At 39.9% G+C, this 144,179-nt stretch overlaps 1 protein-coding gene and 1 pseudogene across 1 annotated transcript; both read right to left on the bottom strand.

The window, feature by feature from the left end:
- Positions 1–3,169: 3,169 nt before the first annotated feature.
- On the bottom strand, positions 3,170–4,072 carry LOC101539923 (mediator of RNA polymerase II transcription subunit 29-like; annotated as a pseudogene).
- Positions 4,073–7,397: 3,325 nt separating this feature from the next.
- Positions 7,398–101,530, bottom strand: RTP4 (receptor transporter protein 4). Its single transcript, XM_055124792.1, has 3 exons — positions 101,376–101,530; positions 96,869–97,269; positions 7,398–7,486 (listed from the first exon to the last, which is right to left on the bottom strand). Exons 1-3 carry the CDS (start codon positions 101,528–101,530, stop codon positions 7,398–7,400), a joined length of 645 nt encoding a protein of 214 aa, XP_054980767.1.
- Positions 101,531–144,179: the final 42,649 nt, after the last annotated feature.

A 144,179-nucleotide genomic window follows, 5' to 3' on the forward strand; every position in this document is an offset into this window, starting at 1 on the left:
GAGCTGAACAAACACTAGCTGACTCTGGGCCTCGCTGAGTAAAAATAATTGAAGACACAAAAAGATTTTAAGAAGCTCAGAAGCAACGTGTCTTCCTATATGCATTGTTTGTGTATACTTATACAAGGAGCACAAGAAGCAATGCCCAGATGCTTGCATCAACTTCTCAGAGTTTTCTAAGAAGCACTCAAAGAAGTAGTAGAAGGAAGCAAAATATGAAAAATAAGATTGGCAAGGACAATTATAAAAGAAAAATGAAAACCCATATCCCTTCTAGTGCGGGAAATAAAGGAAAGAACTTCAGTGATCCCAATGTACCCAAGAGCCCCCTTCAGAATTCTTTTCTTTTTGTTCTGAGTGTCACCTGACAGATGAACTGATAAGGATGTCCAACAACATATGAGTGGGTAAAGACCTGTGGTATGTGTGCAGAAAAAAATATTACTCGACTGGTCTTCAAGAAAAGTTGTAATCTTGCAGTTCTCTTCTATGTGAATGGAACTGAAAGGGAGCAAGCTGGGTTTGGGGGCTGGAGCACAGAGGTAGGGCGTTTGCCTTGCAGGGAGTGACCTGGGTTTGATTCCTCTGCCCCTCTCAGAGAGCCCAGCAAGCTACGGAGAGTATCTCGCCCGCACGGCAGAGCCTGGCAAGCCATTTGTGGCGTATTCAACATGCCCAAAACAGTAACAAACAAGTCTCACAATGGAGACATTACTGGTGCCCACTTGAGCAAATTGACGAGCAACGGGATGACAGTGACATGTGTTTGGACTTGGTGGTTTTCCTCAAAAAAAATTCAGCATCCTGGTACAATCCTCCTCAGCAATGCAATGTGTTCATTTATTCCTCTAGATAAACACATCCCTCCTGAGAGCCATTCACAAGGAGGGAGTTTGAACTGATACTGGGTTTCATTCTTTACTCATAAACACAGGTTTTCACCTGACAAAAAAAAATATTTTCTGTGTACCTGAAAGTGGACTGGAGTGATAGCACAGTGGGTAGGGCGTTTGTCTTGCATGTGGCCAACTCAGGTTCGGTTCCTCTGTCCCTTTTGGAGAGCCCAGCAAGCTACCGAGAGTATCCTGCCCGCACGGCAGAGCCTGGCAAGCTACCCGTGGCATATTTGATATGCCAAAAACAGCAACAACAAGTCGCACAATGGATACGTTACTGGTGCCCACTCAAGCAAGTTGATGAACAATGAGACAACAGTGCAGTGCAGTACCTGAAAGTGTGCTAAAGCTTACATAGATACTGGTCATCTGGTTTGCTTGTTCTTTTTAGATCCTCAAATTGTACCTTTCCCTCTAACCTTATTGAGAAATGAGTGATATACATCTGTCATAAGTTTAAGACATAAAATTAATGATGGTTTGATTTACTTATATTGTGACTTGATAACTATAATAGATTTAGCTTCCATTCATTTTCTCACATAGATACAATTAAAAAAAGAAGTAAAGAAAACAAAGGGAAATTGTTTTGTGGCAAGAAGATTTTGTATTTATTCTTATAACTATGTTGCTATCTAACAGATAGTAATGTAAACTATAGTAATCATTTACACTTCACATACCCAGTAAACCAGTATAGTTGTTTTAAAACTTTTAGTTTGCACTGATCCTCTTCATTCTGTTCTTCCCTTTCTTTCTGTTTCTCTACCTCACTCAGCCTAATGCCTCCAAATTTCTAAGCACTGTCGTCCTATTGTTCATCAACTTGCTCCAGCGGGCACCAGTAACATCTCCATTGTGAGACTTGTTACTGTTTTAGGCATATCGAATACGCCACGGGTAGCTTGCCAGGCTCTGCCGTGCGGGCGGGATATTCTTTGTGGCTTGCCGGGCTCTCCGAGAGGGATGGAGGAATCGAACCCGTGTCAGCCACGTGCAAAGCAAATGCCCTACCTGCTGTGCTATTGCTCCGGTCCAGTCCAAATTTCTAAGATGAAGTTTAAAGATGTCCTGTAGAGGAGGCTGGAGTGATAGCATAGCGGGTAGGGCGTTTGCCTTGCACGCGGCCGACCCGGGTTCAAATCCCAGCATCCCATATGGTCCCCCGAGCACCTCCAGGAGTAATTCCTGAGTGCAGAGCCAGGAGTAACCCCTGTGCATCGCCAGGTGTGAACCAAAAACAAAAAACAAACAAACAAAAAAATGTCCTGTAGAAAGTGGGTGCTATTATACTTTTTCTTAAGGTAAATAAAAACTTTCACAAAGCACAGTTTTTTTCAGGTCTCCTGATTGGTTCCATACAGCCAACCCAAATACTTTTAACTATTCAAGTGTGGTTTAGGAGCAATTCTTTGAAAGTTAACTTTCTACAAAAAATGTATGAATATCTTGATAATGACAGATCAGACTAATGGAAAATGCCAAAGCATTTTTTTTGTTGACAAGAAAGAACTGTTGACAAGATGAGGTTTTGACTCTACAGGCAAACAGCAAATGGGTTTCTCAAGATTTCCAAGTGTTGAGATAGGATCCAAAGTGACACTTTTATTTTGACTGAATCTCTGAGAAGATGTTGAAAAGATGATCGAAGATTTATTATCCTTTATTATCCAAAGACAAGACTTTTTTAAAAAATCTCTCATACAACCTTGTCTTGCTAGAATTTTAGGAAATTAATAGTCTGCTTGTGTTCCAGCTTTAAGCCTTGGCTGGGAGCATCTGTGGGATATTTGGTCTGTCTTTTCAAACGGCTACTGTTTGAAACCTTTTGCAAATGAAGAGAAACATGAAGTTTGTTCCTGTTTTGTTGGGGTGCGGTGAGGGTGTTGCCTTTTCAGCTAGAGTTAATTACCCAGAGCTGAGAAAATTAATATCTGACATCATGCTCTGCCTGAGACTCTGAACGGCCTTTTAGAGCTTTTTTTTCACTTGGTTGTCTAATACCTCGGGAAACTATATGCCTGAATACATAAGACATACGAGAACAACTTTTCTACTTCACTTGTGTCTTAACTCACAAGTAGTAAGTGTGTTATGCTGGTGATCTACCCTGAACTTTCTTTCTCATTTTAAAAATTTATTAATGTAGGCAAAAGACACAACCATTACTACAGTTCTAGAGTTTAAATGGATTAGAGAACAAAGATCCAATGTTAAAATCAATCAATCAATCAACATATATATATATATATATATTGAAGTTTTAAGGTCCTTTATTCCCCTCTCCTCACCAGCTCACACCCCACCCCGTCCCTCACAGGGTGCCTGCCGCCAGGGCCGCTAGGTGGCACAGGAGTCTTGCCCATGACCTCGTTGGCACACTCCAGCAGGGCCGTGTGAATGTCCTTGGCGCAGGCGATCTGGGTTTTGGTGACCGCCAGGTAGTGTGGGTAGGGCAGGCTGTCCGGTTGTACTGCCTTGGGCTTGGTGGCAGTGGGCACCAGCGTTGGGGAGTGCTTGGCACTGTCGCAACTCTGTGACAGGCACTCACTAGTGTGCCAGGCGCAGGCAGAATTCCAGCTGGTCACAGAGTGCGTAAAACTCCTCCAGACACTTGTCAAAGCGCTGGATGTGTCCATCACTGCTCTTTTGTCCATTGTCAATGCTAGTGTTCTGAATCTGGAGCGATAGCACAGAGGTTGGGCGTTCACCTTTCACACGGCCAACCCCTGTTCGATTCCTCTGCCCCTCTCGGAGAGCCCGGCAAGCTACCGAGAGTATGGAGCCCGCTCGGCAGAGCCTGGCAAGCTACTCGTGCGTATTGAATATGCCAAAAACAGTAACAATAAGTCTCTCAATGAGAGACGTTACTATTGCCCGCTTGAACAAATCGATGAGCAACGGTATGACAGTGACAGTGTTCTGAATCAAGTTCTGCGCAGCAACCTTCATAAGGTCTGTAGGCTCTCCTTCAGCTGCCGGAGGAGGAGCATCTTATAGCACTGCACAGGGTCGAGGTCCTGTTGCTGTTGTTGTAAGAGTCCACTCTGGGCAGGCCTTACCAGTTGTGCCAGCAGTTGCGGTTGCTGCTGGGTACTCGGACCCCCAGCCGAACCGGGACCCGACATGCCAGCAGCGGCGGCACTGGTTGAAGGCTGTGGCTGGGATGCAGCCATCTTCTCCACCAATAAATATTTTTTAAAAAAGCAAGTTTTTATGTGAAAACTGTTATATCTCATCACAGGGTCCTTAAGGCTTTGTCTAAAAAGTTACTAAACTGTTGCTAGTTGAAACCTCTATAATTGTTTAAGTTTAGTTGGCTTCCATGTTGTTTTCCCATCTAATTTGTTTTGCTCCTACTGGAATTTCAGTATTGAGGATTTAGGTGTCACATTGGGAGTTCAGAGACTTCAGGATCAACTCCACTGGGCCATTAATGGAGTTGAGCCCTTGACATGGCTGCATTAGTGGGATGTGCTTGTGGCTACGGGGGCGGCTTTGGCAGGATTGGGTGCTCAGCCCATCTGCCTCCCCATGGGGCCCAGAGTGTTCAGCCTCGGGGACCTGTGTATCCATGAATTTTAACTGCTCAGCTTGCGTCTCTTTAGAGATTTAATCTTGAATCAGGCACCTCTGAGATTTAGTCTTGACTTAGTCTTGATCAGGGCCAGTGGGTGACTCGACATAGTGACTGCGGCTACCAGGAACTTTTGCGACACTGCTCAAGGTGAGGAACTCTCGGAATGTCACTGAACTGACACAGCGGGTAGATGTTAGTTTACTCAAAACTTGCAATAACTGGATCTTGAAATAAGAATGGCAAAGTTCGAGGATTCAAGGAAGTGAGAGAAGTTTGAACCAGAAAAAAAAAAATCAAACCCTATATCCTAAAAATAATAATCTCATGGCTCAAAACGTGTTTTCTGAGTGCAAATTTGTGAATCTATTTGTCTGTCTCACTCAGCTCTGTTCCTGGTCTCATAGAATGTTCACTGACTTGGAATATTTATTGATCCTAGTTTTGGATGGAGAAAGAAAGAAAGAAAAAAACAGGGATAGAGAGATGGAGAGACCCTAATAGACTAGTCACTGTACATTGAAAAAATCCAACAGAAGCACACTGACACTCCATACATTTTTTACTGTTATTTTAGATAGTATCACTGTCATCCCATTGCTCATTGACTTGTTCGAGCGGGCACTAGTAACATCTCCATTGTGAGACTTGTTACTATTTTTGGCATATCAAATACACCTCGGGCAGCTTGCCATGCTCTGCCTTGCCATACTCTTGGTAGCTTGCCAGGCTCTCTGAGAGGGGTGGAGGAATCAAACCCGGGTCAGCCGTGGGTAAGGCAAATGCCCTACCCACTGTGCTGTTGCTCCAGCCCATTTTATAAGTGGTAATTTCCCAGGGGTTAGGGTAATAGTGGTAAAGAATCAGAACAATTGAACATAAAATAAATTGATCTTAGCGATAGGATGAGAATTACGTATATCAATGCCTTTTTTGTGCATCACTGCAACTCCTAAAGTTCTGCACAGACTCTGAGTGAAAGCAGTCTATTTTATATTGATGTTCATGTACACTCTCAGGTGAAGTCTTGAGTCCTGTTTATTTATTCTTTTAACCAGTTTAACCAGAGTACTCTGTTAACACTACATCCCACACAGACTTTTATAACACACTTTGATTAGGAAAATACTTGGTATCCTGGAAAAACTATGTAGAATAGAATTTTCAAGCTGTTTTTACACCTAAAGTCTGGCACCTGTCACACATTCTGGTCCACAGACCAGAGTTATAGCCAAGGTAATAGATCAGTGGTTTTCAATCTTTTTATACATGCAGAGCAGCCCTGGTCCATGGATCTGTTGTTGAAGACCACTGGTATAAAATTCTCTCCAGCAGCCCAAGGAGGCTTGGGTCACACAGAGGCACTCTGTGAAGATGCAAAGACAATAAAGAAGTCATTAACACCTAGAAATGAACACAGCTATTGAGAATCAGGGCTTGAGAAGTTTTTGAGAGAGGTTTAGAGGTGAGTGGAAATCAGACCGATGGACAAAGAGCATATAGCCTTGTAGAGAATATGAGATATTTGCATAATAAAATAAGACAGACTGGAATGGTAGCACAGCAGGTAGGGAGGGCGTTTGCCTTGCATGTAGCTGACCCAGGTTCGATTCCGAGCATACCATATGGTCCCTTGAGTACCACAAGGAGTAATTCCTGGGTGCAGAGCCAGGAGTAATCCCCATGCATCGCTGGGTGTGACCCAAAAAAAGCAAAAAAGAAAAAAAAAGAAAAGAAAGAAAGAAATACAAGACAGTGGACAACTATAGTTCATGAAAAGTATACCAAAGAGATTACTGTGAAATGGTAGCTAAAGAAGAAAATACTTCTGAGGATTCTTAGGGCCTATCATATTTCAGATAGGCTTTATATGGTGGCTAGAATTTGGACAAGATATTTTAGGAGAGACAAAGGAAAAGAGATTGAGTGGAATTATTGAAGTGAGAAAGCACAGACTGTGCTTTGGGATAAGCTAGTGGTTCCATTTGGCTGGAACATATGTAGGATGAGAGGGAGTGTTGAGAAACAAGATTAGAGAGCATTAAACACCAGATGATGCCAGTCAGCCTTATTTGGAGTAAAAATGAAAGGCACATATGGGAATAGTGGCAGGTCAGCGTTTTCATCTATAGATAGATTTTTAGAGCTTCTCAGGAGCCTCAAGCGCTTTACCAATGATGGTTTTTTACTGCCTGTCTGATTCTCTGCAGAGAAAAACAGAGGCTTTAAGAAAACTTGTTTCAGATGGAAAAAGATAACATTTGAGCAAGGAACATTAGATACCAGTTAATTATCAGAGTACGCCTAGTAGTCAGATTTCACCACCCATTCCAAATAGCATTCTGTTCTTCATGGAAGTGTAGCGCTCTCTCTTGCAGATATTCAGGGCCCACATAAACAATCACTCTGCTCCTAGAGTTGCACTGGCATGACAGCTTCATTTTGATATTTGACAATATCTTAGGGAAAGTTTTTGGGAAATTGGCTGAAGATAGCCTGGCTTATGGCAATTATGGTGAATGTGAAGAACATATTTGATGGGAAACAGTAACAGGATGAATGTCAGTGCAAGATTGCTAGAAACTGGATGTCAGTTCTGAGAAGTACAACAGATATATTGAAGACAATGCCTAAAAGTAAAGATTGAGAAGGATCAGAAGTGAGAGGAAAGAGAGAGGAGGGAGTACGTAAGATTATGATAACTGTGAAATGAGAGGAGATAGAATGACTGGACAGGAATTGCATCAGATTTTGGTAAAGCTCTGGGTGGGTAATGGATAATATTTTTTAATCCATCACAGGACTTCTATTCCATGATTGCCTGACAGGGAATATCATACCAGGCAGAAATTGTTATCCTTATAATTTATTTGGAGTTACAAAAGAATGACCTCTGATCAGGTATTGTGATGAATCTGAAGATGCTACAGGTTGAAGTTGTCAGTTAACTGTATACCTTGTAGCAGGTTGTCTCTTAAGGAGAAATTTGGAAAGACATCTTCCACGTATGTAACTAGGGTATGGAAAGAAAGTAGTCAGTGATAAACTCAATACTCTTGGATGGGAGGTAAAATATATATTATGAACACAGTTTCTGTATCACTGTCATCCCGTTGCTCATCAATTTTCTTGAGCAGGCACCAGTAACGTCTTCATTGTGAGATGTTACTGTGATGAACACAGTTTAGAGAATTAAAATACATTCTCCAAATGTCTTGAATATCAACTCCACTTGAAAGCCAGTTAAATGACAAGGTGATATTTTTAAGCCTTTGATTTAATTGCTTTATTTTTGTATCTGGCTTTTAACTATAATTATAGTATTAGAGGGCTGGAGCAATAACGCAGTGGGTAGGGTGTTTGCCTTGCACATGGCCAACCCAGGTTTGATTCCTCCACCCCTCTCAGAGAGCCTGGCAAGCTACTGAGAGAATCTTGCCCGCATGGCAGAGCCTGGCAAGCTACCCGTGGCGTATTCAATATGCCAAAAACAGTAACAACAAGTATCACAATGGAGGTGTTACTGGTGCGCACTCAAGTAAATCGATGAGCAACGAGATGACAGTGATACAGTGATACAGTGATAGTATTACAGTCTGTACTCTAAAACCACTATTTGAGTCTCTTCTCAAGTTATCTCTTTCATAAAACTAGTCTGGATCAACATGGGCTTGAAGGATGGTTGGCTGAATGCTGTGGAGTCAAAGCTTTCTGACAAAATAGAACAGCTTTTTAAAAAAAATTCAAACCACCAATTCCTCAATGTCTTTACCTTCGAAAACATTTTTTCACTGAGAATTCTGCTGAAGTCATTGTTATAAAATTTATATCTTTATTCCTTTCATCTTTCATTATTATTATGACTTTATTGAGTTTTAGAAGTTGCATAATAAATAGCACACAATAAATGTGGTAGGTGAACATATTCAGCATGGATGTACCCCATATAACCACACCACGATTAAGATTGCAGAAATAAACATCAACCCCAAAACTTTCCACATGAAATTTTGCACTGTATTCTTTTTTAAAATCTTATTTTAAGGAAACCGATGGTGGTTTGCTTTGTTGATTAGTTAATACTTTATAGAATTTTACAAGAATATGTGCTCTTCCTTATCTGGTGTCTCTTACTCACCATAATTATTTAAAAGTTTATTCATTTTGTGGCACGATTAGTATTTTGATATCCCTTCATTTTTACTGCTAAATATTGTTTTTTCATATGGATTTGCCACAATTTACTTATCTTATTCTAATTATATATTAACATTGAGGTGGACTCCAATTTTTGGCTAATACAAGTAATAGTTTTACAAATGGGACCAGAGTTGGGGGGTGGGGAGAAAAAAAAACAATTGGGACCAGAGAAAGTGAGCAGGGTCTTGCTCTACATGTCGCCAACCTGAGTTCAATCCCCAGCACTGCATATGGTCCCCTGAAACCACTCTGCACACAGAGACAGGAGTAAGCCCTGAGCATTGCCTGGTGTGGTCCTAAACAAACACAACTCTTACAAATATTTACATACAACTCTTCTTGTGGATGAAATAATTTTCATTTCTCTTGAATAATTAGAAATAGAATTGATGTCAGTGCATTCCCTGGGTGGCTTATGTGAGGCAGGGAGGAAAGAGACTGTCATTTTCCCCTATTCCACCTATGCCATCCAAGACCCAGAGTTTCAGGTTCTTGGCTTGCCTCACAGAAAAGAATTTCAGGAGTAGAAGAGCAGTGAAGTAGAACATTTTATTGGGACATTTTTGAAGGTGTGGAGAGAAGAGAAAGAGAAAGAGAGAGAGAGAGAAAGAGGGACCGAGACAGAGACAGAGACAGAGACAGAGAGAGAGAGAGGAACCAAGACAGAGACAGAGAGACAGATATAGAGAGACAGAGAGAAACAGAGAGAGACAGAGAGAGAGAGTAACATGTAGCATGCTCAAAGGAGAACGAGGGCTTTTCCAGGGGTGGAGAGAGCCCCAACACACGTCCCAGTAGATAGGAAAAGTACACATCTTAAGAGGGGAGATGAGGGCACCACATGTGCTTGGCCACATGGGTGCAAGGAGCACATGGGCAGGCAACATATGCACACCCTCCCGTTGTTCAGGTGGCTTTTAAAGAACTTTTCCAAGCCACCCCCATGTGGGGCTTTCTAGCTAGATAAGAGTCCGTTGCTAAGGTTGTTGTTAAGTGGGTAGAATTGGCAGAGGTCATCTTTGAAACTCTTTTTCTTGACCTTTATTCCTACTGGATCTTCTCTTGAAGGGTGGGCTGGGCTAGCTGAGGGTTAATCAGATTCTGTAGCACTGTAGCACAAACGTCTTGTTGTTCATCAATTTACTCAAGCGGGCACTAGTAATGTCTCCATTGTGAGACTTGTTGTTACTGTTTTTGGCATATCGAATATGCCACAGGTAGCTTGCCAGGTGGGCAGGATACTCTTGGTAGCTTGCCGGGCTCTCCGAGAGGGATGGAGGAATAGAACCTGGGTTGGCCGCATGCAAGGCAAACACTCTACCCGCTGTGCTATCCATCCAGTGGTTCTCCAGTAATTTCCTTTAGGCCCTTTCTGTAGGGAGAGGTGCAGTCTCCTCAGGGTCAGTCAGCTGCTGGAGAAGATCTTACCAGGTCTGTATCCACAAGGTGGGTCAGACTTAGGACTGGTGGCTTTACTTCCCAGAACTTTCATTGCCATGATGTGGGGGAGCCCTTCCCTAACCTACCTGCCTGCATCAGAATGACTGGGTACATGGTAGGTATATGTTTACCATTTTAAAAATGCTATTTGTTTCCTCACCCCATAGAATGGAATACATAATTTCTAGGTTCTGTCTTTTGTGTTTTAAATAGGCGATCTTTGTTTTAAATAGGGAAATCTGGACTAAGGTGGGAGAAATTAGTGTGTAAAATTGTTTTTCTCCAGCAGTTCTATTGATTTGCAGGCAGTGACCAAATAAATAAATAAGTAAATAAATAAATATAAAGCTGTCTTTCAAGTTCTAATTTAAAAGTAACTCTGTCATTCATTTCTAATCTTGTTTGTTTGCAGCTGTGTTGAGTTAAATAGCAGCACACTGGGCTTTAAGACAAAGCTTGCTGCTTCCTGGGAAAACAGCTTGAAGTTGGCTACTTTGTTCTCCTTATCTCCCTTGGGGTGCTGATAACACAAACTACTGCCTGTTCTGTCCCTGTCACAGGCTTAGGGATTTGCCGAGACCTCAGTGTTCTTCTTGCTCTTGGTACTCTGGCGACTAACTCAGTGATTAATTACACATTCTGGCAGTTTCAAGGTGGAGGGCTGGGTTAGCTTGCCGGTCTTCATCCACAGAAGAGAGGAAATATTCTGCAGAGATATGCCAATTACCACACCTATCTCCCAACTACTTTTGGCTCTAGTGAAAGGAGGGAGGAATTTTCTTCCTTCCTTTTGCCATGCTTATTTCACAAGGTTTCCTTTGTTGTCACTCTGATTTTACATGCAGCCTGGCAGAGAAATATCCTTTTTTCTAGAATGGCCAAGTATCATTGAGAGTAGCCATAAGGCCCCCCCGCAAATGTTGGGGTGATGCTGACAGTATTCAATTCCATTGATAAAGGAAGGAAGAGAGAGTCTTCAGGGCCCATGAGAACCGGTAGTTATGCTATGTCTGGACTTGAACTCAGGGCCTTGTTCACTCAAGATTTGTGTACCATTACTTGAAATCTTGGACCTTAAATCAAATTTACTAATGTCAGTTGGATGCTATGTAATATGGCAAGAAAGATAGGAACTCAACCTGTGACTGGAAATGGAAACATGTTAAAACTTTGCGAAATAGAATGTGAATGAGCAGTAAGGCAACCTGGGCAACCAATAATTTAACAAGCTTCACTTTTAATATTAATTGAACATAACTCTGGAATTTTCTGCTCTAATTAAGGATTGAGGGATTTACTTGAGAGAGGAAAGGATAAATCTGGGGGGATAAATCTTTCCTAGAAAGAGAATTATTATTCATTGCAAGCAGAGATGTTGAGGGCATCTAAAATGACTGATTTTTCATGCTTCAGAGGAAAAATATAGGGAAAGTGTCTTTTTGTTTGCAAGTGCTACTTGGGGTAGTAGGGCTGGATCAATAGCACAGCAGGTAGGGTGTTTGCCTTGCATGTGGCCAACCCGGGTTTGATTCCTCCACTTCTCTCAGAGAGCCCGGCAAGCTATTGAGAGTATCTCACCTGCACGGCAGAGTCTGGCAAGCTCCCCGTGGTGTATTTGATATGCCAAAAACAGTAACAAGTCTCACAATGAAGACGGTACTGGTGCCCGCTCGAGCAAATCGATGAGCAATGGGATGACAGTGACAGTGACTTGGGGTAGTACTCAGAACTATTGGAGTTTTGAGGTAGATAATTCTTTGTTGTGGGATGCTGATTTATCATAGTATGGTAGCACCACCCCTAAATTCTACTAAAGATACCACTAGAAATATTTCTGAAGTTGAGACAACTAAAAATCTCCCCATACAATGTTAGACAAAATTATGTTTGTCCCCATGGTAGACAAAGTTACACTAGTTACTTTTATTTTTTTTTAATTTTTTAAATTTTATTGAATTACTGTGAGATAGTTACAAGCTTTCATGTGTGGGTTACAATCGCACGATGATTGAACACCTATCCCTCCACCAGTGCACACTCCCCACCACCAATATCCCGGTATACCCCCACTTTCCCATCCACTCCCATACTTTCTCTCTACTTTTGGGCATTATAGCTTGCAACACAGACCCTGAGAGGTCATCATGTTTGGTCCATTACCTACTTGCAGCATGTATCTCCCAACCCAACTGGTTCCTCCAGTCATCATTTTCTTAGTGATCCTTTCTCTATTCCATCTGCCTTCTCCCCTCCATTCATGAAGCAGTCTTCTAGTTATTAACCACTTTGAGATGCAGTTTGCTGTGTTGGAAAGATCCTAACTGTAGGAATCAGGAAAATAATTTTCTCTATGTATGATTGGACAAGTTACTCTCAATTTGAGAATTTTTTCATTTAAAAAAGATTGACAGGGCTGGAGAGATAGAAAAGGAGGTAAGGCACTTGCCTTGCATGTGGCTACTTCATTAATTATTCTGGCTCAAAATGCCAAGGGCACAGCATTTTGGTCCCCTGAGCAATGCCACGGCTCACTCCTGAGCACAGTGCCAGAAACAGTCCATGAGCAATATGAGAGGAAATATGAGGGAAATCCTAAGGCTTTGGGCTCAGTGGTAGAGAATATGTTCTACACACTATGAAGTCCTGGCATCAATCTCTGCCAAAAACATAATAATAATATTAACTGTATCACTGTATTGCTGTCAGCCCATTGTTTATCGATTTGCTTGAGCGGGCACCAGTAACGTCTCCATTCATCCCAGCCCTGAAATGTTGGCAGCCTCTACTTACTTGTCTTTCCCAATGATTGGAGGCTCTTTCAGGCTCAGGGGAATGAGACCTGTTATTGTTGCTGTATTTGGCATATTGAATACACCACGGGGAGTTTGCCAGGCTCTTCCAAATAATATTAATAAATGGGGAAAAAAAGAATTTGTACTAGATTTATTCATCTGCTCACTCATTTATTCTTTTATTCTTTTATCCACTCAACATAGTTTTGTAGTTTCCAGGTAAGTACCTGTCACTCTTCAAGGTGCTAGGGATATAGCAGTGACCCAGAAAGAAGATCCCTGCCCTCACGTTTATATTCAAGTCATGGAAAGCAGGTTATAAACAATAGGTATTAAAATGTAATGTAATCCCAAGCAATGACAAATTCTCTACAGAAAATAATGCAGAGCTATCAAACAAAAATTTTCCAAAGGTAGAAGACTATTCTCAGAGTAATTGCTCTGAAAAGCTGAAATCTAAGTCCCAAAGGGACAATCTAGCTCAGAGGAAAGAGTGATCTAGGCAGAAAGAACTGAAAGAAGTAGCTGCTCTGAGGTAGAAATGAGTTAGACTAGCCTAAAATATAGGGAATAAGAGTAGATGCTAGGACAGGTCTAGCGGTGGGCCTGACTAGTTCCCATAGCTCTGTAAAGACCATGTAAAAACATTTGAATTATATTGTATTTGCAGCAAGATATTGCCAAGGGATTTAGAGTAGAAGTGTAATACAATAAGATTTTTATCTTCATGAAAATTGTGCTAGCAACTTTGAGAACAGTTTACTATATGAGGAAGCTGGAAACCAAGAGGCACAATGATTTCAATCAACCAGGAGGGAGGTGGCAATGGCTTAGCTCACAGATAGATGGAGAAAGAGAGAGAGAAGCAGATTGAATCAGAGTATATTTTGGAGGTGGGTGTGATAATGAATTGGATATAAGCACTGAGGGAGAAGAATAATGAAGGATCATACCTAACCTTTTGACTGGTAAAACTGGATGGGCCTGTTTGGCATTTACTGTGTGAAGAGAGAGATCTAAAAATGAAAGGGAATAGCTCAAGATTAAGTCTTAAATAAGTCTGTAATAGAATTGTTATAATATATTATTGCCTCTCTCACTTCCTCCAGAGACTTCAGTCTACTCTGCTCTGTCTCCACAATAAACACACGACAGATACATGTAAAGTTCTAACGAAAACAAAAGTATGAGACAATGGCACAGCAAGAAATCAGCATGGTTTCCAAACTACCTCATGCATGCAGAGTTCTGTGCCTAACAAGCAACCAGGGACTTTGGAAAATCATATTGGATGAGATCTTGTCAATGGGAGGTTTTCCTATCAAGAAGTCTAATGAGGCTTAAAGAAAACTGATAATTCATTAGCATTCTTGAACATGCCCCTACTTTGCTGCATGGTAATTACTGAGTAGCTACAGAACAGCTCACAAATATAGTGACAAGACAGACTGCTCCATCCATCAAATCCCAACAGCTATAATCATCTAATGAATGCTATATGAATCAAACAGTGGAAAATAATAATAATATCTTTGCTCCCTCCTGAGTCTTTCACCAAGCTTTCCAGAGCCTATTGTGAATAGATTTACTGGAAAGTTTGAGTCTGTCTAAGGTGCAAGGTCACAGTTGTCTAACAGTTACACACAATGGTACTTCTTAGATACAGGGCAGGAAGTGAGGAGATAGTCTTTCAGCCTAAGATTAAAAAAAAAAATTGAGAGTAGGTTTAGTTACTACTTAAGACATGGGGTTTTTAAGATGCTAAAACAAAACTTGGCATCTCTTGAGAGTTAGTAAGTGGAAAACACCCCCTAGATGTCTTACACATATTCCATTCAACACTGAAATTGAGTGAGCCCATGAAAAGGGGATAGGTAGAAACTGCAAAACTCTTAGCATGAGGGAGTTATCTGCCTCCTACAATCAGAGACTTGGACAAATTCTAACATGGCTCTATGTGGAGCATGGCAACAGGCGCTGGAGCAGATAAGATCTGTCCCTGCATAGGGACCCAGTAGGGAGTGTCTGGGCACATTTTACAAGCACAGGTATCTGGTATTGGGTCTCATTCCCAAGAATTGTCACCTACCTGCATCCCCATCTAGCCCTAATTGGGATGGACTGGGGCAAAGCAGACTTGGAAATGTGATATAGGTCAGTAACGCTAAATGTTATGTCATTGGACCATCATCTTAACCCAGACCCTCTATAAAATATGCGTGTATTTGGCAGTAGAGTGAGCAGCCATCAGCTGTCTCCCTGAGTGGTTTCTCCGTGCACCCATCATCCTTCACCCCATGTCTGCCCGGACCTGGTGCGCAATGTGTCTGGGCACGTTGGGGAATAACTGTTCCCCAACAGTTCCACCATCTCAAGACTGAAGGATAACAACTCTAGCTCCCTACTCAGCTATAAGAAAAGATAAAATCTTGCTTTTTGCTACAACTTGAACAGAACTAGAAGACATCATGTTAAGCGAAATAAGAAGGAAAAGAATAAATGTCAGATAATCTCACTCTTATTGGCATATAATGAAACAAAGAAAGGAAACAAACAATAGTTAATCAAAACAAACTCTTGGAGTCTGACAACAAAACTAAAGGTATCAAGGATACCTAGCTAAGGATGAAGAGCAGAAAGAAGAGGTTAGAGAGTGTTGAGGGCTGTGGCCAACTAGAAATGTCATAAGGACAGGCCTAGATTTTTGGCACTTTCATGGTGGGGGGGATGCACTAACTTTATGCACTAAAATAATAAACATTAGCATTGTTGCAAACCATGTTACCTCAATAAAAATACTTTAAAATATCATGAATCACGAATCACAAAATCCTGTTGATCATTGAATTTCTCAAGCAGTCTCAGTAACATCTACATTAGTCCTATCCCTGAGATTTTTAGAAGCCTCTCTCTACTCGGTCTTCCCAGTGATGCCGCATTGGAGGTTCTTTCAGGGTCAGGGGAATGAGAGCCAGCTTGTTACTGGCTTTGGCATATGAATACATCATGGGAAACTTGCGAGGCTCTTCCATGTGGGCAGGAAACTCTCAGTAGCTTGCTAGTTTCTCCCAGAGAGAGAAGTAGGTTATAAGATATTGCGCGGCCGCAAAGTGGCCACACACTTCTGGCAGCTTGCTTTTAAGTCTCTGGATGTAGGCCGTTGATGGGATTACACACACCTGGGTTCCTCTGCCGGTGCCTTCATGTGTGAGGCTTGTCGAAATGTGTGGAGAGGGTCCTTGAGCATGGCTGTAGCTAGGTTTTGGAGGTCTTCGGCCACCAGGAGCTCTAATCGGGGCGGGGAGGGAAGCTGGAGCCCATCCCCTCTGAGGGGCCCCAGGGAAAACAGCCAGGCATACAGGCAAGAGACTCTTAAAATATATATATACAATTTAAAAAATAAATAAATGTCTGCCTGAGAAAGCTCAGGACTGCTGGAAGAATTTACCCAGTGTTTGTTCCAGCCAAAACCTCATGATAAGCCCTGACCTCCTTTTATTTAGTTAACTTATTTTAGAAGACCTGCGATTGTAAATCATTTCTCTGTCCCCTTGAGATGTGTCTTCTAAAACTCAAACTTCCTTAGAGACATGAGAGTCATCATTTTGAAATGTAATTATCAAGAAATACAGAGCAGAGGTGTCCGTCTCTGTGGAGGGTGGGAGCCTAACTTTGATAAACAGCAGTCAGCAGACAGACAGCCTAATCACATTGACCGCCCACCCCTAATAGCCCTCGGTACTTTTCCTTCAGCATCTCCTGCATTTAAAAAGGCTTCTGTTTTTTGTTCAGTGGAGCTAAGCGCCATTTATACACTGAAGTGTCTCCCCTACTGCAGTTAACTCAAATGACTTCCATCGTGCAGATTTTTCAGCAAGTGTCTATTGCTGTTTACTTTCATACAAGCCCTAAGTCTGGGATTCCCAAAACTTAGGAATCAGTCTGGTATCACAATCTTCCACTGATTAACACAGGGCATGTAACTCCATTTTCTGAAGTGTGATTTCTATAATTATAAAATGGGGATTCTAAAATATACTCTGTGTTTGCATGTTCCTAATGCTTCTAAGTTGCTGTGATCAGAAAATTCCATAATGCTTTTGAAATATTCAATTGTTAGAAAATATGTAAGATTTCTGAATTGGAGTGATAGCACAGAGGTTAAGGTACTTACCTTGCATGTGAACAACCTGGTTTCATCCACTGAACACTGACAGCATAACCCCTGAGCACAGAGCTAAAAGTAGCTCTTGAGCACCTCTGTGGGTGGCCCCATTCTGTCAAATAGAAAGACTTTCATAGTGTTTGAAATGGATGTTCCACTGGCCCAATACAAAAGTTTTCATTCCCACCCTCCTAATTGTCTTTCTTCTTCTACCTTAGAAGCCAAGCATCAATGGTCAAAATTTATAATGTCATGGAGCTGGAGTGATAGCATAGTGGGGGCTGGAGTGATAGCACAGTGGGTAGGTCATTTGCCTTGCACACGGCCAACCCGGGTTTGATTCCCAACATCCCATATGGTCCCCCAAGCACTGCCAGGAATAATTCCTGAGTGCGTTAGCCAGGAGTAGGCCCTGTGCATTGCCGGATGTGACCCAAAAAGCAAAAGAAAAAAAATTACAATGTCATGATACATCAACTGACTTTGTGTTCAGAAGCAAAATTTTCATCATAATTGGTATTAAATATAAATTCTGATTTGATTAGGATGACATCTTCACTGGTCTGTAGTCATCTCTGCACAGGTAGTTTTAAGTTCCAGTCAGGAAACCCAATAGAAAATCAGGGGAAGATGCCCAGATAGGTATCCTGCATTCTCTCTCTGCCAAACATTAACTTTGTAAGATCCTACAGAAGGTGTCGTGACTTTCCACGTATGAGCTCCAGCCCTTTCCTCACCTGCACTTTGGTGGGAAGTTCTACCTCAAATTCTCTCCTCTGGGTCAAACCAAGAGATTTGGAAGACACTGAGCATCCACGAGAAGCCTGGTTATGATTTTGTGCCTTGGGCTTGGAACTCACTATACCAACATGGGCTCTGGCCCAGAAATCCCCCTCACTTAAGCGCTAATCGTCACCTGCTTCCTGCTACACTTGCTCAGTCAATATAAATAGACTTTTCTTCCCCAGGCTTCTGCTGAGGCTGGAGTAGTTATAAATAACTAACCATTGAAATGAGGCTGAGACATTCTGCAGGAGTCTGTATAATTCCCTCATCTTTGGGGGTGAAATGCTGTTTCTCCTCCCCACCCGTAGTCCTGGAGTCGAGCTTAAACAAGAAATCCATCTGGATCACGACCCTTTGTAGCTGCACTCAACTGAGTCCACCAGAATGATCAGATCCTGCCTGTCCAAGTTCTTGCTCTCTTCTGAGTAATCCAGTTCACATAAGCTGAGTTCTAGTATTTCTTTGACAAGTAGTTTGAGTTGGAAACTACTATACTCAGAGTCAACTTTCAAATGTGAGTGGTTCATTCATCCTGGGTTTGACTGTCCTCTTCAATACCAGTTCCCCCAGGAGCCTTCACACTGACTTTCTCAAAAGTCCTAATCATCTGGCTTTGAATCATTATGACTCTTTGTCATCTTTTCCTGGGACTCGACCTGCTGAGAATTATCATGCAAATAAATCATACTCCCTTCCTGAAAGAGTTTTCTCTCCTATGAGGAAGATGAAGTGTCTAGATTTTGTCAGTCCACATCTCCTTTCACACCATTCTCCTATGCTTAAGATCTGAGTTTGAAGGAATATTCAATATATTAGCACTTCTGAAGCTGGTCAACAAAACAGTATTGTGTTTAAACTACTTAATGAATTGTTGATTGACCTTGATAAATATCTTGAATGGATAGAGCTGAGCAACTTCTGGGAGTTGGAGAGTACTAAAAGTAATTCTTCTAAAGTGCTGATAAAAACAGAGGCACAGAAGAGGAACTATAATGTCATCTGAATTAATGCCATTGAGATGGACTGTCCAGTAGAGTTCAACTAGAGAGTGTCGCCAGTGAGTGTATGAACAGAGACTGCTCACTTAAATCGTCTTCCTTTTCCAAACTTAGTGGCATAGCATTTTTCTAACTATAATACAAGATGACAATAACAGTTCAAAGTAAGCTCCACAATTGAGCCCCTATGGAATGCTACACTTTCCATCTCCGTTTCCTGATATGAAAAGTGAGGGTACTGGTTAACATGTTCTCTCAAGTGAATTTCCTCTATTATTCTTGCTGGGGAGTGAGGGAGTCCAATAACCTAGACACTGAATAGTCTTAAAACTTCAGTATAAATTCTTTTTTTTTTTTGGATTTTTTTGGGGGTCACACCCAACGATGCTCTGGGGTTACTCCTGGCTTTGCACTCAGGAATTACTCCTGGCGGTACTCGGGGGACCATATGGGATGCTGGGAATTGAACATGCTTTGCATGTTGGCCATGTGCAAAGCAAATGCCCCACACTTTCTGCTATTGCTTCAGCCCCCTGCTTATTTTTTACATGATGATACTTATATGTATCTCAGATGTGGGATAGTATTGGGAGTCTAAATGTAATGGATAAAAATACTTTATGCTATTGCACCCATTATATGTCTTAAGAGATTATAATGTGGTGGATATGACAATGCTGATATATGACTTTCTGCATTCATTTTCTTTATATTTCTCCTTCTCTAGTTTTTGGTGGTTTTTTGCTTGTTTTGTTTTACTTCTTGGGTCACACCCAGCAATGCTCTGGGGTTACTCCTGGCTCTGCACTCAGGAATTACTCCTGGTGGTGCTCAGGGGATCATATGGGATGCTGGGAATCTAACCCAGGTCAGTCGCGTGCAAGGCAAATGTCCTACCCACTGTACTATTGCTCCAGCCCCTGGTTTTTATTTTTGAGGTTGTTTTGTACATTGTTGGTTTTCAAATGTTGATTGCTTTGTTTTTAATTGGAATATAAAGTATCACCAGGATGACTAATAAGTTTCTAGAAAAACTATTATATTTGTTTTTAAATATGTCTTCTATTTATCAGGGTTTGAAGCATTACATATGTGGAAGTGTGCACATGCACACACATATTTTAAAGTTCTGGTATTTGCCCAGAAGGAATCAGATGTTTGGCTTGGGTGGCAGAAAAATAACATACGATTTGACATAGAATGTTTATTCTGACCTGCAGTGTTATTGGACTTGATCTCCTGAATTGAGAATAGAGTTAGCCCTTAATAGGATTAAAGATTATCTAAATCTCTTTACTTTCCAAACTGAATGTTGAAATCTATATTGGTTTTTTAGAAACTGAAACAACTTTGACCTTTGGCTGTCTTCTAGAATGTCTTCCTGAAGTTTCTTTATTGAGAGTTCAGTTGGATTGTATTTAACGCAACATTTTGTACCTATCTTGGTCTCTTCTTCTAGAAGAGTTGAATATTATTAAAGATTAAGTGGTTAAAGATGTGGTTGCAATGAGAGGATGTTCACATCTATCAAGCCTTAATAGAAACCATGATATTGATCTGCTCTACATAGTGTCCAGGTTCTATCCCATCGACACCAATATTTAACTGAGTGAATGTAGATTAGTTATGTGGACTCTCTGAGCCTCAATTTATTTATCTGTGAACTGGAAATCACAGTGTCTGTCCCATTTATTGCACCTTCACAATGGGTCTAATATGTGAACTTGTCCTTTCATAAGGCTATGAAAACACACAGCTTTTCCCACCTTTGAAGTTACACCTTTGAAAGATTACTCAACCTGGGAAGGAATTATTTGTGACACATTATTCCATTTGAATTGGGTGCAACATTTGATCCATTTTGCCTTGTTAACTCTTAGACTTTTTGCTTTAAACAAAAAAAAGAAGCACACTTTCAACTTTTCTCAAACTTTACATAGAGATTTTTTAGAAGCATTATTTCTTTGAGATTTTCTATGCATTGCCTTCAGTGAAGGTAGTGATAGAGCAATGAATGCCTACTGACACAATTCTGAACAACCTGGACAGTTTCTGAAAGATGCAGTAGTTTTGTCCACAGATTTTGATAGAACTGTTATAGGTTCTAAAAAGTTTTTTCCTAACTCGGACAAGATTCAAAGTAAAGGGCATGTCTTTCAGATTTAATTCCCAGGAGAATTTGGATTTCCATCAATATAACTGCATTTGTAGTTCTATTTGTTACTATCCCTGTGATGACATACAATTCCCCAAAAAGCTCTAAGTTCCAGGTTCCTCACCCATAAAATTTTAATTGTAAAGATTAAATAGAAATACATAATAAAAACTCCTGATCCATGATAGGAGCTCAATAAATATTAAAACAACAAAAACTTCTCCTCCAGAATTCTATCTTTGGAACCTAACAACCTTCTCTACATGCAGAAATAATAGGGGTGGTTCATGGCCTTTTATAAGAGGTAGATTGATCTTGAGTCAGCCCTTTGCAAACAGACTGATCGATGGAACCACTGACCAGGAAAATTGAATTCTACTGAATACACATCGCTGTCTGACTGGTATCATCATATTTCAACAAAGCAAAACAGTAAGTAGTGGGAGGTGTTTTTGATGATGTATGTGTTTGGGAATAAGGGATTTTGAAATGTCATTTTGAACTTACATTGATCAAATTTGGGGAAATAGAGTTCAGATATAGAAGTTCAATTATCAAATAAGAGGTAAAGGAATGAGAATTTAGTTCATCCTATAAAACAGTGTTACAGATTCCCTAGTGCTCCTTTTAAACAGAAGAAAACCTATGTAATAAACTTCCAGTTTTGTCTGTCCTTCAAGCACTTGCTGAGAGCATACTATGTGCCAAGAACTGTGCCAAGCATAAGGAAAACTCAGAGGCATTGGAGACAGATCCTGGCAACAGGAAATTCATTTCAACAGACATAGCAGATAGACTCCAATAGCAGATGGAGCAACTGGGTCCTGGGGAGTTCTGGGTATACCTGGCCCTAGCCCACATACCACAATCTGTGATATTCCAATGTCTTTCCTAAAAAATTTCTGCTAGAACTCTACTTACTTCTGGTACTATATGAATGGATACGTGTCTTTCCCTACAATACCCTCAACCCAAACCCTTCAGAGATGACTCAAGAGATCTACTATTTGCTGTGTGTACTGGGGGGGAGTATTGGAACTCACATGAAAGAAATCTACTCTTATCAAATATTTTGTCATGATATTAATATTTTATTCAGTCACTGTCACTGTCATCCCGTTGCTCATCGATTTGTTCGAGCGGGCACCAGTAACAGCTCTCATTGTGAGACTTATTGTTACTGTTTTTGGCATATCCAATACGCCACGGGTAGCTTGCCAGGCTCTTCCGTGTGGGTGAGATACTCTCTGTAGCTTGACTGGCTCTCCGAGAGGGGCAGAGGAATCGAACACTGGTTGGCCGAGTGAAAGGCGAATACCCTACCACTGTGCTGTCGCTCCAGCCCCTTTTATTCAGTATTTTAAGGAAATGTATGTGAGTCACACCACATAGAATGTATGTCTCTTTAATCCCTCTTTAGCAATAAACAAATCTCTCTCTGATTTCGAGCAAAATGTATTCTGTTCTATATTCCCCTAGGTATGAAGCTCTATCCTCGCCACTCACAAATTTTCCAAGTAATCACAGCTTTCATCCCAGAAGGAGTTCTGGTGTTTGCTCTGACCGTAACATCTCATTGTATAGATAAAGTGTTTTAATGCAAGATGGTCATTATTTTAGAGAAATAAAAACTGGGGGATCTTTCTGTCTTGGCAAGAATTATCAGAGGTGAGTTTATAGAGGAAACTTCTGCATGAGTTCTGGTAAATAAATATATATAAGAACAGGAAAAAGACCGGAGTTGTTGAGAATGAAACCTTTGAAAGACAGGCACGTGAGGGAGAAACTGATGCCACGACAAGCTGCAGCTAACATTGAGTCTCAACTAGGCCTCAGTTTCTGTTTCCTCAAAGCAGGACTTGCAGTTTCTGGCAAACTCTCAGTTGAGTAAAATGCCTAGATAAGGAATTGGGCAGTTGGGTCTGGCCAGTCATGAAGGGTCACTGTACCCTCCTTAGAAACTGTTACTAACCATTGTCTAATTGCTGACCACTGTTGTAATAGGGCCAATGCTAAAAATAGACCAGTATATTAACTGCTTCTTAGCATTGAACCCTATATAAACTACTTGTGATTTGGAGTCGGTGTCCTTGTGTTGGATAAGGACCAAAACTCCACTGTGTTGGAAAAGACTTAGATCCTAGCTCAAGTTAGCAATGGCTCAAGCTAGTAATAAAGTTCCTTTGCTTCTGCACTCTCTGTGGACTTGGTCTCTCTGAAAATTGGGAATCTGAAACTCGGACTCAATAGTTGACAAAATTATGATAAGATAATGATAATGATAATAATAATTATAATTATAAGATACTTATGATCATTATTTTATTGTTTTTCTGATCCTCACCCTTTCACATTCCCCAAAGACAAAGTTTAGTTGTCCTGGAGCAATAGTCTAGTATCCTACAAATGTAACAAAACTAGACAGAGTTGGGGTAGGCAGCAATGCCTAGTGTACCCAGATAAGAGGAATTTGTATGTAGCACTGTAGCCATTGTTCAACGATTTGCTTGAGTGGGCACCAGTAATGTCTCCATTGTGAGACTTGTTGTTACTGTTTTTGGCATATCGAATACGCCACAGGGAGCTTGCCAGGCTCTGCAGTGTGGGCAGGATACTCTCAGTAGCTTGCCAGGCTCTCCAAGAGGGATGGAGGAATTGAACCTGCGTTGGCTGCATGCAAGACAAACACCCTACCCACTGTGCTATCGCTCCAGTCCAATAAAAGGAATTTGTATACCAAAAGAAATTTAATAAAAAATAAACACTTGAGTGAACCCAGAATTTTTGTAAGAGAGGTAATATCTATATATAAAGCAGAGGATGGAGATTAGGTTAGGAAGATTTGAAGAGAAGCTGGGAAAGTGGATATAGCATACATTGAAGTCGATCAGTAAGCTTCCTCAAATTCTGTTGTCTAACTCTATTCAGAATCTGACTTAATTGAAATGAGATGTAGTGTATGTACACTAAAATCATTAAACATTTTCCAAGAGATTTAAATATCCTGCCAAAGCTGAGAGTCACTCTCCTATGAAATACCCAAACATGAGGCTAATAATGTTTTAAATACCTGCTAACTAGTATTTGAGGTTAGTAGAGGAAATAAGGAAGACTTGGAATTATTTAGAAACAAGCCTAACCTTTTGTTTTGAAAGATGTGAACAAAAAAAAATCTACGCTTTAAACTTTAAATGTGTCAATATCTTCCAAAATATGATTAGTGAGTCATTTTATCAGAATCATCGTAAGTGTTTGCTAGCTAAGATACATGTTTCAGATCTGCACCTCAGAATATCTTAAAGTGGGATAGGACTGAGAATCTACATTTTTATGACATTTGAGTTTATGAATTGAATCACTCATCTATCATAGGTAATTACTACATTTTACAATACCACTGATAACAGATAACACAGTGAGTTAGAGTATTTTTCACTGAGTGCCAAAATACTGGTATGGATATTAGTTCAATCTTCGAATGAGTATTTAGAAATAGGTGTTGAGGGGTGTGTGTGTGTGTGTGTGTGTGTGTGTGTGTGTGTGTGCGCACGTAGTGGGTGGTGTGAAGGGGACGTTGTTGTTGTATCCAGCAGTTCTAAGGAATTACTCCTGACTCCATGCTCAGCGGTCACCCCTGACAAAGCAAAGAGACCCTGTAGGGTGCAAGGGATGAGACCAGGACAGTGTGTGCCAGGCAAGTGTGTGCTAGAGATCTAGAGATCTGGCCCAGTGTTTTTGTTTTACAGATGAGAATTTTTTGAAAGCCAGAGAAGTCAATTATCTTGTCCAAAACCATAGATCTAGTGAAGGAAAACCCAGCCTTCACAGAGAAATCTCCCTCAAAAACCACAAGGTTTGGTGCATGGGCATATTCTAATTTCTGTCAATATGAGCCCAACAAAAACTCTAGACTCTGGTTCAGGCAAATTTCTCAATCGATGATGATGTTGATGAGCCAATGTTTGTTCAACTTCAATAGGCACTTTGTCAGAGTCCTCTATTTTCATATCAGCATGTAAAATATATAGGAGAATCAAATTTTGGGGTGAAGATGAATATAACACACATTTATAAAGTGCCCTATATAGGTGTAGAGGCACCCTCCTCATTTGGATTTTCAGGAAAGGCCCATTTCTCTTCTTCCAGGTAAAGAAAGTTAAAGGCCTATCTTGAATTGAGAAAAAATGCTTCCTTTTTAATTTGGGTCCACACCCAACTGTGCTCGGGGCTTACTCCTTGTTCTCTGCTAGAGAACACTCTTGAAGGGTTTATCAGACCATATTGGATGCCTAGCATAGAACCCAGGTCAGCTGTGTGCAAGACAAACTCACTACCCACTGTAATATTGCTCAAGGGCCAAGGAAAAATATTTTCCTAAATGTATGCAACAAGCCAGAGTACTCCATCAGTGTCTCTAATGTCTTGGTGGGTTAACTGGATACCGCAGCTCCCAGAGGACAGGCTGTAGGAGCTCTTTGACGTGGTCACTCCAACCCAGTGACTACGTATCTCCCATGGTTTGCAGTCAAAGCCCACCTTGGGGCCAACGGCACAATAGCTCAATGCTCTGCATGTAGCAGATTCAGGCTCAATTCTAGCACCACATGTCCCCCAACTCACAGGGTAACATTGAGAGGGAACCTTAAACACAGAACAATTGGGTATGCGATCCCCAGAAAAATTCTAATTAAAACAACTAAGATCTTTTTTTTTAAAGTCTTCCTTGGTCTTACCTTCTGATTTCTATCTCTGGACCCTCTAGAAAACCAACCTGGTTCTTTTCTCTTCTCTGTGTAAACAACGCCTATGTTGTTTCTCTTAATATTTGTCTTGCCTTTTCCAAAAGGACAGGGATCCCATTTTCCATATTGGAACTTTCCCAGGTGCTCTGCCCACATGCTGAAAACCTTGCCACATCCCTGCTACTATTGATTGCCAAGAAAAGTCTATTACCCTGTGGTTGCATAATCGAAAGATCCCTGGACCTGGAGTCAGAGATATCTCTGTGTACCTTGGCTTATTAGCATGACCTTGAGAAAACCCTTTTATTCATCTGAACTTTTGCTTGGAACTCGGGATATAATCCATCACTTTTTTTTCTGGATACAATTCTTGTGACTGAACTGGAGTGATAGCACAGTGGGCAGTTTGCCCTGCACACGGCTAACCCGAGTTCGATTCCTCCATCCCTCTTAGAGAGCCCGGCAAGCTACTGAGAGTATCCTGCCCACACAGCAGAGCCTGGCAAGCTACCCGTGGCATATTTGATATGCCAAAAACAGTAACAACAAGTCTCACAATGGAGATGTTACTGGTGCCTGTTCGAGCAAATTGATGAGCAACAGGATGACAGTGACAGTGGCAGACTATTCTAGAGAAACAAAGATTCTTGTTCCTCTTATCAAATCATTCAAACTATATCAGATCAGTAACCCCTGTGCCAAGAAGAAGGCTATATGCTGTTGGCTGTTAGGAACATCCCCTCTCTAATTACTCCCTCTTCCAGGAAAGATCATCTAAGTGTCCAGAGCGATGACATTCAATGATCTCCATTTGCTTGGAACCTGTTTTATTTTACCTTAAAAACAAGTAGCACCCTGAACTTGCTGCCTTGCTGTCATCTCTCTCCCTCCTCTCTTAAAAACAAGTAAAGCTTGGCTCCAGGCCAAACTGACTGGCTTTGTTAGTCTTTGGCATTTACTACTGCCTAATTGAGTAAGCTAATTCAAAATCCCTCTGGGAACTAATTCTCTTTATTTCTCATCACTCAGAATTCCTGAATATATGAATCCCAAGGTAGAGATTAGTGGCTTACCTAGTCAGTTAATAGGCCAACTCATGTCCTCCAAATCATATTCTAGCAGACACCCTTCCAGTTATATTGCAGGGATTATCAGACCTGAGTCTCCATAGCACTTTTTTTTTCCATGATGATGGGGATCTAACACAGATCTCCTGCATTCCTGAGTCTTAGACCAAAACAGTTATCACTGTGCAGTTGAGGTGGGTGGCCGGTGATGTGACAAAACTGACAATGAGTTCTCGGAAAGTCGTGAAATCACCGGGTGATTAAAAACATTATTCTATTACTGTCCCTATGGTAGAAAAAGAGTCATGAAGGATGAATCCATTTTGTGAATGCAGGAACATAAGAAGATAAAACTCTAATTGTCAGCACTATCCTGGAGAAAGCTAGATCTCCTCTGGAGAGGAGAAACTCCAAAGAAGCAAAAGGCTGAGATAACATGAAAACAGTCCGCCAAATATTCAAATTCTTCCTCTTGATAACACCTTAGCAACAGACTGTTTTCCACATAGAAAGCTCCATATGAGGGCAGTTTGGGAGAAAACCCATAAAATTAACCTTGTGAAAACAAGTGGAGCAGTTCTCAATGTGATATGAATATTCTTGGCTTTCTCCATTCTATAGAAGCTTCTTAGCACTCTGAAATGTCTTACTCCCTGCCTTTCCTTCTTCCTAATCGCCAAATAAAAAATATTTTACTCCACTGTTCTTCTCCTCCTGAAGATCGTTTTAGCATGGAAAGGTGACAGATTTGTAAGGAACTTGGGTAGAAGTTAGGAATGATTTTCTATTTTCTCCAATGAGCTACTTCTCACTCACCGAATCCTAAGTTTCATGACACCTCATGAAGTCAGGTGGCAGGGATCAATTCCCATACCCTGTAAATGAAGTGGAACTCAGGTTCACTTTTATAACTGCTGTGAGAGGTAAGGTTTGTCTACACAGATGCTCAGTCCTAAACCTCCCAGTCCTTTCCCCAGGTATTGGAGATGAGTTGAGAGGAAAACTACATACTCTTCTCTGAAGACTATGACCTCTCTTCTCACCACATCACATAAATTACATGCACACCATGGAAACCTCCTTTTTCACTTATAGCCATCATGTATGCTCGCTTGCTATGAGTCCCCAAGTCCCATTCTGATTGTAGACACAAGATGTGGGTCTATCTAATTCCCCCATCTCCAATATTCAGCCTGTGTTGAAACAAAAAATCATTTTTGGTACTATTTGATAAGCCAGTGTCCAAACTCATAAATAACTTTGATGAACACATCACACACACACACACACACACAAACACACACACCATCAGAGGTCCAGAAAAAATAATTGTTGCTAGGGGAAGAAGGGAATTTGGGCCTCATGCTGTCATTTCTTAGATCACTGATTTTGGATGATTAAAATCATGAGGAATCCAAAAGTGGAAAAATTCGTCATATTTGACGTTGGCACATTTTAACCAATTTAAAAAATTGCTTCCGCATCAGCAACATGCCCAATTTACATGTGCTTAGGTAATGAGGGAGAAAATATGCAGACGGAGAACGTGAGAGGGAGACTAACCATGAAAAGAGGGGAGAGAAGGAAACAACTCAAAAGAAGGAGAAAGAAGAGGGAAGGAGAGGAGGCAAACAAGTCAAGTCAATAAAAAGGGATATGACTAATGGAAAGGAAGAAATTAAAACAGATAAACATCTTCCTTGCTCAGGTTTAGAATGTTAGAGAGCAAGACTATTTAATATTCCCGATTTGCACAAGAAACTAAGGCTGAAGGACAAGCAGATAAGTCATGGCCACCTCAGAATTCAGTTAGACCATGGCACTACTGGCTACACAGAGTACTGCTGTCTTTAAATCAGGTTGCTTATTGGCAGTCCCATCAATTCTCCACACCGAATGGGGTGCATGATTATTTGTTTAAAAAAATTCAATCCCGTATCTTCACCACTTGCATTGCTGTCCTTTGCTATTTCAAGCTCAAGAATTTTTCAAATGGGTATGTTTTAATATCTGTCCACCAAGATCCCCTGGGATTAGTCTTTTTATAAGACATTCCTTTCCTCCAGTCATATCATAATCTTTTTACCTCCCAATGCTCTTGTTTTCTTTTATATTCTGTGTGGCTTTATTTATCTTGTGTTACCCCTCTCTCCTCTAGTCTAAGATAGGGATGGGGGACAATTACACTGAGTAAACAAACTGTGTGATTGTCAGCCTTATCTCTGTTAAAGTGATACTCAGCCTTCTCTTTGTTAAAACAAAGGGCCCGTTACCTTATTTGTAAGTTGTTATAAGTAGTTATAATTCCCCACCTCAGAGGATGACTGTAAGATTCACTTTTTTTTTAATTTATTTATTTTTAATTAGAGAATCACCGTGAGGGTACAGTTACAGATTTATACACTTTTGTGCTTATACTTCCCTCATACAAAGTTTGGGAACCCATCCCTTCACCAGTGCCCATTCTCCACCACCCGTAAACCCAGTGTCCCTCCCACCCTCCCCAATCCCATCTCCCCCCCACCCCACCCTGCCACTGTGGCAAGGCATTCCCAGATTCACTTTTTATGTTGTAAATTACTACAACAGTTGGCATAGGTGTTAAACAAATGGGAATTTGTATGCTATTGCTGTCTGTGTCGTTTGCAGCATTGGAAACCAGAATTGTATAGGAACTACCTTACTAATGCGTGCTTACTAAGTGAGCAACATAGCAATAATATAGCATCTTCTATTTTAAACTAACACCGTCTTTGTCCAAAAATAGAGTTTCTAGGACCAGAATTATAGCACAGTGGGGAGGGCATTTGCTTTACATGCGGCCGATCTGAGTTCGATCCCTAGCATCCCATATGGTCCACCAAACTCTTCAGGAGTGATTCCTTAGTGCAGAGCCAGGAGTAAACTCTGAGCATTGCTGTGTGTGACCCAAAAACAAAAGGAAAAACAAAAACATATTAAAAGTAAAATAAATTAATAAATAAACAAACAAAACTAGAGTTTTCTGTTTTCTAGACCTTTGGTGATGGTGATGACAAAATCTCATTTTATGTTTCCTTTAACATCCTCAAAAATTGCTATGAATCTTCTTCAATCATTCAGTTATCATTTTGTAATTTGTGGACGAGTCATGGGGTCAAACCATTACATAGATTATGAGCCCATTTGCAAGAATAATGTATCTGTACCTCACTGTATCACTGTCATCCCATTGCTCATCAATTTGCTAGAGCAGGCACCAATAACATCTCCTTTGTGAGACTTGTTACTGTTTTTGGCATATCGAATACACCACGGGTAGCATGCCAGGCTTTGCGGTGCAGGTGAGATACTCTCGGTAGCTTGCTGGGCTCTCCATGAGGGGCGGAGGAATCGAACCCAGGTTGAATGTGTGCAAGGCAAATGCCCTACCCTCTGTGCTATTGCTCCGACCCATATCTGTACATACATACTCATATACATACATACTTACACACATTCCAAGCACTTGGTATGTTATGTAATTGCTATGATTCTGTGATAAAAAATACTATTAGTAAAATTTGTTGATGTGAAAATTGAAGTGTAGAACTTGAATAATTTTCCCAATTGCTTCTATAAAACACCTGTAATATAGATAACACCTTTAATTTCACTGTCCCTGACAACTATCATATAGCATTTGGAATAATTGAATTGATTAGCGAAAAAGGAGGCTTAGAATCATGGAATCATGTTGTTTACTCCCACTATCAAAGCTGATTTGCAATCAGAGTGTTTGTAGAATCTTATCATTTTCTCTTCCCAGCCTGACTTGATGGAATTAACATCCTCACTGCCAGCCTTCTGGAAAACCCAGTACAATCCTGTGTAGACTGCTAAAATACTACGTCTTCAAGGAGTTCTAGAAAAACTGTCAGTTATGTTCATTTCCTTTCACTACTATAACAAACACAGCAAGTTTGGTAGATTGGAAATCATAAGCATTTATTTTTTTCTTGTATTTGAAGCATGGCAATCAAGATCACAGTGCCAGCAAGACCACATTTCCAGAGGAGGCTATGTAAAACCAGATAAATTCTTTTCCAGTTTCTTTATAGTATACATTGTGTTTCTTGGTTTATGATCCAAGAAATCTGGATTTACCAAATTTCTTAAATTTACCAAATTGCATCACTCCAGTATGTTTCCATTATCACTTAGGCTTCTCCTCTCTGCAGTCAAATTTTCCTCTGTCTCCCTCTTATAAGACTACTTATGATCCTTAAATCTGAAAATTCTTTTTTGCTATATTTGGTAACATTAACATATTTTAAGGGTACCTGGATATTCAGCCTAATGTATCAATTCAGAGATATTATCATAAAAGGGCTGTTTTTTCTGTTGGAATTCTGTGTTGGAGGTGTAGAAACCTCCATATGTCTACATTATGTTGGGGTTTAGAGTAGTACGTAAATGCATCATCTGAGTGTTGTAGAAAACATTAAGCCTCAAAACCTTAATGAAAATGTTTCTGGGGGTCTGTCTGACGTTTTGGGGGTCACTAGTAAAAACAAATGCCAAAATATGAGGGATCATGACCTTAGTATATCTCATACTGAATTCCTGCTTACTTCTCCATCATCACTGAAAACAGAGTCATATTCAAAACCTGCAGAACACACAAAGAAGAAAATGAGGATAAATGCATAGAACAGGAAAATATGCATATTAGAAACAGGATGAAGTTATTCATATAGTTAATGTAAAATTAACTATTAAATTATAAGAAAAATGTCATGTAAAGAGAGAACAGGAAGGTTTGGGAAGGAAGCAAATAGTACTTCTAAAACAAAACAAATTAAACAACCAAAATCCTTGAAACTGAAAACTTGGAACAATTTAGAGAGAAGATTAGATACAGTCACAGACAGAAAACATAGAAAATAATATTTTAATAAGTATTTTAACTGAAAGAAAAGAGAACTGGGAAAAAGTATTTGAGGCAGTAAAGGATAAGAGTTTCCCAATATTGAAGACATAAAATCTCAGATTGAAAGTTTATAATGCATACAAAACAGCAAAATGAATAAATAATTGTATGTTTCTATACTTTAAAGTAAAATTCAGGACAAGAAAATGAGAATATTTTTAAGTTACTGAAGAAAGATTAGAAATTACGGACAAAAAACATATATTGGACTAAAATCTTTTTTTTCCATCAAACCTAGAAATTGGAAGGGAATGAAGCATTGATTTCCATATGTTGAGACAGTGATCTATAACCCCCCCCAAAATCTAAATATATGTATATAGTATATATAAAATGTGCCTAAATCTAAGTGATCAAAAACTATTAAAACATTCATGAGAATGTTTAAAATGTTGACAACCAATTTTGTGAAGATTTTGTGAGATTGAGGGTATTATTGATGATTTTGCTAGGAAGGGGCATAGAGATTCTGATAAAAAGCAAATAGTTTAAAATATCAAATTGGCATGTTAAAATTTAAATGGTAATAAATCAATAGAGGGAAAATTAAAGTTCAAAGATCCAAAAGATAATCAATACTATGTATATGTATATATATATATATATATACTGAAAATATTATCAACAACATAGGAGCAATATACAGGACTTCAAAATGGTGTTTAGTTTTAAGTAAGACTCTAGGTTACGAAAGGAAGGAAGGAAGGAAGGAAGGAAGGAAGGAAGGAAGGAAGGAAGGAAGGAAGGAAGAGGGAAGGAAGAGGGAAGGAAGGAAGGAAAAAAGGAAGGAAGGAAGGAAGGAAGGAAAGAAGGAAGGAAGGAAGGAAGGAAGGAAGGAAGGAAGGAAGGAAGGAAGGAAGGAAGGAAGGAAGGAAGGAAGGGGGAAGGAAGGAAGGAAGGAAAAAAGGAAGGAAGGAAGGAAGGAAGGAAGGAAGGAAGGAAGGAAGGAAGGAAGGAAGGAAGGAAGGAAGGAAGGAAGGAAGGAAGGAAGGAAGGGAGAAATTCTCCTATATTACTCAATATAATAATATAGGGTCTCCCACATTACTGAATCTTTTAAAATTGACTCTATTTACAAAGAAGCAAATAAGACCGAAGGGTACCAGCTAAAAGAAATCCAAATAAAAATACCCAAAGATACTTCCAAATAAGAATGATGAAAGCCATAGATAGAGATAGGAATTTATCAAGAAAATAAACAAGACCGACAAACTAGTGTAAAAATCTAAGGCACGCCAAAGGGCATGTGCACTCTCGGGCTCTCCGGGTGGCTCTGTCTCACCACCCGCGTTTGGTGCTCTGGAACCGCTGTGTATGGGCTGGATCGGGACAGTCGTTGGCCAAGGACAGGTGGAGGAAGAACCAGGACCAAGCTGATTGCTGATTAGTTACCTTTTATTCAATCTTCCATCTTTCTCACCTCCTCCGGCACTCCTGGCTCTGTCCTCTCTCTGGATCTACCGCAACCTTGACTCTCCCGCCCCCCTTTCTCTTCCCTTTTTCTCTCTCGCCCTTGCCCCAGGCTACACACAGCCAGGTAGCAAAATCAACATAAGAAAGCCCTTCCTGAGGGCAGTCAGGTTCAAAGGGAGCACAACCTAGGGTCATTCCAAAGCCCTTCTGACTTCCAGTAGGCAAAATACCTCTTAAGGGGTTTTTCTCCTTTCCTTAGTCCACTCATTAACATCTTAATACTAGTTATTTCTGTATGGACATAGCAAGAGATACTTTGAGGCTTGTAAGGCAGCTCTCTTGGCAACATCTTGCCACAGACTCAGACTACAGCATTCAGGCCAGATTAATCATTCCTAACCCTAGTAGGGTCCAAATCAAGTTATTATTTTTTGGATCATGACAGCATTTGTCCATGACCAAGCTCTTAACTTATAGTTAAGCATTAGGCACTTTGTCCAGGCCCATCTCGATGCCAGGGTAGCACACAACTCACCACTTGCCCTGGGTCTGTCCCGTTCCTTGTCGGGACCCTGCTTTTGGGGGTGCTAGGAAGGAAAAGCAGCTGAGGCTTAGGTCGAGAGAACAGATGCTCAGGAGGAAACTATCATGTAGAGTCAAATGACTCCCAGGTTACAAAAGCATAGCATTTGCTAAGTCTTCCTCTGTCCATACAAAAAGGACATGGCTCTGAATAAACTATGCAAAGGACTCAAGGAGAAGAGAAAAACAATATTTACAAGTCAACAGAACACTAAGAAAGAAGCTACAAATAAACACAGAGGAATAGGAGCACTGTGATAGGAGTAACCCAATAAACCTAAACTACCTGAGGCTATGTTATCCTACAAACTAGTATCAACACAACTGAAGAAACAGAGAGAGAAAGAGAAAGAGAGAGACCCCTAATAAATAAACTGAATCAGAAATTAAAGGGGGGAATCATAACAGACCGCGTGGCCGCCCACCTACGTGACAGACTTCTTCATCAAAACCCTGAGTTTTGAGGCTCTTCATGTTCCTGGAGTGAGCAGATACCATTGGGCTACACTATATTGCAATAGGGATAAATAGAGACGTTACTGGCATCCGCTCAGCAAATCGAAGATCAACGGGATGACAAGTGATACAAGTGATCATAACAGAAAACAGAAATTCAAAGGATCCATGGAGATTACTTTGAGAATCTTTATGCCACGAAACAAAAGAACCTTGAAGAAATGGATTAATTCCTGGATTCCTATAACTTTCCAAGGTGAACCAAGAAGATTTGGAATGCCTGAACATACCTGTCACTATCGAGGAAAATGAAATGGTAATCAAAAGTATTCCCAAATACAAAAGCCCAGGACCACATTGATTCACTACTGAATTCTTTTAAGCCTTTAAAGAGGACCTACTTCCAGTGCTTTTCAAGCTTTTCCAGGAAATTGAAGAAACAAACACTCCCAAACAGTTTCTGCGAGGCATATATCACCCTGATACTAAAAGCAGACAGGGGTACTCCTCATACCTCTTCATCCTCAGCAATGGAAAACAAATTATCTAATGCTTCCTTTTCAGCAGGTCTGACTTTAGGGGAGAGACTCTCCAAACAATAATAGTGAGTTTTGCTGAAATATTGTATGCAATCAAAGTGAAAGTAAAGTGAAATTTATTAGTTACACAGGCGGGGGGGGGGCTAAGAGTGGGGGGCTAAGGGCGTGGGGGGGTTAGGGTTGTGGGGGTGCGGGGTGGAGCTATACTGGGATTCTTGGTGGTGGAATATGTGCACTGGTGAAGGGATGGGTATTCGAGCATTGTATAACTGAGATTTAAACCTGAAAACCTTGTAACTTTCCACATGGTGACTCAATAAAAAAATTAAAATTTTAAAAAAAGCAAATTATAGGCCAATATCCCTGATGAACACAGATACAAAGATGCTCAACAAAGTACTAGCAAATAGAATTCAACAGTTCATCAAAACGATCATATACTATAACCAAGTAGAATTTATCCCGAAGATGCAAGTTTGGTTTAACATTCACAAGTCAATTAACATAATATACCATATCAATAAAAGTAGCAATGTAGCACTGTCGTCCCATTGTTCATCGATTTGCTTGAGTGGGCACCAGTAACGTCTTCATTGTGCGACTTGTTGTTACTGTTTTTGGCATATCGAATACACCATGGGTAGCTTGCCAGGCTCTGCCATGCAGGTGGGATACTCTCAGTAGCTTGCCAGGCTCCCTGAGAGGGATGGAAGAATCGAACCCGGCCGGCCACGTGCAAGGAAAATGCCCTACCTTCTATCAATAGAAGAAAAAACCATATGATCACATCAATAGACACAGAGAAGTCATTTGAAAAGATCTAGCACCCATTCATGATAAAAAAAAAAAAAACCCTCTCAACAAAATGGGAATTGAATGAACTTTTCTCAATATAGTCAAAGTCATCTACCACAAGCCCACAGCAATCATTATTCTCAATGAAGAAAAAGTTAAAGCTTCCCTCTAAGATCAGGCATGAGACAAGGTTGTCTGTTTCTGCCCCTTCTATTCAATATAGTCCTGGAAGTACTTTCCATTCCAGTCAGGCAAGAAAAAGATATCAAGGGCATCCAGATAGGAAAAGAATAAGTTAAGCTTTCACTACTTGCAGATGACATGATTTTTCTATACTTAGAAAATCCTAAGGACTCTACACACACACACACACACACACACACACTCTCCTAGAAACAATAGATTTGTATAGTAAAGTGGTGGCAGGTTACAAAATTAGTACCCACAAATCCATGGCTTTCCTATCTATACACAAATAATGGAAAAGAAGAAAGAGATATCTGAAAAAATATCTTGTTCAAAATCATGCCTCAGAAAATCAAGTACCTCAGAATTAACTAAACTAAAGAGGTGAAGGGCCTATACAACGAAAAGTACAAAACACTACTTCAAGAAATAAAGGAAAACGCAAGAAAATAGAGACATAACTCCTGCTCAAGAATTGGGGGGATTGACATTGTCCAAAATGACAATATACCCCAAAGCGTTATACAGATTCAGCACAGTCCCTATAATGATATCCAAGACATTTTTTAAAGAAAACCTCAAGCACACCTGAAATTCATATAGAACAATAACATGTAAATAGCTAAAGCAGTTCTTGGGGAAAAGAAGATGGGTGGCATCACCTTCCCCAACTTCAAACTGCACTACAAAGCACTAGTAATTAAACAGCATGGCATTGGGATAAATATGGACCCACAGAGCAAAGGAATAGAGTTGAATATCTTGACATATATACCTCAAATATATGATTACTTAATCTCTGATAAAGGAGCAAGAAATGTGAAGTGGAGCAATGAAAACTTCTTCAACAAGTGGTGCTGGGAAAACTGGGCAGCTAACATTAAAAACTGAACTCAGACCTTTTTTCTAACACCAGGTACAAAAGTCAGGTCAAAATGGATCAAAAACCTCAATATCAGATCTGAAGCCATAAGGTACAAGGAGGAAAATGTAGGCAGAACTCTTCATGACATTGAAGCTAAAAGCATCTTCAAAGATGAAACACCGCTGGCCAAGCAAGTGGAAGCAAACATAAACAATGGGACTACATTGAATTAAGAAGCTTCTGCACCTCAAAAGAAATGGTAACCAAGATACAAAGAGAGCTCACAGAATGGAGAAAATTGTTTATCTAATACCCATCTGATAAGGAGTTAATATCAAAGTTATGTAAGGAACTAGTAGAACTTTACAAGAAAAAGAAATCAACCCCATCAGAAAATAGGGAAAAGAAATTAACAGAAATTTCCTGAAAGAAGAATTTAAATGACCAAAAGGAACATGAAAAAATACTCTATATTGCTAATCATCAGGGAGATGCAAATCAAAACAACAATGAGATATCATCTCACACCACAGAGACTGGCACACATCAAAAAGAAGAACAATCAGTGTCAGCACATATTCAGTGAGAAAGGAACTCTCATTCCTTTTTGATGGAAATACCAACTGGCCTAATTTTATTTTGGAAAACATTTCTCAAAAAACTAGAATCTGAACTCCCATATGAACCAGCAGCACCACTTTTGGAAATACACTTCGGGGACTGAAAAACACACAGCAGGAAAAAACATGTGCACTACTATATTCATTGCAGCACTATTTACAATAGCCAGAATCTGGAAACAACCAGAGTGCCTGAGAACAGATAACTGGATAAAGAAACTATGGTACATCTACACACTGGAATACTACATAAGGTACAAGGAGGAAAAATGTATTTTCCTCACATACACACTGGAATTCCACTAGGGAAAGATGAAGTCATGAAATTTGCTGATAAATAGATGGACATGGAGAGTATCATGCTGAGTGAAATGAGTCATAAGGAGAGGGACAGATAGAATGATTGCAATAATTTGTGGAATATTAAAAAACATAGTATGAAACTAACACCCAAGAACCAGGAGGGTTGGCCCATGGTTGGAAGCCTGCTTCAAATGCTGGGGGAGAAAGCAGGTTGAATAGGAAAGGGAACCACTCTGGCAATGATAGTTGGAAATGATCACTCTGAATAAGATCTGCATGCTCAAAGTAAGAAAGGAACAAGTACAACAACATCTCAGTACCTGTATTGAAAATCATAATGCCCAGAAGGAGAGAGATAAGCAACAAAATTGCCTGCCATAGAGGCAGTCTGGGAGAAGGTTTTGGGGGTGGCTGGAGGGGAAACTGGGGACATTGGTGGTGGGAAATGTACACTGTTGGAGGGATGGGTGTTGGAACATTTTATCACTGAAATCCTATTATAAACAGCTTTGTATCTGTGTATCTCATGGCAATTCAACTAAAAAGAAAAGTGAAATTTAAAAAAATATAAAGAAGCAAATATCACTGGATTGGGAATTTAGAAATTTTCTGTCAGGTTTAGGCTCTAGCCCTAACCTTCTATCAGACCTTCTAAGTTATCACTAACTTATTTGGGATCTCATTGCCCTGTATTAAGAAATTAATGTATTAGGATAAATAATATCATTGTCCAAACTGGACATTTCTATGGTACTTTAGCCATCTTAAATTTACTCCCACAACTATACACAAATCTAGAAGGACACAGATATCATATTATTAAACCTATTTTAATGAGGGGGCACCAACAAAAAAGATACGGCTTTTCCAATGTGGCCCCAAGAGTTCAAGTACATAGAAATCCAGGATCTTCTACCTCCATTCATGTGTTTCCGGAAGCTCAGAGATATGATCTGCCGATACATGGTGGTCTCAGGACCAAGGAGAGAATGGCACAGTAAGGAAAGCACCAAAATAGATAAGGACAACATTAATATTAAACTGACTAAATAAAACTAAACATTATTATTTGTTAAGTCAAGCTTAATTGAAATTGAATGCAGGGGGGAATGTTTTCTACGTCTGTACCATAGCAATTATGAGAGAACTGCTTAATAAGTAAACAAGCAAATACTAGGAAATCAGAACTGTTTTAGTGTTGTAAATTCCCAGTAATGCACTGTTAACATGAACTTCAAGTATTCATACTAATAAGTACACTAATCACAGGGATGAAACCTTCAAATTAATTCAAATGCTGCTCAATAGACCATCACTGTGTCCTCCCTGTCTGTTCTATCTGTTCAGACCTCCATTCAGTAATTAAACCCATTAAAATGTAAAACCAGCTTTTGTTCCCAAGAGAAAAAATGAAGAAGGGAAGCCAAACAACCTTGGAACTGTGGCTTCTCGGAACTTCCGTTACATCCAAATTCCTTTTTTTAGAATTCTGAAACAAGAGTTCTTCTCTGAGATCCATCCAGACTGACTGAGCCCACAGCATTTCTCAACAAGAAACATGACTTGGTTTAAGAAAGTGGCCTGGACACACAGAGGACTTAGAAACAGGAGACTCAAACTGATGTCATGACTGTGTAGTATAGCAATAAATGTTTTGGTTTTATGAAACATATCCCTTCAGACCCTCTGTGTTCATTTTCCTTTTTCTGATTTGTGCAATGGGAGCAATACTCTCAGGCTGATTGTAGCAATCGAATGAAATGGTAAAAATGAAAGTGCTTTGTAAATGCTAAAGTATTTTACCAAATGTGCTAGTCTCTATGATGTCCAGAAACTCACAAGAGCATCAATTTATGCTGTGAACGAGGTATGGGAATATCACAATGCTAGTAATTAAGTTATTTGTGCACTTCACATTAAGGCCTCTTGAAAGATGTATTTTGAGAGAGCATATAATCAGGACTCTCACTGAAATACACAATGCCAAATATTTTTATTTACCTCATTAATTAATGAAGGAACTAATAGATATTTAATTTGTTTTTTAAATTTTGGTCACTCACATTTAGCAGTACTTAGGGATAGGGACTAACTATTCTTTTTTTTTTCTTTTTGAGTCACATTGGGTGATGCACGGGGATTACTCCTGGATCCTGCACTCAGGAATTACTCCTGGCAGTGTTTGGGGGACCGTATGGAATGCTGGGAATCGAACCTGGGTCAGCCGAGTGCAAGGCAAATGCCCTACCCACTGTGCTATCGCTCCAGCCCCGGGGACTGACTATTCTTGTCTGTGCTCATGAGTGACATTGGCAGTACTTGGGAGGTCGTATACAGTGCAAGGGATCAAACTAGGGTTGTTTGTTGCAAGGCAAGTGCCTTATCCCCTAAACTATCCCTCCAGCCCTTAATTGATGCTACACTGAACTCAAAAGCAATCTGATACATTTTTAAGTCAAAATAGAGAAGGCTGAAATAAATGCGTAAAATGATGGTCAGTACCTAGAGAGCAAAACTCAGTTTCATCCCATTAGACTGAATTCATCTAAATTGACAGAAATTTTTGTATTATCCTGTTTTCTTCAACATACTTTCTATCTGTGCAGAGTTGTGTAACATCCTAATTAAAGACGAGAGAGTTAATTCAGGTGGATTACCTAATCATGAAAACCACTACCACTAATTATAAAAGTCATACAATTTGTCTATATAAATTCTTTTTATTATTTATTATTTTTTATTAGTGAATCACTGTGAGGTACAGTTACTGACTTACAAACTTTCATGCTTGTGTTTCAGTCATACAATGATTGAGTACCCATCCCTTCACTAGTGCTCATTTTCCACCACCAATGGTCCCAGCATCCCTCCCACCACCTCTACCCCACTCTGCCTCTGTGGCAGGGCATTCCTTTTTGCTCTCTCGCTCTCCTTTCGGGTGCTGTAATTTGCAATAGAGGTATTAACTGGCCATTATGTTTGATCTAGAGTCTACTTTCAGCTGCATCTCCATACCGACCGGGCCTTCCTAGAGCCCTTTACTTGGTGGTCCCTTCTCTATCTGAGCTGCCTTTTCCCCCAGCATGTGAGGCCAATTTTTAAGCTGTGGAATAATTCTCCTGGTACTTATCTCTATCATTCTTGGGTGTTAGTCTCCCATTCTGTTACTTTATATTCTACAAATAAGTGCAATCTTTCTATGCATGTCCCTCTCTTTCTGACTCATTTCACTTAACATGATACTTTCCATGATGCTCTATTTATAGGAAAATTTCATGACAGCATCTTTTCTAACAGCTACCTAGTATTCCGTTTGACTAAAACAAATTCAAAACAGCCAAAACATCTTTCTGAATTCTTATTTCTTTGCTTGCCAACTCTACAACTCTAAGGTAAAGAACAGGAAAATCCCAGGCTGAACTTTAGGTTCTCCAATAAACATATTGTGTCAGATAATCTTGACAAAATCTTCACTCCAACCAGGTTTCAATTTCCCTATTTGAAAAATGACTAATGTTATACTAGTTAATATAGGTCTATGTGAGAAATTAAATGGTAACCAAAATATGTTTAATATAATTTAGAGAATATTACTCCCATAAAGGAGTAATATTATAAAATATTACTGCTATTATTTGATCATTATGGACAGAGAACATCATATGAAATTAATCCTAAAATATAGTCCTAAATTAATATACCTCCTTAAATATACTTTAAGAAATTCAAAACAGGCCCTACGAAAACAGGATGGAATGTTATTCAGGTATCCCAAAGAGGAATCGAAAGAGCTATGCCTGGAGTATCATGTTCCACTAAAGTGAGAGAAGAAATCTGGAGTTCTGACCTCCGTTGACGATCAAGAATCAGGGACGTTGTCTCATTTGCCAAGGCATCGAAAATCAGATGAGCTGGATACGTAATGTGATTCAGAGACTATTGCTGGACTAGAGCTGTTACCCACTGGATTCCACACGATGTCAAAAGACAGCATGGCTGCCCACCTACAAGATGGTCATACTTCTTCACCAAGACCCTGAATAAATGATTCAAGGATCTTCATGTTCCTGGAGTAAGCAGATGCCATTGGGCTACACTAGCACTTGACAGGGACAAATGGAGACATTACTGGTGCCCGCTCGAGCAAATCAATGAATAACAGGATGACAGGTGATACAAGTGAGGTGAAGAAATCCAAATGATATAGAAATTTTCAGAGGCAAAGGAAAGAGTATGTAAGCATACTTTCTATAATCATTACATTTATGTGGAGATTTGGGTAAGATTAACATTTAATCTGTGGTTTTTAAGTAAGCAGATTGCCCTAAATTGAAGGCCCAAATAAAACACAAGGGACAGATTCCTGGAGTAAGAAGGAATTATCTAGACCAATGCCTTCACAGTCCTTTTGCATCATCTGCTCTTCTGAGTCTCGAACTTGTAGATCAGCATCGCAGATTTTAACTTGCCTGCATCCGTAATAAATCTGAGCTCAATTTCTTATAAGAAGCATTTTTATTTATTGGTTCGTAACTTGTGGGCTGTATTTCTCTGGAGAACTCTGATTGAAAGACTCTCCATCATCCAAATGCATGTTTCCACAGAGTCATAGTAGGAATATTTGACTGGCTGACTATGTTCTTGAGCACTTGGTATTACCTCAGTAAGGTACTGTCCAACAAAAGCCTGGAAATTTGGGTGAAAGAGGGAAAAAGTACTGGTTTGTGACTTTGGTGCCATGAAAGTCAACTCAAGAAAGCTGATTTTGCCACCTAGGGCCCTCAGTTCTGGTTCGGACTACTATTCTGGATTTTCTGAGAAGTGAGCTAAAAGAAAACGTCAGGGGACTTGGAACTGGAGGGCAATGACGGAAGAAGGGTCATAGCCATTACAAATCTTGGGAGAAGAGAAAACAGGCAAACATCAATGTAGAACGGCTTGGATAGAGGCCAACAGCTCCATCTGCCTCAGAGATTAGCTGCTGCTCCTTTGTAAATGATGCGGGATATCATTGGCCACCAAGAACACAAATTAAACTTCATCAAGGTCAGCCAAGGAAGGAGTTGTGGTTGGCAAAATATAGACCTGGTGGATCCAGTCAGCTCAGGGCTACCCAGGAATAGAACCTGTTTGAGATTATTGAGGACTTTTGTGTGCTAACAAATACATACCATTTCAACAACATGGCAGATACCAATGCAAGCTCACACACTCCAATGTCTTGAGGGAACTCCTCAGAGATGCTAAGTGAGACGTGTAATAGAGAGTAGCGTACAAGACACAAGAATTACTTGAAATGTAGGCTTTCTGGAGGAGCAGTGCAGGTCAAGGGGTGGTGAGGAAAGTGGGTTACAGATGACTAGCTCTGCCACCCTGAAGCTGTACAGTCTTGGGTAAGAGATTTAACTTTCTCATGCCTCTGAAAATGAGCATGCTACCGTAGCTACTAGAGGAAACAACAAATGAATGCATAAATATAAAGAAGCTTTATACTTCAAAGCACAAGTGAGAAACTTTTTTGTGTGCAGGACCAGAGAGTAAATAAATTAAACTTTGTACATCCTTAGCTTCTGTGGCAGCAATTCAATTCTAATACAGTAGACAGTAATTGCAGACAATACATTGCAAATAATTGGATGTAGTCATATTCCAAATGAGATTTATTTATTGACAAAGAAATTTAAAATCCATACAGTTTTTATGCCTTGCAAAGAGTATTCTTTTGACTTTTTCGCATGCTTAAGATACAAAACCATTCTTAGCTCAAGACCAGACCAAAGGAGAAATCAGACTAGATTTGACCACTGGGTCACAGTCTGCTAACCACTTTTATATATAGGTATTGTTAATGTATTAAATAACAGTGAGCTTATAATACAAGGAGTTTTGTGAAAATTTACCAAAAATATAGGACACACTTTCTTCATGTCAGGTATTGAACCTGGGGCCTCATACATGTTAAGCATGCATTCTTATCGATGAGTTTATATTCCAGGCTATTGTTAAGCCTTGTAAAAGCATCTTCTAATCTTCATGATCTAAGATGAAAGAGATAAAAGTCTGTGGTAAAAGAAAACTATAGATTATACTGGAGCAAACTAGAGAAGGGAGTCATGGAAGGTGAAACCTTGGTTTGAGCCAGAATGAGTGGGTTTCAGCAGGTGGAGTCAGGGTAGGAAAACAGGGAGAGTGAGGAGCAGAGGAAATAAGATACCCAGTGGAAGAGAACCATACTGGCCTTGTGGTCAGAAGGGCTGTGTAGCCAGAATCCAGTCTGAGGTTCCTGTCTCCCACTCAGCACCATATTTACATCCCAGGTGCCTGGTAAATTTTGTGGACAAATATTAAAATATGTAGAAAGACCTATGGGGGGGGAAACTATGAAAAAATATCCTAACATTTTTCATGACAGAAATGATAATGAAATAATCATGACCTTTAATTGAGCTCCAACTCAATCAAGTATTGAGCCTTCCTGGAGCATGATTTCATTCAGGACTCTTTCAAAAAAGAACTCTTTCAAGAATTAGTTTATTCCCTTTATCCCATTTTACAAATGAGGAGGCAAAAAAAAGTTAGGAGAAAGTTCCACTGCACTTAGGGACCATACTTAACCACAATAAACATTTACGTTATCTCAAGAAAGAGAGCTCACACAGATGTAAGTTGTATTACATGATATCGTTATGATTGTTCTATTTATGACTGGTTATTGTTTCTTGGTCAATGACTATGTTCAATAAATTTTTATCATAGATATATACAAGGAGGAAACCCTTCTGTCTGTAGGGTCCACTAAAATCCACTCACTCAGGCATCTAAGTGGGTTTTGGGAAAAGTATCTCTTGTGGTTAAAAGACTATCATATTGTCTATTTTAGACTCTCCGTGGGAAGTGAGAGATACAGAGTAAATAACTATCTAAGGGCCTTGATTATCCAACCCCAAAGGCAGAGACCAGCATGTTCACAGTGGGGCAGTCAGAGTATTTCAAGAAAGTAACACAAAAGTTGTCCACGGAGAGAATTCATACCAGACATACTGGAATAGTTACAGACTTTGTACTTATATTGGCAAGACTGGAGCCTTTCAGAAGAATATTTACAAATGCCTTACTAGAAATAGCATGCTTGAAAAGAACTCATGAGGATTGGGAATAATCAACACCTCTACCCTCTGCAAAGCCATTAGTCTAAAACAAAGAAGCAGGTGAGAAGAGGAAGCTGAGATTTATTTGAGCTCTGTTTATAGGCTTTTAATCCACAGACCTCCCTCCTCCCACCCCTTCTCCAACAGCAGCCCGTCCCCTCAATCTAGGGAGACTGTGTACTCACAAAGCTCCCATTCAAGTGCCATGGAGCCTGGCACAATGCAGCAATCAGATAGGCCCCCGCTTCTCCCTGGCACCACACCTGCACCTGTTATCAGAGCAGGAACTTCTTTAGCAGCGCTTGGAAACTCACGAAATGAAAGAGGTTAGTCTATAACCAGCTCTTTTCTAGTCCTTTGTGGGTAGAAATAGCTACGCCAGTATCAGCGGCTCATTAGCCTCTTTCTGTAGAGAGCCCGGAAGCCCGTGTGGTCCGGACAGCTACAGGTCTACCGTGAAGCATCAACCCGACTGAGTCCCATGAACTGTGAACCATCCCCAGCTGTGGGGGTGGGAGTAAGGATGGTATTGATGACTGTAGCTGGCACCAGGGGGATAGGAGCTGCATTAGCATCCACCCCACCACTGTTGGAGAGAATGAATGAGCTGGCGCGTCAGGTGCGGGAGGAGGCTGAATGCTTTTTTGATTGCTATAATTGCAGCAAATTGGACTCTTGAGAGAGCCGCTTTAACGAGAAGAATCTCGTGGATGAGACTTAGGGAAGAGGCCTCTCTTCAGATCTCTCTTCTTTGTCCCATGTGTATGAGATAATTCTCCAGCCATTACGGATTATGAATGGGCTGCTAATTTTAGTTGTGTAAGCCAAACAAAGACTCTGGTTGGTAGATCCGGAAGGTGATTCATCCGATACGATGTTTGTAAGCTAAGAGCTAAAGGTCTGCGTAGGCATCCCTGATTATTTCAAACTTTTCATGCGAAGAGTTGGAGAATTTCTCAAGTGGCCATTTCAGAACTGGCAACCAAACATAGACCTCAGAATATCTGTAGTCTTTTTTGTTATCCAGCATTTTGGAAGTGCTTGGTGCTTTGAATGTGCCGGGTCCTCTTCAAGTTCATCTTCAGTGGCAGGGATCAGGAAGGCAGCAGTGAAGAAAACTCAGTGAAGGATGGGTAGGAAATGCTGCAGAGACCCAGTACTAAGACCGAGTTCAGGAATCCTTTTACCATAGCAGAAAATAGACAGGATTAAGATGGCTTCAGAATCAAATTGTTAATAGTTAAGACTAACTGGAAAGTCCTGGTTTCTTTGTTGACTGGTTTTGGGTCTTATTTGGGTCTGAAAGCTGTAGTATCAATGCCTGTGTTTGTGTGTGTGTGTGTGTGTGTGTGTGTGTGTGTTTTATTATGCACCATAATAGATAAAGTTATATTATACTATTGCAAAGCTGGCTTCCTTTGATAAGAAAAATTTTGTCACGCAAATTTAGTTGGATCTTCAGGTAACCGATTCATCCAGTTTGCCAGACAGGTTGCAGTTTTAGCACTGAAAGTTTCTATATTATTCTGAATTCTACACAGGCCATTTGCTCTGCTCACTAAGTTAACTGAGTGAAGGGATAAGAGAGTGGAGAGGAGGAGCTTTGGGTATTAGACAAAAAGCCCTGACATTACCCTAATAGCCCATATTTTATCCAATTTCATCCCCACATACTATGATTATTATTCTGTTGAACTTGTGTCAACTTTGCCAGTATTATAGTTCTGATATAGTTGTCATATATGATACAATAATATAACATAATAAAGCACTGTAGCACTGTCGTCCCATTGCTCATCGATTTGCACAAGCAGGCACCAGTAACGTCTCCATTGTGAGACTTGGTGTACAACAATTATGAGATATGTAGAAATATGATAAAATAATGTATAAATAGATATATAACTATAATAAATATATAAATATAAATAGATATTTAGATATTATATATGAAAATTATATGATATAACCTCTTTTGCAGCATGGATTCATTTGGGTTTTTGGTCTAATTGCTCTTCTAGTCTTTTAATATTAAATAGTAATGAGAATAGACCTTGTTTTAATTTTAATTAAAAAATTTTAAATTTTGCTATTATATGGTTAGTTGTAGGTTTATAATGCATAACCTTTTTACACTGTGCTGAGGTATGTTCCTTCAACCCTATTCCATTAAAGCATTTTATCATAAATTCCTGCTGAGTCTTGTCAAATGCTTTCTTTATGTCTATTGGTATTGATAAAGTTTTAAACTTTCATTGATACAGCATATTGCTTCAATTAATTTGTATGTCCAATCAGTCTTGCATGCCTAAAATAAACCCTACTTTGTAACAGTATTTCACCCTTTTAACATGCTATTGAAGTGAACTTGGTAATATTTTGTTGAAAATTTTTGCATCTGTACTCACCAGAGCTATTGGTTATTAGTTTTCCTTACTTCTATTTATTTATTTATTTATTTTTGCCTGGTTTTGGTACCGGGATAATGTAACCTTCTTAACTAAAACCTTTTAATTTTTTTTTCAGAATAGGATTAACTTCATTGAAAGTTTGATAAAAATCTACTGGTACAAGTCATTTGGTTTAGGACATTTTTGGTGGGACAGTTTATTAAACAGTTTTAATTTTATTTCTTTTTAAAAAATTACTGAATCACAGTGAGATACAGTTACAAATCGTTCATGTTTGAGTTTTGGTCATACAATGATGAAACACCCACCCCTTCACCAGTGCACCACCAAAGTTCCCAGTTTCCCGCCCCCTCCCCATCCCGACCCTTCCCCTGCCTGTATGGTAGACAATTTCCACAATACTATCTCCCTACTTTGGTTATATTCAATATTTCAACACCAGTCCTACCATTATTTGAGATTTTCCCACCACCACTCAAACCTGTCAAAAAGGCAATGCTAGACAATTTATTTAGTATTGCTTGTCATGAATAGCATATGATATTGCATGGCCACATGCTCCTGAAATTCTAAAATTTTAATAATTAGGGTCTGGAGAGAGAGATCTCTGCAGTGAGCTGCTCGGTTCTGAGATTCTTTTGTGTGTCTCTGCATCACAGTCATTAAGGGACTTAAGTAGCAGCCAGAAGCAGTTGGTGGGCTTCATCTCAGAGTCGGGGCTGGGGAATGAGAGGGACCAGCCCATCCTCTATCCTGTGAGGCCTGGCATTTGCTGTCATTGCTCCAGCATACCTGGACTTTTCATTGGGTTCTGGAAGATGGCAGCTGCCAGGATCCCAAGGGGGCAGGCGGAGAGACAGCGCTTGCTCCCATCTGAAGTAGCCCCATGAAATCAACCTATAGCAAAGTTCAGAGGCATCTCTGCAGCAAGCTGCTCAGTTCCAAGATTCTTTTGTGTGTCCTTAATTTCATTTCTCATAATTGGTTGATTCAGTTTTCCTATTCCTGTTTAAATCCTTTAAAAGTGCATTTTTCTTTCAGTTTCTTCTGGATTATCCAATTTATTGACATGTTGTTTTTCATCAGTAGAATAAAAAGGTGTTCTAGATCTCCTTGAAGTTTCTTCTAACTTTGGCGCTATAAAATTAGTTTTTACTTAAATTTTATCCCATATAATAAATATCAAAGTGAAGTCCAGGGCTGGGGAAATATTATAGGGGCTAAGGTGCTCACCTTACACAGAGCCAACCCATTTTTGATACAAAACCACTGCATATGGTCTTTCAAGCACCAGCAGGAATGATCCCTAAACAGACTGGTGTGCCCTCTGTCACTCAAAAAAAAAAAAAGTGCAGTCCCCAAATTGTATACATCATAATAATCTGGAAAACTGAGTCCCATAGGTCTGTGGAGTATGGTAATAGTGGTAACAAGGGATCTGCATATTAATTACTTTTCAGGTGATTTTGATGCACACTGTGATTTGACAACCACTCATTGCCCTAGATGAAAAATAGAAAAATAAATAGATAAATTGGTGTGTATGTGTTTGTCTGTATGAAATGAATCTATTAATATATTGCTTTTCCTTTCAGAGTACACTTAAGTGAACGGCTATGCTGCAGTCTCCAGTATATTGTCAGGAAGACATGCAACAGGGCGGGCAAAGAAACCTGTGGAGGATTTTACTCTGCTCATCCCAGAAGCATCCCCAGAAACAGTTTCAGAGGGACCCTCAGTGGACAGTCTGTCAGGTCCACGCCCACACAGAGTGGCAGCAGGTACCAAGGGAGAAGGACCATTTGCATTCTGCGTTCCTGAAAAGCCCTCACTCCTTCAGCTTATGTTGTTAATTAGAAATGCTTCTCTTGCTTCTCCACAGAAGGATCAATCATTTATCTTCTACTGGGAAGTGAGAGCCACAGAGAAATGGGAAGGGGGTCATGATGATGACCTTGCCTGTTAACAGCATCTGGGGGCCTTAAAGCAGAGCAATTCTTAAGCTTGGAGTTGAAAGATGTGACATGGAAAGCTTGTTTGTCTGCTTGAGACCATAGTTAGTGAACGTGTAGGGAGGACATCTCTTCCAGGTAGTGGTGCTGTCCTCAGAACATGGACATCTTGTACCAAGCAGAAAAGAGGTCTCTTCAGACTGAAGTGGTCCTCTCCTAAGAGGGCTTTCATATGTCAGGGACACTCTTATATACTAACATCCTACCTCATTGGTAGAGTACTCCTGCTACTAATCTTAGAATAAATAACCCAAGGAACTTGAAACCTGAGGAAAATGTTAACATTAATACATGTTTAATTTCTCTTATCAAACTGTCTCAAAAAAATGTGTCATGTGTGTGGTGTCAGGGATCAAATCTAGTGTGTCACACATACAAATCTGGTGTGTCACACAGAACCACATCCTTGTTCCAAATACTTCATGATTTTAAAGTAGTTTGCTTGATGGTACAAGGCAAGTATTAGGTTCCAGACAGGTGCCAGGTACTATTTGGGAAATAACTTATGTGATATCATTTATTACTATTTTTTCAATATTGTGTATCAGCTTTATCTTGTGTCTCATCATTATCACTGTATAAATAGAAAAATGAAGATCACAGAGAGGTTACAGAACAGCATGCTACATTATCTCAAAAATCATCTCCCGAGGGCCAGAGCTACAGAGGCACTTGCCTTGCATAAGCTGACCTGGATTCAATCCCCGACACCCCATAGGGTCCCCCAAGCCCTCCAGGAGTCATCTCTGAACACAAAGTTAGGAGGAGGCCTTGAGCACAGCCAGGTATGATTCAAAACCAAAATAATAAAAATAATAACAATAATAATAATAGTAGTAATAATAATAATCCTCTGCAATTTTGAGGAAGGAATGGAGCACCAGATAATGCAGGTAGGGGTTGAGGGTTGAGGTGGGGAGCATAGATGAAAGAAAAAAGAGACAATTCATGTGAATATATCTTTGTACTAACCTCCAGATGGTGAATTTCTTAAGATCAGGAACTGATCTAAATTATCCCCTTGCCTTGAGTCAGTTAGATTACCCAGCATTAAGGAAAAGGAAATCAGCACATGCTTTCTTAAAATGAGAATGAGGGTAAACCTGAAAGGTGGATTTCTCTTTATATCAGAACTCTCACAGTGTTTTACATTTCTCAGTTTTCTTGAGACGATACTACATATAATTTCTCCATTGTGCATTGTTTTTGTCGCAGAAGAAGGAAGATAAAATATATCGCTAGTTTCTTTGTTGACTCCCTTTAGGATTGTTCCCAGTAAAAGATTTTATCTTAGGCTCAGACACATAGGTACAACACTGAATTCTAAATTATTTTTGTTTGTTTGGGCCACAATTAGGGCTGTGTAAGGGCTATTCCTGGCTGCTGGCTCTGTGATCAGGAGTGACCCTTGGCAGTGCTCAGGGAACTGGGTCTGCCACATGTAAAGTAAGTGCCTTACCTCCTTACTATCTCTCTGACCTCTGAATTCTAGATTCTTCTATTACCATGTTTGCAGGATAATTTTATTAGAAACTTAAACCAAGTTCTTACTTAGTGCAGGGATCGCCTTCAGTGCCAGCAACATCACCATCTCATCAAGTTACCCCTCAATTTGCTGGCTGCCTTGAATTCTATAATACCCATCACCCTAAAATCCTGTTAGACTAGATGTATTGAATTAGCAAAATGAGTTTACTAGGAGATATTGTAAATTAAGCACAGGAATTATGTCTGGCTTGATCACTCCTTGTTTTCAAAGCTTTGATTCACTGCCTAGCACATGATAGAGTTTCTCTACATATTTGTTGAGTGAATAAATAATTGACCTTGGATAGAGTCCATGCTTTTGCATAAGGAGATGCTGGATTCAGCCCCTGATATCCTCATCATGCAGGGAAATAACTATATGAGATGAATAAAGGGATAAATAAATGCTTTAGATTTCCTGAATAGTCTTCTCACGACCACCACTTGCCAGAAGTAGTAAATGTCTCTTACCTAACCTTCCTACCTCCTGAGTTCTACACTGAACTATTCTGGGATAGATGATTAAGATTAATACTTCATTCACCTACTAAGCTTTTCCTAAATGATGACTCTTCTCAAATATTCATCAGCTCTCTTATTGGACTTAATGTGAAGAAAAATTTATGAATTAAAATTCAGGTCAAAGGATTCTGAAAATTTTAAATAAAATTTTGAATTCATTTCTAGGGAATCCCAGAGAATACATATTGTCTGTGTGAAAATTTCCCACCCCTCAGAAAATTATGTGCAAGTAATTAGGTCAATGGATCAATTCTACCCACGTAATATGAATTTCCTATCTTAACATACCCGTGTGAAAAAAAATTCAATAAACACTTACCTAATATTAACAAGAAAGAGAAAGTTTCCCTGATTAAGGTTTTTCTATACCTCTGGAAACTTAGCCAAATCAGTACTCTTAGCCCTAAAGAATCTGCAGAAGACTTCTTCTTAATTTGTATTAAAATCTCTCCATGGTCCAACTATGTTAAAGATTATAGGCAAACACAGAATTCTAAATCAATCTCACACACCCACAAAACTATTCTTCAAAATTTGGCCATAATAAAACAAGTCCTCCGGTATCTTGCTATAACACCACAGCACACTCTTTTCTCATTATCTTGTCTCTAAAGACTCTTTGTGCATAGGTATGACTATGAATATGTGTTATCTTTTTGTATAGATCAAATCACACTTATCAGGAAATATTTAATTAAGCTAGTCCAATGTTAAGCTAAGAGTCTAGACTTGTTAAATACATATTTATCTTGAATTAAACAAAAGCTTCTCATAAAAGACGAATTAGACTTCGTCTGTGTATCTTCAGAGAAACCATTAATGGTGGGTGGAAGAGAGTAGTGTTTCTCCAAAACATCGTAAAAGGAGTTGGAACATCCATCTTTTCGGAAGTAGGGCAGGGATATTGAATGAGGAAGGTTGGAGCTGAAACCACCATGTTAGCAATATGATGCACAAAACTAAGTGTTACAATGAACATAATGCTATGTAGCTTTTCAAATTAACATTTCTGTGTTTGGAGGCTAGACTTCAAGAAGTGCAATTATCTGGTCATATGGGATTTCTATTCTTTTGTTGAGGACTCTCCATACTGCTTTCCATAGGGTTTAACCAGATGTTGTCATTTAATATTAGGAAGAGAAACAACCCCGGGGTGGTGGGGGAACTTCCTTTATAAAGAACCATGTTTCCTACAAGGAAATGTGGTGGAAGTGGAGATTGAATGGAGACCCTTGAACAACTTGGTAAAAGGTTGGGGGAAACTTTTGAAACTGGAGATAGACGATTGCCTAACAGTTGCCAAAAATGGATGTCCTGAGACATTTAAGTTGCTTCAATTCTGAGATCCAATGCAATGTGCATAATGGTAAAAATTCTTTCACCTTTTCTGTCATAATTATTTTCCAAAATCATTGAAACACTTTAAAAAATATTCAATTTACCAAAGATACCAATTTTAAGAAAAATAATAGAATGACAAAAAAGAAGGGGAAACTTTTCATCCTCTATCTATAGTTTGTGTCTTCTGCATGTATGTCCTGTGTGTTCTAGCAGACAGGGTATTGGTAGACTAAACATCATGGCCACATCCCATCAAGAAATAGGGTCGAACTCCCTGCTCCAAATCTTCCATAATGATTTGCTTTGATCAACAGGAATGTGGCAGGATTATGGTGTTATTTTGAACACTAAACCATGAGAGCCCTTGCAAACTTCATTTTAACTCCCTTGAAAGTCTATGTGGGGACTACCACATATGAACACCAACCAGTATAGTCTGATAAAGAAATAGCAGTGATGAGAAGAAAAAAGAAGTTCCAAGCAACTGTCAACAAGAGCTGCCAGACAAGCGACAAGGTTAACGTCCTCTTTCTGCCCCACCAAGCTCTGTATGAGTGGAGCCCTATGTAGTCTTAAACCAGGTTAAACCAGCAGAGCAATTCCTCCAACCAACTGATGCTCAGAATCTTAACAATGAATCATTCTTGGTTTTAAATCACTAACCATTAGCGAAACCAATTAAGCATCAGCCCATTTACTGGAAAATGAGCTCCAGATGATTACCAGGGGATCCAAAGTGCAACCATAGAAAAACTAGAAGTAATTAAAGAACTCCCCAATGCTAGGGAGCATGAGATAAAGAGGACAGAACCAGGAGCAAGGACTAGAAGAAACCTCGTCCTCCTTTAATTGAATGGATACCTTTTTCAATCGTACATCACAGTGATTCTCTAATAAAAAATTAAAAAAGAAAAAGAGAGAGACTAGAAGAAATCTTTTGCTTTACATGTTCAAGAACTCTGATACCTGAACAGGAAAAAGGGATATCCAAGGTACAAATATAAAGAAGGTATTTTCTATCAGAACTGGGTAGAAATAAATAGAGTAGATGTGTTTAAGATGTGTTTCAGCTCTTCAACATAGAGTGGCCAAGAAGAGGCAAGAAGGTGTCTTCCAGTACTGGGCATTGTATAATGTTTCCTAAATCTTATTTGAGAGGATTAACATATATGCATAATCATGTAGATAAATCTATCACTGGGGGGCGGATATGCTCTGTCTTATCAAAGGCAGTACATGAAAAACAATTCCTCTGTGTGCATTGTCTATCAACATTCATCTGACCAAGTTATCCGGAGTGCAGGCACACAGCCACAACAGGCATCATAGGACAGTGAAAAGGAATTACTGGGAAAATATCCAGCTCAATAATGAGGCCTCTGGGCAGAGATTTTTATCTTTTAGGGGGCTAAAATTACCATTAAGTGAATTTTCAACATGATCATAATAATGACAGCAGCAATAATAATAACTATAATAGCAACACTCCAGATCCCTGTTGGCTTCTTATATCTGCAACAGACCATTGCTGCGATGAGCTGTCTCTTCTCCCCTCAGAAAGGGCTCGTGAAATGCCAAAGCCTGTATTTGGTCCCAATGCAAGTGATGCTTTCTTCCAGAAGTGAGGAGGGCCTTAATGAAATATCCTTATAAGAAGGACCTCAATTTTTACGTGTCTGACTTCCACCAACACCCTAATTAGACATTGTGGCATGCTTATTTTCTCTTTAGAATAAGTACAGTGAAACTCACAATCCTGAATTTGCGCATTTAAAATTCTGTGTTCCTGTGTTCATTGGGGTAAGAAGGGCTCTGAAGTGGAAAACACCTGGAAAAGAATAATTAGAAACCACATCCATAAACTCCTTAGGATTTGATTGCATCAACGAGAATTGTATTTTAAAGTCAAGAAAAAAGAATGTGGCAGAAATATTTCTAAGTGAAAAACACAAGCGTTTGGTACAGATCATGTACTCAACCTTCTCAAAGGAACGACTCGTGAGGAATATCTCAGTTTTGGGTCCCCCCTTGAGGCAAAAAAATGAATATTTAACCAGAGGGCACGTAGTTTTCTTCTGCTTCAATGAAACCTCACCCCAGAGACTGGAATAATTTTTACCTTGAAAATTACCAGAGGAACAATCTGAGAGCAATGAAAAGAATCTTTGTCTTCATTCTGCCACTAGGTGGCTGGGTAACAATCACCAAGTTATTCCCTTTCTTAAAATCTGTGGCATGTATTATTTGCTAGTAAAGTGTCTTTTTTTTAAAGCACAGATTTACATTTGATAAAATATGTATATCTCTACCTCTCAACTTCATTCTGCTCGGAAAGTATTTGAAGGGGTCGTGTACTAAAGGAATCCCAGTTTATGATTAGTAAAATATTGGCCTTTTGGCAGAAGAGGTTAGGCAAGAAAGATTGCCCCTTTCCTAAAAGCCTGTGGGATTTTACTATGATCTTCTTTTTCTACCTTATCATTACTTTTATAGAAACTCTTCTTTCCAACCTGGAAAATGTCATATTGAGGAGACACTGAGACTATGACCAAATCTAGCAGCCGGGGTAGGGACCATTGAACCATAGTGGTTCACTGAGAGTGTGTTAAGCTTGGGCTACTTGAAATTTTGGATAACCCAGAGTCAGATAGTCAAGTTACACACTCCAGAAGGCCACTGAACTATAATCACAAAATCATGGTTTAACATTTGTTTCTCACCTAGAAAAAGACTATATGTTATCACTTAGACTCTTCCATTCAAACTAGAAGCTTGAACTGAAAAAGCAGGAAGCTAGAAATTATAATTTGACTAGGGATAGGTGTTATTGTTGTACCTAGGCTGCTCCAATTTGGAGGATAATCTTCTCCTTTGGGAGAAGAATATCCAGGATCAGCCCAAATCAGGTGTATGGGAACGAAGTCAATGTTGATGAGCTATGTATCTCAATACTGAGTTTTAGCTTTATTAAGTAAGCACACATCCATGAATCTAGTTTTCACACCTGTAAATTTAGAGGAATAATCTAACGTCTTTTTATTTCCTAGGGTTAATATTTTCAAGTTAAAATGAAAGCATAGGTGGAAGTGTACTTTATAATTAAAAGAATACTGTGAAATAAGCATCCAAGAGGAGTTCAAAGGGCTGCAGCCCATGTCTTGAAAGTTTAATCCCCACCACCACATGCACCACCACCACGGGATGCATGGGCAGGAGTGAACCCTGGGTCCCCTAAGTACTGTTTTATAGTCTCCCTCTAAAATAATTCTATAAAATAATAGTGATAAGGAATAACTAAGATTTATAAGGGAAAAGGTAAATTTATCCCAAGATTCACTCCTCCCATGACATTTCAATGACAGTGACTGTCACTGTCATCCCATTGCTCATCGATTTGTTCGAGCGGGCACCAGTAACATCTCTCATTGTGAGACTTATTGTTACTGTTTTTGGCATATCCAGTACACCACGGGTAGCTTGCCAGACTCTGCCATGCGGGCGTGATACTCTCAGTAGCTTGCTGGGCTCTCTGAGAGGGTCGGAGGATTCAAACACGGGTCGCCCGCGTGAAAGGTGAATGCCCTACCGCTGTGCTATCGCTCCAGCAGTTCAATGACAGTAACACACTTAAAAAAAAAAAAAAACTTAAAACATTTAAATCTTTTTCCCCTATCCCACCACTGTACATACATATACCACAAAAATCTGCATCTTATAAAAGAAGGATCCTAGATTTAAAAATAAATGGCTTTTAACATAATAGTATCAATAATCATTTAAAAGCCCTTTACCTCCTATTTTATACTTGAACTAGTGGAGTAAGAGTTTCATGCCAAAGGCTTGCTACTTGCATTCAGCACAGACCAGATGAGTCAAACATAATCCTGATATAGGTACACTTGTTTTCCCTTTAAAAGCACTTAATCTTTGTCCTTTGTATAGAAGGATGAGTAGAGAACTCTGATATAAAAAACTCATATAGGGCTGGAGTGATAGCACAGCGGGTAGGGTGTTTGCCTTGCAAACCTGGGTTTGATTCCCAGCATCCCATATAGTCGCCTGAGCACCACCAGGAGTAATTCCTGAGTGCAGAGCCAGGAGTAACTCCTGTGCATCGCCAGGTGTGACCCAAAAAGCAAAAAAATTAAAAATAAAAAACCCATATATATATGTACATATATATGTATATACATACCTCTTATTTGTTGCTGGAAAATCCCCAGCTAAAATGCAAGCTTGAGCCTTAGCTTCCCAGGTCACAAGATCCAACTCTGTGACCCCAAAGAAAAACTTTTTCTTTAATAAGAATTCCCCAATCTATTGATTTTGCTACTGTACTTTGAACATGTCAACTCTCTTTGGTGAGAGGAATTTTTTAAGAATCTGAATTTCCTTAAGATTTTATTGAATTGTTTAATTGAGAAATAAAATGACAAGATTTATAAGGTACGTCACATGATGATGCCATCCATGTATATTTTGTGAAAGAAATCTCATCAAAGATAACACAGCCAGACTTAGATGCATAATGTCAGGGATGAAACCCAGTTACTCCCACATGTCAGATGTAGGATTGCTGCGTATCTACGTCTCTGGCCTAGTTAGAGGCTTTTAACATCACTAAAATGACTACAAGCCTACAGCAAGGCCAATTCTATTCCTATTGACTCTCTATAGGTTTTTTGATTTGTCTGAGATATTCAGCAAAATATCTTTGCTTTGGCAGGTCAGAATATAGACATCTCACTATTCTGTGCAAACCCTAGTATTTAATTAGCTCCAAGAATCCCATGGTTGCTTTTTGTTTTTCATAGACATTATCAGCCTCTTTTTCCTGTCTTTCTTTGTACATATGTTAGTATTCAGCCAAAGATTCAAGAAGATCATCATGCGGGTATTTAGAGCTTCACCATATCCAGCTTATTTCTCTCTTTTACACTGTCTCGGAAATTCTAGCTGCCTCTCTAGTCCTGATATGTCTTGCCGTTCTGCGAATGCACTTATAATACTTTGATTCTTTGCCCTTCCCCATGATAAAGTCTGAAAAGTTGCAAAAGTTATGGCACCCCTAAGGCTGGTACTGTTTGTTTCCTGTCTCTCAGGGATGATTGGTGATCACAAGCATGCACTGCCTTTGGTTCAACATAGTTCAACATAGAGTTGTTTTGTATAATTTTTCTAAGCTGGTAGTTATTTATTCTAAGAGAGTTAGTGTGGTATCTGATACTCCATCATGCCAGAAAGCTAAAGCTTCAATGAGCAGAATAAGGACTACTTGATGCCAAAAGCTGCTTAAGTCTTTGAGACATTACAAATAAATGCTACATCTCAGGCCTCATTACTTCATGATAAAGACACTTAACTTCTTAGCATCACAGAAATAAAAGGAGAGGACATTCAACTGGGGAAGTTAGGACTCCTAGAGGAGGCAGCATTCTTACTAGAGAATTTTATACCATTTTAGTTTGATAGTATAAAGGCACATTAAGCAAATAGGCAAATAACAAAATGTGTCTGCATGTGTGTGTTTGGAGGGGGGGTAATAATCACTAGAAAACTATTGCAACAAAAACAGTCAGCTGTTCATCTGGAAGAAAACTTACTTGGTAGAAAAATTAAGTCTGCCTTATAATAGTGCATGAAAGGCGACCTTAATAGATCAGTTTATTTCTAGAAATGCATGACACAATAGTGATAAAAAAAAAAGAAGAGGGACCAAAAGGTGCTGGTGAGATATTACAAGGGGTAAGGCACTTGGCTTGCATGTGGCTCATACAGTTTCAATCCCTGGAACCCCTTAGGGTCCCTCCAACCCTTCTAGAAGTGATGTCTGACCTTAGAGTCAGAAGTACTAGGCACATCCAGATGTGACCAACAAAAAACATTTAAAAGAGGAGAACAGAGAGTCAAGAGTAAGGCACTTGCCTCGCATGTGACTTACCCCCATTCAATCCTTGACATGCATTGGGTGTTCTGAGCACCACAAGGGATATCTCCTGAGCACAGTGCCCCAGGAGTAGCCCCTGATTACCACAGGGTGTAGTCCATCAAATTGAAAGAAGCCCCTGTGTATATTTACCAGTAGCTTATTATATGATACTTTGGATAAATTTATTATAAGTCTCAGGGTTATTTTTCAAGTTTTGAAGTACATAACCTTCCTCATTTGTAGGGAGCCATTTTACCTTACTGATCTTATCCTGTCACTATTTGTTTAATCACTAGCTAACCCCATGCCACACCTAGCAAAGGTTGCCACTCCTAATCTTACTGATTTTATCCTATCAGCATTTGTTTATTACTAGCTAAATCCCGTGCCACACCCTGCATTTCTATTGGGGGGTCCTGGCACCACCTCCTCCCAGCAGGGAGGTATAAATACTGTAACTGCCATAGAATAAATGCCTTTTCTCCCTCCTCCGGGCTCTTCCTCTGTTCATTCGGCTGCCCTGCGAAGGGTTCTCCCTGCTGAACAGAACGAGACCTCCACATCGACTTCCACGCCTGGCGCCCAATGTGGGGCTATTTGCCATTCCCTGGGGTAACACCTTCCTTTGAAAACGTTGCATTGGCTCTTTATAATTAATAGCTGGCAAACTAAAGGCAAAACGGAGGCGATCATCAGGATGCAAGGGAATTGAGAAGAAGCAGTCTTTTAAATCGAGTACTATCTTATACATTTCTGAAGGAATGGCTGCTGGGGATGGCAGTCCAGGTTGAAGCGCCCCGAAAATGACCATGGTTTTATTTACTGCTCGTAGATCCTGTAGCAGTCTCCAACTGCCATTTTTCTTTTTTATAACAAAAATGGGTGTGTTCCAGGGGGAGGAGGTGGGTTCTATGTGTCCCGCCGCGAGTTGTTCCTGCACTAACAACCTGGCGGCCTGTAATTTTTCAGTGGGAAGCAGCCACTGGTCCACCCATACAGGCTCATTGGACTTCCATATGATCTTATCCGTATGGGGTGCAGGAGGAGCCGTGGCAGTTACTGAAAATAAACCTAAGCCTGTGCGGTCATTTTTCACTGGGTTGAGGGCTAGCGGCGCAGGCGTGCCCTGGAGTATTTTCCTAGAACCTTTCTGGGAGAATAACCTGCTGCAAGGAGCATGTCTAGGCCCTTGGCATCAATTAGTATAAGGTCCATTTGTGAAAGAATATCCCTGCCCCAGAGATTGAGTGGGAGCCCGGGCAGAACACAGGGGCGTACCATTCTGGATCTTCCCTCCTTGGTGCGCCAATCAAGCGTAAATGAGCTTAACGTAGGGTTTTGGGATTGACCTATACCCTGAAGGTGAGTCAGTGAGAGGGTGAGGGGCCACCTTTTTGGCCAGTCTTTTTCAGCATTACATCCTCACCAGTGTCAATCAGACCTAAAAACTCCTTCCCGTTCATCTCTAAAATCATCAGGCCCTTGTGATTAAGAATGCGTTGGGCAAAAAATGCAAAAGTGTCTGACATTGGGGGTGGTTTTTGTACTGTTGTTATAGGAATGAGTATTAGCTGTGCTAGCCGAGCGCCAGCGTCCAAGACTGAAAATGGGGAGAGTGATTCAACTACTACTCCAATCTGCCCTTGAAAATCAGCATCTACAATCCCGGGGAGTACTTGCACGCCCTGAGGGAGCATATTGCCTCGCCCAATAATTAGGCCAAAAGTTCCAGATGGCAAAGGGCCACAGGCGTTGACATACACTATCTGGGGACCCTGTTCTTTAACTAATATTGTGCGGGAGGTGGCACAGAGATCCAATCCGGCTGAGTATGGGATGGCTCTGCAGAGGGATTGGGTGCCGATGGGTTGAATAGCCCATGATTTTGAGGTGCCCCGGTCATGGGAGAGGGAGCGAATTGGGGGCTGGACGCCGATGGGTTGAACGACCCATGATTCTGAGGTGCCCCAGACACGGGAGAGGGAGCGGACTGGGGCCCTGGGGCTGGCCCTGTATCCAGTTTCCCGGCCTGGCCTTCTGGCGGCACTCTGATGACCAGTGGAAACCCTGTTTGCACTTAGGGCAAGGACTTCTAGGTCTGGGCCTCGATTTTTTATTGGGACAATTTCTTAAGAAATGTCCAGGCTGCCGACAGCCAAAGCACAGCTTGTTCTGACTGCTCGATGGTTGAATAGAGAACTGTTTGAAGGCAGCCCCTATAGCATACCCTATTTTTTGGGTGGTGGGATCAACCTCGGAGCATAGCCGAATGTATTCTGAGAGGGTCTTCCCACGCTTATAGGGGCGGAGTGTGGCCTGGCAGATGGGATTAGCATTCTCATAGGCCAAATGGTGGATCAGCTCATTATCCGTCTCTTCGTTTCCCATAAGTTTTTCAGCCGCCTCCATGAGGCGCCCTATGAAATCACTATAGGGCTCGTTAGCTCCCTGATGAACCTTGGCTAGGAATGTTACCACCGACCCTTTAGAGGGCAGTCCCCTCCAGGCCCGGAGGGCAGCCATTTGTATTTGGGCAAGTAGCCCTGGGGGAAATTGAGCCTGCACCTCATTAGAATCGAAGGGTGCCTGGCCTTGAAATTTAGCAAAGATCCAGGATGAGGAAAAGCCTCCTGCCTCGACGTTGCGGCGCGCCATTTCTTGGCATCGTTCTAAATAATCTGCTTTCCACAAGAGATAGTCTCCCCTACTCAGGACAGCCTTAGCGACTGAGAACCAGTCGTTTGGCGTGAGTCATCCCTCACTAAAGGAGTCCAAAAGGCCAAGCGTGAAAGGAGCAGTGGGGCCGCAAGAAGAGACAGCAGCCTTTAAATCTTTCAGGTCTTTGAATTTTAATCTACGGTAGCTTTGGCGGGTTGGTGCCTGTGAAGCTACGTCCTGAGGGGAATTTTCCTCTTCGGAATGTGCCCCTTCCTCAGGCTGATCGGCCTCCTTAACTTCTCTGTCTGAGGGATCATCATCAGGTGGAGCCGTGGCAGAGGTGGGGTATTTGGGGGCCCGAGAATGGGACCTGGTAACTGGGAAGGCAGCCATAGGTTTTGAAGCTAGAGTGTGGCAGGGCAGAGGAGAGGCCGAGTTTGACCTAGGTTCTTGGGAGAGGGTAGAAGGCTGCAGGGCACTCACTAGTTCCTGAACCAGCTGCCTTATTTCAGTCAAAAGTTGGACATTTTCCTGTTTCTGTTGGAGAACTGCGCATAAGGCGGCATTGTCCTGGGCAAGCTGGCGGGCTGCCTCACTGGCGTATGGGGGATTAAAAAAGGCAGTGTCATGGGACAGATAATGGGGTGGTGGAACTGACGGCTGGCACCTCTCCTCCTCATCTACCTGGGTAGCCTTGTCCTCCAGCGGCAAGGATTTAGGTTCCGGAGGAGAGGGATCAGGGATATCAGAAGTCACAGGATAAAGTCTAGGAGGTGCCTCTGTGTGGGAGGGCTTAGATAGGGGAGCAGGATGGTCAGAGTCTGTGGTAGTAGAATTTGAGGAGTCAGTCCCCTGCATGGGGGGTGCCTCATCCCCAAAGACTGAGGGAGCCTTGGAACTCTCATACTTTTTCCTCAAAAAAATCTCAAGTTCGGAAACACGGTGCTGAATCTCTGAAAATGGCTGACTTTTTCGAGCCTAAAGAATCTCATTTAAGATCCAAATACAAAAAGCAAAATTAGCGAGACAAAGGATGCAAATAATTGGGGATTCCCAGGAGTAGGTAGAGATGGAGGAATCAGAGGGTAAGTAGGCCATTCCCGCACCATGGTGTGTGCCAAGAGAAAGGCAACCCTCAGAAATACTCACTTTTTCCGTGAATTCGACGTTGGGCGCCAGGTGGCATTAGGGACTAGTCCTCGGGGATTGACCCCTAAGTGAGGCACGGGTAGAAGGGATACACAAGAAGGGCACTGGCGCACAATCTGCCGTGACTGTTCACGTGTGATTTTAAACATAAAGCGGAGAGTTTGAGCATTCAGATGGTGAAGGGCATGTGCACTCATTATCTTAGCAATGGTTAATATTGGGGCTGGAGGGAGCATACAGCAGGGCAGGCAGTACTCAGGTTCATTCCCCAGATCCCTCCATGGTCCCCTAAGTCCCACAAGGAATGATTCATGAGCAAAGAGTAAGCCCGAGTATTGTTGGGGGTGGCCCAAAATAAATGAACAAAAAGGAGGAAACAATGATTAATTTAGTTCATGCATACAAAATGATTTTAAAGAAATCTGACATCTAAATCATCAAAAATTATACTTTTTATAGGCAAATGGTGTAGAACTGTTTTGTAAATCGGTTTGTTTTATAAATAGTTTTTTTTTGCAGGAGGGGAAGAACAAGGGTATATATATATATATATATACATATATATATATACATATATATTTAACTTTTTATTGAATCACTGTGAGATGGACCATTACAAAGCTGTTCATGATTGGATTTCAGTCATACAGTATTATAACACCCATCTCTCCACCGGTGTACATTTCCCAGCACCAGTGTCCCCAAATTCCCTCCCATCACCCTCCTCCTCCTCCACCCACTGTCTGGCTCTATAGCAGTGTAGCAGGCTGTTTTCTTCTCTGTCACTCTCTGGGCTCTGTTTCGGTGTCTCTGTGTCTCTGTGTCTCTCTCTGTTTCTCTCTCTCTCTCTCTCTCTCTGTTTCTCTCTCTCTCTCTCTGTTTCTCTCTCTCTCTCTATCTATCTATCCATCTATCTCTATCTCTCCCCCCCATCCTCCCTTTTGGACATTGTGGTTTGCAATATTGATACTGAAAGTTTATAGAGAATATCGCTTACCTTCTTTTAACCCTCATATCTTGCCCAGCGTGATCATTCCCAGCTATTATTGTCATACCGGTCTCTTCTCTATCTTACCTACGTTCAGCCCCACACATACTTGTGGTTAGTTCCAACCATTGACCAATTCTCCTAGCCCTTTTTCCCTGGCCATGGATATTATTTTTCTACTATATATTTTTATATAAAATTTCTAATTTCCATCAAATATGCAGTCCCACGTCAGCGAGGCCCCAAGTCCAGCCCAGCCCAGTGCACCTGGTGGAGCTGGGTCGTTCCTGGCAGCTCGCCCTGCACCTGAGCTTCTGTCCTGCGCAAAGGGGGAGCACGGGCTGGGGTGGGGGAAGGGAGGAGGTAGATCTGGGGTAGGGAGCCTTGCAACAGGAGAGGTTGGCACAGGGAGGCTGCAGGCATTCTCACCTTCACACAGGTATACAGGCTTTCCAGGGTTTTGTCATGTTTGCTCCCCCAGTCCCAGGTCGGGCAACAGCTCTGTGAAGCCGTGGGCAGCTGTGGCCGGCAGTGGGCCCCCTACTGTTGCGCCTGAAATAGGGGAAAAAATAATGCCATTACCTAAATAAAAGTTAGACCACTTGTAGGAGGAGTGGAAGAAGACCAGAATGAATAGACTGCAGAATAAACTGGAAAGTATGCTCAATAAAGATTAAAGGGTTTCACCCACATGGGCAGGAGCATGGCAGGGTCAGTGTTCAATCTTCCCACAAGTGTTCAGACCCCACTGGAGTCCGCTTTGTATTCGTTCTAGAGTGGCAATGACCAATGATATAGGAAGAAATCCCAAAATGTTAAGGGATGATGAGCTCATTACATTGTAAGCATGTTGGATGTGTATGTGTCTGTGTGTCTGTGTCTGTGTGGGTCTATGTGTGTATGTGCCTGTGTGTTTTACCCTTAAGCCGTACCTGACAGTGCTCAGCACTTATTCCTGGCTCTGTATTCTCAGGAACAATTTCTGATGGGGCTCAGGGAAGCATTGTGGAGCCACAAATAAAGCAAGCTTGATCAGATGTAAGGCAAACACCTCACCTCCTGTACTATCTCTCTGATTCCAATATTTGTGCTTTGGATGGAGATCATATTTTTTTTCAAAATGGCTACAGCAATGTTCCTGATCCCACACAATCTTCTTACAATGCCGTGTTGAATGTACCCATTAAATCTAGACGAGTTTGTCACTTGATTTGAGAAGTACTATGTGATTTCTGTGCCAGGTCATAAAAGGTGTTAATAACAACATCTGGCCCTTTTAGAGCACCTTTTTCTTGAAACCCAATAATCATAATATGACAGATCACAAAAAGAAGCCAGCTAAAGGTTTTGTGGATGACAGTCTGAGCTGAAGTCAGTATCCGTCAGTATCCGCCTCTAGATGTCTGATTACCTGAGGCCGGCATCAATTTTATCCTCCAGTCTTCAGACAGCTTCAGCTTCACTCTGCAGAGAAAAGATGATCTATCCTTGGCAATCTATGCCCGAATGTCCGGTTACAAGTGAAAAGGAACTCATCTTGTTGTATTAAATCACAAATTTGGGGGTAAATTTTTAGGTAACAAGATAACTAGAATGCTATTTTATATTTTCTCACACTAGTGGTTTTTAAAACACAGTTAACTACCACTTTATGGTACTTGGTTTTTCTAATTTATTTAAAAGGTTATCAGACTGAAGATATGTGAAGATCTACTGAATTAAGAATTTTAACTAATGAAGAGAAAATGTAGTAGAGGCCATTGTACCAGTAATGTTTGTATGTTCTGATGAAAAAGAAATAATCTTTGTCAGTAAGACACTGAAGAGTTTCTTGAAACTTATTTCTATCTCCCACAGCAATTATTTTAACAATATATTTTCCTTTGATCCATGATAATGCATTTACTTTATACCGAGGTATAATTTGTTTTTGAAAACAAGAAAATTATGCCTCCCTTGCTGTCAACAAAACCAGGTAAGCTTAAGTAATTGGAAAAACAGACATCTTTTTAAATCATTTATGCCAATTTGTCTCCTTTCCTTCCCGCCTCCCCCTGTATTCTCATGCTGTTCTTTGCACACACTCTCAAATATGGTCAAAACAGTTGTCAATAATGACTAAAAATTAATTTTTGCAGGGAACGATTGGTATAATTGGAATTGGAAATACCTCTGATGGTCTGTTCTATTCTGCTCAAGGTTGACGCATGTAGAGACAGTCTCAGCTAATCCTGGTTTAAAATAACAGCAGCTCTTCTAATATCTTGGAATGTTTTTTAAAGACCTAATAAAAGAGTAAGGACCACATCAGCTATTGAAATATTGCAAAAGATACAGCAAACGTATTGTCCAGATAAATCCCAGACACAGATCACTGTTGGGACTGATGATGAAGCAAACCTTCTAATCTAAGATCAGGGATCAGTCGTGCTGACAGAGAAGAAATTGAGGGGAAATATTTGGCGGGAGCATGCTTGTGTTCATCTATATTGGGGATATCCTACTCCATTCTAACAAAAAGGATAGGTTCAGCAGTCAAAATATTTTTTAAGATTAATTTCTCCTGATTCACAAATTTTCCTGTGAAACTCATGATTTATAGAATCCATTAGTTTTCTTTAATAGCAAATGAATTCTTATATTTCCATATCACTTGCATTTGCATTCAAATCTCAGAAATTCTTAAATTTCTGTAATTGACCACAACACAATTCATAGAAGTATTCCCACATATGAGAAACTGATTCTTAATAAATTTTTATTGATTAATATGAAAGTTGGGATTTAATGTTTCATTATTATTATTTAAAGCAATTGATCAAACAAATGTATTAAGATTATCTTGGAGATACAGACATAGGAGAAAGATTAAGGCATTTGCCTTGTATTGCAGCCAGCCTTGATTTGGCCCCCTGAGCACTGCTGAGAGTAACTCCTGAACACAGAGTCAGAAGTAACCCCTGAGTATCTCTGGGAATGACCCTTTAAGATTAATATAAAAGAAATACAAAGACAAGGCCAATATTTTAGAGAATTAGAAATATAACTAAATCTAAGAAATTCACCCCAGAAAAGTTGTATAGGGGCTCATAAAAATTATTTTTGTGTAAAATTCAAAGATTACATGTACTTCAGTTACAGGAATTCTACGTGATGATGATATAGTCTTTATAGATAGTGCACTAATTGGTTTTAATTCAAATTCAGCTTCCATTTATTGTGAGTCTTCTATTATCCAACGTTCATGTAGGAGGGAGGGAGAGAGAGTGAGAGAAAGAGAAAGAGGGAGAGAGAAATAGGGAGATAGAGTGATGGTCATATTTTACAGATAAAACTCTTCTTTGCTTTCTCATCTTTTCCCTGTGGTAACTCTTACATTCCCAAAATTGAATGTTCTTCCTATGAGAACATTTTTAAATATTAATCTAGTTGATACAAAGATTAAGTATTTGTCCCCTACGTAACCTAGTTGACAAAGACATAGGAATATATCAATAAAATGGGATATTCACTTAAATTGGATAGGTGTATACATAAATTTAGAATCTAACCTTGCCCTCCAAGAGACCTAATATTTACCCTTGACTTCTGCAAAGTGACTTTGAATAAGTCAGAAAGTAACAGTATGAGTTATTGTAAATAATTCACATTACACAGACCTATCCAGGAATCTGTCTCTTCTTCATTAAAATATGCTGGAAATTAGACTGTCACATGCAAAAAAACAAACTACAAACTACTGATGCAGTTCAGTGCTGTTCACATGAGTGAGGTCCCAGGATAGATCCCTTAGGGTCCAGGGGTGGGGGGTTGGGGTTGTAGAAGAGAGAAAGAGAGAAAATTGGAGAGAGAAGAAGGAGAAAGAGAAAGAAAGAGAGAGAGAGAGAGAGAGAGAGAGAGAGAGAGAGTTACTTAGAACCCAGGACTCTCTCCCAGACCTGTATTCTTCAACTCTCTTCTAAAACAGGACTCCAGTGCAATGAAAGGCAAGTTGTCTTAGTTTGAATTTCCTAAGATGCTGACCCTCAAGCAAGGATATGATTGTTGGTATAATTGAAGAAACACTTATTGAGGAAGAGGAAAAGGAAAGATAAAGAGCAGTTAATATAGAATATAGTTGTAACTGTGTGGTAAGCTATTTTATCCTTATGGGGAAACAGGGGATAAGATGTAATACACATTTTAGAATTATTCCACATATGGAATTAGGAAGCTATACTCCAACTCCAGTGAACAATTATATAATCTTTTGGGCTATGGGCATTTCCAGCCTTCTTTGCTGAACAAGGCAAGTTTTAGTGGCTAAAGAAATTCCTTCCATGCAAACAAGTGCTGACAATTGCAAGTCACCTGATTCATACAAAAAGATCACGATGATGACATTCTGTTAATCTTTGATTTCTTGAGCGGGCTCAGTAAACTCTCATTTCATCCTTTCCCTGAGATCTTAGAAGTCTATCTCAACTCAGCCCTCCCAACAATGTTGCACTGGGGGCTCTTTCAGGGTCAAGGGAATGAGATCCAGCTTGTTACTGGATTTAGCATATGAATACACCATGGGAAGCTTGCAAGGCTGTCCCATGTGGGCAGGAAACTCTCAGAAGCTTGCCAGTTTCTCCCTAAGGGAGAAGCAGGCTACAGAATACAGAAGGCCGCGCTTCTGAGAGCTCACTTTTAAGTCTCTCTCTGGATGTTGGCCGTTGATGGGATTACACACACCTGGATTCCTCTGCCGGTACCTTCATGCATGAGGCCTGTCCAAACGTGTGGAGAGGGGCCTCGAGCATGACTATAGCTAGGTTCCGGTGGTCTTCGGCCACTGGGAGCTCTGCTCAGGGTGGGGAGGGAAGCTGGAGCCCATCCCCTCCGAGGGGCACAGGGGAAGACAGCCAGGTATGCGGGCAAGAGACTCTCTACAAAAGGAGAGATAATATTTTAGAACCACTGGTATATGTTACATCTTTGTATTCAAATACAAGGCTGAGTCTGTAGACTAGTTCATATGCACATTTGTTTGGGAATTGTAAAGCTTGGTTCTTCATTTCAATATTAAACTCCATTTGGAAGGCTAAAACTCAGCGCCATTTAGAGACTAGAAGTGCTTCTGGGGACAGAAGCCAAGATAAAGAAAGCTTTCTGATGTAAGGCATACAGTAGGATAATAGTTCTGGGTTTATTTAGTCTGCAAAAGGGAGAGTTGAAACAGAACTTAATTATAATCCACTGAATTCAATCACTTCTAATTCTTTTAACTCAACATCCACAATGATGTTCTTTTCTAGCCTTTAGGTCTTTATCTAGAATTAAAAAAAAAATAATAAAATAAAAAAAATCTAGAATTGCAATGCTTATTACCCAAACCAGACAGTTTTAACAGTAATATATCTAATGCTTCATAGTCTAAACAAAAGAAAAAATAAAATAAAAGTTTTAAAACTTTGTGGTAACCTACTTAACATCTGGAAATGAAAATAATAAATAATACAATATTTCAAAACATACCTTCACAAATGGACTGGAGTGATAGCACAGCAATAAGGCATTTTGCCTTGCACACGGCCGACCTGGGTTCGATTCCTCAGCCCCTCTCAGAGAGCCCAGCAAGCTACCGAGAGTATCTTGCCCCCCTGCCAGAGTCTGGCAAGCTACCCGTGGTGTATTTGATATGCCAAAAACAGTAACAAGTCTCAAAATGCAGACGTTACTGGTGCCTGCTCGAGCAAATCGATGAGCAATGGGATGACAGTGACAGTGACAGTGATCTTCACAAACTGCAAAATGATATCATGAATTCAAAAGGAGCAATAAGGAAATAAGAACAAAGTAACACTGTATTTCAGTAAGCTGGTATATGTGAGCAAGTATACAGTGCTTGCACCTCCTTAAACTTTACTATAACTATGAACGCCAACCTACAATGTGTGTTATATCAAGACTCAAAAAGCATTAACAATGTGTAACCAGAGTTAAATATCAGATTCAGACTATGATTAAAAAAAAGGAGGGGGGAGGGGAATATTGAACTTCATGTGGAATTCAGGGAAATTCTTACTTGTTTGAACCTGTAATGAACAATTTTTGGCTCCTTCAACTAAATGCAATTAGCAAGCCAAAATATTCAAAAAATCGCAAACGTGTCCAACAAGATATTACTTCATTGAGAAACAATGACTTGCTACATCTGAAGCCTGTCGCTTCTCCAATCTCAAATCACCTCTTCCTCTCACCTACCCTCCAAATAGCCACTAGACCCAGTTGCCTAAAATGCTGAGCACACCTTTCTCCTAAACCTTCTGTAGTTCTTTCAGTCCGTATTCCTTTCGGCTAATAGAAAAACTAGGGGTTGGATATTGACTCTGGCTCCAGCTTTCTCCACTACCTAAAACTCTGGAGGTTTGGCACTGCTCAATTTCAGAGACTACTCATTACATCTCCTCATAAAGAGTGTGTGTAAAGGTGGAAGCAAAGAAGTATCTGCAGGATAGCTTGGAATCTCCCAGAATCTCTGACACACATTATTTCATTAATGCTTATAAGCCATTGACTGCATGGGCCTTAATTAGAAGGCTGGCACGTCATGGAGGAAGAGAGACAATTCCTTCATGAACAGAGGGCAGCATTTGCTTTTCTTTTTGGGTCACACCCGGCGATGCACAGGGGTTACTCCTGGCTTTGAGCTCAGGAATTACTCCTGGCGGTGCTCAGGGGACCATATGGGGTGCTGGGAATCAAAGCCAGGTCGGCTGCCTGTAAGACAAATGCCCTTACAGCTGTACTATGGCTCCAGCTCCAGGGTAGCCTTTAATGTTGGTCTGAGACTGGACCTGACAGTGGCACTCCAAAGCAGCAGTTCCTGGCTAACCGCTTTTATAAGTCATTATGCATATTTTTCTTTATACCCCTCCTATTTCTGGCTTCTAGAGGAGTTTATCTGCCTGAAGCCTATTGTGCTTTAAAAATTATACCAAAACTGCATTCTCAAAGTTCACCAGTGAACTCCATACTACAAAATGCTACTTTTTATTTTACTAAACTGAGATGAAATTTACATACCCAACCACTCTGGAATCTGTTTTTCCTCTAGTTTTTCCTTTCTTACATCTCATTCTCTCCTACTTGACCTTTAGAGCAAACATACCCAGTGTGCAGTTCTGGTAGCTTTCTTTATGCTATATATTATTTCCTTAATTACATATCCACACACAGGGATTTTGTCACCCTTTCTATTCCCTAATGATTTCACTTTTCCCAGTGAACACCTCCATTTATGCAACTTTTTGCACCACATATAAATTTTGATGATTCATAGGCCCTAGATGATGAGGGCCTATTTTAAGATTTCTAGGAATTCTTCAGGCTGGATGTTAAACTGTTGTTAACTTGAAACCAGATGTGATGTCACGAAAGTATTTATATCATAAAAAGAAAATCAAGAAATTCTATAGGCTGACCATCCCTTCCCTCACCCCTGAAAAATGGTTTACAGTGTTCTGCTGCCATAAGCATCTTTAATAATTCATTATTTCAGTACTGCTTTCTAAAAACTCTTCCCTAATCTTAGATCTAATTCTGTTCTAGCGTTCCCTCCCAGAAGAATGAGAGAACCACTATGTACCAACTTGCTTTATTGGAAACATTAAGGATAACTTTGATATTATCTTTCCTAGCTTCATCATCTCTACCCATATCTCTACTTTTAATTCTACTACTGAAATTTTATTTGCAAGTCACAAAGTGCAGCCCCTTTAACTATAAAGTTTGGTGAGTTTTGACACTGTATATACATAGGAAAAAATGTTTCCCCCAGATACGGGGGTGGGGGTGGGGGGCTTGGAGGGATGAGGTGGAGGAGGCACAGTGGGCAAGGCACTAGTCTTACATGATGCTCACCTAGGTTCAATATCTGACATCACATGTCATCCCCCAAGCACTACCAAGACTGATCCCTGAGCACAGACCCAGGAATAAGCCCTGGGCATCACTGAGTATGGCCCAGAAACAAGGGGAAAACCCTATTTGGGGGGCTGCTAAATGGTATAAATGGTAAAGCACATCCCTAGCCTGTGCTAGGTCCTGAGTTTGATCCTGGAACTTCATGGCAGAATGTACAATACATATTTCTCATGTATCATATATCTTGTTCTATTGTATTAAACACTTTTTTATTACTTCCCAGGTAGGATGCATAATTTTTAGTTGATAATTTATTTGACTTATAAATCTAGTAATTTTTCCTAATATTCAAACTTCTATGTAAAATGGCCAATTATATATGTATATATGCATATATATAAAGAGGGCAAGAGAAAGAGATATGGGGAGATACAGTAAATACAAAGTAGCTGTGTTCCCATATGGCATGATATTAATAAAAGATTCACCTTTTTAAATACTATTTTTTTCCCAGAACTTTTGAAAGTGACCATATTGTATTTCTTGATTGTTGCTATACGGGTACTAGGAGGATCAAATGAAATAATGTAGATAAACAATCAGGCGAGAGTTTGGCACATGATAGGAGCATAATAAAGCTCAGTTGTATCATGGCTCTGTTGTTTCGGTTTGTTGTGTCAGTTCAGATTTGCTTATGCTTGATGTCAGGCTCTCAGACCTTTGCTTACTCTCTAAAGTTTCCCCTTGAGGCAGAGTCCTTCAGGATTCTCACTCTTTCCTTCATCTTCATGATCTTAAATGAGGAAAGGGAATCCCTTTTACATTTACATTAATATTAGTATGTCACTGTCTCACTGTCTCACTGTCATCCTGTTGCTCATTGATTTGCTTGAGCAGGCACCAATAACGTCTCTATTGTGAGATTTGTTGTTACTGTTTTTGGCATATTGAATACACCACAGGTAGCTTGTCTTAGTTTATAGACAAGAAAATATAAATTCCTTTGTGAGGATAATGAGAACCCCCAAGTTACAGACAAGATAAAAAAAAATGGTACAGGAGCACCCCGCACTTCCCTCCCCTGCGGACTGCCGGCCGAGTGGCCGGCACGCCGACCCCAACCGCCGCCACCATTCTGTCTTCCGGCAAAGGTCTGTGACGCTCCCTCGACCCGCCCTTCCGGACCCAGCCTGCTCCGCGGCCCTGAGCATCCTGCCGCTGCCGGGTTGTGGGAATGGGGCGTGGCCTAATAAAAGTGGGCGTGGCCTCATTACCGGCGGCCAAAGCTCACGCGGCGGCAGATAGTTCCCTCAACCTCCTATCCAAGACTAACATCCTAGCTATTCGCAAGCAGTAGGACAATAAAACACAAGACTTCACATAAGAATTGAAGGAAACATCTCACTAGGAGACCATGTTCTACAACCGGCAAGTAAAAAGCCAACCACTATTAACTGAGCCTATCCACAATCCTTTTTCGCAACAAAAGGAAACAGGGACACTCATCTTCAAGGGCCCTCTTTCATACCACAACAACAACATGAAGAAACAGCGAAAATCCCCACTGCAAGCAGAGGACGATCAAAGGAGTCCGGAAACCTCAATGGACGTTTCCTACAAACTTGACCTCTCTGAGAAAGAATTCAGAGTTGAAATCCTCAACATGTTCAATGAACTCAATGCAAAGATGGACAACTTCAAGGAAGACCTGGCAGAAACAATACAACAGACAGCCGACAAAATACGGGAAGAAATGAGAGCAGAAATAAAAAACCTTCAAAAAGAAATGAAGGATTCGGTACATGAAATCAAAAACTCTCTGGCTTCCCTCAACAATAGGATGACTGCAGCTGAAGACAGAATCAGTATGCTTGAAGATGAGCAGCAAGAGGCCTACAGGCAACAACAAACCATGGCAAGAGACCTCAAAATAGCTCTAGCCAGAATCAGAGTCCTAGGGGATGATTTCAAGAGGAACAACATTAGAATCATTGGACTACCAGAACCACAGGGAACCAACCCCAACGAAAAAGACACAGTCAAACAAATCATTGCGGAAAACTTCCCACAGCTGGACAATGCAGGCATCCAGATTCAAGGCGCCCGAAGAGTGCCAGCTAAAAGAGATCCTAACAGAAAAACCCCAAGACATATCATAGTTACAATGATGGACATCGTTCAGAGAGACACAATACTGCAAGCAGCAAGGTCCAAGAAGGAAATTGCATACAAAGGAGCACCCCTTAGACTCACAGCAGACCTATCAGAGGAAACCCTCCAAGCTCGAAGGCAATGGTGGGATATAGTGAAAAAACTCAATGAAATCAACGCTTCACCAAGAATACTTTATCCGGCTAAACTCTCATTCAAACTAGAAGGAATCATACACTACTTTGGGGATAAACAACAGCTCAGGAACTTCATAGACTCAAAACCAAACCTAAAAGAAGCACTAAAGGGGCTATTGTAAGACAAGAACAACCCCTACAAGCACAACAAACCCTTGCACAAAGATGGCACAAAATCCCATAACAATAATCTCCCTTAATGTCAATGGTCTGAATTCACCAATTAAGAGACACAGACTGGCAAAATGGATTCAGAGACTCAACCCAACATTCTGCTGCCTGAAAGAAACACATCTGAATAGCCAGAACAAACACAGACTCAAAGTCAAAGGATGGAAAACAATCCTGCAAGCAAACAACTCCCTCAAGAAAGCTGGGGTGGCGTTACTAGTATCGGACAACATAGACTTCAGGTTGAAAAAGATTAGAAGGGATAGTGAAGGCCACTTTTTATTAATCATGGGATGTGTACATCAGAAAGAAATCATACTCCTAAATGTCTACGCACCCAATGAGGGACCAGCTAAATACCTACAACAGCTGCTAAGAGACCTTAAGAAGGACATCTCGAGCAACACAATAGTAGTTGGAGACTTCAACACTGCACTGTCTCCTCTGGACAGATCAATCAGATTAAAACTAACCAAGGAAATACTGGATTTGAAGGAAGAAATAGAAGAGAGAGGGCTAATAGATCTATACAGGGCTTTATATCCCCAAAAAAAGGAATACACATTCTTTTCCAGCACATGGAACATTTTCCAGAATAGACCATGCGCTAGGCCACACAGCATACCTCAACAGAATCAAAAAGATAGACATTGTACCAGCTATCTTTTCAGACCATGATGCACTGAAGATAAAACTTAATCGTGGACAGATGCAGAAAACCAAATCAAACACCTGGAAATTAAATAGCGCGATATTGAACAATGAGTGGGTCAGGAAGGAAATCAAGGAAGAAATCAAGAGGTACCTGGAAACAAATGAGAATGAAGACACGAGCTACCAGAACCTGTGGGACGCAGCTAAAGCCGTTTTAAGGGGAAAATTTATAGCTCTGCAAGCATATCTCAGGAAGGAAGAAAGGGCCCACATAAATAACTTGACTTCACAGCTCAAGACCTTAGAAAAGGACCAACAAAAGGTGCCCAAACCAAGCAGAAGGAAAGAGATAATAAAACTTAGAGCAGAAATTAAAGACATGGAAACCCAAAAGACAATTCGAAAGATCAATGAAACCAAGAGCTGGTTCTTTGAGAAAATAAACAAGATTGATAAACCACTAGCAAGACTCACAAAGAAAGAGAAAGAGAGAACCCTTATAAGCCGAATCAGAAATGAAAAGGTGGATATCACAACAGAAACCAATGAAATTCAAAAGATCATCAGAGACTACTCTGAAAATATCTATGCCACAAAACAAGAGAACCTAGAAGAAATGGATAAATTCCTTGACTCCTATAATCTCCCAAGGCTGAACCAAGAAGACCTGGAGTACCTGAATAGTCCAATTAACATCAAGGAAATTGAAATGGTAATCAAAAGTCTTCCCAAAAACAAAAGCCCAGGTCCAGACGGATTCACTAGTGAGTTCTTCCAAACATTTTAAGAGGACCTTTTGCCAGTCCTTCTCAAGCTTTCCCAGGAAATTGAAGAAACAGAAACCCTCCCAAACAGTTTCTATGAGGCTCATATCTCCCTAATACCAAAAGCAAACAAAGACACCACAAAAAAAGAAAACTACAGGCCAATATCCCTGATGAACACAGATGCAAAGATCTTCAACAAAATATTAGCAAATAGAATTCAACAACTCATCAAAAAGATCATACACCACGACCAAGTGGGATTCATCCCGGGGATGCAAGGATGGTTTAACATCCGGAAATCAATCAACGTAATCCAGCATATCAACAAAAGAAAAGATAAAAAACACATAAACATATCAATAGATGCAGAGAAAGCATTTGACAAAATCCAGCATCCGTTTATGATGAAAACACTCGCCAAAATGGGTATAGAAGGGACCTTCCTCAATATAGTCAAAGCCATTTATCACAAGCCAATGGCAAGCATTGTTCTCAATGGGGAAAAACTAAGAGCCTTCCCTCTGAGAACAGGGACGAGACGAGGATGCCCACTCTCTCCACTTCTGTTCAATATAGTACTGGAAGTACTTGCAACAGCGATTAGGCAAGAAAAAGATATTAAGGGCATTCAGGTAGGAAAGGAAGAAATCAAGCTCTCACTATTCTCAGATGATATGATACTATACCTAGAGAACCCTAAAACCTCTACCAAGAAACTTCTAGAAACAATAGACTCGTATAGTAAAGTTGCAGGCTATAGAATCAATACTCAAAAGTCCATGGCTTTTCTATATGCAAATAATGAGAGAGAAGAAAGTGACCTGAGAAAAGCAATCCCATTCACAATTGCGCCTCAAAAAATCAAGTACCTCAGAATCAGCTTAACAAAGGAGGTAAAGGACTTGTATAATGAAAACACTACTTCAGGAAATAAAAGAGGACGCAAGGAAATGGAAAGACATCCCCTGCTCATGGATTGGGAGAATTAATATTGTCAAAATTGCAATTCTCCCCAAAGCATTGTACAAATTCAATGCGATCCCTATAGGAATACCCTTGACATTCTTCAAAGAAATGGAGCAAGTGCTCCTGAAATTCATATGGAACAATAAGCCCCCACGAATAGCTAAAGCAATCCTTGGGAAAAAGAAAATGGGAGGAATCAACCTCCCCAACTTCCAACTCTACTACAAAGCGGTTGTCATTAAAACAGCATGGTATTGGAACAAAGGCAGAGCTGCAGACCAATGGAATAGGGTTGAACACTCTGACATACACCCCCAAATATATGATCATCTAATCTTTGATAAGGGAGCAAGAAATGTGAAATGGAGCAAAGAAAGCATGTTTAACAAATTGTGCTGGCAAAACTGGACGGCTACATGCAAAAAAAATGGGCTTAGACCTCCATCTATCACCATGTACAAAAATCAGATCAAAATGGATTAAAGACCTCAACATCAGACCAGAATCCCTAAGGTAATTGAAGATAAGGTCGGCAAAACCCTCCACGACATTGAAGCCAAAGGTATCTTCAAAGCTGACACGCCACTGGCCAAGCAAGTGAAAACAGAGAAAAATGAATGGGACTATCTCAAACTAAGAAGCTTCTGCAACTCAAAAGAAACAGTGACCAAAATACAAAGAGAATCTACAGAATGGGAAAGGATATTTATGCAGTACCCATCCGATAAAGGGTTGATAACAAGGATATACAATGCACTGGTTGAACTCCACAAGAAGAAAACTGCCAACCCGATCAAAAAATGGGGTGATGAAATGAACAGAAACTTTTCCAAAGAAGAAATCCGAATGGCTGAGAGGCACATGAGAAAATGTTCAGCATCACTAATCATCAGGGAGATGCAGATCAAAACAACAATGAGATATCATCTCACACCACAGAGACTGGCCCACATCCCAAAGAACAAAAGCAACTGGTGTTGGCGTGGATGTGGGGAGAAAGGGACTCTCCTTCACTGCTGGTGGGAATGCCGACTGGTTCAGCCCTTTTGGAAAACAATATGGACGATTCTCAAAAAGTTAGAAATTGAGCTCCCATTTGACCCAGCAATACCACTCCTGGGAATATATCCCGAAGAGGCAAAACGGTATAGTAGAGATGACATCTGCATTTCCATGTTCATTGCCGCTCTGTTTACTATAGCCACAATATGGAAAAAATCAGAGTGCCCGAAAACAGATGATTGGCTAAAGAAACTCTGGTATATTTACACAATGGAATACTACGTAGCTGTCAGAAAACATGAAGTCATGAAATTTGCATATAAGTGGATCAACATGGAAAGTATTATGCTGAGTGAAATGAGTCAGAAAGAAAGAGACAGACATAGAAAGATCGCACTCATATGTGGAATATAAAGTAGCTGAGAGGTACAAGCTTACAATGTTGCGATTCCTGGCAGACATTTCTCTGGACTTAGTTACTAAAATACTAAAATACAGAAATCCAAAACTATGCTGCTGCTGGTGCAGCCTCCTGACCTCATATCTCTTCATTCTCAGCAATGTAAAAAAATTACCAAACGCTTTCTTTTCAGCAGATCGACTTTAGGGGGGAGAAACTCCAAATCAATAATAGTGAATTTTTTGTTTAAATATTGAATGTAATCAAAGTAAAGTGAAATTTACCAGTTACACATGTGGGGTGGGGGGCTGGGGAGGTGGGGGAAGGGGGGAGGTATATCGTGATTCTTGGTGGTGGAATATGTGCACTGGTGAAGGGATGGGTGTTTGAGCATTGTATAACTGAGTCTTTAACCTGAAAGCTTTGTAACTTTCCACATGGTGAATCAATAAAAGAATTTAAAAAAAATCTTACAATGATCCCTTCATCTTTCCCATTTTTTTCCTTAGGTCCTTAGAACCAGATTCTTGACCAACTTCTTCTTTTTAAAAAAATAAAATTTTATTTTTTATTAATTTACCGTGAGATGCAGTAACAAAAACTTCATGTTTGAACTTTGATCATACGGTCATCCAACACCCATCCCTTCACCAGTGCAAATTTTCCACCATCAAAATCCCCAATTTTCTCCCCCTCCCCCATTCCATACCTCTCCCTGCTTGTGTGGCAGACAATTTGCAAGGTATTCTTTCTCTACTTTAGTTATTGTCGATATTTTGAGACCAGTCCTACCTTCCCTCATATCTACAGAAACTAAAATTATTAGACAATGTGTTTTGTATTGCTTGTTATGGATATAATGTCGCGTGGCCACAAAAGCAGCCGCACGCATTAGGCATTTTAAGATTTTAATAATTAGGGTCTGAAGAAATTGCTGCCGCAAGTTGCTCAGGTCCGAGATTTCTGTGTGTGTCTCTGGATCGTGGCCACGTGGGAGCTGGTGCTTCTTGCCAGCTTCTAGAAAATGGCGACCACTGGAGCTCTTAGAGGGCAGGTGGTGGGATGGCTCCTAACCCTGTCTGGAGCACCCCTGACCAACTTCTTTTTATCCCGAAGCAAAGAAGGGCACTGAATTTAATCACATCCAGTAATGCTTCTAATACTTTCCTGTGTGTTTTATTTATCTCTTCAATAATGTTTGACTTCCTTAATGAGAATTTTTTATTGAATTTTGGAATAGAATGTTCTAAATGCAGCACGCTATCAATGGCCAAAAGCCACTATCCCAAGGTCCTGGTGTTTCTACAACTGTCTACCAGAAGTATTTAGGAGACTGAAGGCAGGAGTGGTCCCACACCACTCCTTCAACCCGAAGTTAAACTACGTTGAAGAAGTCCCTGAAGAGAAGTCTTCAAATTCTAATCTTAACCCATCTGCCCTCTTGCCAGAAAATGACTTAGTCAAGCCCTTCTCTCTATCTTAACACAGCACATCTCCCATTAGCACCAAGTTATTTTAGTTTCCAGACACTATAACCTACCTGGATTTCTTTTGAAATCTATTTCTAGGATTCTGATACAGAAGAATTTGGAATAATCCTGTATTAATAAGCTGTTTTGTTCTTTAGTGGCACATTTATAAACTTATTAACTAAAATTTTTGATGTCTTAAATGGAGGTTTAATTTAATGTCTGTGGAAGAACATGTACCTTTAGCATTAAGGACAGAGAATGGGCCTAAAATTCAGAGGAATTTGTCTTCGTGGCCTCCTTGGTAATATGTGAATATGTCAACTCCCACCTTGAAAGTACCGTTTCTCAAATAATGGCATGGGGGATAATGATTTTTGGCCACCTACACATATCAGAGTGATCAGAGTGTTGTCACTACATACTATTTAAAAGGCACTCTAGAATAGTGCTTCTCTTGGGATAACTAAAGTGGAAAATGGCAGTAATCAAAGGTGCATATATGTCTGTGGGCTGCATTAACCATGGTCTCTTGGAGGTACTGGGAGATGCTTAGCTGATAGGGAAATTGTAGGCATGTGGGTTCAGATTCTGTGTGGAGCAATTGCAACCCAGAATATAAAACTATTGTGGGAGGAAGTTGACAACTGTAAGTGAACAGCAAAATATAATAAGTCAATGGCGTAAAGAGGAGAGAAAACTTGAAATCTGCAAGAGCAAGCAAGCAATGAGAATCTTGTGTTTGATCAGCTTCATGTGCTGTTTCGCTCTCTAAAAAGAATTGCAGACAAAGTAGGCTAGAATTGAATCCTGTTCCTGACTAACAGTACCATTGTGGACAAGCGTAATGACTTAGACTTAGTTCCTTTTACGGTAAAAATTAAGGGGGTAATACTTTGTGAAAATGATTGCAAGGAGTAAATAAGTTGCTGTATGTAAATTCAGCTGGTGACAACACCTGGGCACAACAAGTGTTTACCGAGTTCTGGTTGTGGCCAGAAACTATACTAGGCATATGAGAGAGAGAGAGAAAGAAATACAACAATTTTATAGCTCTAGGAGAATAGAGGCTGCTATTTAAAACAAATGCTTACACATTTGCTCGGAATCAAAAGATTTATATGATTATTGGCTTATACTAAGAGAACTCAACTCTTTTCAAAATATTTCTTTAGTAGTTTTAAATGCCTGTATGATTCCCTTTTACTCTTGAGAGAAATGAATCATTTCCATAATTAAATATGAGTGGGTTTATTGAGGCCACAGCAATAGTACGGCAGGTAGGGCACTTGCCTTGCATACTACTGACCAAGGTTTGTTACTGAGCACCTTGAACCGTGCCAGGAGTTAGCCCTGAGCACAGAGCCAGCCATAAGCACTGAGCATTGCTGGTGTGGGCTCTCAAAAGCAAATAAAAAATAGTTTGGTTTTCTGCATATTTAACTTCCAAAGCTGCAATATAATTCTTTAATAATGACCATCACTACCAAAAACCACTGTATTTATAATAATTTCTAAGATACAGAGAAACTGAGAACATTACTTTTTCAAAATTTGATAATAATATTAAATTGTTAAATAAAACCAATGTGCCAAATTATATCATGTACAAGTGCTAGTTTTCTGGAATATAAAGTTGGTCCCAGGTCAGAGTAACAAGGCAGCGGGTAGTGTGTTTGTCTTGCATGGAGAAGCCAATCCAAGTTCAATCCCCGCTCCCCCATTTTGTCCCTAGAATCTATCAGGAGTGATTCCTGAGCACAGAACCAGGAGTAAGCCCTGATCACTTCCAGGTGTGGCCCCAACCCTCCATCCCCCCAAATAGAAAGTTGGTTCCAAGAAAATTCATAAATAACAGAAAATAAGGTTACATGGAAATAGAAAAATTAAGTACTTTACATTTCTGGAATAATTTCAGATACCTCTTGTTTTTCTTGATTTACATAATAACCTTTATATATTACTTATACTACCTAAAACACATTCTGTTAGAGGCCTAAAGCCACAATCATTTGTTCTCAGTGAAGGGCCCAGTTTGGTGGCTCTCTTCACCTTAAAGAACTTGCTCATGAATCTAGAGCATCAGATGATAATGTACAATGACTCAGCTAGGACAACTTAGTTCTGTTCTTCTGTAATCAGCGACATATCCTGGACAAGACATGATCATGTGAAGAAGGAAGCTCATAAAAGCAAGCAAAACGCACATGGTCTGTTGGGAGTTAAGCTGAGAGCAGTCATGCTGCCACTTCTGTATATTTCTTTAGATAAAGTATGTAATATGGCTAAATTTTAAAGTGGGGCAATATTCTCTATCCTTTTGGGGGGAGATACTGCAATGTCACTTGGCAAAGGACATGGTATAGAAAATGGCATAAAGCAAATAGGTACCATAGATTCTTTTCATAAAGTACTTTCTATTTCATAAGGTACCTATTAAGACTTTCTCAAAAGTAGAAGGGCAAATATTACAATAACTATGTTTATTCTATGTGAAGAGAACTGAGTTTCAGGGAAGTCAATTTGTTTTCCCATGGAATAGAGAAGGATCCTTTTACATTAAGTGACTTTCACTTCTATGGTACACAAAAGAGTTGCTGGGAAGAAGAAATATAAAATAGACCTCAACGTCCTCCTTTCCTTTCTGTTTCTGACTTAGAACTATTTGGAGAATGGTAAGTATGCTGCAACAAGTCACACAGGAGGCAGCCTTTGTAATTAGGACTCCCACTCCATGCCAATGCCAATAACATCTAATCAGGGAGGGTATACTCAAAGTCGGCCCTTTCTTTTTTTCATCATAAAATTTGTTCATTCACCAGTCTGTTTTTCAGTCTCTGCCACATATGTGATATGTTTGACTGTCTTACTAAAAGAAATTCTGAATAAGCAGGCTTTGCCTTTCCTCACTTGGGTGAAAGGGCGGAGAGGTTCTTATTAAATTTCTGTTCCTTTTTCTCCGGAGACCGAAGCTTGAAACATATTGAGTCCTGACCATGAATTCAGAAAGATGGAGACTTCCTGGGACCAACAATCACTCTAGATTTCCATATTCTTTTCTAGATTTGGGAAATCTGATTGACCCAGAAATGTGATAGGGAGTTCTTGAAGATTTTAATGTTATAATACTCTAGGGTCATTTTCCTGCAATAAACCATAAATTTTAAACATGAGTCTCCTTAAGCAATCAAACACTAACTAAAGGCAATCATTGGGACAACCCAAGATTGAAAAAATACATGTGATTGTCAGCTAATAAATGTATAAAATATAGTATATTCATACAATGGAACACTTCCACAAACAAAAGGGGGGAAGTCTTTTATACATATAAAATTAAAGAAGTCAGATATAACAAAATGCATAGTGAATATTTTTATTGATATGCCAGTGACATGTGGTGACAGAAAACAGATACGTGGCGGCTAGGTGAAACTGTGGAATTGAGAATTGACCACAACTTGATAAAAGGAAATTTGGGGGGAAATGTTCCCTAATTTGTAACACATTTATAAGATTTGGAAATGTCTTAAAATGGATTTCAGAGATAGTTGCGCAACTGAGTAAATTTACTAGAACTCACTTAACTGTGCAATCATAATGTGTGAACTTTATGGTTTGTGCTGTATACTTCAATAAACTGTTTTAAAAGGAAGAATTTTGAAAAGCAACTGTGTCATGGATAAAAAGAAAATGTGGCCAGGAAAATTTCCAAGGATCCAATGCTTGGCATAACATTAGTTGTTCCACTCTGCGGAAGTTTGGTACTGAAACTCACTCTTCGAATATAACTACTATGACTAGGAGAATGACCTTCGTGGCCTCATGCTTGACCCATTGTCTCTTAGCTTTATCTGCTTTCAGCACACAGAAAGTGCTCCTAAGCACATCAATACCTAAAATGGAACAGTAACACTTCTACTTTGTTACTATTTGATGTAGCCAAAGGACTTCCACAGACACATGCTGACACCATCTCTTGATGCGGGCAGGAAGAAAGTAAGTCACTATTCCAGACTTTAATAGCTTCTCTTGACTAAGACCCACAGCAAATGGGTATATTACATCTTACTGTGAGTAAAGTGAGTAAAGCTTTTCTTTTGTCTTGGCACCTTCGATATATTTTTTTGGTGTTTTGTGGCACTATGTTGGTTCACATCAGTTCAGACTGGGAGACTTTCCTCTTTGTAGTAGGGTCTATCACCACTACAAACAGGAAACCCAAAAATTCCAGTGTGGGACCCCAAAACCCTCTTTCAGGGAAATAGCTAGTTAAAAGGGGATGAGGTTAAAGGACAGAAGCAGGTCCAGTAATAACAGGTATTGTTATAAGTACCCTACAGACCTCAGGAAGATCCTAGAGGCAGGCCAGCTCAAGAAAGAGCTAGAGAGGCTGGAGCAATAGCACAGCGGGTAGGGTGTTTGCCTTGCACGCGGCCGACCCGGGTTCGAATCCCAGCATCCCATATGGTCCCCTGAGCACTGCCAGGGGTAATTCCTGAGTGCATGAGCCAGGAATGACCCCTGTGCATTGCCGGGTGTGACCCAAAAAGCAAAAAAAAAAAAAAGAGCTAGAAATTGTCTCTGTTATGGAACACAAGGAACCTCCAGATCTGCTTTGACTGAGCCCTGTTCTCAGCATCAAGAAAAGTCCATGATCTCTCTAACCCCACAGAAGGATGAAATGAATTTCCTCATGCCAGGACACTCCTACAGAGGTGAGAGGTCTGAGCTGTCCCACCCTCCCACCCCAAACTCATTGTGTTGACCCAATCTTCACATTTTCATACTGACTGAGTCTGGGTAACCATAATGTGATAGTTAAAAAATGGTAATACCTTTATTCATGTAAGACACTTGATCTGTTTTTAGCCAGTCTCCAGGGCCTCTCAGTAAATAATGAGGTGTCCCAAATGGAGACTTCTCCAATCTCTCTGTGTATATACAAAAGAACAAGCCAGGTTTATTAAGCCATCAGGAAAAATTTAAGTTAAGGTGGAGAGAAAATTTTTTGTAACTTTCCTTTTGTAGAAATAATATTATATTAATATTATATTTATACAAGTGATTGAATAAGTGTAATAGGTTTGATTTAAAAGGTACCCTCTTGGATAATTAGGATGAAACTAAGTTTACTTACTATAGTTAGAAGCTTAGTCTATAAAGGGACTCAAAGATGCACATGATATACTAATCTGACCAGGATAGCGGAAGCCAGCAGTTTATACCAGGAAAAGGCAGACATTTCTTGAACCTTCTAATAGGCTGAGGGACTCCCAAGGAAACATTTAACTGGTTCTAAATAGTCATCCTTAGTTCTATATGCACATACAGTCATTTGGAGGGACAAAGGATTTTTAACAGCCGAAATTATCAAAAAAAGCATGAGGTAGAAATTCTAAAACTATTGAAGACAGTGCAAGCCTTCAAGGTACTAGCATATGGCAGGTCCTTTTAACCACAGATTTCTTATTGGACTCAAAGTTTAGAACAAACTATGTATGTCATTAATCTGGGAAAAGTGAAGCAGTCAATTCAGGAATAAGGGAATGTTGTTTTGCCTCACTCAAATAAAGAATTCCCTCCAGATAGAATTCGGTCTGGTAGTTGGGTCTTACTGAAAACTTGGAAGACTGAATCCCCTTCAGATCAACTGTTGCCTAAGTGGAAGGGACCTTACAAAGTTATTCTGAGCATTCCCATGGCTATAAAACTGGAATTTCTAGCTGGGTTCATCTTTCCAGGATAAAATTAGTTCCATCCACACCAAGCAGTGACAAGATTCCAATAGGGAATAACTCAACATACTCCAGTAAACCCATCAAGGACCCAGAACTTTTTTTTAAGAAAAAAAAGAGAGAATACTTCTTGTCTAAAAGCTAAGTACATTGTGTTTTTATCTAAAACTTCTCATAATAATCATTATTACTATGCAGTCAACGGAAACTCATTTCCGCAATGTGCTCAGCAGTATGCAAAAGAAAGAAATCAAAGTGCATGCTGAGGATGTAGGCTTATGCCTCTATCTAGCACCTCGGGGGTGCCCTGGTGGGTGTCCCCATTTCTAGGAACAGATCGTTCAGCTCTTCAAGAGCTCATAAGTCTTCATAAGAAACTATTTTTCTTTCTTTTAACATCTCTATTACCAGGTCCAATGTAAGTGGATGGCCCGCTGTTTTTACGTCCATAAGAGAACATGGACATAATAAGTCATTTTCTATCAACCAAAGTCATGGATGAAGAAATTATTACTTTTTGCTCTATAGGAATATATGTATAGTCCTATGTTGCTTTAGTTTATTGCTTTAACTTCTGTTTTACCTTCCCAGAGTGGAGAGGGAACCCCAGTCCACATACATACAGTGTTCAAGTATGAATATACACATCTTAAGAGGGGAGATGCAGGTGACACATGTCCTCAGGTACTACATGTGCGTGTCAGCAACACAGGCTCAGACAGCATGTGCCCATGCTTACTTTGTTCAAATCAGTTTTCTTCTAGGTAAGAGTCTTTTTCTAGGGTGGTTGTCAAGAGCTAGAGTTGGGAACAGTGATTGGTCTTTTTAAATTCCTTCCTGATCTTTGTTTCTTTTGGAGCTTCTCTCTTTCTTTTTAAATTTTAATTTTTTAATTAGTGAGTCCCTGTGAGGGAACAGTCACAGATTGACACATTTTCGTGCTTGTGTTTCCCTCATACAGTGTTTGTGAGCCCATCCCTCCACCAGTGTCCATTCTCCACCACCAATGAACCCAGTATCCCTCCCACCCCCCAATCCCATCCTCCCACCCCACCCCCCCTCTGTGGCAGGGCATTCCATTTTGTTCTCTCTCTCCTTTTGGGTGTTGTGGTTTGCAACAGGGGTATTGAATGGCCATTGTGTTCGGTCTCTAGTCTACTTTCAGCATGTAGCTCCCTTCTCGAGCAGGCTCTCCAATCACATTTTACTTTACCCTTCTCTATCTGGGCTACCTTTCCCACAGCATGTGAGGCCAGCTTCCAAGCCATGGACACAACCTCCTGCTATTATACGCTACTATTCTTGGGTGTTAGTCTCCTACTCTGTTATTTTATATTCCACAGATGAGTGCAATCTTTCTATGTCTATCCCTCTCTTTCTGACTCATTTCACTTAGCATGATACTTTCCATGTTGATCCACCTGTATGCAAAGTTCATGACTTCATCTTTTCTAACAGCTGCATAGTATTCCATTGTATAGATGTACGAAAGTTTCTGGAGCTTCTCTCTTAAAGGGGCGGGATAGGGGACAGGCTGGAGAGAGAAGGTGAAGGCAGCCTTCTCTGGGTCTGTGCCTGCACTAGGTAAAGGTCTCACCAGGCTTTATTTCCTATGCTCACAAGGTGGGTTTTTCCAGTTTAGGATTATTGATGTTATTACTTCCCAGTAATTCATTGCCATGCAGTGGGCAGGGTGTGTGTGGGGGGCGGGGAGAGGGTGAGAGAGGTACTTCTCTATCTACCTGCCTGCCAGCTTCATTTTGCCTACTAGAGATTTCACTTTGCCATTAACTGCATATCTGTTGTTGGGCAAATCAATTACTTTTAGATCGTTATTATTAAAAAGATCACTTCAACAAACATGGATGTGCATGTACATATTTTCATTAGTTTTGTGTTCCTAGGTTTACATTCACAGAAGGGAATCACTGGCTCATATGGCAGTTCTATTTTTAAGTTTAATTGTTGAGATATCTCCAGATTATTTCTCATAGAAGATGAGCCAGTCTGCAATTCGAGCAACAGTGAATGGGGGTTCCTTTACCATAGTATCTTCACTAGCACTAATTGATTCTGGTCAGTCTTTTTTTTTTTTTTTTAGTTTTATTTCAATGAATCACTGTGAAATACAGTTACAGACTTAACAAGATTTTGTGATTGTATGAAGTGTTTCAGTCATACTATGTTTGGGTACCCATCCCTCCACCAGTGCCCATTCTCCACCACCAATGTTCCTAGTATCCCTTCCACCACCCCCACCTTTTCCCACCCCCTGCCTCTGTGGCAGGCACATTCCCTGTTACTCTTCCTCTCCTTTTGGGTGTCATGATTTGCAATACAGGTACTAAGCGGCCATCATGTTTTGTCCTCAGTCTACTTTCATCACACATCTCCTATCCCAAGCCAGCCTTCCAAGCATCATTTACTTAGTAGTCCCTTCTCAATCTCAGCTGCCTTTTCCCCCAGCATGTGAGATTGGCTTTGAAGCCATGGAGTGATCCTCCTAGCCCTTATCTCTACTATTTTTAGGTGTTAGTCTCCTATTATGTTACTTTGATTCTGTTCATTCTTATACAGACCATCTCATTTATATGAGGTGATGTCTCCTTGTTTTGATTTGTACTTTCCAGATAGCCAGTGATAATGAACACGATATAAAAGTTATATTCTGCTTTATATCTCCATATTAATAATATAAAAATCAGAAGATTGTTGTCAAATATGGAAAAATTGATAAAAACTTTTTATCAATTTATTTCATATGAGCAGAAATTTTCAGGACATTTAAAATTTTCATTTATATGACTCATCTTAATTACCCTGGATCAAGTTATTCTTAATGAGTTTGTTGTTGATGCTTCATTATAATATCTATTATCTTTCTCTGATACTATCATTCCATTAAACTTTAGAGAAAATCTGTCAATTTGTTTATCTTATTTGCTTCACTTCATTAATTGTATAATCAAATAATCCAAGAACCTATTCACAAGTTTTTTTAGGAAGTAGTCTTCATTCTAATAAACTCACGGTCCTATCACAATTTGTTTCTCAATGTCAGAAATTTTTTAATTTTATTTAAAAAATCAGTAATTCAGTAATTTCTTTGCTTGTCCTGCATTTTATTAATATTTTAAATCAAAAATCCCAGATTTTATCATAAAAATTTTAACCATGCAAAAACATTTTTAAGTGGCACAATGAATAGCCACTTATTTTTATCTGAATTTTCTTTTAGTTCTTGAATAATTACTAATTTTAAAGTATTAAATTGTAAGAAAAAAAGTATTAAATTGTATCCTTCATATATGTCCAAATTAGCATTGAGTGCATTCTCCTTTGATCTACTGAAATATTTCAGGATGTCTTTTCAAAAGACAGTTTTAGGGACTAGAGAGAAACCTCAGGGGACTTAGTGCATACTTTGCATCTCAGATACCCTGGTTCTATCCCTAACCTATTTCTGAGTGAACAGATTTGGGGACTAAGAAAGAACTCAGATGCCCAAGCCAAATTCACACAAGAAATATTTTATTAAAATAATTTCTTTGGGCTTTCATTTTGGGGATTATTTTCCTACAAACTTTATCTTCCTTGAGAACAAAGGATCAGAAGACATTTTACTAAGTCTCCATTTTCTGCATAAAAAATATAATCATAACATACCCCTTGGCTAGAAATATATTATCCCAGATGCAAAAAAGAACTAAAGTCTGAATAATTTCCTATGCACTGACTCCAGAGAACTTTTGTCGAAGACAATTGATTTCCACAAGAACATTCATTAATTTTCATGAAACCCTTCTAAATTTTGGAAACAAATGAAAGTATTAATATTTGAAGACACTGGGCAATACTTTCTGAGCTGCCTCATTAAAAAAGGTCCCACTCTCAGTTTAAAACTATGAGGAAAATCTGGAATCAAAAATCAAGAATTAGAGGGAGCTAGAAAGATAATACAGCGACGTAGGACACTTGCCTTGCTCGTGCCTGGCTCATGCCGTTTCCATCTGTGACATCCCATGTGGTCCCTCAAGCTCTATAAGGAGCAATTTCTGAGTGCAGAGCCAGTTATCCTTAACATTGCCAGGTGAGGCTTACACAATAAAAAGCCTAGAGTTGGAGATGAGCTAATGGAAAATCAGGGGCTCTGCCTTTGTGGGAGGAAATCGGGGGGTGGAAACATTGTAAAACATCAAACTGGTTTCCAGAAATAGTATTTCTCAATTCCAAGTGACTAGGAACAAAAGCATGCTGAAATGGGCACAAGGATATGAGAATCCAGGCCTGTGTCTGATGTATGACCTCACATAAGGGCTGAGGTTGGTAGTAGAAACTATAATCTCTTCCTCTGGTACACAATTTTAAGGAAGACTAAAGTACAACAAAGGATTTTTTAAACTACAGAAATCAGAAATTTTGTTGCTTTTAAAACTGTTAGTTATTTATTTTTATTTATTTATTTATTGCTTTTTGGGTCACACCAAGTGATGCTCAAGGGTTACTCCTGGCTCTGCACTCAGCAATTACTCCTGGCGGTGCTCGGGGGGCCATATGGGATGCTGGGAATCGAACTCGGGTCAGCCGCGGGCAAGGCAAATGCCCTACCCGCTCTACTACCACTCCAGCCCCTAGAAATTTATTTTTAACCATCACTGAATTTCCCAGTTTTTAGTGACAAAGAGACTTAAAAATGTTTCTTTTATGGGTGCATTTAAGGATATGATAGGCAGAGTTGCTAAGCATTCCCATTCTCTCTACAACAATTGCTTAAAACTCATTATAGTATTTACAGCTGGACAGGTTCCTTCTTATCCGTACCTCTATTCCCTCAAAAAAAAAAAAAGAAGAAGAAGAAGAAGAAGAAGAAGAAGAAGAAGAAGAAGAAGAAGAAGAAGAAGAAGAAGAAGAAGAAGAAGAAGAAGAAGAAGAAGAAGAAGAAGAAGAAGAAGAAGAAGAAGAAGAAGAAGAAGAAGAAGAAGAAGAAAATGTGGTTCTGCGAACATTTAGCTTTCTTTCAGCTTAGATATTCCACAATTTTAATATCTAGTCACATCAAAGTGTTTTTTGTCACCTTTTAACTCTCCTGCTATTTCTAGGAATATCTCTGTGGAGGAGAGCTACAGCCTTTATCAGCAGAGCCTGAGAGGGAAAAGAGGTCTGTCCTCTGCAGTCAGTTACTGGGTGGTCCTAGGGAGGTGTAGGGAGCCCTTGCTTTCACACTGCAGAGGACTTCATTATGAGCCTTAAGATTCCTTCAGTCATGAGTTTTAGCACATTCCACTTTCCTGTATTTTCTGGGAGTAAGTGCATTAAGTTCCATGGAGAAGAGACCAACAAAGAGAAGAAAAGAACAGAGAGGTTCTATGTCATTTGGCCTTAAAGGGAAAAGACTCTAAGCTGAGGAATTGTAAAGATTTTGCAGGGCTCTGTGGAGAAGAGTTATCCCAAGGAAATCTCAGCAGAAGGAAGTAAACAAAGACTCAAGACAAATGAGCCAGATGCTCTAGGAGGCATAATATTTGACCTAGGATTTGAAGAATGGTAGGATTTAGACCAAAGCAAGAAAAAATAAAATTCCAGCAGGCCGAAAAAGCTGATATTTCTCTTATAAATTGTTTAGCAAACAGTGCCAGAATTATTTAATCTCTAGATTTTGCTGCAATGCCTTGTTTGAATATCATTCATTGCACTGATATCTTTGTAACCGTTTCCATTGCTTTCTATTATATTCTGCTCCTTACACTTTTGTTTTCTAGTTATTTCCATTGGTATGCATGCTGGATTCTTAATTCTCTATTGGTTCCTGAATCTTGTATAGCTTAAGCACATGGGAAGTGCTCCTATAACAAAGTTCAGTCTTCATATAGGCCTAAGACTCTTCCTTGCTCTTTTTTTCCTGAGATTTTCCTAAGGTTTCTAATGAGACATATATGAGCACTAAAGATTTCTATCATGCTTTGATATTTCAAGCCAAATCAGAAGATCATGACTTGAAAGTTGTTCCAAAAGCAAATTAAAACTTTCCAAAATTCATCTGTAAATGTACTGCATGTCATTGATCATTACGTCATGAACTTGCTTACAACTCAGTCACAACTGACTAAGGGAGTATGATTTCCCTTGGAGAAGCCAGACATATTTCTAGAGATAGGAGCAGAGCATATCAACTTTATGAAACAAATTTAGACATCTGAAGTAAAATAAAGGATACTCCATAAGGACAAAAGAGAAAATGGGCTGAGATGGGTAGGCAACCCATAATGTCTGTGAAATCAGATAGTGAACGTTTTGAATTTGAATGCACAGCTCTCTTTAATTGCCGTTTCATATTTTCTGATTATAGTATGGATCTAATGAACTGGATCTAATGAAATTGATATTCATTTGTCCAGAAATAAAATGGAGTCTCCAGAAAGGGAAGCAAGAAGAGAAAAGACATGACTTTTAGAAGATGCTATTAAATGTAGAGACCGCAAAGTATAACATTAAGAGCAGAATTTGGGAATAATATATAAGTTTTGGGTTTGCAGGGAGTATTTTGGGCCACACCCAGAGTATTCAAGGCTTACTTCTGGCTCTGCACTCAGAAATGACTCCTGACAAGCTTGGGGGACCATGTAGTGCTGGGGATTGAAGGTGAGTCAGTCACATGCAGGAGAATTGCCTCCCTGAAGTACTATCTCTCTGGCCACCAATATTTAAGTTTTGTTGTCACCAGCTGTGGCATCTTGCTTGGGTATTCAAACCCAGAATGGACTTCAGTAACCCCATTTATTAATTGAAGATAACAGTACTGAATTAGTATTGTGAGAATTAAGATACTAGAATGGTTATGCCTATGCTTGGTACTTTCTAATACTAGAGAGGGCTTTATAGCAGGCCCGAGAAACTTTGAATCAAATTTTGTTTATTTGTCTCTTGGGGTTATACCCAGATGTGTTTAGGGCTAACTTCTGGCTCTGTGCTCAGGAATTACTTCCAGTCGGCCACAGGGGACCAGGGTCTGCTGCATGCAAGGCAAATTCCCTACCTGCAGAGCTCCAATTCCAGGCCCTGAATGAAAATCTTAAGAGTGAAAAAGGAAAAGGTTTAATTTGAGGGAAGGAAAGAGGAGAGGGGAGATAAATCTCTATGCCTTGCCTATGTTGTTTGTTTGATAGCTCAAGGTTCAGAAGAATATGCCTCTCACCAGTAAAATAAGTCAGTTGGTAGTGTACTAGTGCATACATCTTAGAACTTGGTTCCACCTGTATCATCCCCCATCTATCACACCTTTATAGCTGTGTGAACTTAAGAAAATAGTGTAGTCTCTCCGAATCTTCATTTCTCAAACTATAAAAATGCTGGTCTTTCATATTCCCTTGGCCTTAACATAATTGTGAGTTAAAACAAAATTCAAATTTGGCACAACACTTTGAAAAGTTTCCCATTTGCATGCCAGACTTGTATCCTAAACATTATATTGAGACGTTTCTCAACTTTACTAGCCAAAAGAAACTTAACCTTGTTTAAAAAAGTTCTCTTATTTTTATTACAAGGATAAAAAGAGTGCAAAAACAAGCCTCAGAATCAGAGTGGGGGCAGATGAGTCATTCCAATCATGTTATCTTTTGAATGGTTAATAGCTACCCCCTGCTACTCTATTACTATCTACCTGAATCCATTTCAGACAAACAAACAAAATAATTATAAAAAAATGCAATTGTGGAGAGACACTGGCAAGTCTGATGGACTCTGGTAATGAAATTATCCTAAAACTGCCGCCCACAAAGATCTGGCAAGAACAAAAGGATGGTGTTTGCGCCAGTGTCTCGTCATAGTTGGTAAGCAGCTCAATGTCACTTGCCTCAGGCACCCAAATCTCTTAGCAAATAGTAGCTCAGCCATCCTCAGAGACTTCCCAGAAGGACAGCCATTATATTAGCTCTAATGAAGAGGCAGGAAATTAGGGATTTCCCAAAGCCAAGAATCAATGTTAGCTTTACAAACTCCTGTAAGGTTTTTCAGGCACCATCTGCAAGCTTGGCTTCCATTTGGTGGGGAGAAACTGTACGGAATTTTATTTGAAATTAAAAACCAGAAGGAATATAACAGGTATGTATCTGCACCAACCAAACACTTTCAGTACATCATACTATAAATTACCATCTACACCAAAGTGTCATCTAATCTTACTTGAATACTTTTATTGCAGGTTCCAACAGAAAAGTGGCCTAGAAATGATCAAGTTTGAAAATTGAGTGTGTCGGATTGTGTGATGGAGAGCTGATTACGTTTTGCTGAAGGCAAGAAATAATGTTTGAAGACTATGCCTTGGTTTTGGGGAATATGGGAACAAATACCCACCTTGAATTTCCTGACAGGCCACTGTTCGCATAGAGACAGGTCTACGGATATCAGACTCCATTTCCTTTAAGTATACCTTTATTCAACAAGACAATGTGAGATTTGGCTCTTAGACACTAGTTACAGTTTGGTCTTTCTGAATTGTGTGGCAATGAGAATACTGTTAGGGTGTAAAGAGACTTTGAACTATAATCTTATATCAGCAGTATTACAAGTATGATCATAGACACTGTAAAATAATTATCTGAACCCTTAAATAGATTAAGATTACTGAAGTTCTTGTAGTGCCACTTCTACTTCACAGTAAAGGCAAAGATTAACTTGGAAAGTTTTATGCAGTAAAAATACAAATACTTTCTTTCCAAAATCTGAAAGTCTCAATGTTTACAGTTTCTAATCCTATTAAACAGAAGTCGGGTATTCTTGAGCTTGTAAAGCTATTAAATTGCCTATACATATCCAGCTTTTAAAAATGTTCTTTGGGTGGGTTATAATTTAATTATTTTCCTCATTAATGTGTGCAATTAAAATATTGAAAATATGTTTATCTGACATTTTCTTGAGACATTTACCTTTTTGAAAATTTTCTGTCAAAAGGCAAATCATCTCTGCCTCTAAATATTTGACTTCCTTAGATGTTAAAGAATGTATTAGGACTAGTTGGTCACTTATGAGCCATTCTTAAATATCTGAGCCACAGAGTTAATTACCTGGGACCTTCTTTCCCAGATTCCTAGAATGTCCAGAACACTTGGAACTGAGAATCCTCTTATTTCAAAACCCAGATCATACAAGAACACTTCAACCTGCAACTCCGTGGGTGATTTGAAAGTTCCCAGGAGCCAGGGTACTTGTCTTTTATCCAATTTGCTTCCATGCTGTTCCTTCCCAACTACATTCCTTTCTACTATAAGCAAAAGAAATTCCTAATTCCACATTTCCAAGCTTTTATTTAATACAGAGGGGGAAATATCACCCCCAGTGTAATCACATTTTAGCTAGAAGATAGAGAAACAAAGACCCAGAGAAGGATAATGACTTGCTCCAGGTCATAATTCAACCAAACTAGAAATAAGTTCTCCATCTCTTGGCCCGTATTCTCCGTGAAAAAAAAAAAAGGTCTGAAAGCAGCAGGATGCAGAATTCATTGTAATGGTTTAGAAAAGGGGTAAATTTTCAAAATGAGAGTACTCATTTCCCCTTTAGGATATGAAAAGAAATGGTCACAAAACATAAGATATTCATCTTTTAGTTTTCTGACCTTTATTTTACTGTCTTCAAAATCCTTCGAGATATTTGTTGTTTATAGAAACTTCTCTATAGGATAATGCATAACATTATCCTATTTCAAGTCAGACTCCTAATTTTATTCCCTCCTTCATTCTTTTCTAGCAGTACATATTAGTTTTAGTATATAAATCTACCATTTTGTCTAAATTACAATTTAAAAAAGTAAATGAAAGGGCAAAACACTTTTGCAGTGGGGTAAGGAGCTTCCCTTAACCTACTTCAATCCTAGGCACCATATATAATCCCTCAAGTCTTCCAAGAGTTATCCTTGAGCACAGAGCCAGAAGTAAGTCCTGAGCACAGCCAGGTGTGGCCAAAAAACTTCCTTTCTCTCTCTCTCTCTCTCTCTCTCTCTCTCTCTCTATATATATATATATATATATATATATATATATATATGTGTGTGTGTGTGTGTGTGTAATATGTAAATGCACACAACACATATATTATATATGCTCAAATTGTCTATATCCTGAAATGCTTGCAATGACTCATTGCCTATGGAGCAACATTCAAATCCCTGAACTATCTATCTCTAGAACCCAACTTCCAAGTTCTTGAACTGATTAGAGAGAGGGAGGTGGCTGGAAACTGTAATGGGAAGAGAAGGGGGACAACTTAGCAAAAGATGGAACAAAATGGTATGGGCAGAGAAAAAAATAAGAAATTTTAAATAACCCTAACGTAACAAGTTGGGGCAGTTGAAGCAAATTATGATGCAAAATTCAGATGAGGAAGGTTTTTTTACACATGGTGATACTCAGAGGATCAAATATGAGGACTATGTGGAATTTCTAACAGATGGTAACAGAAAATGAAGGTATCGCTACACATGGCAAAGTTTCCATATTCGGAAGGTCAAACATGTCTAGCAGTCCAGTGCCGCAAGTGAGAAAACAGGGTAGCTCCAGATGTCAACAATTCAGAGTCTCTTTAAAATAAGGTCATTTGTACAGTTTTAAGTGGAATCGAGGGAAGAAAAAACAAGAAGCAATGGGTATATCATTTCCTTTCGCGTGTAAAATGGTGGGGTTTTTGGGGCTAGAGTGATAGCACAGTGGGTAGGGCATTTGCCTTGTATGCGGTTTGATTCCAAGCATCCCATATGGTCCCCGAGCACCGCCAGGAGTAATTACTGAGTGCAGAGCCAGGAGTAACCCTGTGCATTGCCAGGTGTGACCCAAAAACCAAAAACCAACCAACCAAACAAACAAAAAACAGTGGGGTTTTTGTGCTGAAGCTGAAGCGTACCTAAAACACAACTAGCTTGATCCTGCAGGTAGGTTATCGCCTGCATTAGCTTCCTATTGTTTCTGTGGTAAACCATCACAAATACATTGCCTTCAAACAACACAAATTTGATATCTTCCAGTTCTTAAAGTTAGATATCTAAAATCAGTTTGACCAGGCTAAAGGCATGTCAACTGAGCAGTTCCTTTTGGAGACCACATATGAGAATCTGTAGCTTTGTCTTTACGAACTTCTAGAGACTGCCTGCAATTCTTGACCCATGGCCCCTCCTTCCATCTTCTAAGATACTGCACTTTGATTTCTAGTTCCATAATTAAGTCTTCATTTATCTTTGACCTCTTGCCTCCCTCCTATAAGGACTCTTGTGATTACTGGGCCTAGAGTATAAAGCAAAATAAATCTCCTATCTCAAGTTCATTACCGTAATCACATCTACAAAGTCCCTTTTGCCATATAAAGTAACATGCTCACAGGCTTTAGGGATTAGAACCTGGTTAGCTTTTATACATCATTATTCAGTGGGGGATTAAAGATCACACAGGGCTTTTGGCACTTCCCTTGCACATACTCAACCTGTTTTTGATTTCCCAATACTACATATGAAACCCCAACCACATCAGGTGTGATCCTTGAGCACAGAGCTAGGAGTGTGTCCTGAATATTGTCAGGTATGGCTCACGAAACAAAAAATAAGTAAATAAATATTATTATTCAACTCAATGACAAGAATTTTTTATTAACAAGTGTAGTCATTTTTATCAAGATAGCATTTATATATATATGAAACAAATGAGTAAGTGAATGAAGTTCTTTTAGTAATTACACGAATTATTTTACTGAGTTCATGATTTACTAGATCATGTTTTAGAGTATCTGCAAAAGAGGTCTAGGAAACCAGTACTTAAATTCTCTTGTTTGGTCTTAATTCTTTATCATATTAAAATAGGAGACTAGGGTTCCAGATTCTTGACTGTGGAGGTAAGACAGGAGACAAAACAAGTCTACTTTGATTATTTTGCTTCCTAACATATTTTACAGCAAGAAATGTAAATAGAGCAGCAGCACAGATGTAGCCCCCACAGGGGCAATCCATGTGCAGGAGAATCACTATGTGTAGGAGAATCACTAGACGAGCATCTGAGAGCATTGTTGGAGGCAGACCTGGATGGGGAATTTGCTAACGATGGGGGAAGAGATCTTGCTACTAAGACAGATTGCTGGTTAGTTTCCCATGAGACCTGTTGGTGTGCCCTTGGTGGGTGCTGTTGGCCTGTCTCCCAGTAATTCTGATGCCCTTCAATGGACACCCTCGAATTAGAAGTAACATAGTTTCCCCGTAACCCCTCAGAGGTGTTACTCCCCATCTCCATGTAGGAGGATTGGCTGTAAGCTGACTCTGAACTGATGTCTTCTTCTAAGCTGTGTACACAGAAGCCCAGACTGCATGCCTCACAATTGTCCATGTCATGGGAACCTTTCAAATGCACCTCCGCCTTCACTGGCATCTCTGAGGCCTTCCTGCTGCCATCTCCATAGAATTTTTCCAGAATACGATCAGCCAGGTTTTGTAGAATACTACTGGTGGATTCTGGAGAGAAATTAGGCTTCTCAAATGGAGAACAAGAACAATTCTGGCACTTCTGACCAAAACACCGCATACGCACGAGGCCCTGGGAGTTCAGGCTTTTCAGATACATATGACACAGGACATTCACTTGAGCAGAAGCCCAGCTTCGTCCGCATGAGGAACACTTGAACCTGAAGACAGAGAAGAAAAGACCATTATGCCCTCAGTTGAATGGTGACCTAAGAAAAACAGGTCTGACCTTGCTGTCAAAGATCGCTTTTAACTTGAAAGAGTGCAAGTTAATGCACTCATGTCAGGAAAAATGAAGTCATGAAACTTGCCTACAAATGGATGGACATGGAAAGTATTATGATGAGTGAAATGAGTCAAAAGGAAAGGGATATATAGAAAAACAGCATTCATTTGTGGTATATTACATATATATGTGTGTTTATGTATGTATTAGAAGAATAATATCCATGACCAGGGTAAACAGGGGTTAGGAGGACTGGTCAATGGTTGAAGCTAACCACAAGTGTGTGTGGGGCTGAGGTAGGTAAGATAGAGAAGAGACTGATATGACAATATTAGCTGGAAATGATCACACTGGACAAGATCTGAGGGTTAAAAGTAGGTAAGGGATATTCTTAATAACCTTTCAGTATCAATATTGCAAACCACAATGCACAAAAAGGGAGAGAGAGAGAGACAGAGAAAAAGACAGAGAGTCAGAGACAGACAGAGACAGAGACAGAAAAGAATAGTGCCTGCCATCAAGTCATGCAGGGGGTGGGGTGTGGTGGTGGGGGGTGATGGGAAATGTACAGTGGTGGAGGAATGAGTGTTGGAATACTGTATGGCTGAAATCCATCATGAATGGCTTAGTAAAGCTCTAAATTTTTTTAAACCTCCCCCCAAAAAAGAATAATTGCAACTTATAATATGTGTAAAAGAAGGTATAACTAGCTCAAGGACAAAATAGAATTATATCTCCAGTATTAGGACATCTGAAACTAGTCTTGCTTACTTGCCTACCATTTTCCAAGCACATCTAATGAGTAAATATGGCAAGTCTTGCACCTGAAATATCCATGTTGAGACCTAAAGTAATACTACTTATGCTAAAGTCCTAATTTTATATCATAGAGACCTTGGATAAAGTATTTACCTTCTTTAAATCTTAGTTTTTCCATCCATAAAATGAAAAATATTCAAATTATACTGTCAGCATTAAATGAGATCAAAATGGTTTCTAAACTTTGTAGTCTACAAAGTGCTTTCAGAAGTTGATTAATATTTTCTCAAAAGTATGTTAATAGGTTGCTTTTCCTATCTCAGAATGACATCAAGTTAATTTATCTAAATAAGAGAATACCTTTCCATTTGGGGGGGGGTCCTAAACTAATAAAAGATGTGTCGATCTCTCCAAAAGCTCTTGGTGTATGGAGAAACACACAGATCACCAGGATACAAGCACAGTAGCACTGTCATCCTGTTGTTCATTGATTTGCTCGAGTAGGCACCAGTAACAACTCCATTGTGAGACTTGTTGTTACTGTTTTTGGCATATCAAATATGCCATGGGTAGCTTGCCAGGCTCTTCCGTGCGGGTGGGATACTCTCGATAGCTTGCTGGGCTCTTCTAGAGGGACGGAGGAATCAAACCTGGGTCGGATGCATGCAAGGTAAATGCCCTGCCTGCTGTGCTATCACTCCATTCTACCAGGATACAAAGCACAAGAAAATGGCTGCTACTGTGTTCTGGTCAATGGCTTGAAACTTGTTCTGCAGAACGTGGAAACCTTCAAATTTTTAGTGAGAGGCCCTCCAAATGTTGCTCAGGGGACTCAGGTATCACTTCCAACATATTAGGTCAACTGGTTCGTGGTTCAGGGCTAGTATTTGAGGATGTGATAGTAACGACTAGGGCCACAATCAGTGGTTCCCAGGAGTCTACAGAGCAGGGTCAAACCTGTATTTGGTGCATGCCTTATATGCATCCTAATCCCTGTACTATCTCCCTGGCCCTAGGAACCTTCACTTAACAGTGGATACTTGGCCTGGGATGTGATTTAGTGGTAGAGCACAAGCTTTGTCAGCATGAGTCATGTGTATGTTCTTAGGTTCAATCCCAGGCACTGTAAGCAAATAAATAATTCACCAATAAACACAATTATGTTATTGAATTATAATATATAAATTTATGTTTATGTGTCTATCTGGCAAACATTGGGAGATACTGGCAAGCTCCTCGTGGCATATTCAATATGCCAAATACAGTAACAATAATAGATCTCATTGTCCTGACCCTGAAAAGAGCCTTCAATCATTGGGAAAAACAAGTAAGGAGAGGCTGCTAAAATCTCAAGGCTGAGACGAATGGAAACGTTACTGGCACCACTCGAGTAAATCAATGAACGATGGGATGACAGTGATACAGTGTGATAAATTTATGTCATTTATAAATACATTAAGTCTATACTTTTTTATTTATTTATTTTTTTTTGCTTTTTGGGTCACACCCAGCGATGCTCAGGGGTTACTCCTGGCTTTGCACTCAGGAATTACTTCTGGCGGTGCTTGGGGGACCATATAGGATGCCAGGGATCGAACCCGGGCCGGCCGAGTGCAAAGCAAATGCCCTACCCGCTGTGCTATCGCTCCAGCCCCAAGTCTATACTTTTTAAACTACATAGAGAAACATATATCCCGTGCATGTGCACACACACACATACACACATAAATAATAATCTTGTGCAGAAGAGCACTCGCATCTCTTAGATCACAGAATGCTTCATGGAAAAATAACCTTAAGTTTATATCATTTTTGTGAAGGTGGTTTCCAGATAGGCAGGTGATCATGACAAAGGTATAAATGTCTGAAACATATGCCATGACGACCAACCCATAAAGAACAGAGGTGAAAATACTTATATCAGGATAGGGCAGGTAGGCAAGATGGATAACGGAAGAGAGAATAATAGAGGGAAGGTTCTTTATGCCATATTTGAAAAAGGACTTGATTGAACAGATAAGTAACTGTTTCCTTCCTGACATGGACAAGAAGCCAATTTCTGTGTCTTGAAATCAACAAAAAATAGTTGGGAGATAAAAAAAAGAGTGTTAGAGGACCAGAGCAATAGAACTTGCCTTGCAGGAGGCCAACCTGGGTTAGATCCCTGGCGTTCCATATGGTCCCTCAAGTGTGCCAGGAGAGATCCCTCCCTGAGCATAAATCCAGGAGTAAGCCCAAGCATCTCCAGATGTAACCCCAAAGAAAGAGAGAAAGAGAGGAAGAGAAAGGAAGGAAGGAAGGAAGGAAGGAAGGAAGGAAGGAAGGAAGGAAGGAAGGAAGGAAGGAAGGAAGGAAGGAAGGAAGGAAGGAAGGAAGGAAGGAAGGAAGGAAGGAAGGGAGGGAGGGAGGGAGGGAGGGAGGGAGGGAGGGAGGGAGGACGGGAGGGAGATTACTGAAGGACTCCAAGTACTGGATTTTGTTCTGATAGCATTCTTCTCTCTGTTATGTTCAGATTTGTAGTAATGTGTGAAGAAATTGTTTGGCCTAGTTCATGGGGCTTTGAAAGAGACTCTAGCCCAGGCTGTCCTCAACAGACCTAGAGAAACCATCCAGGATTTATGGGGTGGGGGCCAGCAGGAGTTTCTTGATAGATTCATCTACAGCGTATGAAGTGCTTAGAGAAGAGAAGGGAATATTTATGAACACAGAAGCATTCCTTAGGGCCTTCCAGAAATATTTAGTTAAAGAAAACTAGTCAAAGAAACTTCCTACAATTACACAAAATAGAGCCTGGGTGTACTGTCATTTAGCTTCTAAAGCACACAGTGATGACATGGGATAGAGTTGCGTGACATTTGTTCTTTTTTTTAAAATTTTTATTCAGGTACTGGAATTTATAATAATGTTAGTCATACCTTTCATAGATATCCCATTCCAAATCACACCCACCACCAAAAGCAGAGACCCCTTCCCTCCACCCATGTCTGAAGTATTTCCCTTACTCCCAACCCCCTATAAGCTCAGTTCTATAAATAAAATCTTTGGGCCTGTCTCTCTCTTCCCTCTCTTTCTGGAGACTGTGACACCTAGAAACATCAAACTAAATTAACTCCTGGCATTTATTCTTCTTTAACAAATTCTCAAAGCAGTCTACCAAGATTATACTCTCTCTCTCTCTCTCTCTCTCTCTCTCTCTCTCTCTCTCTCTCTCTCTCTCTCTCTCTCTCTCTCTCTCTCTCGCCTTGGCCAGGAAGGTCCACTCTCAGGCAAACTCGTACCCACCAGCCAAACGCTCTCTGTTGGTACTGTTTCCACCTTCGCTGCAGATGGTCTGGTTGGATATTCTCACCCCATTCCAGGCTCCATCTGGCCTGGGGCTGCTTTTCCTGGATCAGAGCTTGAAGTCTACATTTCCACGAATTAATATCCACAGCCATTTTCCTTTCCGTGAGTCGGCACTTACTGAATGACTGACTGGATAGCCAGTTACTGGATAACCAGCAAATGACGCAGTGTTTGGTTCCTGCCTAGTAGATAAACATCAGAGTTTTGCTACTATTTGTTTGGTTTGGGTTTTACTTTCATTTTCAGACTCAGTGCACAGAACAATCTCTGTTCTACATGCAGAGGGCAGCAGTTTTGTTAGTTTGTGAAGACAAGACGTTTGAAGCCCAGAGCTCTTGTCTAGATTCTGGGGCACCTATTGGCTAGCTTTTGTTTTACATTTCTCTAATATTTTAGACGAGGCAAAACACTAAGCTTGACACTGAAACAAGTATCATGCGACTTACCCATATTAATGTCCACGCCTTTGTGGAATGGGTGGTGGGGTAAAAGAGGGAGCATCACCAATGCTCATCTTATACACCTAAGAAATCACTGTAAATTTGAAAGGGGTTATTGCAAGCATTTTGCTTCTGAGTTGCAGAGTGTTGGAACATTTACCCAAAGACTCCAACTTGTAAACAGTGTAGCTGAGACTTGATATTGCAACTATGTGATTTCAGAAATATCTCACTCACCTCTTTTCTGAGCAAAAGATGAGAATAATGTTTTAGGCTCCAGAATGGCATTGTGAGAAGAGAGTTCTTGAAAGACAGCCAAAGTGGTTTGGTTTAGCAATCTCCTGAGTCCTGACACAAGAAAGTCTCAGCTACACTGTTTACAAGTTGGAGTCTTTGGGTAAAGGTTCCAACACTCTGCAACTCAGAAGCAAAAAAGGAAGGAAGGAAGGAAGGAAGGAAGGAAGGAAGGAAGGAAGGAAGGAAGGAAGGAAGGAAGGAAGGAAGGAAGGAAGGAAGGAAGGAAGGAAGGAAGGAAGGAAGGAAGGAAGGAAGGAAGGGAAGGAGAGAGGGAGGGAGGGAGGGAGGGAAGGAGGGAGGGAGGAAGGAAGGAAGAAGAGCTTATTCTCTTATTCTTTCCATTTATATTTATATTTTCAGAGCATGCCCCTTGGTTTTTTGGATTTTGTTTTTTATTTTTAAACACCAACTTTATTTCTAGGCATCTGTCCTAAAAGTAATTCTCACATATATTTGCAAGTTATTCAATGTTATCAATGCTATTCATTCAATGATGTTTTCAATAGCAAAATATTGTAAACCACCCTAATATTCCTCAGTTTTCTAAAACAAATCATGCTCCATTTACTAACAAGAAATAAATGCCACTGTAAACAGATAAAGAAAATACTCATAAATGCTATACTGATAAATACTATATAGTACTATGCTATACTAATACTGTACTAATAAATTCTATACAATAAAATACTATAAAAAAGATCATGAAGTTCCTGTCCCTTGTTTTTTGATGCCCACAATTTTTTTCTATACCAAATGTAGACTTGATTGATCTATTGCAACAACTGCCAGTTCCTTTTGCTTCTGCTCTATATGTTCTCTTATCATAGACAGTTGCTCCAGGCCAGGGCCAATGGTGTGTGTGTTAGGGGGTGATGGGAGGAGAATAGGAATAATGCTTGAGATTTTGGGAATCTCATTAGTTTACTTGCAGCTAAGAAGAAAAAAAATTCTACAAAAGCAACAACGAAAAGGTTAATAACAACAGAAAAGAAATCAAAGTCTTTTGGAAACCTTAACAGAATCACTCTAGACCACCTACATCTTTGTACCCAGATTATCATTACTCACAGAATTCTAGAACCTCAATTCCATTGAATTTTGAAATCATAAAACTCAGTAGAAGAAAAGCCTGTAAATAATATCATCTTTCCCCTCAGGAAAGTTCCAGAGTGTAACATTGACTGACCTAAGTCACAAAAAAAGTTGGTGGTGATTTCTAGGGTTTTATAACATATTGATTTCTTAACATAAATCATTTGAAAAAGACAGAGGGAAAAGAATAACAATCCTAAGGGAAAAAGCTTGTACAAATTCTGAAAAGGGTAGGCATAAAAAATTAATTTTTATATAAAAGACTTACCATAGCCATGCCACGGAACCCCACGCCAGACTGTTTCATTCAGAGGACTCCGGAGATTGTCAGGTGAGGCCCCTCCCCGCCCTAGGGGACTCAGCCCCGGCAGCCAAAACCCTCCAGAAATCCACTGCCATCATACTCATAGCCACTCTCCACATGCTCAGGTCAAGCCCCACTCACGAGTGAATCTGCAGAAAACCCAGGTGTTACTTGTTACTGAAAATTTCAGGTTCAATGGAACCGGGAATGGGTGACCCCTCCCATTTCCCCCTGTTTCCAGCAACTTAGCAGTCACACCCACAAGCCACCTCTGGCTGGTGCCAGATAATCTCATCAATGGCCAATATCCAGAGACTCATTGTAAATCTCCCCGAAGAGAGCCTAGAATGACTTGCCATAGCATTGCCGTTGAACCCCGCACCGGGCTGTTTCATCCGGAGCAATTGAGATGGAAGGTGGATGAGGCCCCTCCTCACCCCAATGGACCCAGCCCTGACAGCTGAAAACCTTCAGAACTCAAACGAGGGAGAACTAGGCTATAAGATGTCTTTCAGGAGCTTGGTTTTAAAGTCTCTGGATGTTGGCCATTGGTGGGATTACAGGGTACTGGGGACAGTTCCTCGGTGTGACTGCCTAGCTACTAGAAAATGGGGAATCAGGGCGGAAGAGGCCCAGTCCCGATCCAAGCAGGTTTGGAGGTATCAACCCCGGGTCCCACACACCTGGTTTCCACTGCTGGTTCCTTCATGTGTGAGGCTCTAACGTGTGGGGAGGGACCTTGAGCATGGCTGTGGCTAGGCTCCAGAGGTCTTTGGCCACAGGAGCTCTACTTGGGGGCAGAGGGGGGGCGGGGACTAAAACCCACCCCCTCCGAGGGACCCTGGAGAAGACAGCCAGGAGCAGAGGCAAGAGACTCTCTGTCATATATATGTATGTATATACATGTATATATACACACAAGTCTCAATCTTTAACAACATGTTAGTAATCTCTTATAGAAGGGCTTAATGGTCCCTGGGTGAAATACAACAATCTTCACACACTTTCCTCTAAGGAAACTTTTTTGGGGCATTTTCAGCAGTTTATTCATAACAAACAATACAAGATAAATTATTTCGGTTTTGATTTGTGGCAGGGGTTGAGGTTTGGGATGACACCCAAAATATGGTGGTAAAAAGGTATAATGATGGTGGGATTGGTGTTCGAATATTAAATCTTATCAAATATTGTGAACTACATTTAAAAAATAAAATAAAAATTTAAAAAATATCAATTTTTAGCATTTAGAGCCGAATGAACAAATATACTGGTAATCTATTCTGGAAGTGATATCCCTCCCATGTGCTATCTTGCCCAAGACGAGTAAAGCTCATTATTGTGTGCCCCTTCTCTCTAGACCAGGGTAAAGTTCAGAATCTCTTTCATCACAGTGTTCTGGGCTACTACAACCAAGTGATACATAGATAAAACTTCTTTGCCATTCTTGAAATAATTTCCCTCCCTTTGTCACAAATTGCAGAAACCAAAGTCAAATAACTTTGAAGTAACTAGGGTGGAGGCCCATCATTTGTTATTTTAGGTAGCACCTATTTTTAGAATGTCACATGGCCTGTTACAAAACAGGAATAACATAATATTTAGCACAGATAAATGTCTACTTCTTAAAAAAAAAGTCTACTTCTTGAAAATGTTTCCAGGGACTTGGGATTGAAAGATTCTAGACATGAGTAAAGGGATGGAATGGTTGGAACAGAAGAGAGGGGAGGCCTCTCTATGGCATTCATTTCCTTGATAATTCATTTCTAAATTTATTCCAGTATAGAGTGGGAAGTAATGGAGGGACATGAGCTAAGAAAGGAATGTAATCCTTAACGTAGAAATAATTTTTGCTCACATGTTAAGCATCTCTGATGAAATTGCATAAATTCTGTAAATATATACAGGAAAGATGCAGAAAGTTTTTTTTTCCATTAGTGATAATAAGTTTATTATCATAAAATGAAAATATAGAAGGTGACAGAAAATAAATAGCATATTGCACATTTTTAAATAAAAACTGAGTTTTCAAAGGCAAAAGAATGAGTTGACTCATTTCCATATAGTATCCATTAGAATAAAATTTTAAGAATATATCTACTCATCAGGGGAATTTGTCTTGTAAAACTAATACATATAGTCATATAGTTCTTTGCTTCTATGGTGCCATAGAATCAACTTGTAATATCAATAATGAATTCCATATAGTTCTACCCAATGGTCATTTATCAGCCCACACACTTGAATTCATCCTTTTTCCTTACAAAACTTATTTTTCTTCTGTAGCATAACATGGAATTTTCTAGAACTTTCCTTGACCTCACAACCTAAAACTTCACAATATTTTAACTAAACACTCTCCTACCAGCAGCTATGTAGGTTTCTGTGCTCCTAGATTTATGCCTTGACCCTTTTTACTGTTTTTTTTTAATTTTAATTTTTTTATTGAGTCACCATGTGGAAAGTTACAAAGTTTTCAGGTTTAAATCTCAGTTATACAATGCTTGAATACCCATCCTTTCACCAGTGCACATATTCCACCACCAAGAATCCCAGTATAGCTCTACCCCGCACCCCCACACCCCTAACCCCCCATGCCCCTAGCCCCCCACCCTTAGCCCCCCCCGCCTGTGTAACTAATAAATTTCACTTTACTTTCACTTTGATTGCATACAATATTTCAACAAAACTCACTATTATTGTTTGGAGAGTCTCTCCCCTAAAGTCAGACCAGATGCAGAAAAAATTTTAAGGTGATTGATCTGGGAAACAATGAATCCAAGTGATCCTCTCTGTACTTATGTTCATTTCTTCTGCTTTAGTGCTTCAGAGGAGGTAAGAAATGAATTCTGGACTAAGAGTTCTATTGTGTTGGTCATGCCAGACATACATCTTCACTTCTAGACTTTAGGGTAAGCTTTCTAAAAAAATTTCTGATAACCACAGTCAATTCCATGTCTAAAGAAGGAATGAGTAGCTAATGGTGAAAACAAACAAACAAACAAAACAGATGAAAGCTACTAGAAGCTATGGGGGCACATGAATAGGTATCTTCATGCCATTTGTCTAAGGTTGCTGCACTCTCAGGATTGGGGACCTTAGGAACACCCTAGGAAGTGCCACTTCTGCAGGTGAAAGTAGAAGGAGGTATTGGAGTAACAGCATCCTGTATTGTACTGGAATAGACTAGTTCTCCTCCCTCTGTGTCTATGATGCATAGTCAGCACTACTTTCAACAAGGAGGGAGGGAAAAACACAACAAAGGGGGGTGAGGAAACAGAATCCAGAAAACAAAAGGATTGTTGTACAGGATTTAAAAAAAAAAAAGCAAAAACAAAAGCAATGGAACGAACATGTGTTTGAGGACTGAAATAGCACCGTAATTACTTTAGAATCCAGAGTGAGATAAGTTCTACTTTCCTCTCGCACCTTGCAGGGAAACTACCAACTGCACACTGTGCACCTTCCTGAGTGAGCCAGTTCACCTCCACAGCTGCCCTGGTAGCCAACCACCACAAAGCACACTGGAATGCAAGGCACAGAGACAGCTGCTGTGCTGGGCGAGGTTCTGTGAGAAGGCATTACATACATTCCAAAGAGCGAAGATCATTAACACATGCGAGGACAATAAAACTCACCATTCCAGAGAACAAAGATCACAACACAAAGACAATAAAACTCTCTTAAAGAGAACCAGAAGGAATGTTCAAAATATTTCAAAAAGCTAAAATAAGAACTCAGAAGCTTTCAAAGAGAAAACTTGTTTCACAATTTCTGTAAAAATGTATTGGCTCCAGGTCCTTCAAGTTTTTTTCAGAGTGCTGGACTTTTGCCTTGCTGAACAACCATGCAGGTATGATTGGTTAGATGACCTTGTTAGATGACCTGCAGCACTTGTGAGTTTAAAGAAAACCCCCATATGATTTTGCATAAGTGCCATAGCTGAGCTGGGATTCAAGAATAGGGCCAGGAGACAGACATGAGGTTACATAATCCTTTAAGTAAACCAGGGGCCTGAGCATACCTAGTCTGACAATTTAGGAAACATGAGCCAGCAAATAAATTGTCTTCAAATTTTTCAAAAGCATATGATTTGCAATCCTGTGAGGAATTTGTATAACCTGTGAGATTTTATGAGATCTACTACTAGATCACATTTATGTCCTTAATTAACTCTTTCCTTTAGCACATTAATCAAAAGCATGTTGAATTCAGCAGAATTTACTGCTGACCCAGTGACCTGTGGATCTTGAAGTTTAAGAGCTTATGGGGTATAAAGAGAGAAGGGTAACTCAGATCTGGGAAAGGCAGATTGCCCGCCTTGCATGTGTAAGTTTTGGGTTTGATTCCAGCACTGAAAACAAAAGAGAACAAAAACTTACAGGATAAGGCAGAGGAGACAGCATCGGTACAAAAGAGCATCTAGATGAGAGTCAATTTCAAACCTGTGACATTTGCAGAAAAATCAGAAGAGGATGGTGAAAACAATCCCTCTGTCTGTGTATTTCTCTACCACTACTTGCCTAAGACTCTGATTGTATCTGTTTTAAAAGATGAGGAAGTCCCAGTGTCACAATTGCAACTGGGGGGTTCTCCAAACCCCAATCCTGATGTGTTTTCTATTGTCACATACCCCAAGCTATGAAAAAGAGAGAAAAGAAAAGTTGATCCCCGAATAGGAGGGCAGATCAATCCCACCTACAAATAGTACTTCTGATTCTTGACACCACTTTCTCTTTCAATATATGTGGCCTTAAAACCAGAGTCAGAACTATTTGGTCTCAATCCCAATCCCGTGCTGAACATGTGTTAGAGCAAGGTCGTCATTCGTTCCCTCATCCACTCTCATAGGGTGGTCAATGCCAGGAAAAAGCCTGGAGTGATCTCACAGCCAGTAGGGCTTTTGCCTTGCTTGCGGCTGACCGGGGTTCGATCTCCAGCATCCCATATGGTTCCCCCAGCACCATCAGGAGTAATTCCTGAGTGCATGAACCAGGAGTAACCCCTGTGTATTGCTGGGTGTGACCCAAAAGAAAAAAAAGAAAGTCTATGAAAGCTGCACCATCCATGGCTTTCCCCCCCCCTCCCTGATTTACTTTCCCTAGTCCCTCATGCCTGCTCTGGATCTTCTCCCATATTAATACCTGTGCCAAATTCCTGCTTCAGACTGTGTTTTTGAACAAATGCGGACCAAGGCAAAGAGTAGCTTAATTTATTTTTCATGGTTTTCTTCCCTTGTGTAAAAAAAAAAGGCATTTTTTTAGTTCAACGCGTAAAGACTTTAGATGTCATCATTTCCATGTCAACAACAAGAAAAAACTGAAAACGGGCAGCTCTTCTTAGATTCTTCAGAGAATTTGGATGACAGGGCAAACTGCTCTCCTAAAAACTAAAGAGACAGATGGGTCGATCGAGAATTATAGATTGCCAGAACCAAACGCATGAGCAATACCAGCAGGGACTTCTGAAACAGTGACCAATGGCTAGAGGCTCTGTGAAGTTTGGGGGTGCTTGTGTTTTGTTTTGTTTTGTTTTGTTTTGTTTAATCCAGTGGCAGGAGAGCAGGTCCAGGTGGAATTCCCACACTCTTTTGAGCCATACTGCAGAAGCCCCACCAGGCTTTCACTATGAAGAAGAGACAAGACACCCTTTTTTGCAAGCAGAGACAGAAAATACCAGTTTCTTAAGACATCCTGAACTCTTTTTTTTTTTTTTAATGAAGCTCGCCGTCAAGGAAAACTATTTCACAAGAGCATAGTAGGACATGTGGGTTGTACAAAAGTCCAATCTATTTAAAGATGGGAAATCCTAGGGGTTTCTAGCCCCTTCAAGTCTTTATTATGAGCAAGGGAAATTCTCCCACTCTTTTCCTTATGACTCCCTCTCTGCCGGCTAATTACCAGGTCCACCAAGTTCTTGCAGGGATGAAAGAAAAAAAGCCAAGAAAGCTGGAGGAGGTAGGAATACCCCTGCTTTGTTCTCTGGGGAAAGAACTGGTTTCCATGCTAATTCTTTACAAGTTAATTGTGTCTAAGGGAGAAATTAACTCATCAGTCAGCTGTTAGTTCTCTAAACATAAAACTAGAATCATCAAATCACCTAACCATACAAGAGACTGTAAAGGTCCTCCAAGTCCCATTCTTTATTTACTTGCTTCCGTTTTAATGGTTAACATTTGGAGTGTAAATTAAAAATTCAAAAACTATATCAGGAGTGACTTGAGAAACAAAGTATTGCCTTAATTTTAGAAGACAGGGTACAAGTTCCACCTCTAATTAGCGTCGAAAAACTTAAATTCATTGAATGTTAATGACTTTAGCATCTATGAAAAGTAGATATTGATATATTTTATTAAATACAATGATATAGTAAATAATATGTGTATATGAACCATAACCATATAAATCATATCCATAAAATATCAGTATTATTTTCAAAAATACAGAATGTGTAAGATTTTACATAGTGGCATGGATAAAAATATAGCATTTACACTCAATATTTATAGGATAAAGAACATATAAGTATCCACACATGGGAAGGAGATTGAGATTTAAGAATAATAATTTAGAAAGTGTAGACATCATTGTTAGAGAGAAAAAAAACAGAGGATAAAATGAATAAATCTTGGGGTACTTTATCTCTTGAAATGTATCTTCATTCCCATATCTCTGCTGTATCTATAATAGCCAATTGGTTAATGACTTACTCTTTTTTATTTATTTTGGGTTTTTTGACTCTCAACTGAAATATTTCAGATAAAATCACCCAATGAAGTTTTGTCAAATAGAGACATGGAGGCTTACCTCTGGAAACTTAAGCTTCAAGTCTAGGGTGTGGCCGCATATTTTTACAAAAGCTCCAAGAAAGATACTGAATGATGCTTGGCATATAAAGGGGAAAAAAACTAAATTTGAAATCTGTGGTTTAGGAAGTTTGAGGAATAACCATGATATGAGTTTATAAGTGACAGAGGTGAGAGATGAAACCAAGGTGCTTTAAGCCCATGTGGACCTTTTCTTCCCCCGTGCGATTTGAAAGATGAGGTCAGCCTTCCTTAGTTTAGTCTTGATGGCTGAGCTTACCTGGCACCAGAAAGCAACCTGTTCCTCCATGGATAAATTCTGGGAGACAGTCAGGTTATAATGCATAAATGTGGGGCCAGAGCCAAAGTACATCGGGTAGGGTATTTGCCTTGCATGTAGCTGACCTGGGTTTGATCTCCGATATCCCATATGGTTCCCCCAGCACCACCGGGAGTAATTTCTGAGTACAAAGCCAGGAGTAACCCCTGAACATCACTGGGTGTGACCCAAAGAAAAAAACAGTAGGTAATGCATAAATTTAATTAACAGCTTTTCACTTTGAAATCCAGGAAATAGCTATAGCTACAAGAAATGAAGAAACTGGGGCTAAAGCGATACCACAGCAGGTACAGCGTTTGTCTTGCTTGCGGCTGACCTGGATTTAATTCCCAGCATCCCATATGGTCTCTCGAGCACTACCAGGAGTGCATTTATTTTTGGTTTTGGGGTCACACCTGGCAATGCACAGGGGTCACTCTTGGTTCTACACTCAGGAATTACCGCTGGCGGTGCTCAGGGCACCATATGGGATGCTGGGAACCGAACCCAGGTCAGCCATGTGCAAGGCAAATGCCTTACCCGCTGTGCTATTGCTCCAGCCCCAGTAGTGCATTTTTATAATTCACTTATACTGTGACTTTGATTGGTATGCATGAGCCAGGAGTAACCCCTGTGACCCAAAAAGCAAAAACAAACAAACAAACAAACAAAAACTGCTGAAACTGAAGAAACTACAACCTGGTCATGGTTACACCTATAAGCAATCTCTGCAGCCTCAAATCCGTAATGAGAGTGCAGCTCAGACCTTGGTGAGAAATCTGCAGCCCTTGTTGACCGGTGAAGATTTTAAACCTGGACCAAGAGCAGCCAAAAAGCCAGGTCAGCACCAGGAAACAAGGAAGCTTAAAACTATAAACTCTGGGCTGGAGTGATAGTCCAGTGGGTATGGCATTTGCCTTGCACGCAGCCAACCTGGGTTCAACTCCCAGCATCCCATATGGTCCCCTGAGCATCACCAGAGGTAATTCCTGAGTGCAGAGCCAGGAGGAATCCCTGAGCATTGACAAGGTGGACCCAAAGAGCAAAAACAAAAACAAAACAAACAAACAAAAAAACCACAACCCTATCAACTCATCCCTGAGTGGTTTAATGAGTCTATTAAAGGACTCGTCATTTGGACCTCCTTATTTTACAAAGATTCAAGAATCACCTCTCTCAAGAATAGTTTATGAGACTCGTGCTTGCAGCAGATTCAAAATCTGCTGTAGAATCTTCCACTACTGTTACTGGTTTTTCCTCTGTTCTTTGCAAGAGGTGATTTTTCACAGCCTTTTCCTTGTCCGTCTCTGTCACGGTTCTCTTCACTCTGAGCCGTGAGGTTGAGGAATGGGTGTTCCACTGTTGTCAAAACAAAAAATCAAAAATCTTGCTGCAACAGAGCTTTCCCCCATTTCATGTTTTTAACTTCAAATACATTATAACTCTGCAGAGCCGAGGAGGGTTGGCTGACCTGGTGAACTCCTATAATTACCCAGTGTCCCTGTCATGCAGCAAGTCTGCATAGAAAGATCAGGGTGGGCTACTGCTTCAGAACAAAACTGTTGGGTGCTTGTGACTTGCTTAGAAGATAGAGAGGCTGGGAGATTACAGGTGATAAATGTTGCTTGAGACACAGTGTGATTGCACAATTTTCTCTCCTTGCTCTTTCTTACATCCCTGGGTTTTATAATGCTCTGTCATGTCCAGTTTTGGTCACAGTCTGATGGGTGTCACAAGGCTGTAAACTCTGATATTTTACCACTTTGTGTGTTTTCTTTCACTCTGTATTTGTTATAATCTGCCAGTAGGAGATTAATTTTTTTGATCCACTTTTTGTTCTTGCTAAGCTACTAAGATTTGCCAAATAAATATTCAGTGAGTTAACATTTGGAACTGAGCTGAAAATATTATTTTGATACAGAATTTAGGGGAAAACAAAGGAGGTACTGTCCCAGGAAATTTGACAAACATAAAGAAGATCAGATCAGTAAAAATAAAAATAAAAACAAAGACCCAAATTTTTAATCCAGGCTGGGTTAATAGCCAACTGCTAAAATCTGAACAAGTTACTTTACCTTTTTTGCCTCACTTTCTCTCACTGCATTAAAAAAGCATCAGATTAAAAGATCCCCAAGTTCAATTCCAGTTCTGCGAATATGTGGATGAAGCAGTGTTCTGGATCTACATTAAGAGAGGCAAAACAGCTCTCCTGGATGCCATATTATACCTGCTGACAGCATCAAGTTTAACTATTAGTGTGTAGCAGAATGCAAACTTGAATACAATCTTGGAGAAGGTTAAAATAAGCTATTGGTAGAAAAAGAGAAAACTGCAGAGTGTGTAAGCTAAGGAGGAGCCTAGAATATACCTGTTGGGAAAGAAGGAAGAGCAATCTGTTCAAAGCAATGCCTGCAAAGAGGGAAGAGAAGTGAAGTAAATAGGAATACTTGAGGAAGGGAAGAGGCATTAGGTTACTGGGAAATACAAAAGACCTTCCATAAGCAATGCAAAGCAAGGCTAATTCCAGAAAATTCCAAAATAGCCAAATGGCTTGCAGGAAAGAGAAAATAAAAGGAATATGTCACTGAACATAGGGAATAACAGTTTATGTCATCCAAAGTTGAACAAACACTCATCACTCCTCTCTCTCCCTCTTTCCAATTTTGCCCTCTCTCTATGTCTCACTTCTTTCTCAACTCTTTCTCCCTCTCCTTCCCTCCCTGCCCCTTTTTCTTTGAGTGCCAAATTTTTGATGTAATATAGAGGGAAGATTAATATTTTTTTTTGGTAAAAAGTCAACTTTATTTGCAATTTACTTACCTTATAAGATAAAGAATTAAAATGAAGACCTGGGTTGGAAGTTAAGCTCTTGCAAGAATGTGTTCAGTGACTTGGAGGAGCAACTCCATAGGAATATACTGAATAATTTAGCACCAAAGGTCAGAGATGATTTTAAAAGCTCTTTAAGAGCTCCTCTCTGAACTTAAAATGTAAGATAGGAGAAACTGGTATGACTCCACTTGCTTTGACACCAATCAAAGTCACAGTATGAATGAATTATAAAAGTACTATTTTAAAGGCTAGGCTACTATATTCTCCTAACTTCTAATTCTCAAGTCCAAAAATAAATAATGGACCTCAATTAATATGCAGTCTTCTGAAACAGTCCCATTCCTCCCTGCATAATTTCCTTAAATGCAAGTGCTAAGTAGACTTGAAGTGCAACAAGTACTACTGAATGTCTATGAGTGAAACATAATTGAGAATTGAAAACAAAACACTACTTAAGCTGTACTTAGCTGAAAAGGCATGATATATTTTGCTAAGACAGCTTGGCTTTGATGAAGAAAGTCCTCGTACATGCTGGCCCCACTCATTTTCAATTGACTTCACCTAGTTTTATTTAAGTCACTCAGTCCCTGACCAGACACTTGACTTTGTCATGACCAAGTTCATCAACTATCTAACAACATCAAACTCTCAAGAGTGCTACTTCTAGGAAACCTATTCTTAGACCTTTCCAGTTTCATTCCTCTACTCAGTCCTGCCTTTGCCTTCTTGGATCTCCACTTTTGTTGGGGAACAGTTTTTTTCCCCAACGAGCCCAGACATGTTGAGCAAGGATAACATTGCCACAGGTAGCTTAGGTTAATTTGGGTTACTCCCATCACAGTGCTCCCATTCCTCTGTGTTTATTTGTAGCTTCTTTCTTTGCGCTCTGTTAACTTGTAAATATTGTTTTTCTCTTCTCCTTAAGTCCTTTGCATAGTTTGTTCAGAGCAATGTCCTTTTTGTATGGGCACAGGAAGACAAATGCTATGCTTTTGTAACGTGGAAGTCAATTGACTCTAAATTTTCCTCCTGGGCATCTGTTCTCTCCACCTAAGCCTCAGCTTCCCTTACTTCCTAGCACCCCCAAAAGCAGGGTCCTGAGGAGAGACTGGATGGACCCAAGGCAAGCGTTAAGCTATGTGCTACCCTGGCATCGAGATGGGGCCTGGCCAAAGTGTCTAATGCTTAGCTATAAGTTAAGAGCATGGTCATGGACAGGTGCTCTCATGTTCCAAAAGTAATAACTAGATTCGGACCCTGCTAGGGTTAAGAATGATTAATCTGACCTGAGAACTGCAGTCTGAGTCTGTGGCAAGATGCTCTCAGGAGAGCTGTCCTATAAGCCTCAATGTATCTCTTACTGTGCCCATACAAAGATAACTAATATTAAGATGTTAATTAAGATGCTAGGAGGAAAGGAATGCCCCAGGTGGTGTTTCTGAGCCTGAGCCTGATGGGCAGTCAGGAAGGGCTTTGGAATACCTCTAGGTGATGTTTCTGCCCTGGAGCCTCATGGAAGTCAGGAAGAGCTTTCTTATGTTGATTTTGCTACCAGATGGGGTACAGCTTGGGCCCAGAGGGCAAGGGGTGGAGAGACAAGTGGGGAAAAGGCAGAAAGAGAGGGTGCAGGAGTCCTTGGGAGGAAGCAGTCAGAGTCAGAATCCAGAGGTCAGAGTCAGAGGGAGGATCCAGAGAGGAGAGAGAGAGCCCAGGCTGCGAGACGGAGCGCAGAGAGATGAGCGGGAGAGACAGGGGGAGAGGGAATGAGGGGCAGTGTGAGACTAGAATGGGGAGCTCAGAGAGACTGGAACAAGTGAGTGGAATGGAATAAACAGCAACTGATCAATCAACCTGCGTAGCCCTCGTTTCCTCTTCTGTCTGCCCCATGGCCTGAGCCGCCCCCGCTGAGCTAGCGGCCCGGGACCCAGGTGCCAAAAGGGAGAGCTGCTGGGGCTCTCCTCCGGGGCCGCCCTAGGAGATTTTTTTACAGTGCACCTGGTCTGGGCAGACGTGGGGTGAGGGATGATGGGGCCACGGAGAAAAACCTTCCAGGAGTAGCTGATGACTGTTCACTTTATTGCCAAATACACACATATTTTATAGAGGGTCTCGGCTTACAGGAAGGTCTAATCACATCAAGTTTAGTGTTACACTTTAGATAATGTCGACTCATGACGTGAACAAATACCCCAATACTGTGATCTCAACCAAGGATCAGTCTTGTCCTGCTTTGCTCAAATAGATAAGTAGTCTGCTGATTGCTGTTGTACAAACATACACACTGTGATGCTAATCTATTAAAAATTTTGATTCCTCATCTCCCTAGAACCATTGAGAACTGTCTGTCAATCTCCCAAGGTTCTTCTCTACTCTAATATTTAAAAGACAGCCAATTCTCAATAAACCCACATGTTCTGAAGTGCTATGTCACCAGCAGAAAAATTCAGGGAGAATTTTTTCAATTTTCTGCCACCAAATCTACAAACTCATTTTGTTGGCATCCATTCTTCCAGCTTTGACAGAAGAGGGATCCTTCAACTAAAGCTGGGCAATTACTTCAGTCCTTCCTCCAAACCTTGGTATTTTCATTTCATTTCCCTTATCTGTATCTCTGGTCTTCATTTGTCTACTGCTCCCTTTTACTCAGCATTTAAATAGGTTGTACTCTTTTTTTTTTCTGCCTCAAAAAGGTCCCAATCTTAATTAACCCCATGTTCTCTTCCAATCATACACTTATCTCCTTTCTCCTTCCTTGTCACACTTTTCAAATGAGTCACTTCCACTAACCACTTCCATCCCTCTATCGCCTCACACTTCTATACTCAATTCTGTTACCCAACATACCACTGGATGCATCTCCCTCAGCTCTGACAAATTTCTTATTGTTGAATCCACTTGGTAATTTTCAGTCTTTGTATTCCTTCATCCATGTACAGAATAGTTCATGATCTCTGGCCTCTTCAAGAAAATATTACTTTAACTTCTGTGTTACCACACAAGCCTGTTTCATTTTTCTTTTTGACTTCCTAGCTACTGTTAGTCTGTTTTGAAGGTTTTAATTTTTTTAATTGTAATTAAATTTTAATTTTAGTTAAAACAATGTGTTTATAATGTGTTGATGTTCATGACCATAATGTACAGTTACCTCATCCCAATACCATCTAAAGATGTGTGTTATATTTATGTAAGATTTGTTTTATATATTATGGAATAAACAAAGCACTGTCCTAAGTGCTTTATACATGTCAACTTGTCACATCCTTATAACCACTTCATGCATTAAATCTCACTCTTAACCCTGTTTCACAGGAAGTGGTATGTTCACTGACTATTTACGTATGCTAAGCAGTTTAGACCCCAGTATATAATCTTGCTGCTGCACCTCTCACTTTCCATCTGCCTCTCAATCTGCCAAGAAGGGTCCTTTATGAATCCATCATCTTGCCAACTTCTACCCATCCCTTAATATTGTCACATGGCCCTCTTCTCAAATAAATAAGATCTTACTATTTCCCCAGGCCCAGGATTTGGCCTCACCCATGTACTTCCATGAAGTTCATACTTCTCCTTTTATACCCCACTTCTACATTGACAAATCTACCAACTTTTTAAATTACCTCTTTTTATGACCCTGAGAGCAGGAATATATTTATGATACTCCATTGTGCCTTCAAACTTAGGAAGGAAGTATCTAGAAAGTCGCAGTGCTTCACAGATAATTCTTTTGTAGGGTGCAGTGATAGTAAAGAGGGTAGGGTGCTTGCCTTATAGACCCAGATTTAATACTCAGCACCACATGCCACATACGGTTCCCAGAATCCTTCAAGAAATGATCCTAAGCACTAATCTGGGAATAAGCTCTGAGCACCACCGGTACAGCCAAAAAAAAAAAAACACACAACATAATAAAAATAATAGTGATAATTCTTATATAAATAAATTAAAACATCACATTTTAATGTAGAAATATGTGCTATTTCTTGAAATTATGCTGATCTAACTTTCTTGCTTCCCTCATTGATTTTGGATTGACAGTATTAAAAAAGCAAACTTTGATACTCCACAATACAGCACTAATATAACACTGATAAACTTTCTCAAATTCTTACTCTCAAAATTGGATACCATTGTTTGAATAAACTTGGAAATTTATATACTAGACTTACATAGTTAAATAAATGTCTTACTTCAATATTAACTTACTGCTGGACCTCCTAAAACACACTGAAATAAGCATTAAAAATCTTAAGATTATATGAATAATACCTCTTGACCCATTTTATTTATATTTATTTTTATTATAATGCCAGTATTTACCAAGTTGTTTATGATAGTTGCTTCAGGGGTTATATGTTCCAACATCAATTCCACCACTAGCATGGCCACAAATGTCCCCAGTTCCCCACCCACCACCCCAGTCTGCCCTTTTATAGGCATTAGAACATTTTTTTCATATTGCCTGTTACAACACAATGGCAAATGGAATTATCAAAACTTAGCTCAATAAGGCATATCACAATAAGTCTCTCAATGAGAGATGTTACTGGCACCCACTTGAACAAATCTATGAGCAACGGGGAGACAGTGACAGATCAATAAGGGTCAATTTGTGATAATTATTGTATCTCACAGTGAGGTTACTAAAGTCTTTGAGATCTACTATGCTGGTTAGTGCTAGTTGAGCCTTCTGTGTTATTATTTAGGCTCAGTGAGCTTAGTGGTCTTTTGTGCAACTGTCCAGTCAGATTTGCTGTGATCCTACTGGACTGACAGTGGTATGAAATTTGGAGGTGTCCATGGCTATGCTGTCTAAAAGCTATAGATCTTCAGTTGTGAAGCTAGACCATTTCTGTGTTGGAGGTTTTTGGGTGTGCGTGCAGGCTGCTATGCCTTCAGGCATGAAGGGGATTCTCCTGTCCCCATTCTGAGAAGGCGTTAGTGTTCTCAGCTCCAACCAGTCTACTTGGGAAGGTTCTGCAGAATTCTGCTTTTTTGGAAACATGACACTTGGCCATTTCTCTGCTGGCAAGATCTTAGATTCATTTTTATCTTTTCCTCTGGATAGATACTTTGTAGAAAGACTGTGGATAATGAATTGATGACTTCCTAGTCTAGGGTGGGGACAAAAGGAGTGCCAAAGTCGGTCTGTGTTAATGAAACTGTGTTCCCCTTCATTTCTTTCTTTTGTTTGTTTGTTTGTTTGTTTGTTTGTTTGTTCGGGGGTGGGGGCATGATGCACACTTGGAGGTTCTCAAGACTTACCCCTGGCTCTGCACTCAGGGACATTCCTTGCAGGATCAGGAATGATGAGAGGTGCTGGGGATATAACTCAGGTCAGCCACGTGCAAGGCAAGCACTCTACCCACTGTACTATCACTCCAGCTCTCCCCTTCATTTCTTACAAGTTGAGCTATGCTATTTCAAGACCGTCAACCCCTGCTGTCAGGTCATTTGAGGTACCCAGGGGGGATTTGAAACTGCTGTCATTACTTTGTCTCTCAAAGGAGATAGGTCTAGGAATGGAGTTTATATTTCAGAAGGAAAGAAGGGAGAATCAGCAAAACAATCCTTGATGGCATCTCTGAGTGTTAGCAAAGAAAAAAGATGTAATATTCACCTTATCTCAGGAAACTGAGCATCTTGCTCCCTTTTGTTGTTTAACCCTGTTGAAATTAGGCTTGCTGCTTTCTTCCTAAGAAAAAAAGTGCCTGCCATAGAGACAGGCTGAGGGGGTGGTGGGGTTGGGGATAGGGAGGTAGAGAAGGCAGGAGGGAAACTGTGGACATTGGTGGCAAGAAATATACACCGATGAAGGGATGGGTGTTGAAACGTTATATGATGAAAACCCAGTCATGAACAACTGTATATCACACTGTGACTCAATTAAAATATAAATTTTAGAAATAGATTTTTAAAATAATGAATTAGGCTTCTGTTTCTCCTTGCAACACAAAGGTAGACCAGCACAACGGGGCATTTCTCGGGACAAGTGAGGCAGTGACAGAATCCTAGAGACATGCAATGAGGCTACTACCCAGACTGCAACAAAGGAAAGAGTTCTGGAAAACAATGTGGAGACTACGACCATCACTGCCTCTTGCCTTGTTTCCCCTTCCCAGGCTTGGAAAATATAGAATCTACAAAGGAAAAGCACTATTCATCTCATCTTTTCTCAATCTCTCCATCTCTACGATAAATGTTTTGAAGGGGAGCAAATAATTCTTGGAAGGGTTAAGCTCAACAATTGATCAAAAGAAAAGCAAGTAAATAAAAAGGCACAGGCTTCTGAAATCATTAGGTTTTTTTTTTATTAAGAAAATAGATTTAAGGTAAAGTAAGGATATTTGATTGCCTTCTAGTTAACTAAGTAGATATTTCTTCTAACAAAAAAAGTATGTCTGATAACAAAGAAAACTGATTAAAATGCAAACACTTCAGAAGGCACTGGAAAACCAAAGCCACAGAGAGTTAGTTCAATTGTGTAGATGCACCAAAGTTTCTTTAACCAGTCATCTGTTTTAGGGAACCCAGGTTGGATATTGGTGGTGGGGAATGTGCACTGGTGGAGTGATGAGTGTTTGATCATTGTGAGATTGTAACCCAAACATGAAAGCTTGTAACTATCTCACAGTGATTCAATAAAATTAAAAATTGGATTAAATTTAAAAATAAATTTTAAAAAAAAAGAAAGTTCAAAACTGTTCTCCACAGTGGACTAGAGTATAGTGGATCAGGCCCTTAGACATTGCTGACCTGGATTCTATCCTTGCACTACAAATGTTCCCCCAAGCACCACTAGAAATCATCCCTGATCCCAGAATAAGAAGTAAGCCCTGAGCAATGTCATTTGTGGTGGCCTCAAAAAAAAAAAAAATCAAAACTGTCCTCCACAAATCAAAGGAAAGGCAGGAGATAAATGATTGAAAAATAACAACCCAGAAAATATCATGTAGGTATAAAATAATAAAAATCTCCATGTGAAAAAGCACAAAATGAAGAGAAATAAAATGAAAAAAAGAAGAACAGTTCTTACATCAAAAAAGACTTGCATTGGGGCTGGAGCAATAGCACAGCGGGTAGGGCGTTTGCCTTGTACTTGGCCCACCCGGGTTCAATTCCCAGCATCCCATATGGTTCCCTGAGCACCGCCAGGGGTAATTTCTGAGTGCAGAGCCAGGAGTGACCCCTGTGCATTGCTGGGTGTGACCCAATAACAAACAAACAAAAAAGACTTGCATATCAGTTTGATAAAATTTCATAAGGAGCAATCAAATTAATTAAAAGAGTCTCATACATAAACTGGTAACTTGTTTACTATCAAGGGCAAGAAAAATAATTACTACATGTTTCCAGGCAAGTGTGAGAAGAAATGGCCTACCTGGTTAAAAAAAATAAAAGAATTAGGTTAGTTTAAGATCATTTCTCATTAAAATTAAATGCCAAAAGGAAAAGAAATGACATTTGCAACATTCAGGGGTAACATATTAAAAAATGAAATATTTATCAAATTGCTTTTATTTGGAAGGGGGAATCTTAGCAAGAACAAGCCCAGAGAGTATGTTTATCTTCACTTCCCAGAAACCTTATTAAAATTATGCCCTGAAAGATGAATAAAATGAAAACCAGGGATTGAAATGTCTTTCCTGCTGCAATATTTTATATAAACTTTGTTCTTAGCATTTGACTTATAATTTTACTGTGTTCCCTATAGTTCAATTTCTACTATTTGGCATAGATTTTTAATAATTACTATGTAATTTCATGAGACAAGAGTTCTGCTCACTTTATTTACTCCTATCCAATGACTAGAAAAACATAAAGCACATAGTTCAATGCTCAAGAAAGAGCTGTTGGAGGAATAAATCAGTTATCCAGAAATGGATGCCTGATCAAATATAGTACCCTTTCCCCCACTTGTTAGTTTCTTTTTAAATAATTAATGATCTGATTCACAGTAAAATCACAAATGTGGGAACAGACTCATAGTACAGCGAGTAAGATATTTGCCTTGCATGAGGCTGACCAGGGTTCAATCCTTGGCATCCTATATGGGACACTGATCCCTGAATGCAGAGCCAGGAGTAAGCCCTGAGCACCACCAGCTATGGCCCCAAAATTAAAGACTAAAAGTAAAATAAAATCAGAAATATTCCTAATACTGCTGTTTCCTTGCACTCCTGACTTATTCTCCTTTTTGAAATATCCTATTGAATGTATATGCAGTACACTGGAGTTGCAGAGATTTGACTAACTAGGTTTGTATAAGATGCTGCTATTCTGTTTTATGTTTGTTGTATGCACGCTATGTTTTTTTTATTTACCTCTCCAGACTTGATTCTTCCTCTTCTTAGATAGAGACTTGGTTTTCCCTTGGAGAATTATAACTTCTTTACTCCCAGGGAAAGAATTCAAGTAAAAAAAAAAAAAAAAAAAAACAGAGAGAGAATTCAAGTCAGGCTAACTCTACCCCAGTTTTAGGAGTTGGACACATAATCTACTCCTGGCCATAATGAGTAGTTCAGTGACGAGCCTGGAAGACATATAAATTGGACCTCTTCTCAAAGAGATGCTCTTATTGTTGGCATTTCAAACTGGTAGTGTATCAGCTTCTCTCTGCAGCCAATCCAGGTGTGTTAGAGAATGAAATCAGCACAAAGAGAAACTTTAAGTACATATTTTCAGAATACTGAAAGGCGGAATGTATGCTTTTTGGTAACATAAATAAGCAATGGCCTTTCTTCCTTAACTCAGTGTGACACAACCAATGTAACATTTTTTGCAAGTTAAAATTGTCTCTATTTTTGTACTTTCAAATTTTTATTTAGTTACATCAATACAGCCTTGGTTTATAATATTATTTAGGTTTCATATATATATATTTATACTACATTATCTCTTCATCAAAAGTCTAGATTCCACTCATCACTATATCATTGACCGCTTTTATCCACTTTATTCACTCCTCTTCTCCCTTTTTTCTTCTTGAAATCACTATTTCTAGGGCTGGAGCAACAGCACATCAGGTAGGGCGTTTGTCTTGTACACAGCCAATGTGGGTTCAATTCCCAGCATCCCACATAGTCCCCTGAGCACCGCCAGGAGTTATTCCTGAGTGCAGAGCCAGGAGTAACCCCTGTACATCGCCGCATGTGAGCCAAAAAGAAAAAAAAGTCCCTATTTCTTCCTGTAATTTAAGAATTTGTTTTGTATTTATTTTGTACATTCCTAATTTTATTTAGGCGCTATGTATCAACTCAATTAAACAAAGTAGAATTCTCCTGATTCTATATGACTTATTTCACTTGTATAATATCCTCTAGTTTCATTCATGCTGTTTCAAATAACAGAATTTCATAGTATTCAATAGCTAATTAGTATTCTCTTGAGTTTATATACCACTTGTCTTTGTTCATTCTTCAATGGACACTTACACTGTTTCCAATTCTTGGCTACTGTGACTAAACTGTAATGAACAAGAGGGTATATCCATGTCCTCCAGTAAATGCTTTCCTATTCTTCGCATAAATACCCCAAATTGCGACAGGTGGGTCATATGGTATTTTTATTCTTAATTTTTAAATTATCTATATACTTTTCATAATGACTATATCTATTTACATTTCCACCAACAGTGCCAGAGAGCTTTTTCTATAGCCTCTCCAACACTTGCTATTTCTTGCCTATTTTGTTTATAGTAGTCATTCTCATTCACATGAGGCAATATTTTATTGTGGCTTTGATTTGCATTTCTTCAACAATAAGCGATGATGAACTCCTTTCCATGTGTTTATTGCCATCTGTATGCTTTATTTGGAAAAGTGACTATTCAGGTACTTTGCCCACTTTAAAATCAGGTTTTCTTTGTTATTTTTTTTCTTATTATGCTTTAGGAGTTATTTATAAATTTTGAATATTAACCCTTTGCTAAATGTATGGTTTGCAAATAAATTTTTTCCATTCAATTGGCTGATTTTTGTTTTAACGTGCTTCTTTTGCTATGTAAAAGCATTTTAATTCCATGCAGTCTCATTTGTTTACTTTTGCTTTCATTAGCCTAGTTGTTGGAGTCTATGAAGTTGTCACTAAGGTCATTGTCAAAGAGCTTGTCACCTATATTTATTTCTATGTGTTTTACAGTTTAGGATCCTACATTTCAATTTGTTAGCTCATTTTAAATTGAATTTGTTTATGGTATAATGTCTTGATTTTATTCCTTTTTGCATATGAATATCTAATTATCCAACACCATTCATTTCAGTGATTTTCCATACTCTATTTTATGCCTTCAGTTCCTATTTGACAAATTAGTGTCTATAAATACATTGGTTGGTTATTTTTTTTTCCTGGAATTTTTCATCTTAGTTATCTGTACGTGTGCTTTTATTTCAAGGTTAGGCCGTTTTGACTGCTACCACTCTGTAGTGTATTTTAAAGTCGGGGACCATGATATCTTCATTAGTGTCCCTTATCATAGAATCATTTTGGCTATTCAAGTCTCTCGTACTTCTCCTGAATCAACTTCTCAGTCACTGGAAAGTACAAGAGGAAAATGCCCCTACACCAGTGCCTCTTTATCCACATCCACATGTCAGAGAAGGCCAGAAAAAAAATCCATATCCAATCTGGTTTATTTCAAATTTCCTGTTGAACTAAATATTTCGTCTAGATTTTCTTGTACTATACTTTTCTCATTGATAATGCTTTTTATTTTATCTTCTCCACTTACTCAAAGCCCAAATCCCTAGACTTTTCTTATTCTTTTAGTAGAATCACTTCAATTCCTAGTTACATTTTTGTAACATTTTAGCATTCCAAATTACTAACTTATGCTTTTATTTTATTAATGGTATAAATTTTCCTTATTCAGTTAATTTTATTAACATCTTGAATTGAAAGGTTGGTTGTTATAGCGGAGCCATACTAAGTGTCTTCAAATTTAATAGACGTTATTAACAGTCTTATGCACAACTATTTGCAACTTCTTCGAGAACGTCTGAGTTTCTAAGCCTACCCTTTTTTTTTTTTTTTTTTTTTTGCTTTTTGGGTCACACCCGACAATGCACAGGGGTTACTCCTGGCTTTGCACTCAGGAATTACTCCTGGTGGTGCTCAGGGGACCATATGGGATGCTGGGATTCCAACCCGGGTTGGCCGCATGCAAGGCAAACGCCCTACCCGCTATGCTATCGCTCCAGCCCCAGCCTACCCATTTTTATCACAAAAAAATAATGCAAAGAATAACTTCACCCACAGGTTTGATTAATAGAACATGACTTCCTGTGTCCAGATTTTTCTAATGGTTTTGAAGCACCAAGCCACTTCTCAGATTGGAAAAGCTTCTGCCCACCCACGGAAGCTATCAATAGGAACCAATAGATAGTTATACCTTGAAAACTTGAGCATTTGATCATTTGCATGAAGTCAAACTGCCAATCCTCTCCAGGGTAAATTCCTTGTTCCTGAGCAGGTGTTAGGAGAGGAGGCCCAAGGTTTCCTCGAGGTTTATTAATGGCACAGAAAGCATAGTTATGAGTTACTTCTACCTTACTGTCCTGTTCAGTCCCTCCCTATGGAAGATGGTTTTCACTAGTGCTAAAGCATAACCCTTTAATAATATTCCACTGCATTGGTCCAGGGATTAGAATTTTCCTTGCTTGGTAAACCATCCATCAACTTCCTTTTGGAAACTTCATTCTAATACCCCTTGTTCCTCGTCTGCTGTATATTCTGGCTTAGAGGAAATATTTTCAGGATGGGGTATTAATCCCATGATGGAACAAGAGTTAAAAGCTGTTAAAAAAAAAAATCCTTGTTCTCTCCAAATGACTGTATTCATAGAACTAAAACTGAATACTTAGAACCAGTTTAGATGCCCATTCTTGACACTTTGGCCAATTCACAGGCTGGGGGAAAGTCATTAAGTCTGTACTTTGAGCTGAGGTTCCCCCTAGTGAAACTCTGGCTTCCAATGCCCTGATCAGACTAGTGACAGTATGTATGACATTGAATTCTATTAACTCTTATACTAAGACAGCAAACCACATCCTTACTGGACTATTTATTGAATATTTTGAACTCAAGTTTTTACATTATTTTGTGTTTTTTCCTATATAATTTCTTGTGAGTTACTTTTTTCTTTATTTTATAAAATTAGTCTTTTCTTTTGTTATTTCCCACATAACTTTTTAAATTCTACTATTCAGAACTATTTCAATAATAGTTTTAGACATTAGAAAGATACTAAAGGGGCTGGAGCAATAGCACAGCAAGTAGGGAGTTTGCCTTGCACGTGGCAGACCTGGGTTCGATTCCCAGCATCCTATATGTTCCCCCGAGCACTGACAGGGGTAGTTCCTGAGTGCAGAGCCAGGACCAACCCCTGAGCATCTCTGGGTATGACCCAAAAAAGAAAAAAAAATACTTAAATCTAATCAAATGCATACTTTTATCAATAGGATATTCACTATGCTTATAGTCTCAAGAGGAGATTCTAAAATGCATTCTTTGGCTTTTTCTTCCTGCCTATTAAAATGGTTAGAATTCTTATTCTGGTTTTTAAATATTCATTTTCACATTTCTCTTCTATTTTAAGAAACTGGACTTATATTTAGAAGATTAGCTGGATTCATTGAAAATCAGTATTTTTCTTATACATTTTTCTTCTTCAATCTGATAGCTTCTACCTGATTGAATTTTAATGTAGAAGGCATACTTCTTCAAGTTCTCTGTAAGAAATTCCTGAGTGAAGGGCCAGATAAATAGTACAGTGAGTAAGGCTTACACTCAGCTGACTTGGGTTCAATCACCAGTACCCTAAATTGTTCCCAGAGCACCCTCAAAAGTGATTCCTGAGCTCAGAGCCAGGAGTATGCCCTGATCATCACTGGGTGGGATCCCCCCCCCAAAAAAGAAAAAAGAAGTTCATGATTGCATTCTTTTTGAGTCCATAAAGTTATTTATTGGAAAATCAAGGGAATCATAGTCAGTCCTTTTCCATTGGTATTCTTTAAATATTTCCCAATGTCCTCTTAGCTTTCGGGGTTACTAATAAAATCTTCAATACCTGATTAATTCTCTTTTTCTTGTGAGTAACTTGTTCCATTAAAAAAAATCTTTAAAAAAAACTTTTAAGGGCAAGGAGATAGTTCAAATGGTAGTGAACATGCCTAGTATGTGCAAAACTTGGAGTTTGCTTCTCGTCACTGCATAGTTCTTGTCCAAGCAATGCAGGGTATAACTCTGACAGCCACAGCACAACCAGGTATGATTCCTACAAAAAAAGTAAAGTAATATAATAAAAATTAAAACATATATTATGATTTTAATTGCAAATTTTTTAATTCCACCAGAAATGTTATTTATAATATTTTTATCATTTATTTAAATAATTCTATGACTTTTAATTTTAAATCTATATTCAACTCCAGAAAATTTGGTTGTTTCTTCATTCTTTCCTTTTTTTCTCTAGAGTTATGAGTCTTTATTAAATATATACTCTGAGTCAGCCCTCCATTTCTCTTTTATTTTCATTAATAACTTTCATTGATCTACTTTTTTGCCCTAATTCTGTAACATATGTTTTAAGCCTATCTTTTGTATCAACTATTTACTTTTTCATCCCTCCCTATATTTTTATTTGTATAGAATGTTTTAATTTCATAAAAATAAATTGCATGAGAATAGTCCATTAATTTGTCCAAATACATAAGAGGAGAGCCCGGCAAGCGACTGAGAGTATCCCACCTACATGGCAGAGCCTGGCAAGCTACCCGTGGGGTACTTGATATGCCAAAAAGACAGTAACAACAAGTCTCACAAGAGAGACATTACTGGTGCCCGCTCGAGCAAATAGATGAACAGCAGAACGACAGTGCAGTGGTACATGAGGGGAAAAGACTGGTATTATAGAACAGCAGTGTCCCTCGCAGGACTGGTCCTGCTATGAAAGTTGATATCAGAAAGGTCAAACTCTTGCTGGGATTAGGAACGATACACAAATAACCTGAGTTTCCTTGGCTTTGCTGCTTACTCCCTGAGATGCAAGGCATGGTCCAAGTTAAGGAGGACTCAGAGGTTGGCTATATCATCTTGATCGATCTGAAACTGAGGTCAGACTGATGTCAGTTGGGAGGCAGTTAAGTCATCTGAAAGGGAGTGAAGGGGAAAAGTAAATGCAAAGGAGACAGAGTATTTCATTTTTCCTCTACATTTCCAGGGAACATACTTTATTATTTGAAAATTAAAGGCATAGAACATTGTGTGATTGAAACTCAATTATGAACAACTTCGGTGCATCTCATGATGATTCAGTTAAAAATATCTATATGTTAGAAAATTAAAGGCATAAATAAATTTTTCAAAACTCATGGCATAGTGGAAATAACTTCATGTGTGAAGTCAGAGATCCCATGCAAATTCACAGCAGGGACCTCCAAGCTTCACTGGTGAAATATGAATGCTTCGACGGGTTCAAACCTCTTTACAACAACCTTGCAAATGTCACACAATACAAATTTGAAGATGCTTTCTTGTAAGTAAATCACTATGAGAATGCAAGCTGATATTACTGTTAATATCATGGAACTGAAGTTATAATGGGGGTGAGGGAAGGCTGTGCCATATAGCAATAACACTCATCACCAGAAGCATTCATGAAGAAATTGTTCATCTCTCTTCCATAGATATTTGGGGAGATGGATGCACTGGACATTAAAGTCGCTTATCTCCAAGTTCCTTTTCAATTTTCTAAAAATTGGTGATTTATCCAGAACTTACAAATGTTATGGGCCTAGGAACCAAAACTTCCCTAAAGTTAAACTCAACTCCATACATTTTAAATCAAGTAGAAATAAATTTGTATTCTAAATTGGGATAAGGTATGGCCGCAACATGCAGCTAATGGCATAGCCTTCTCTCACTAATGACAGAGAAGAAAGTACAATGGGAATTCTCTAGCAAAATAACTAGCTGCAACCCATTGCCATCATCCTTTCAGGCTGAGGGAGAGATGGATCCCAGACTTAATTAGCAAAATTTGACAAGTTATCTCTTGAGTCCTCAGCTCCAAGTCCACCTGCTCCTGACGCCTCTAAGGCTCAGAACTCCAAGTCTCTAGTCTGTGCCAAGATGAGGAATAAGTGGGTGAGTTCATAAGCTGGCAAGAAAAACCATCCATCCGTGCTCAAGTGAAATATGAGCAAGAATTGCATCTGTCAGTTATGATATCCAATGTATTCTGAAAACTAATGAACCTTGTCATATTTTCACAGGAAACTGACAGTAGAGGCCCCCTATCATGAATCCAACATATCAGAATGCAAAATGAAAGGGAAAGTCATCTGGCTACCTGGTTTGATTTGATTTACTTGATTTATTAACCAACACCTATACATAATCCTTTTTTGAATTGAGGAACTTGACTAAGCAACATGGAGAGAATCTAGACTCAAGTAGCAACATGTTCTGTCCCAGAGATGTTTGTGTTAATAAGTTTCTATAGACTGTGACAATATAGAAATAGCCATTTCAGTAAAGGATGAATGAGACATGGAAAGTTATTTCTTGCCCCTAAAATCAGATTTTTTATCAACCTTTTTTTAAATCTCAAATCACAAAGAATGTGAAGGATACAGATAATACAGCAGAAAAATGAACCAAGGCTAAGAGACAAGTATATATGCGAAACACTCATGGCACAAGCAATCAATGCATGACATCTATCAAGTGTTCTCTATATGCATGGTGTTGTACAATGCTTTTTAAACAAATTCTTTCATTTAATTGAAAAAATGAAGGCACAGAGGAACTGACTAGCTTCCTTGAAGTCAAATATTTTAAAAGTAATAGAATTGAGACAGTGACTAAAGGTGGTTATAGCAAGATTCTAAATGCCACAGAGTCCAACTAGATCAAGATATGCTTAGTATCTTGTTTAGAATATCAATATATTTCTTTCATGAGATAAACTCTCTAGATTTTGCTAGGTAGAAGAATGTAAAGATATATCCATTCCATTGTAGTTTGGTGTTTGGTCCATTGTATAAAGATATATACATTCCATTGTAGTTTGGTGTTAAAAATCAATACTTCTTTAACAGAAGCATAAATGATTGCTATTTCTTCCTTTGTTACCTGACTGTGCTCTCTGAATTCAGCAGAACTCTGGGATCAACTAAGAAAAGACTTACTATAAATTTGAACCACTTGATTATGGCAGAGAAGAAGTAAAGCGGCTTAGGGTAGTTTCTTCATAACATAAAACAACTGGCTGATATAGAATGGAGTCCCACCATTCACTTCAGACAGAATCCAGAAGTGGTATGAAAAGGAGATCCTGAGAACTGATCTACAAGATGGAGTTTACTAAAGTCTGAGGGTGGAAAGTGGACTCTAAGGCAATGGTCGAAAGAAGGACACTCTGGTAGAGGCTATGGTGTTGGAACACTGCAAGCATAAAATCCTATTATAAACAGGATTGTAAATCATGATGCATCAATTTTTTAAAATATGAAAAATAACTTGAAGAAAAGAATAGATATAATAAGCCAAAACAAAAATTAATAAAGTAGGCATAGGCAATAAAGCCAAATTTATCTTTCCACTTGTTTTTGCAAAATAGATTAGGACTGGAGCGATAGCACAGTGGGTAAGGCATTTGCCTTCACGCGGCTGACCTGGGTTCGATTCCTCAGTCCCTCTTAAAGAGTCCAACAAGCTACTGAGAGTATCGCCTTGCACAGCAGAGCCTGGCAAGCTACCCATGGCGTATTCAAAATGCCAAAAATAGTAACAAGTCTCACAATGGAGACATTACTGGTGCCCGCTCAAGCAAAACAATAAATAATGGGAAGACAGTGCTACAGATTTTATGAGACAAAACAATGCTTATTCACTTACTTATTGCTGTTTTCATTCAATATCAAAATTGGGTATATGTGGTAGAAACTGTGTGAGGTACAGACCCTGAAATATATGACTCTATAGAAAAAGTTAACAGCTTCTGAAAGTAATCAGATAATTTTTATTTTTAACACATTCACATTTGAAGGAAGAATAGAAATAATTTAATGACTTCTCTTTTTCTACTCCCAGAACACAAATGGAGACTGAACCTCAGAGAACAAGTTTTACCTAAAATCACAATACTGGTAAAAGAATATAAATGAAGTCAATGTTAGACTCATGTTTCTACTACTACACTAACCTTCAAAGACTGCAGTAACTTGCTTTCTCTGAAATTACACAAAAGTTAATTTCTGAGATTCTGAGTGCCCAGCACCATGCTGTCTTAGAGTACTATGGGAGATGAAAGTAGTAGGAGGCTTGGTACCTTCCTATAACATGGATGGGAAGAATTCTAGAAGAATTAGGTCATAGACTTTATACAGAATAGTTGTACATTTACTCCATCCGAAGTCAGCAAATGTGGGAACATCAACAGGACCAAAAGTTCCCTTTAATTTTCCTCAAAACAAAAACTAACTTAACACCACTTCAGCGATTCCAATATACCAATTCATCCTTTGGGGATGGAACTTATTTCTGAGTGAGGGAGATGCTTCAGGTGATGCAGATGACTGCTTTTTAGCAGTCATATAACTCAAGCGGCCAGACATCTCTGAGTGCGTGCAGGGAATGGAGCACAGTTAAGAAGATGGTAGGCAGGTAGTATTTCCATATCATTGAAATCATTGTCCTGTTCTTTGTTTTTTCAAACCATTCCTAGTATAAGAATTGTACTTGAGCATCTTTTTTTTTCCCTCCCCCCTTCCCCCCACCTCCCCAGCCCCCCACCCCGCATGTGTAACTGGTAAATTTCACTTTACTTTCACTTTACTTTGATTACATTCAATATTTAAACAAAAAATTCACTATTATTGATTTGGAGTTTCTCCCCCCTAAAGTCGATCTGAGTACTTGAGCATCTTGAACAGACAACCTCTGCCTGAATTTTTCAGCTAGCATATACATCATCTCCTGGAGAAACTCACCTTGAGCTAAAACAATTTCAATTATTTTTTTAATAAATTTTATTGAATCACCATGTGGAGGGTTACATAGTTCTCAGGATTATGTCAGTTATACAATACTCAAACACCCTTCCCTTCACCAGTGCCCATATTCCATCACCAACCACCCCATTATACCTCCCGCCCCCTCCCTCCTCCCCAGTCCCCGCCCTTGAAAGTGATAAATTTCACTTCGTTTACGCTTTATCTTGGTTACATTCCATGTTTCAACACATAACTCACTATTGTTGCTAGGGTTTCCCCCCAAAAAAGAAAAGACAGTCCTACTGTCAAGGAAGCATTTGATAGCTCTCCATTGCTGAGAATGTAGAGATATTAAGTCCCGCTGTTTGTTACATAACTTTTCTATTTCTCCCCCCCCACCTTGTCCTGCGCCACCGAGTTCACGCCTGTTTAGTAATCACCACGCTGCCTGACAAAGGGAAAAAAAAATGAAAAAGATGGTTATTTCCCATCATCAACCGGCGTGGGGCTCTGGCTTAGTTGATAGTCTGGTAGAATGTCTGCAAGCAGTTTCTGGAACCAAAAGTAATACGCTGGTATCGGCCCCGGCTCAAGATTCCACCAGCGTCCCGCTGTTCCAAGTACATAATAATTTATTCCCTTGTATCCCATTCCCACGCCACCAGGTCCGTGTCAACTTAATGGACATCATACTATGGTTAATGCCACACCGCGTTTCTTCCCGAGAAAGAAGGATATTTCTTCTCAGCCGGCGTGGGGATATGGCTTAGTTCAGTCTATAGAGATGGCTACCACTTTGGTAGCCTTCAATATTTCAGCAAAAGACTTACTATTCTTGTTAGGATTTCCCACCAAAGTCCGACCAGTTAAAAAGGAACCATTTCATATTGGTTATGATTAAATGACATTAGGTCGCGCGGCCATGGCAGCGGCCTCGCAGCTTTGAATTTCTGTATAAAGTCCAGGGAAAGTACAGCCAGAAATTACACGTCACTACAAACTTTAACCCTATTATGGTCCCCCCAAAGTCCAACCCGTTACAAAGGAACCATTTCATATTGCCTATGATTAGATGACATTAGGCTGCCGCAGCCGCGCAGTTTTGGGTTTCTATATAAAGTCCAGGGAAAATTCTGCCTAAAATTCTATCGCTACAATCTTTTACCCTTCAACAAAAAACTAAGTACTATTGTTTGGAGTTTCCCCCCACGGTAAGCCCTGCTAAAAAGGAACATTTACACGTTGCTGACAATCAAGAGATATTAGGTCGCGTGGCTGCGATAGCCGGTTTTGGATTTCTATATGAAGTCCAGGGAAAATTCTTTTGGTAATTGCATCACTCGCTGGCGGCGCCTGGGCCAGTAGCTCCGAGCACACAGTTTGGAGGCATTTTGGAGGCGCCGCTCGTGTCCAAAGTGGTTCAGTTGCCTCCGGGGTCGATCTCGCGTGGCGGCACAAAGGAGCGTACCCACATAGCTCTGTGCTTAAATATCATTGGCACAGGGCGGATCCGGAAGTCCCGCCCCATTGGCTTTCCCGGGCTTCCTGCATAGTCTAAAAACCGGCTGTTGCCTCGCTGCGTTCAAAAAGAGTTGAGAGAGAAAAGACCATACCCCACTGGTGGCGCCTGGGCCAGTAGCTCCGAGCACACAGTTTGGAGGCATTTTGGGGGCGCCGCTCGTGTCCAAAGTGGTTCAGTTGCCTCCGGGGTCAATCTCGCGTGGCGGCACAAAGGCAACAATTTCAATTATTAAATAATTATTTGTAATCTTGAAATAAACATCACTTCTTGTACTATCCTCAAAGCCATAAACAGATTCTAGAATGATTTCTCGTTTTCCTTAACATGGTCTTAGAACTCTTGTACAAGTCAATTTTATTCCACTCGTGTTCATCTTCTGTTCTCCTGACCATGAAATAGCATGGATGGATGGGTGGCATGCATGCATTTGTGTCCATGTGTATACACATACGTACCTAAGAATTAGGATATACATGTGAAAGAGGTGAGAAGAGAATTGCAACATTTCTTATTGGTTGAATGTAAAAACCATATAGAAGAGGAAGTTAAAAGATAGGAAGGAAAACCAGAGAGATTGTACAGTGCTTGCCCTGCACATGACCAACTTGTGTTCTGTTTCTGGCACCACATAAGGTTCCCAGAGCATTACTAGGTGTCGCGCGCCGCTTCGTCCAGCGAAGAAACACGCAACTCAGAGATCCTTTTGGCTGCGATTTATTTAGGAACTTTCTCATGCGTTAGAGAAGAAATCAGGAAAGGGGACGTGGAGTAAGGCGGAAAAAGGGACGCATGAGGGAGAACCGACTAGCTAGGTGACCTCCTCCCTTATATACCTCTCGCTGCCTGCTTACGCCCACGTGTCTGCATCTGATAGGTTAGTTACACCTTGTGGGCATGACAGGACATCCTGTTTTCTTACACCTTGTGGGCGTGACAGGACATCCTGTTTTCAAAGCACGGTGAAATTGACAAGAACAGGTGTTGTTTATGAAGCACGTCCTGTGGAGGTTCTCCACAACTAGGAATGATCCCTGAGCACAGAACCGGGAGTAAGCCTGAGTACTGCTTTGTGTGACCAAAAATTTTAAAATAAAATAAAGATAAAAATGTCATACTACTTAGGGTATTGACTACCAAACTTTAGAAATGTTATACTTGGAACTAGAGAAATAGTTCAGAGGGGTTGAACACATGTGCAAGACTGAAGTTTAATCTCTGATACTACGTAACCGCACCCCCACCTTCTAGAAATTCCAGGTGTAGTGGCCCTGAGAATCATTGCATTACCAGCCTGAATAAAGAAACCCAACACTGAACCATCAGGCCTGTACAACAGAGCTAAGAATTGTGCCCCCTGGTCCCCTGAGCAACATGGGGGACACTCACCTCAAATCCTTAAAGAAGTTAGAGTTTCCCAAAGCAAGTAAAATAGTATAGTTTGGAGGTTAGGATTACATTCTGGTTACATTTTTTTTTAAAAAAGATATTTTCAGGCTGGGAAAGAGAAGGCCCTGGGAGAAGATGGCCCATTATGAAAACACTGGCCAAATGAGGGAACCCAACTGAGAGGTGATGAGAGATGCATTCACCAGAGGGCAAGAAAGTTGGAAAGACAATGACACATTCAAGAAATGTGTAAGATAAAACCAATGATTTGGTGACTGATGTAGAATTTGAGGTGGACAGAAGGAGGAAGGATGATGCCAAGGGCTAATAGGACAGTCAACAGATGGAACATCTCCAGTAGGCTGCACTAGCCAAAATATTCATTAAGTGGCCTCATAGTCCTCCCACAGGACTCCGCAGAGAGAGCAATGATACATTAACTGCAGGAATTGGCAAGAAGCAAGGAATAGGAAGCACTAATTACAGGCCAGGGTAATTAACCAGCAAGCTGGGATCAGCTGCTATAACCTCGGCTCATCTGCTTATGAAAATGGCCAAGGGAGAGAGTAAGAGGGGGAGAGTCAGGGCAGGACATTTTACAAATGCTAAGGGAGCAGCTGAGCTCAGACCTTGCTGACACTTGAGTTTGATGTACTTGGCACTTGGGCTCTTGTTCTTGGAACCCTTGGGGTGCCAAATGCACTACAGCAAGCTGACCCGTTGTCCAAACATCACTTATGCCTCTAGACCACTAATTATCAGGCTCTCCTTTAGCCTTGTTGCTACACTCCATTAGGGGGTTGTTGGTGACATGCACAGGAAATGGATTGGAGGCCATTAGACCATCCAGGTTGAGGGAGGTCGGGTCTGCCTCCCCCAGAGAAAAGCTGCATTCTAGCTTCATCATCTGTGCTTGAAGCCAGAGGGGGCAAAAAATCTCAGAACTGCTAAAAAGGAATAAATTAGATCCGTTCACACTTCCTGTCTTTATTTATCTATGATTTTGGACATAAATAACCCCTGATTGAAAAGGTCAGATGATCTTAGAAGCATAAGTATGCATAAAAGGAGATGTACACAGTTGCTTACCTAAACATTTTGGTGCCTCGGGCTAGGATTGAAAAACCCAGGGTTTTAGTTCCATTGTATACCTAATACTCACTGGCTCTGACCTCTAGTTCTGGTCTATTTCAGTGCCCCATCCAACCATCCACATGGGATTTCACCATGTTTCCAGGAGGAATTACATTATTGAACTTGTCCATTCTGCTGGATAGAACATTATTTCACTTTGTTCAGAGTCTGCATCTATCCCTGAATTCATCTACTGAGTGGAGACCTGCCACTGGCTGAACGATTGCCCTGCTCTGGACCATCTCCTGAGATGACTCGAATACTCCCTGCTCTTGGACCCTCTCTGTTTATCATGCCACATTTCCCTGCCTCACAGATTACCCCACTCCTGTCCAAGATTCAAGTTGGACACTCTGATATGACTTCCTTCTCAAGACCACACATGGTCTATTGTTCGACCAAACAGATGATAAGTTCTGCCCAATAGCCTGCCTTAGGTTTAGGGTTTCCTTCCATCCCCAACTCTAAGCTGATTCTTACCTTCTTTGGTTGCTGTCAAGGTCTTTTTGACTAATTCTTGTGATTGATTTCAATACAATAATCAAAGCTTCTCTCACATGAAGGGTCAGAACCAGACAGTAGCTTTCGACCTCAGGAAAATCACTAGCGCTCTCTGAGTTTCAGTTGGTCAGGCTTGGCTGGTTGAGATGCTAAACAAATATGAACCCCATCCACTTGTCTCTTGTAATGAGTTTCAACCTTTTCACACATGCACGAGCCTGTGGTTCAGCACCAGCCTGTGGACCAGTGGTTAAAAACCACTGCAGAAAGCATCATTAAGTCAGCCCCATATTGTGAGCTCCAAGCTCCAAGTAGCACCAGGGCAGAGTTGAGTTGGTTTCTGAGGTTCATGCTTGCAAAACTTCTAGGTTCTGTGCTGTCTCCAGCCTAGGCAGGATCCATAGCAACTGGAAATGTTGCTCATCTCAACCTCATAGACTGTAAAATTCTAGAAATGAGTCCCATCTGAGGGCACCTTTTTAAATACCAGGCTTTTAATATTCACTTTAAATTAATATTTATAAATGGTATGAGATAACATTAGTTCTAGATTCTTTACTTACAGTGGTTGTCAACTTTTCCCAACACAATTTGTTGAAGAGACTTCCCATGTTCCACTTCAGTCCCTTTGTCATAGATTAATGGGCCATAAATTTGAGGTTTTGTCTCTGAGCCCTCATTCTGTTCCGTTGGTCTGAGACTCAATCTTTATTTTAAAACCACACAGTCTTTATTACTAAAACTTTATCCTTTAATTTGCAGTCAGGAAATGCAGTATCTGTCATCTTCCATTTTTTTCAAAATTGTTTTGGATACTAAGGAAATTTTATTATTCCATACAAATTTTGGAAGAGTTTATATTTATTAAGTCCTCAAAGAAACTATAGGAATTTTATTCAATTTGTACAATACTTTAAATAGGATGGCCATTTTGACAATCAATTCTTCACATTTATAAACATGGTATAACTTTCCATTTTCTGGTATACTCTTCTATTTATTTCAACCATGACTTATAATTTTGTTTGGCTGGGTTCCTTTTATTGTTTTTTGATTTTTATTTTGGGGTCATACCTGACAGTGCTCAGGGACTACTCCTGGCTCTGCACTGAGGACTCACTCGGGAGAGTTCAGGGGACCATTTGGGTTCCCAGGGATTAAATCCAGGTTGGCCATGTGCAAGGAAAGCACCCAATCTGTTGTGCTATCTACCAAACCCCTGGTGTATATTTTTGATGTACAATACTTTCATGTTCTTTGTTATGTTGATTCTTAGATATTTGATTTCTTTGGACACCTTTTTAAATGTGAGTGCCTTTAAAAAAATATTTCTATTTTAGTTCATCACTTATATATAAAAATGCAACAGATTTTTGTGTGTTGATTTTGTAGCATGCTACCTGGTTGTATTGGTTTATTATTTGTAAGAGATATTTACTGGAGTCTTCAAGATTTTCTATGTAACATCATATCAGCAGTTGGTATGTTCTGCCCAGCATTCTGCCTTAGGTTCAGGGTTTCCTTCCATCCGCAACTCTAACTTGATTCTTACTTTTCAGATCTGTAGCACTGTAGCACTGTCTACCTGTTGTTTATCGATTTGCTCAAGCGGGAACCAGTAACGTTTCCATTGTGAGACTTATTGTTATTGTTTTTGGCATACCGAATACGCCATGGGTAGCTTGCCAGGCTCTGCCATGAGGGTGGGATACTCTTGGTAGCTTGCCGGACTCTCCAAGAGGGACGGAGGAATCGAACCCGGGTAGGCCGTGTGCAAGGCAAACACCCTACCAGCTGTCCTATTGCTCCACCTTTCAGATCAGAATCCATTAAGTACATTGATGAAATCATAGGCAAAACACTTCGGGGTTTGGCCCTCAGAGGTGTCTTCAATTATTTGACTCCTCCAAAGAAACAAAATAAATAGATGAAATTATCTCAAAATAAAAAAGGTACTTTATGGTAAAAGGAACTTGAGCTAAAATAACAATACCCTACTGAATGGAAGAAAATATCTTATATAATACTACAAATAAACAGCTACATATATAAAGATATATAAAGAAAACCCAATGTTCAATGACAACAAGACTAATAATCACATAAAGCAAATCTGTAGAAGATATGAACAGACACTTTTCAGACATGTGGATGGCCAGCATTCATATGAAATACAACAATATGTCATCCGACACCAGTGAAAATAGCATCTATCAGGAAGACTGGAAATGATCAGTGTTCACTGATATCTGGTGAAACAACCGTCATTCACTATTGGTTCAATCAGGTTTGGTCCTTGTAGAAAACTGCATGACTATTTCTCAAAAAATAAAGATGGACTTTCGATTTGATTCAGATATTCCACTTCTTGGTATCTGCCCCAAAACACAAAAATAGTCATTGAAAACTATATATGCACACCTATGTCCATTATTATGCAGAGTATAAGAGGCAGGAAATGGAAAAACTCAAATGTTCAACAATAGATAAATATAGATGAATAAATATAGAAGTCGAATATATACACGTAATGGAATACTAATCAACTGCAATAAATGTTTGATCACAGTTTACTGCAACATGGATGGAATTAGTGGATATCATGGTAAGTCAAATAAGAGGGAAGGTAAGTTGTGAATGATGTAACTCATTTGAGAGACAACACAAAGGAATACAGTATCAAACAATGACTAAGTCTTGTCCCTGACTTACTGATTAACTGATTAACCAGCAAAGGAGGGAGAGGGTAACATATAAGAATGACATGGAGAGAGTGGTAGAGGGCTGTGAGAACTTTGGTGATACTTTGCTTGGGTGCAGTAACTGTGTACATTAGGACTGATGCTTGGCTTGACTGTACAAGTAGGTATCACTCATGGAGATGGCTAGGGGGGACCATAAGTGGTGTTGAGAATCAAACCCCAGCTGTGGTCAGCTGCATGCAAAGTCAGTGCCACGCACCCTATACTATCTCTTTGGCCCCTCAACACCATTTAGTCTAACACTCTAACACTATTGAAACCATGTTTTCTAAGCTATAATAAAACATAATCATTTTCTATCATTTTCTGCCATTCTTTATTTCTTTTATTTTTATTATTTTACTATATACCATGATTTACAGTAACAACAAGTCTCACAATGGAAACGTTACTGGTGCCCGCTTGAGCAAATTGATGAACGGACAACAGTGCTAACAGTGTACCATGATTTACCAAGTTGTTCATAATATGGTTGTTTCAAGCATTAAATGTTCCAACACCAATCTACTACCAATCCCACCACCAGCGTGGCCCTCCTTCCACCAATGTCCCCAGTTTCCCATCCACCACCCCAGCCTGCCACCTTGAAGACACAAGCAGATTTACCTCATATTGTTTGTTACAACACAAAAGCAAATGATTGAAATTATTAAACCTTGGGGTTATCATAGTCAATTTGTGATAATTGTTTTTTCTCACATTGATATTCACTGTATAATTGTCATCCCGTTGCTCATTGATTTGCTTGAGTGGGCACCAGTAATGTCTCCATTCGTCCTAGCCCTGAGATTTTAGCAGCCTCTCTTTATTCGTTCTCAGCGGGCCTCTTTCAGGGTAAGGGGAATGAGACCCATCATTGTTACCATTTTTGGCATATCCAATACACCATGGAGAGCTTGCGAGGCTCTGCCATGCAGGCAGGATGCTCTCGGCACTTTGCCAGGTTCTTTGAGAGGGAGAACTAGGCTCCAGGCCACGGTGCTTCCGGGAGCATTGTCTTATAGTCTCTGGATGTTGACGGTTGATGGGCAGTCTGTGGGTATGGCTGCCTAGCTACTGGAAAATGAGGGGTCTGGGTGGAGGAAGGCCAGTCCTGATCTGAGCAGGCTTGGAGATCTCAGCCCCAGTCCGGCACATCTGGGTTCCTCTGCCAGTTCATTCATGTGTAAGGCTCGTCCGAACATGTGGAGAGGGGCCTTGAGCATGGCTGTGGCTGGGTTCTGGAGGTCTTCAGTAGCCAGGGCTCTACTCAGGGAGGGGAAGGAAATCAACCTACCCAGCTCCGAGGGGCCCCAGTGAAAGACAGCCAGGTGCGGGGGCAAGAGACTCTGCCACATTGATATTACTAAAATCATTGTGAGAATTTTCTGTGCTGGTTAGTGCTAGTTGAGTCTTCTCTGTTATTGTTTAGGCTTATTGAGCTTGGTGGTCTTCTGTGCAACTTTTCCATCAGATTTGCTGTGATGTTACTGGGTCGATAATGAAATTACTATGAAATTTTACATGGGCACCTGTGCATCCATGTAGTATAAGGTCTAGAGCAATTTGGTGATTTAGCAGTTTGATGAATTTTATTTCTGAAGCTGGAATACTTCAATGCCAGTGATGTCTGGTCTTCATGCAGGCTGCTATGCCGTCAGGTAGAAAGGAGAATCTGCCCACCCCCTTCCAAGAAGGCCCAAGGGTTCTCAGCCAGAAACAGTCTGCCTGGGAAGATTCAGCAGTAACAGATTTTTTCTGAGACATGTCTCTAGGCCATTTCTCTGCAGGTAAGATCTAAAAATTTAAAAAAAAATTTTTTTTAAATGTTCTGAAAAATTTGAAAATCAAAAATAATTTTTTTAAATACAAAAATATCGGGTGTCTGCACCTATCCACAAAGACTTTGTTTTAATTCATTAATGTGGTGCTGTTCAGTAATATTCTGTTAGATACTAACATGCAACTATGAATACCATGTAACTGATCCAATCTCCAATTTTCAGGTATGAATTGTTAAACACGGGAGAAAAGGGAATTAGCTCACAAAAAACAGAGTAGCTTTAGTAGACCTAGAGTTAAGACTTAAAAGAGCAAACCTTCCTACCCAATTCCTCCCACTGCACCTAGTAACAAATTGAAATCCCCTTGATCAATTGTGCCGCAGTTTTCCTGGTCTGAGACAAAGCTAGGGGCAGAGAGCTTATTTTTTCCACTCTGAAAATCTGGTATTAAAAGCCTGCTTATGCAAGAAGGATATAATTAAAAGTGAATGAGTATAATTCCCTTATCTCAATGAATATTAATTTAAGATAGTCACAGCATCAACATTCATTTAGAGGATGATGGAGGCTAAAAAGCAGGCATCTCATACTAGGGTTGTCAGTCACCTCAGAAAGTAACAGAATTGCACAGAAGCCCCAATAGCAAAGTGTTGCTTTATTTTCCTCAACCCCTCTTAGATTTAGAAATTAGCCCCAAATGCAAATCTGCCATTGACTTGGGCTCCATGACTTAGCATATTTGTGTAGACATAGAAAGTGCCTCGAACAGGGCAAAACTCTCTTAGCTGTGAAAATTTTTCCTTATTTAGAATTAGCAGGTATGAAGATTACCTGGCATCTCTAGATTTCCTGGAAAGAGAGAGACCAAGCACATGCAAAACAAATTATGTTGTTCTGATTTCAAGTGCTAGAGAGGAAACAAAGGGTAAGGAGTCAGATTGGGAGGAAGCAAAAATGTAAGAGGTCAAATAAGGAGGTAATAACGAGAAGAAGGGAGGGACTAGATAATTCAAGTCTTCAGTTAGTTCCTCATGAGAGATCTAATTGGTTGGTACCATAAACCTATCAAATAACAGAAAATTTTGAGGAGGACACATTAAGGAAGGAATGACAGATATCGCAGTTGGGAATTTCAGCGAGTTCATATTGCAATCTGGACATATGTGGCTAAAGTAGTGGGCAGGCAGCCAATCAGATAGCAAAAACAAGCAAGGTGAGAGTGAATATTTACAAACCCGCTCACAATAATGGAGAGTAGAGATGAGAGTTTGGAGGCTTGTGTGTGGAAGAAAAGGGGCCGTCCAGAATGCATTTCTGTTGTCATTCCAATCAACTTTAACTGTTCAATAAAAAAAAAACCTTTAACACTAAAGAACTCCAGGAGTCAGCATGATAATTTTACACCCAGAAATGGTCCCAACCTGCTGGAACAAGCACCAGAGAACAGCAAGAGTGTAGCACATCTTTTCCCACCAAAGAATTCCCAACATTTAAATCACACTCAAATGGAGAAGTACTAGGCCCTACCCAGCGGTTCTTGGAGGTTGTTTCTGGCTTTCTGATCAGGGATCACTACTAGCAGTGCTCAAGGGGACCACATGAGGTGTCAGTGATTGAACCAGGACCAATCACATGCAAGGCAAGCACCTTAACCTCTGTACTCTTTCTAATCTGGCAAGATTTTCTTTTCATGTCTGAGTCATGCAGCAGAACTCCACAAAGCTGCTTTCAGTGTCCAAAGTCTTGATGGAATCTTTGCCTATAACCATTAGCAGACACCTCACAAGCTCTTAATGGAAAAAATCATGATATTTGTCTTCAAGGATATATATTGAGTAACAATGTGGGTCCCAAAGCTCTGAGGACTAGGAAAAGTAAGGTCTACACTCATTGAGGTCTCACTGGTTTCTTTCAGAAGTGACACGTTCTTTTTCTTCTGAGACTGATCTTGTAGAATCTGAGTTCTTCATCTCTGGGGGATTTCTCCACACTAACTCCCGTGGCAAGTATGGATAAAATGAAGGTCTGAGAACTTTCTCACACTCTGTCGTCTCATTCATCATCATCATCATCATCATCATCATCATCATCATCATCATCATCATCATCATCATCAATCCCATTGATCATCAAATTTTTCAAGCGGTCTTGTAACGTCTCCATTCGTCCTAAGATTTTAGACGCCTCTCTTTATTCAGCCTTCCCAAGGATGCCACATTGGAGGCTCTTTCGGGGTCAAGGGAATGAGACCCAGCATTGTTACTGGTTTTGGCATATGAATACACCATGGGGAGTTTGTGAGGCTCTCCCATGTGGGCAGGAAACTCTCAGTAGATAGCCAGATTTTCCCAGAGGGAGAAGTTGCTTCCGAGAGCTTGGTTTTAAGTCTCTGGATGTGGGCTGTTGGTAGGATTACACAGTGCCTGGGGCAGTCCCTGGCTATGACCGCCTAGCTAGTGGAAAATGGGAAATCTGGGCAGAAGAGGCCCAGTCCCGATCCAAGCAGGCTTGGAGGTCTCAGCCCCGGGTCCCACACACCTGGGTTCCTCTGCCGGTACCTTTGTTTGTGAGACTTGTCTGAACATGTGGAGAGGGGCCTTGAGCATGGCTGTGGCTGGGCTCTGGAGGTCTTCAGCTGCGGGAGGGCTGCTCGGGGTGGGGAGGGAAGCTGGAGCCATTCCCTCCAAGGGTCCCCTGGGGGGACGACAGCCAGGCATACGGGCAAGGCTGGGCTCTGGAGGTCTTCAGCTGCGGGAGGGCTGCTCGGGGTGGGGAGGGAAGCTGGAGCCATCCCCTCCGAGGGTCCCCTGGGGGGACGACAGCCAGGCATACGGGCAAGAGACTCTTGTCTCATTACACCTTATATATAAAGTACCTGTCCTTTGAAGTACCTGTCCTTTGTTCCCCACTGGTTAGCAAACAGCTTCACATTGAAACCACCTGCTGAGTTGATTGGTTTTGTTTAGACACCATGATTTGCAAAGTTATTTGCAGTATAGTTTCAGATATACAATTTTCTCACCTCTAATTCCACCACCCTGTAACCCCATCAGTGACTTCAGGTACCTTCCCACCAATATTCTAACTCCTTGACAGATGCCGTCTTAAGCTTAATTCTGGTCACTTGGGTCCCATACTTTCAGTTGTGTTGGGTCTAGTGGTTTACTTATACCCAAGACTATTGATACCTGGATCTCAGCCCCAGTAATTTTATACAATTTATATGGAGGGGTGTCAGACACACGATACAATGGCTGCGACATTCTCCTTGCACTCCAAATTGGGTATGATCCCTGGCACCAAACATGGTCCCCCTAGCACCACTGGGAGTGATGCCTAAATAAATACAAAGCCAGGAGCAAGCCCTGAGCACAGCCAGATGTGGCCCCAAAGCAAAATAAAACAATAATAGAGGTGGGGTCCAGTTATAGAACCATTTTCAGAGTAAAAAACCCAGATGTTCTACTGTGCAGTAAAGCTTGAGAGCTACAACTCCCATTGTTACCCTTAGTCAGTAGGTGTTAAAAGAAATTTAAGGAGTAATTAACATATAATTCAAAGTGGTCTTCACATTTAGATGGAGGATTCTTT

The sequence above is a fragment of the Sorex araneus genome, chromosome 2 (assembly GCF_027595985.1).
Source record: "Sorex araneus isolate mSorAra2 chromosome 2, mSorAra2.pri, whole genome shotgun sequence".
NCBI classification, from domain to species: domain Eukaryota; kingdom Metazoa; phylum Chordata; class Mammalia; order Eulipotyphla; family Soricidae; genus Sorex; species Sorex araneus.

Bases quoted from the DNA above. Each gene is read 5' to 3' on its own strand.
- RTP4 (XM_055124792.1), bottom strand. From the start codon at position 101,530: ATGGCTGTGGATATTAATTCGTGGAAATGTAGACTTCAAGCTCTGATC. The intron at 97,270-101,375 runs GTGGGTACGAGT...CTCTGTCTTCAG, and splicing joins CAACAGAGAGCGTTTGGCTG to GTTCAAGTGTTCCTCATGCG. The intron at 7,487-96,868 runs GTAACACCTCTG...TCCATACCCTAG, and splicing joins CTCCTACATGGAGATGGGGA to TTACATACGTGGAAGATGTC.